This window comes from Salmo trutta, chromosome 18, assembly GCF_901001165.1.
Source record: "Salmo trutta chromosome 18, fSalTru1.1, whole genome shotgun sequence".
NCBI lineage: Eukaryota > Metazoa > Chordata > Actinopteri > Salmoniformes > Salmonidae > Salmo > Salmo trutta.
This window is the reverse complement of record NC_042974.1, coordinates 35,199,321-35,343,499: the sequence shown is the minus strand read 5'-3', so window position 1 is coordinate 35,343,499 and position 144,179 is coordinate 35,199,321. Positions and strand designations below refer to the sequence as shown.

At 41.8% G+C, this 144,179-nt stretch overlaps 2 protein-coding genes and 1 long non-coding RNA gene across 14 annotated transcripts in view; 2 read left to right on the top strand and 1 right to left on the bottom strand.

Moving 5' to 3' along the window:
* Window positions 1-42,661: 42,661 nt before the first annotated feature.
* Window positions 42,662-113,260, bottom strand: LOC115153233 (transcription factor COE3). 12 transcript variants are annotated; one of them, XM_029698454.1, is made up of 16 exons: window positions 112,615-112,745; window positions 112,194-112,350; window positions 111,828-111,891; window positions 111,390-111,445; window positions 109,522-109,595; window positions 107,691-107,759; window positions 74,314-74,395; window positions 71,436-71,577; window positions 67,006-67,139; window positions 66,649-66,775; window positions 51,474-51,562; window positions 46,730-46,795; window positions 46,340-46,511; window positions 46,044-46,232; window positions 45,722-45,811; window positions 42,662-44,403 (listed from the first exon to the last, which is right to left on the bottom strand). In XM_029698454.1, the coding sequence occupies exons 1-16, from the start codon at window positions 112,743-112,745 to the stop codon at window positions 44,372-44,374; spliced, it is 1,674 nt and encodes a 557-aa protein (XP_029554314.1). In that variant the 3' UTR covers window positions 42,662-44,371. The 12 variants fall into 12 exon arrangements, with proteins under 12 accessions (XP_029554314.1, XP_029554309.1, XP_029554310.1 ...); XM_029698449.1 differs by having other exon boundaries at window positions 45,644-45,811; window positions 46,044-46,229; XM_029698450.1 differs by having other exon boundaries at window positions 45,644-45,811; window positions 71,460-71,577.
* A 102-nt stretch (window positions 113,261-113,362) lies between these two features.
* LOC115153235 (uncharacterized) lies at window positions 113,363-118,962 on the top strand. The gene is made up of 2 exons (XR_003867665.1): window positions 113,363-113,497; window positions 118,551-118,962. It is a non-coding gene; the product is annotated as an uncharacterized LOC115153235 (long non-coding RNA).
* Window positions 118,963-138,362: 19,400 nt separating this feature from the next.
* LOC115153232 (serine/threonine-protein phosphatase 2A 55 kDa regulatory subunit B delta isoform) overlaps window positions 138,363-144,179 on the top strand; it is a 6,260-nt gene continuing 443 nt past the window's right edge. Inside the window, exons 1-10 of the mRNA XM_029698447.1 lie at window positions 138,363-138,529; window positions 138,698-138,772; window positions 140,238-140,335; window positions 140,997-141,162; window positions 141,244-141,356; window positions 141,469-141,646; window positions 141,787-141,951; window positions 142,064-142,233; window positions 142,750-142,841; window positions 142,959-144,179. The exon at window positions 142,959-144,179 is cut by the window's right edge and continues 443 nt beyond it. Of these exons, the coding sequence (XP_029554307.1) occupies window positions 138,523-138,529; window positions 138,698-138,772; window positions 140,238-140,335; window positions 140,997-141,162; window positions 141,244-141,356; window positions 141,469-141,646; window positions 141,787-141,951; window positions 142,064-142,233; window positions 142,750-142,841; window positions 142,959-143,238 (1,344 nt within the window). The 5' untranslated portion in view covers window positions 138,363-138,522 and the 3' untranslated portion in view covers window positions 143,239-144,179. The remainder of the gene's footprint in view (window positions 138,530-138,697; window positions 138,773-140,237; window positions 140,336-140,996; window positions 141,163-141,243; window positions 141,357-141,468; window positions 141,647-141,786; window positions 141,952-142,063; window positions 142,234-142,749; window positions 142,842-142,958) is intronic.

Below are 144,179 nucleotides of genomic sequence, written 5' to 3'. Positions count from 1 at the left end.
ATTAAGCTTCATTGAGCAAATGGCTTACAATTGTATCTTAACCTTTGCCTTGAAGTCTATCAAGTTCGTCACATTCATAGAGACGTGCTGTATTTTTTTTTCCTTTTTAGACCGTCATTTCAGGCTGTTTTCATGCTCTCTCGAGTTCTGACATCTCTGAGTTAAGTATCTGCTTCTGTAAGGCTAAGGGAAATATGGACTGGTCTTGCCCTTTTCTGTTTCATCCTCTGACCCACCATGTTACCCATGATTGGTAAGAGAGAACTCTGACAAGTGGTGTCAAACGTGGCTGCCAATCGAGACAGGATGAGCAAGATCACACTTCACAGGTTGGAGGCATGAAAGCTGAGGTTTTTTCCTCCTTATAAAATACTCTGAAAATTAGATTAAAGCAATTCCTTTAATTGACAGTAGATACTTTCACCAATGTATGTTCCTCATACACACTTTACAGTAGTGTAAGTCATACTGTAGAAGAGCTATAACATGTTTTGACAAAATATGGAAACAATATTTTTGTAAATGCAGTATAGCTCCCTAATTATTTTTTTAATGTTCATCCTAGTGTAAATTAAATGGTCATCCTAATAACTATGGCCATCCTAATAACTATACTGAACAAAAATATAAACGCGACATACAAAAATGTCAACAATTATACTGTGTTACAGTTCATATAAGGAAATCAGTCAATTGAAATTAATTAATTAGTCCCTAATCTATGGATTTTGCATGACTGGGCAGGGGCGCAGCCATGGGTGAGCCAGGCCCAGCCAATCAGAATAAGATTTTCCCCACAAAAGGTCTTTATTACAGCCAGAAATACTCCTCAGTTTCATCAACTGTCTGGGTGGCTGGCCTCAGACAATTCCGCAGGTGAAGAAGCCAGATGTGGAGATTCTGGGCTGGCGTGGTCACACATGGTCTGCAGTTGTGAGGCCGGTTGGACGTACTGCCAAATTCTCCAAAACAACATTGGAGCGAGATTATGGTAGAAAAATTAACATTAAATTATTTGGCAACAGCTCTGGAGGACATTCCTGCAGTCAGCATGCCAATTGCACGCTCCCTCAAAACTTGACACATCTGTGGCATTGTGTGGTGTGACAAAACTGCACATTTTAGAGTGGCTTTTAATTGTCCCCAGCACAAGGTGCACCTGTGTAATGATCATGCTGTTTAATCAGCTTCTTGATATGCCACACCTGTCAGGTGGATGGATTATCTTGTAAAAGAAGAAATGCTCACTAACAGGGTTGTAAACAAATTTGTACACAAAATTTGAGACATTCGCTTTTTGTGCGTATGGAAAATGTCTGGGATCTTTTATTTCAGCTCATGAAACATGGGACCAACACTTTAAATGTTGTGTTTATATTTTAGTTCAGTATATTTAAATGCTCAATTCATTATTTATAATATAATTAAAATAAAATAGTTAAAGTGGTAAACTACTCTTATACTGCACAGCAATGATTTATGGTATATTGGAAATCGATTGTGATAGACGGACAATATTAGGAATTCTTTCAAATCACGATTTACCTTAAAGGGAAATATTATGTCCTCTGACACAAACCCACGCCTATGTGGAAACTGATTCAACCAATGAAAAACACAGGTAGCATGATGTTACAAATGTTCCAGTCTTAACAATGGACAAGTAACATTAATATTGTGCAATTTGAAAGGGCCAACAGGAATTTAACACTTTATTTGTAGGTCAGTTGGTATACAAAAGCTGTATGCAATTTGGCTTTCTTTAGTTTATCTCATGACACAAGTATTTCTCCAGGAAGAGTGTTATTGTAATTGGAAGAACATTGAAGACGTTGATTAGGTATCTCTGGTCTTTCATTTCAAGGTCATGGTTTCTAATATTCCTTCCATAAAGTTAGTTTTTTCAATTTGTATATTCTCGTGAAAGATAGATGTGGTGTTAAGTAACTCTGAAGCTTAATTTGAGTTTACAACTTGCATATGATGATAAAGAAGACAAGCACCCAGCCTCTCTCAAAGTGTGTATGAGGGGCTTCAACTAAACTAACTTTGTGAAATTTACCAAATAACATTTACGTTTGTTGACTGTATTATATTGACTAAATGTCAATGTAGGATCACTCAGACACCCTCATGGTGAGGGTGTGTAGCAGAGGGCTGTGGGATAACAGTCATAGTGACAGGTCTGAAGTGTGAGTGGAGGGCAAAGGTCCCCTGCCTTAAGCAAAGGTGCTCTAGCCTCTGTCCAGTAGATTGTAAGGGCCTGTGATTCCAACAGGAACATTTCCACACACAATATCCCTGAGCTGTCAGTGTGCAGTGGCTGGAACATCCTCACTGAGAGAAAGAGGGGGTGGGGGGGAGGGGTGATGTGGGGGGGTTGGATCTGGAGAGGGAATAGAGAAATTCAGAGGAGGGAGAAATGAGGAGAGAACGGTGGAGCAGAGATTGGGGAGGGGGAGAAGGGAGTGAGGGAGAGAGACAATGACAAGTAGGGGCTGACTGGGCACTCACCCATGCCGAAAGAGATTGCCATGAGCCAGAGCCATTGTTTGACTCGGCCTCAGCATGGAGCAGAGCTACAGTAGGGCTCTCTGAGTTGTCAGCACTTGACTATAAAGTCAACTGTGGTTTGGTGTACTTTGATATGAGATTATTTGCACTTTTTACAGTGTTTACACATACTGTAAAATAGCACCGCTGAGAGTTTCATTACAGCCACAAACACCTAGGCTATGTTGCTTGCTGAAAACTGAACTGCACCAGAACCAAGGATGTTGATTTTTTTTGTTGCACAAATTGTTTTCTGCAAGAGTGTTAAAAAGTACACTATGTTCACTTACGTATTAAGAGGGTTAGAAAAAGTATGCTCTTTTTGATTAACAAACCAAATGTGTATTATTGATACTATATAGGATAAACCAATCATCCAAAGGCACTTAAATGGGGTCATTATTTATTTACATGACTGTACACCAGTTAATTATTGGAATTGGTGTCATCGAGCTGCAACACAGCTTGAGGTCTACTTTACAGAAATGCTCATGTTAAGAGATGGCTATCCCAGTAGGGTCTTTACATGTCAGATATGGGTCACTTCCACGGACCTACAGAGGTTGGTCAGCGTCAGAGAGCAACCTCATCTGTATTAAGTGATGCCAACTCAACCATAAGCAAAGTGCTTTCCCAGATGCAAGTCCAAGTTTTGTCTGTTGCTTGCAGGCACCCCTTTATATTGATGTGCTGCCTTTTTTAGTCTGGGACTAAACTAGTTTTAGGTAAAAGAGCATTGCTGCCATAAGAACAATTGTAAATTCTAATTGTAAATCCTGTTCTTTTGAACAACTGATATACAATAACACTGTTGCATGATGCATGATATACTTAGCTTTTGATGTGATGACAAGCTATTCATCTGTTTCGTTCACATCAACAATGTTTTTCAGGTTGCATAAAATGTGATGCTTTTGTCAATACTCTGTCATTCATGAACTTTCATTCTTGACTTTTATTACACACATATGACATGTATGATACTGTCTAACCAAGAATGATCCGTTATTAATCCTTTTTTATTGAAATGTTGTGCTTCTAATATCTCTCACAGGAGTGACGATGCATCCCTAAACTGTGCGGTTACTGTTAGTAATGGCCAAGAGGAAATGAGCCCAGAGTTGCAGTGCTGCGTGGAATGGCTTTGGGCCTACTTCAGCGAGCTGTGGACTGTGGGGAGGCTCCCGCTCCCGTTCTTTCACCACCCCACCCTGCATGGAGGTCTGTCTGTCGCCATGGATAAATATTTGCAAAGCCATGACTGGGATCAGGCTTTCACTCTTAATTGTCAGTTACATCACTTACACTCTCCGGCTCACTGTGTTATAATAAATTATTTTATGGCAGAGAGCGAACAGAAGAGGCAGAGAGAGAGAACAGAACCTGGAGCTGTAACTTGGTTGGGTAATCTGTGGCAGCCCTTACCGCGCATGTTAGTCTTGGCTGCTGTTCCCATGATTCTTGGCACATTCTTTGAAACTGATCGAATTCCACTCTTGACATTTTCAGACAGGAAGCTTTTTTAAATGAGAACATGTGAACGGTAGTAAAGTTTCAATGAGGGCATTGTTGGCTTGACCAGTCACCTACAGCAGGGGACAAGAGAGCCTTCACAAAAGACAGTTAGAGTGCTTTCAAGTAATAGCTGTGATTTCATAGTTTGATAGATCATTTTTTATTGTTTTATTTTATAAAACCCATTAGTTGATGCCAATGGCGACAGCTAGTCTTACTGGGGTCCGACACATAACAAAAATACATTACAGAGAAAATGCTTTACAATTTACATACACACACACTACATGTTAATGTGTTTAAATGTGTGTGTGTGTGTGTGTGTGTGTGTGTGTGTGTGTGTGTGTGTGTGTGTGTGTGTGTGTGTGTGTGTGTGTGTGTGTGTGTGTGTGTGCCTCTATCAGTACATACACACAAAAAGTAGGTCACATAGGGGAGAGGCATTGTGCTGTGACGTGTTGCATAATTCATTTTTTGAAACAATGTTTGCTGTTCACTTGTGGTATATGAGATGGAAGGGAGTTCCATGCAACCATGGCTCTGTATAATACTGTACGTTTCTTTGAATTTGTTCTGGACCTGGGGACTGTGAAAAGACCCCTGGTGGCATTTCTGGTGGGGGTAAATGTGTGTGTCAGCACTGTGTGTAAGTTGCAAACAATTTGGAATTTCCATTAAAAGAATGTTAATAATAAAAACAAGAAGCGATGCAGTCAGTCTTTCCTCAACTCTTAGCCAAGAGAGACTGGCATGCATAGTATTGATACTATCCCTCTGATTACAATCAAGAGCAAAATGTGCCATTCTGTCCTGGGCCAGCTGCAGCCTAACTACATCCTTCTTTGCAGCACTTGACCATATGAATGGAAATAATCAAGATAAGATAAAATTAGAGCCTACAGGACTTGCTTTGTGGAGTGTGGTGTCAGAAAAGCAGTACATCTCTTTATCACAGACAGACCTCTCCCCATCTTTACAGCCATTGAATCAATATGTTTTGACGATGACAGTTTACAATCCAAAGTAACACCAAGTAATTTAGTCTCCTCAACTTGCTCAACAGCCACACCATTCATTACCAGATTCACCTGAGGTCTAGAACTTAGGGAATGATTTGTACCAAATACAATGCTCTTAGTTTTAGAGTTCAGGACCAGTTTATTACTGGCCACCCATTCTAAAACCGACTGGAACTCTTTGTTTAGGGTTGAAGTGATTTCACTGGCTGTGGTTGCTGATGCATATAGGATTGAATCATTAGCATACATGGACACACAGGCTTTGTTTAATGCCAGTGGCAGGTCATTGGTAAAAATATAAAATAGTAAAAGGCCAAGAGAGCCGCCCTGCGGTACACCACACTTTACATGTTTAACATTAGAGAAGCTTCCATTAAAGAAACCCCTCTGTGTTTTATTAGATATATAGATCCACAGTATGGCAGAGATTGAAAGACCATAACACATAACATTTTTCAACAACAGGTAATGGTCAATAATATCAAAGGCTGCACTGAAATCTAACATTACAGCTCCCACAATCTTTTTATTATCAATTTTTTTCAACCAATCATCAGTAATTTGTGTCAATGCAGTACATGTTGAGTGCCCTTCTCTATAAGCATGCTAAAAGTCTGTTGCTAATTTGTTTACGGAGAAATAGCATTGTATTTGGTCAAACATCTTTTTTTCCAGCAGTTTGCTAAGAGTTGGCAGCAAGCTGATAGGTTGGCTGTTAGAACCAGTAAAGGCTGCTTTACCATTCTTGGGTAGCAGAATGACTTTGGCTTCCCTCCAGGCCTGAGGACAAACATTTTCCTCTAGACTCAGATTAAAGATATCACAGATAGGAGTGGCTATAGAGTCAGCTACCATCCTCAGAAGCTTTCCATCTAAGTTGTCAATGCCAGGTTTGTCATTATTGATTGACAACAGTAATTTGTCCACCTCTCCTACACTAACTTTACAAAATTCAAACTTACAATGATTTTCTTTCATTATTAGTTTTTTTGTATGCATGAATATGATGGCTTACTGTTCATTATTGGCATTTCCTGCCTAAGTTTGCCCGCATTGCCAATGAAGTAATCATTAAAATAATTGGCAACAGCAAATGGTTTTGTGATGAATAAGCCATCTGACTTGATGAAAGATGGAGTTGAATTTGTCTTTCTGCCCATTACTTTCATTTAAAGTACTCCAACGTTTTTCTCCATAATTCTTTATATAATTGATATTGGCTTCATAATACAGTTTCTTCTTCTTTTTGTTGAGTTTAGTCACATAATTCTGAAGTTGCAGTAAGTCAGTCAGTCAGATGTGCAGCCAGATTTATTAGCCATTCCTTTTGCCTCATCTCTTTCAACCGTACAGTTTTTCAATTCCTCGTCAATCCATGGAGCCTTAACAGTTCTAACAGTCCTTTATTTAACAGGTGCATGTTAATCAATAATTGGAAGAAAACAATTTAATAAACTGCAGCGTCTGAATGCTCCTTATTAATCACATCAGACCAATAAATATTTTTAACATCACCCATATAAGAGTCACAGCAAAATATTGTGTATACACTATTTTAGGCCCAGCTTTTGGAACCTTGTCTTTCATTCTTTCATGAATGTGGCTGTGATCCTATGATCACTGCATCCAGTAGGTTCGGATACAGCTTTAGTACAAAGTTCTACAGTATTAGTACAAATGTGATCAATACATGTGGATGATATAGTGTTTGTAAACACCCTTGCAGGTTGATCAATAACCTGAACCAGATATCAGTCACTGGTTACAGTGAGAAGCTTCTTTTTGAGCAGACAGCTTGATGAAAACCAGTCAATATTCAGGGGTCCAAGAATGTAGACCTCTCTATTTACATCACATACACTATCAAGCATTCCACACACTTTATCTAGATACTGACTGTGTAGCACTTGGTGGCCTATAACAATCCCCTAAAAGAATATGCTTCAGATGAGACAGGTGAACCTGCAACCACAGCACTTCAGTAACACCCTAAAAGCATTACAGGGATATGGATTGATAGAGCACACAGCAGTACATTTGACCAAAGCTAGGTAGTCAATTATCAGAGCATTTTCTGTCAGAATTAACAAGCACCATAATGCCATAATACATTGTTGAAATTATAAACTTTTGAGGATTCAAAATAATTTCCAAGAAAATGTCAATATAACTCAATTAGACTTCATGAAGACTAATTGAATACTTATCATATTGAAACCGATCATTTTCCAATTAGGTTTAATTTCGGAGAAAATAAAGTGCACCTACACCGAAAAATATGACAGCACTCAAATGCAGTCCATTGCATGTACACACCAAACATGCTATTCTTCCCCTGCAATCAAGTTTTAGTTGCACTCTAATTTCATGCAGATCCACACACTGCTTGAGTGATGGCATTTTCAATGAGCAGGTACTCCATTGAGAATCAGTATACTGCAATGAGTCCCACGCTCCCGCAACGGCAATGCAGAAATACATCAGGAGCAATTACGATATCAACTTTCAGCGTGATTCCCTCCGCCACCAAGTGCTTGTGGACCCGCCCCGGGCTCTTTCAAATCGCGTCTCATCTGAAGTCTTTGGGGTTTTAATTAAATTTCAGAATAGATGGAATTCTTCATTAGTATCTGATCTGAATAGGTGATTGTGCCCTGTTACCCCCCACCCCCATCACACACACCTCTCTTGTTGTTGTGATGTTGGGTAAATAGATGGTAGGCTAGTAGTGAATTGCTCTCAGTGGTCCTAACCGTAAGGGTTGTCAGTGAAGACATGTCATATGTAGGCAGCTTGAGTATTTGTCTATTGAGGGAAGACAATAGAATTTGTATGTTTTTGAGAAATTGTAAATTGTCCTCCGGTTATGACCAGGATAAGGATGTGTTTACATTCTCCATGAATTGCTGGTCCTACTAACGTTAAGTGCCCTCAGGAGATTACATTTAAATTACATTTAAAAGGGATTAAACTGGATTTTCCCCCCGCAGATCTACAAAAAGAAAGAACATTTTAAAATAGTGTCCACAAAAGATTGAGAATGTCTTCACACCTCAGAGTTAATACTTGGTGAACGCACCTTTGGCAGCCATTACAGCTGTGAATAATTTTGAATAAGATTCTATCAACTGTGCACAACTCTTAGGGCAACATACTCTGAGTATTGTAAACATTAGGAACACCTTCTTTATATTAAGTTGCACCCCCCCATTTTTGGCCTCAGAACAGCCTTAATTCGTTCGGGCACGGACTCTACAAGGTGTCGAAAGCATTCCACAGGGATGCTGGCCAATGTTGACTCCAATGCTTTCCACAGATGTGTCACGTTGGCTGGATGTCCTTTGGGTGGTGGACCATTCTTGATACATACAAGAAACTGTTGAGCGTGAAAAACCCAGCAGCATTGCAGTTCTTGACATAAACCAGTGCGCCCGGCACCTACTATCATATTCCAATCAAAGACACTTAAATATTTTGTCTTGCCCATTCACCCTCTGAATGGCACGCATACGGAATCCATGTCTCAATTGTCTCAAGGCTTAAAAATCCTTATTTAACCTGTCTTCTCCCCTTCATATACACTGATTCAAGTAGCTTTCACAAGTGACATCAATAAGGGATCATAGCTTTCACCTGGATTCACCTGGTCAGTCTATGTCATGGAAAATACAGGTGTTCTTAATGTTTTGTACATTCAGTGTATAGCCATTGTTTCAGTAAATTTGGTTGGGAATCATTCATACACAGCAATATTAAAACCTTGTCTCTGGTTTAAGTCAGGACTGAGACGGGACCATTAAGGAACACTCAACATCTTTTGGAAATCCATTCTGGTGTGTCTTTTGCATTCAATTTGTGTAATTGTCCTGGGGTTAGGAATTCAGAAGTTTGAGGCGGGTTTACCACTAACATTTTACCTTGGCTTTTCTCCTTTCATATTTCTTTTGATCCTGACAAACTCCCCAGTCCCTGACGGTGACAAGCATACCCATAACATGATGCTTCCACCACTTGATAAGTGTTGGATTTACCCAAACCTGTAATTTTTTAACTCAGGCCAAAAAGGCAATTTCTTTGCGGTGTTGTCTTGCAGTATTACTTCACGGCCTTGTTGCAAACAGTAGTGTATTAGTGTATTTTGGCTCACAAAACTACCTCTAACTTCCTTCATACTGGACACAGAGACATAAGAATGGTATCCACGAGTTCATCTGAGTCTGGGGGAGTAGACAAAGGGCCTCATTGACAAAATCCCAAAGTATCCCTTTAAGGCGACAAAATGTGAAGACTGTGCAAGGGGTGTGTAGACTTTCAATAGCAACTGTAGGAATCATGCCTCTACCTTTAAATGTTGTCATGTTTATTTGCTCTGTTGTTCATAAGAAAATGGAACCCCGTTTAATATAAAGTTTCTCTAGAACTCGGTTGAGGTGACATGAAACATGACGTGAAACTTGTTTTCCTACACTCTGACTGTCATCATGCACCACATCACACACATCTTGGTTGGTAGAGGTGGGAAGAGAGGGAGAGGGAGAGAGTGAGTGTGTCTCCTTGAAAACACACACACCATGGGTTCTCAGAATGTGCATATTGTTCTCTCATTAATTATACATCCATATGTAACAGACGAGAGGATCTTAGTCTGGGTAAGCGGCACGGGGAACGTGTGGGGAAGGGGGCTCTTCAAAGCCCAAATGACTGGGTTCCTGCAGGAGTCTGAACCTCCCTCTGTGCACAGTGCAGGGTGAGATGAGACTCACCAGGACTCGCCCCTGTGATGTGGAGAGGAATTAGGGAAATGAACGTTTTTAGAATATCGAATAATCAGAGAATCATCAACACCCCGTCAGCCTTCAAAAGTATGGATCCCCCAAGACTCAGGAGACACTTTGAATGTGAGCCAAAGTCTCTCCTCCCTGCCATTAGACACAAAGGATAAGGAGGGGGCTGCATTTCCACTATTGTACTTTATGCTCACAACTACAGAGGGTTGGGTAGCAACTGGAAAATGATCTACCCAAATCTCATTATGTTAGTTAGCTTGGCTTATGTGGTGTCTGCAAATGTGACTCCTTGTGAATGTGTTTGTTACATACAGTCACCTACACAAAATTATGAACCGCTAATAAACTACTGGATTTATTTTTTTAATGTACAGTATTATATTTAAAAAGAACAAAAACGTCAATAGACATAAAATCATCGAATCAATTCATCCCCATCGATTTTAGTCCCAGCTAATCTGGCCTCTCCAATGTCCCTGTCACCTGCCCTTATGATGGGAAGTCTGTAAAGCTGTAAGTGGTGCCCCTCAACTTTTATTTAAACAATTGACATCAGTGTGCCCCTATCTAAACAGGGCCTTGACCCCAGACACACCATATTAAGCCCTTTATGAAGTATGGGGCTAGGGGACCGCTCTTAAATCATTGCTGGTCACCTGAAATGACCCTCATGAAACTCTCTCTCCAACACTGTTGAGGCCAGAGTTGTTTTACCTCTAGACTAGTGGGTTTATGTCTGTGGATCCAGTGTAACCTTTTTCTTGTTGGACAAGGAAACTACAAGTGTAGACTTACATAAGGCATATAGTGCAAACTAACATAGCCTTGGTCATGATGTACAGAGTCTGTCAATTTGACATTGACTATAGTTGTTTGTCAATAATAAGTACATAAACAGTTATTTATATCTGTAGTCAGGAAATGGTGCCGTTTAGCCACCAGAGTTACAGAGGTATCAATATGTAACACACAAACCACCCATGTAAATCCATAATTCACAAGCAAGAATAATGTATTTAAAAATTGAGGATAAAGCTTCTTCTCTCCTCTTAACATTAAGTCTGCCTTCGTAAGAACCCATCAGCTCGTTGACAGCGTGATTATTACCTGAAAAATTATTAAACAGTACCTACGGGCCTCGCTGAGACAAAGAACTCACATGGGTAGGCATCAATCATATATATCCCCTTTAGGTTTTACACTTATTCCCCCCAGTTTAGGCAAATTGCCTTGTTCGTGTGGCTTTGTGTAGCGGAGAGTGACAATAAGGTGGAAGCCTGGGGAGTAAAGGATGTTCGCTCTGTAGAAGAGAGACAGGGGGGTGACATGTTTTCACACAATGCCAATTTAGAGTGATTTCCCATAGATCACTTGTCATGTGCTCTCTTAGACCAGAATGAGAGGGAATGCTAGATGGCTAATGGAATTTTCTGTAGGATGCATGAAGTAAGGGACCAAGCTCACTTTACAAAAGTACAGTTCACATGTACACAGCTAGAGTTAATGTTCAGAGTACAAATTTAAGTCAGATTTGAATATCTTGCATTTCTACTGTAAGTAATCAGAGTAATCCAAACATGCTTGTGGAGAGGACGTCTCTCAGCCAGTCTGGTAGTACAGTTAAAGATAATGCTACCGCTAAAGCGCTAATGAAATCAAAGCTGTTAATGTGGCCTCTTAAGCTGTGAATGATTTGTGAATTCCACCATTTAAGAGAACATGGTATAATGAATCTACTCTGAATAGAAAGCAATTAAAAGGACAAATTGGTCTTATTAACCTCAAAGTCATCCTACTGACACAAATGGTGTGCAACATTCAAATTATTTTTATTCAAAAAATTGGAGCAGATTTGGTGTCTATTTGGCCTCTCTTAATCCTTTTAAATGAAAGAGCAAACGTTTAATTGTAGCTGTGACCTTATCTAATATAACCTAGATTGTCCTTCTTCAGAAATAATTTCCTTAATGTAAAATACATGTTAAACTGATGTTTTTAAGTTAAAAGTTAGGTATCTGTATCTCTTTGTCTATTGTTGTTTGCTGAATAAAATAAAACAAACGTGAGAGCTGTGGGAGGGGCCATGAGGAGGAACCCGGTCAGTAGGGTTCTCTTTGATTGACACGTACAACAGTGGCAGTCGGTACCATTTAAAATTAGGTTGCTAACCTAGCCTACAAATTAAAGTGTATGATGTAGATGCACAGGTAGAGAAACAAATTGGAGTCATCAAGGTGACATACAGTTCACTTTCATAGCAGCCACATACAGTATTATCACTTTGCTCATTGTATAATTCCTTCTCGCATCTACGCGCTCAAATACACTACAAGTTAAAATGTCCTGCATTGCAGGAAAGTTCTCCTGCACCAAGGGGATCAAATGAAGAGCCAACATACAGTGCCTTGCAAAGGTATTCATCCCCCTTGGCGTTTTTCCTATTTTGTTGCATTATAACCTGTAATTTAAATGGATTGTAATTTGGATTTGATATAATGGACATACATAAAATAGTCCAAATTGGTGAAGTGAAATGAAAAAAATTACTATTTTCACAAAATGAAACTAAAGAAAAAAAAGAAAAAGGGGTGCGTGCATATGTATTCACCCCCTTTGCTATGAAGCCCCTAAATAAGATATGGTGCAACCAATTACCTTCAGAAGTTACATAATTAGTTAAATAAAGTCCACCTGTGTGCAATCAAAGTGTCACATGATCTGTCACATGATCTCAGTATATATTCACCTGCTCTGAAAGGTCCCAGAGCCTGCAACACCACTAAGCAAGGGGCACCACCAAGCAAGCGGCACCATGAAGACCAAGGAGCTTTCTAAACAGGTCAGGGACGAAGTTGTGGAGAAGTACAGATCAGGGTTGGGTTATAAAATAATATCCAAAACTTTGAACATCTCACGGAGCACCATTAAATCTATTATTAAAAAATCGAAAGAATATGGCACCACAACAAACCTGCCAAGAGAAGGCCGCCCACAAAAACTCACAGACCAGGCAAGGAAGGCATTAATTAGAGAGGCAACAAAGAGACCAAAGATAACCCTGAAGGAGCTGCAAAGCTCCACAGCGGAGATTGGAGTATCTGTCCATAGGATCACTTTAAGCTGTACACTCCACAGAGCTGGGTTTTACGGAAGAGTGGCCAGAAAAAAAGCCATTGCTAAAAGAAAGAAATAAGCAAACAGTTTGGTGTTCGCCAAAAGGCATGTGGGAGACTCCACAAACATATGGAAGAAGGTACTCTGGTCAGATGAGACTAAAATTGAGCTTTTTGGCCATCAAGGAAAACGCTATGTCTGGCGCAAACCCAACACCTCTCATCACCCCGAGAATACCATCGCCACAGTGAAGCGTGGTGGTGGCAGCATCATGCTGTGGGGATATTTTTCATAGGCAGGGACTGGGAAACTGGTCAAAATTGAAGGAATGATGGATGGCGCTAAATACAGGGAAATTATTGAGGGAAACCTGTTTCAGTCTTCCAGAGATTTGAGACTGGGACGGAGGTTCACCATCCAGCAGGACAATGCCCCTAATCATACTGCTAAAGCAACACTCAAGTGGTTTAAGGGGAAACATTTAAATGTCTTGGAATGGCCTAGTCAAAGCCCAGACCTCAATCCAATTAAGAATCTGTGGTATGACTTAAAGATTGCTGTACACCAGCGGAACCCATCCAACTTGAAGGAGCTGGAGCAGTTTTTCTTCTGAATAATGGGCAAAAATCCCAGTGGCTAGATGTGCCAAACTTATAGAGACATACCCCAAGAGACTTGCAGCTGTAATTGCTGCAAAATGTGGCTCTACAAAGTATTGACTTTAGGGGGGTGAATAGTTATGCACGCTCAAGTTCTGTTTTTTTGTCTTTTTTCTTATTTGTTTCACAAGAAAAAATATTTTGCATGTACAAAGTGGTAGGCATGTTGTGTAAATCAAATTATCCTTTCTGAGGCAGGCGTTCCGCTAGCGACCCACCTCGACAACATCCGGTGAAATTGCAGAGCCAAATTCAAAATACAGAAATAGTCATAATAGACATTCATAAAAAATACAAGTGTTATACATCGGCTTAAAGATGAACTTCTTGTTAATCCAGCCACTTTTTCAGATTTCAAAAAGGCTTTACAACGAAAGCATACCATGCGATTATCTGAGGACAGCGCCCCACTTACAAAAGCATACAAACATTTTACAACCAAGTAAAGGAATTACAAAAGTCAGAAATAGCGATAAAATGAATCACTTACCTTTGAAGATCTTCATATGGTTGCAGTCACGACAGTCCCAGCTACACAATAAATGTTTGTTTTGTTCGATAAAGTCCCTCTTTTGTTTAGTAATTCACTGGCTCAAAGGCGGTCAAAACATGCAGACGAATACATCCGAATAGTACCGGTAAAGATCGTCGAAACATGTCAAACAATGTTTATAATTAATCCTCAGGTTGTCAATTGTCTAAATATTCGATAATATTTCAACCGGACAATAGCGTATTCAATAGAAAGGAAAAACAATGAAGGGTGTACACTCGGTCATGCGTGGAAACCAGCACTGCATGATTCCTCAGTCCACTGACAGAAAGGTCTCATTCTTCTTCATTTTTCAGAAAACAAGCCTGAAACAATGTCTAAAGACTGTTGACATCTAGTGGAAGCCATAGGAACTGCAATCTGGGTCCTAACCCATGAGATACTCTATAGGCATTCAATTGAAAATACCCACATCAAAGAAATCCCACTTCCTGGATGGATTTTCCTCAGGTTTTTGCCTGCCATATCAGTTCTGTTACACTCACAGACATTATTGTAACAGTTTTGGAAACTGTAGAGTGTTTTCTATCCAAATCTACCAATTACATGTATATCCTAGCTTCTGGGCCTGAGTAACAGGCAGTTTACTTTGGGCATGCTTCTCATCCAGACGTCGAAATACTGGCCCCAAGCCATAAGAAGATTTATTAAACAAACCCCCCAAAATCCATTTTAATTCCAGGTTGTAAGGCAACAAAATAGGAAAAATGTCAAGGGGGTGAATACTTTCGCAAGCCACTGTACTTGTAAAAGCTTCACTAAGGCACAGACAGCTTAAGGTAGGCATCAGGTAGCCTAGCAGTTAATCTACTGTAGCAGTTAAGTGCATTTGGGCCAGTAACCAAAAGGTCACTGGTTCGAGTCCCCGAGCAGTCTAGGTGAAAAATCTGTAGATGCGCTCTTGAGCAAGGCACCTAACCCTAATTGCTCCTTTAATTTGCTCGGTAAAATGTTACAAAATTATTAATTATATTATACTAACCAAAACAATACAAATGTGGGCTCCAGTTTCTGCATTATTGTAGGAAACCAGCCCTACCCGCTATCTTTTTTGCTGGCGATGTTATTCAGTCTGTAGAAAATGAAAGCTAGAGGGCAAATGGTGTGTCTCCTTTTTATCAGAACCTTTGATCAAAGCCTGTTTAGCTCTCCCCATGTAGTGCTGTAGGCCTGTGTTAGAGGCACTGCACAGTAGTAGCAGTAGTAGTAGTTGGAATAGTAGTAGTAGTAGTAGTAGTAGTAGTAGTAGTAGTAGTAGTAGTTCTGTGAAAATACACACAATGTGCTTTTTTAAGGTAACCAATGTTTGTTTTGTTATTTGGTATTTATTAGGATCCCACTACTCTTTCTGGGGTCCACATAAAACATGACATAATATATATCACAGAACATTATTGGTCAAGGACTGAACTACATCAATTTAAAATGTCACACATAGGCTACATATCAGTACATACACAGAATATTTAGGTATAATACATAATATAGTGCAAATTACAATACAAGATATATAAAACTGCTGTGTCTCTTCACAGTCTCCTTCGTGCAGTAAGGTGCTCTTTCATCTGGTTTTAATCTGGTTTTATTGCTAGCTTGAGTTACCTGGGGAGGCAGAGAGTTCCATGTAGTCATGGATCTATTTAATACTATGCATTTCCCAGCCTCTGTTCTGGACCAAGGGACTGTGACAAGACCTCTGGTTGATGTCTTGTGTTTAACGGTAAGTGTCCAAACTGTGTGCCAACTGCTTGAACAGACAGTTCGGTACTTCAACACGTCAATACCTTGTACAAAGACCAATAGTGACGCAATCAATCTCTCCTCAACTTTGAGCCAGGAGAGAACGACATGCCTGTTACTGACACTTACCCTCTCTGTACATCTAAGTGCGATACGTGCTGCTTTGTTCTGGACCAACTGCAATTTACCTACAGTATGTGTCAAAAGTTTAGTCAAACCTACTCATTCAAGGGTTTTTCTTTATTTGTACTATTTTCTACATTGTAGAATAATAGTGAAAACATCAAATCTATGAAATAACGCATATGGAATCATGTTGTAACCAAAAAAGTGTTAAACAAATGAAAATATTTTTCAAAGTAGCCACCTTTTGCCTTGATGACGGCTTTGCACACTCTTGGCATTCTCTCAACCCGCTTCACCTGGAATGCTTTTCCAACACTCTTGAAGGAGTTCCCACATATGCTGAGCACTTGTTGGCTGCTTTTCATTCACTCTGCGGTCCAACTCATCCCAAACCATCTCAGTTGGGTTGAGGGGTGATTGTGGAGGCCAGGTGATCTGATGCAACACTCCATCACTCTCCTTCTTGGTCAAATAGCCCTTACACAGCCTGGAGGTGTGTTGGGTCATTGTCCTGTTGAAAAACAAATGACCGTCCCACTAAGCGCAGACCAGATTGGTGTCACATCCTGATTTGTTTCACCTGTCATTGTGCTTGTCTCCACCCTCCTCCAGGTGTCGCTCATCTTTCCCATTATCCCCAGTGTATTTATACCAGTGTTCTCTGCTTGTCTGTTGGCAGCTTCTTTTGTTCATCAAGCCTACCAGCTCTTTTCCTCTCACTCTTGTTTGTTTCTACAGCAGTTCCTGTTTTCCAGTTTTCACGGTTTTGACCATTCCGCCTGCCCTGACCCTGAGACTGCCTGCTGTTCTGTACCTTTTGGACTCTGATCTGGATTACTGACCTCTGCCTGCCTTTGACCTGTCATTTTGCCTGCCCCTGTTCTAGTAATAAACTTTTGTTACTTCGATGCTGTCTGCATCTGGGTCTTCGCTAAAACGTGATAGTAGGAACTGGCCATGACTGATCCTGCAGACTCGGACCAGCTCCACAATGCCATCTCCTCCCAAGGAGCCACCATTGGAAGGCACAAGGAGTTGCTTCATGGTCTTATGGAAGGCTTTCAGACTTTGGACGAACGCCATGTCTGAGCGTTGAACACATTGCTGGAGCAATTCCGCGGGTTGTCTGTTAGGCAGCCTACTACAACGGTAATCTCTCAGCCCCTCAGTAACCCGGCTGTTAGCAGCGCCATCTCCCCGGCCACCCCAGTCTCCCCCCACCCCAGTCTCCCCCCACCCCAGTCTCCCCAGTCTCCCCCCACCCCTGCTTACCTTTCCCGGAACGCTTCGATGGAGAGTCGGGCACCTGTCAGGCCTTTTTTGCTCAGTGTTCCCTCATCATCGAGCTGCAGCCATCCTCCTTCCCTTAGTACCGCTCTATGATAGTGTTCTTTATCATGCTGTTGTCCGGGAGGGCTCTCGCCTGGGCTACAGCAGTATGGGAACAACAGTCAGCCGTATGCTTCAGTCTGGAGGAGTTTGTGGCGGAGGCAAAGAGAGTTTTTGATGCTCCATTGTCCGGGAGAGAGGCTGCCCGGAAGTTACTCCAGCATCGGCAAGACTCCCGCAGTGTGGCAGACTATGCGGTGGATATCCACACGTTGGCAGCTGAGAGTGCCTGGAACTCAGAAGCGCTGTTCAACATGTTCCTGCACGTATCGGAGGAAGTAAAGGACGAGCTTGCAGCCCAGGAACTACCGACAGATCTCAACTCGCTCATTGCCTTGACAATTTGGATCAATGGGTGACTACGGGAACGAAGGAAGAAGATTCAATTTCACTCACCCGCTAAGGATTCCACCTCGCCAATCCCGGAAGTCCCCGATGGCTCCGTTGTGGAGAGTACCCGAGTTCCCCCGAGAGTCTCCGAAGTCTGCCATTTCACCTCTTGCCGAGCCAATGCAACAAGGCAGAGCAAGGCTGTCTCCAGCAGAACGGCTATAGTATCATGACGCCAGAGAAGATGGCTGATGTTTTACATGCTCCTAACCAACTGTGTTTTTTGTTTGTTTTATTGCGTTGTTTGTAACTTATTTTTTTACTTATTTTGTGCATGATGTTGCTGCTACCGTCTCTTATGACTGAAAATACCTTCTGGACATCAGAACAGCAATTACTCACCACGAATTGGCGGCAGCTTTTTTTTCCTTTAACGAGTCCGACGAGCTCGACATGAAGGACATACTGCTTTCCCAGGAACAGGCCCAAATCCCCGTAATTTGCGGGAAGAGAAGACAGAGAAAAAGAGGGCTGAGGTCGTATAAACCCCCACTGCCTTCCATTCTACTAGTTAACCTGCAATCATTGGAAAATAAAATCGACGACCTACGAGGAAGATTAAACTACCAACGAGACATAAAAAACAGTGATATCTTATGCTCCACAGAGTTGTGGCTGAACGACGACATTATCAACATACAGCTGGCTGGTTATACGTTGTATCGGCAGGATAGAACAGTGGCGTCTGGTAAGACAATGGGTGGTGGACTATGTATATTTGTAAACAACAGCTGGTGCACGATATCTAAGGAAGTCTTAAGGTTTTGCTCGCCAGAGGTAGAGTATCTCATGATAAGTTGTAGACCACACTGTCTACCTAGAAAGTTTTCATCTGTAGAGACAGATGCTGGCACTCAGACTGCACTCAATGAGCTGTATTCCGCCATAAGCAAACAGGAAAACGGTCATCCAGAGGCGGCGCTCCTAGTGGCCGGGGACTTTAACCTCTCTGGCGCATGTGGGACGAACTTGTCCCACCTACGTAACAGCCACTGAAATCCAGTGGCGCGATTTTTGAATCGTTAGAAATACTATTACTTCAATTTCTCAAACATATGACTATTTTACAGCTATTTAAAGACAAGAATCTCGTTAATCTAACCACACTGTCCGATTTCAAAAAGGCTTTACAACGAAAGCAAAACATTAGATTATGTCAGCAGAGTGCCCAGCCAGAAATAATCAGACACCCATTTTTCAAGCTAGCATATCATGTCACATAAACCCAAACCACAGCTAAATGCAGCACTAACCTTTTATGATCTTCATCAGATGACACACCTAGAACATTGTGTTATGCAATACATGCATGTCTGTTCAATCAAGTTCATATTTATATCAAAAAACAGCTTTTTACATTAGCATGTGACGTTCAGAAAAAGCATAACCCCCGCAAACTTCCGGGGAATTTACTAACAGTTTGCTAAATTACTCACGATAAACGTTCACAAAAAGCATAACAATTATTTTAAGAATTATAGATACATTACTCCTCTATGCACTCGATATGTCCGATTTTAAAATAGCTTTTCGGATGAAGCACATTTTGCAATAATCTAAGTACATAGCCCGGCATCACAGGGCTAGCTATTTAGACACCCACCCAGGTCAGCCTCCACCAAAATCACATTTCCTATAAGAAAAATGTTCTTACCTTGCTTGTTCTTCGTCAGAATACACTGCCAGGACTTCTACTTCAATAACAAATGTTGGTTTGGTCCCAAATAATCCATCGTTATATCCAAACAGCGACGTTTTGTTCGTGAGTTCTAGACACTATCAGAATGCTACATCACGGTCTAGCGCATGGCGCATTGGCGTGACAAAAAAATTCTAAATATTCTAAATATTCCATTACCGTCAACCGCTGTTTAAAACCAATTTTTATGCCATTTATCTCGTAGAAAAGCGATAATATTCCGGCCCGGGAATAGGCATTGAGCCTAAACAGCCAAATTAAATTTCTCCTCAGGAGCGAATCATGCACGCGCCTCATTCAAAGGTCCTCTGATCCGCCACTTACCAAAGGCGATAATGTGTTTCAGCCTGAGGCTGCCTCGTCAACCTTCAGGTATTTCCCGGGTTCTGAGAGCCTATCGGAGCCCTGGGAATTGTCACGTTACAGCTAAGATCCTTACTTTTCAATAAACAGATGCAAGACGCACGACTCCTTGTCAGACAGGGTACTTCCTGCATGAAACCTTGTCAGGTTTTTGCCTGCCATAGGAGTTCTGTTATACTCACAGACACCATTCAAACAGTTTTAGAAATTTCAGAGTGTTTTCTATCCAAACCTGAACAATAATATGCATATTCTAGCTTCTGAGTTGGTGTAGGAGGCAGTTAAAAATGGGCACATATTTTTTCCAAAATTCTCAATACTGCCCCCTAGCCCAAACAGGTTAACCTCTCTGGGGTATGTGGGACGCTAGCTTCCCACCTGCGGGACACACTATTCAACAGCCAGTGAAATAGCAGGGCAGCAAATTCAAAACAACAAAAATCTGATAATTCAAATTTCTCAAACATACAACTATTATATCCCATTTTAACCTGTTGGGGCTAGGGAGCAGTATTTTTACGGCCGGATAAAAAACGTACCCGATTTAAACTGGTTACTACTCTTGCCCAGTAACGAGAATATGCATATAATTAGATTTGGACAGAAGACACTCTAAAGTTTCTAAAACTGTTTGAATGGTGTCTGTGAGTATAACAGAACTCATATGGCAGGCCAAAACCGGAGAAGATTCCATGCAGGAAGTGCCCTGTCTGACAATTTGTTGTCCTTCTGTTGCATCTCTCTCGAAATTACAGCATCTGTGCTGTTACGTGACACTTTCTAAGGCTTTCATTGGCTCTCTAAAGCCTTTAGAAAGCGGAATGACGCGTCTCCTGTCTCTGGGCAAAGTACAGCAGCAGAGTCTGTAAGTGGCCTGCTTGGGGACAGTGAGACTGAGATGCGTGTTTATTCTTTCAGTCTTTGAATGAATACAACATTGTCCGGTTGGAATATTATCGCTATTTTACGAGAAAAATAGCATAAAAATTGATTTTAAACAGCGTTTGACATGCTTCTAAGTATGGTAATGGAATATTTTTTTATTTTTTGTACGAAATGCGCTCGCGCGTTACCCTTCGGATAGTGACCTGAACGCACGAACAAAACGGAGCTATTTGGATATAACTATGGATTATTTGGAACCAAAACAACATTTGTTGTTGAAGTAGAAGTCCTGGGAGTGCATTCTGACGAAGAACAGCAAAGGTAATCCAATTTTTCTAATAGTAATTCTGAGTTTAGGTTGCCTCAAACGTGGTGGGTGACAAAATAGCTAGCCTGTGATGGCTGAGCTATGTACTCAGAATATTGCAAAATGTGCTTTCGCCGAAAAGCTATTTTAAAATCGGACATAGCGATTGCATAAAGGAGTTCTGTATCTATAATTCTTAAAATGATTGTTATGTATTTTGTCAACGTTTATCATCAGTAATTTAGTAAATTCACCGGAAGTTTTCGGTGGTAATGCTAGTTCTGAACATCACATGCTAATGTAAAAAGCTGTTTTTTTATATAAATATGAACTTGATTGAACAAAACATGCATGTATTGTATAACATAATGTCCTAGGAGTGTCATCTCATGAAGATCATCAAAGGTTAGTGCTGCATTTAGCTGTGGTTTTGGTTTTTGTGACATATATGCTTGCTTTGAAAATGGCTGTGTGATTATTTTTGGCAGGGTACTGGCTGTTGACTAGGGTGGGACGCAAACGCCCCACTGGCCCAGAGAGGTTAAAGATACACTTCTCGTTAATCCAACCACATTGTCCGATTTCAAAAAGGGTTTACAGCGAAAGCATAACATTAGATTATGTTAGGACAGCGCCGAGACAAGAAAAACCACACAGCCATTTTCCAAGCAAGGAGAGGCGTCACAAAAACCAGAAATAAAGCTAAAATGAATCACTAACCTTTGATGATCTTCATCAGATGTCACTCATAGGACTTCATGTTACACAATACATGTATGTTTTGCTCGATAAAGTTCATATTTATATATAAAAAAAAAAAATACATTGGCGTGTAATGTTTTGAAATGTTTTGCCTCCCAAATCTTCCGGTGAATGAGCACATCAATTTACAGAAATACTCATCATAAACGTTGATAAAATATTCTATAGTTATTCAAAGAATTATAGATACACTTCTCCTTAATGCAACCGCTGTGTCAGATTTCAAAAAGCTTTACGGCGAAAGCAAATTTAGCAATAATCTGAGTACAGCACTCAGATATCAAAACAAGCCATACAGATACCTGCCATTTTGGAGTCAACAGAAATTACAAAAATTACATTATAAATATTCACTTACCTTTGATGATCTTCATCGGAATGCACTCCCAGGAATCCCAGTTCCAGAATAAATGTTTGTTTTGTTCAATAAAGTTCATCTTTATGTCCAAATACCTCCCTTTTGTTCGCACGTTGGGTTCACTATTCCAAATATAAGGCACGTGCTTACTAAGTCCAGACGAAAAGTCAAAAAAGTTATACTACAGTTTGTAGAAACATGTCAAACGATGTCCAGAATCAATCTTTAGGATGTTTTTATTATAAATCTTCCATAATATTCCAACTGGACGATTCCTTTGTCTTCAAAAAAGAAAAGGAACACAGCTAACTCTCACGTGAGCGCGCACCACTGAGCTCATGTCATTTTCTCACTCATCTACTTCCAGGAGCTCTTGTTCTCTCCCTATTCACAGTAGAAGCATGAAACAACGTTCTAAAGACTGTTGACATCTAGTGGAAGCCTTAGGAAGTGCAAAATGAACCCTAAGTCACTGTATACTGTATAGGCAATCACTTGAAAAACTACAACCTCAGATTTCCACACTTCCTGGTTGGATTTTTCTACGGTTTTTGCCTGCCATATGAGTTATATCATACTCACAGACATCATTCACAGTTTCAGAAACTTCAGAGTGTTTTCTATCCAAATCTACTAATAATATGCATATCCTACCTTCTGAGCCTGAGTAGCAGGCAGTTTACTACGGGCACGCCTTTCATCCGGACATCAAAATACTGCTCCCTACCCTAGAGAAGTTAATGCAGGGAAACTTAAATCTGTTTTACCACATTTCTATCAGCATGTGCAATATGCAAACAGAGGGAAAAATGCATACAAAGCTCTCCCTAGCCCTCATTTTGGCAAATATGAACATAATTATATCCTCCTGATTCCTGCTTACAAGCAAAAATGAAAGCAGGAAGCACCAGTGATTCAGTCAATAAAAAAAGTTGTCAGATGAAGCAGATGCTAAGCTACATGACTGTTTTGCTAGCACGGACTGGAATATGTTACAGGATTGCTCCAATGGTATTGAGGAGTACACCACATCTGTCATTGGCTTCATCAATAAGTGCATCGATGATGTTGTCCCCACAGTGACCGTATGTACATACCCCAACCAGAAGCCATAGATTACAGGCAACATCCGCACTGAGCTAAAGGCCCGGAAGCGTATAAGAAATCCTACTATGCCCTTCGACAAACCATCAAACAGGCAAAATATCAGTACAGAACTAAGATCGAATCGTGCTACACCAGATCCAACGCTCGTCGGTTGTGGCAGGGCTTGCAAACTATTACAGACTACAAAGGGAAGCACAGCTGAGAGCTGCCCAGTGACACTAGCCTACCAGACGATCTAAACTACTTCTATGCTTGCTTCGAGGCCGTCTCAGGAGGTTCCGGACTGCGGGCCGTCTCAGGAGGTTCCGGACTGTGGACCGTCTCAGGGTGTTCCGGACTGTGGACTGTCTCAGGGTGTTCCGGACTGCGGATCATTTCAGGAGGTTCCGGACTGCGGACCGTCTCAGGAGGTTCCGGACTGTGGACCTTCTCAGGAGGTTCCGGACTGTAGGCCGTCTCAGGAGGTTACGGACTGGGGACCGTTGCTGCAGGCTCCATGCCATGGACCATCACTGCAGGCTCCGCGCCATGGATCACCACTGGAGGCTTTGTGCCATTGATCATCACTGGAGGCTCCGGGCCATGGATTATCACTGGAGGCTTCGTGGCATAGATCATCCCTTAACCTCTTATGGCTAGGGGGCAGTATTTTCACGGCTGGATAAAAAACGTACCCGATTTAATCTGATTATTAGTCCTGCCCAGAAACTAGAATATGCATATAATTATTAGCTTTGGAGAGAAAACACTCCACAGTTTCTGAAACTGTTTGAATGGTGTCTGTGAGTATAACAGAACTCCTATGGCAGGCAAAAACCTGAGATGCTTCTGTTCAGGAAGTACCCTGTCAGACCTTTTATTTTCTTTGTTTGACATCTCTCCCAAAAACTAAGGATCTCTGCTGTTACGTGACACTTCGCACGTCTCCAATGGAGTCTCAGAGCCCGGGAAAAACAGGAATGACGTAATTCAAAGCCCTGGCTGAAACAAAGGAGAGCAAAAGCTAAGTGGTCACTCAGTGGACTAAGCCTTACGCTCGCGACCCGCCCCGCCCCCGGCTTTCGGTTTTTCCCTCAGTATACAGACAGGCAGATTCCCGGTCGGAATATTATTGCTTTTCTACGAGATAAATTGCATAAAAATTGGTTTTAAACAGCGGTTGACATGCTTCGAAGTACGGTAATGGAATATTTAGAATTTTTTTGTCACATTCTGCGTCATGCTCGTGGCCGAGATTTAGCGTTGGGATAGTGTCTAGAACGCACGAACAAAACGTCTTGATGGAACATAACGATGGATTATTTGGGACCAAACCTACATTTGTTATTGAAGTAGAAGTCCTGGGACTGCATTCTGACGAAGAACAAGCAAGGTAAGAACATTTTTCTTATAGGAAATGTGATTTTGGTGAAGGCTAAACTGGTTGGGTGTCTAAATAGCTAGCCCGTGATGGCTGGGCTATGTACTTAGATTATTGCAAAATGTGCTTCATCCGAAAAGCTATTTTAAAATCGGACATATCGAGTGCATAGAGGAGTTCTGTATCTATAATTCTTAAAATAATTGTTATGCTTTTTGTGAACGTTTATCGTGAGTAATTTAGTAAAATCACCGGAAGTGTTCGGTGGGAATGCTAGTTCTGAACGTCACATGCTAATGTAAAAAGCTGGTTTTTGATATAAATATGAACTTGATTGAACAGACATGCATGTATTGTATAACATAATGTCCTAGGTGTGTCATCTGATGAAGATCATAAAAGGTTAGTGCTGCATTTAGCTATGGTTTGGGTTTATGTGACATGATATGCTAGCTTGAAAAATGGGTGTCTGATTATTTCTGGCTGGGTACTCTGCTGACATAATCTAATGTTTTGCTTTCGCTGTAAAGCCTTTTTGAAATCGGACAGTGTGGTTAGATAAAGGAGAGTCTTGTCTTTAAATAGCTGTAAAATAGTCATATGTTTGAAAAATGGAAGTTTTCGGATTTTAGAGGAGTTTGTATTTCGCGCCCCGCCCATCATTGGATATTGGAGCAGACGTTCCGCTAGCGGAACGTGTAGATGTAAGAGGTTTTAAGGCTCCGGGCCGTGGATCATCCCAACATGCTTCGGGCCATGGATCATCCCTACAGGCTTCTTGCCATAGATTATCACTGGAAGCTCCAGGCCATGGATCTCACTGGAGGCTTCTTACGTGGAGCCGGAACAGGTCTCACCGGACTAGGGAACGTCGCCGGAAGCTCTGGACTGGGAAGGCGCACTGGAGCCCTGATGCGTGGGGCTGGCACAGGTGGCGCCAGACTGGTAACACGCACCTTAGGGCGAGTGCGAGGAGCAGGAACTGGGCGTACCAGGCTGGATAGACTCACTGGAGGCCGGGTACGTGGAGCAGGCACAGGATATACTGGGCCGTGGAGGCGCACTGGAGGTCTCGAGCGTAGAGCTGGCACAACCGTCCTGGCTGGATGCTTACTTTCGCCCTGCAAATGCGGGGCGCTGGCACAGAATGCAATGGGCTGTGAATACGCACTGGCTACACAGTGCGCAAAGCCAGCGCAGAATATCCTGGATCGAGAAGGCGAACTGGAGACCAGGAGTGCTGAGCTGGCACCACCCTACTTGGCTGAATACTCAACCTAGCTCGGCAAATGCGGGGCGCAAGCACAGATCGCACCGGGCTGTGAATGCGCACTGGCGACACAGTGCACATCACCGCATAACAAGGTGCATGCTTAGTCACTCGCTCCCCATGGTAAGCATGGGGAGTTGGCTCAAGTCTCCACCCTGACTCTGCCAATATCCCCGTGTGTCCCCCCAAAAAATGTATTGGGGCTGCCTCTCGCACTTGCCTCGTGGTTGGTATAGTGCCTCGTAATATCGCCGCTCCGCTTTTGCTGCCTCAATCTCCTCTTTAGGACGGCGATACTCCCCACCCTGCCTCCAGGGTCCGTTCCCGTCTAGTATCTCCTCCCAACTTCACTGGTCCATTCCACACTGCTTGGTCTTATTGTGGTGGGAGATTCTGTCACGGTTGTCGTAGGATGAAGGAGCGGACCAAAGCGCAGCGTGTGTATCGTTCCACATTTTCTTGATTAAATTGTGAAACTATGCAATACATACAAATAAACCGAATGAACAAAAACAACAAACCGTGACGAAGCGTTACAACATACACTTACTCAAAATCAATCTCCCACAAACCCAGGTGGGAAAAACACCTACTTAAGTATGATCTCCAATTAGAGACAACGATGACAAGCTGCCTCTAATTGGAGATCATCCAAACAAAGCCCAACATAGAAATACAAAATTGGAACATAACATCATAGAAAATCTAAACTACAAAAAAAAACGTCACGCCCTGACCTACTCTACCATAGAAAACAACAGCTTTCTATGGTCAGGACGTGACAGTGTAGGTCATACTCACCGAAAGGTACAGTTGAAGTTGGAAGTTTACATACACCTTAGCCAAATACATTTAAACTCAGTTTTTCACAATTCCTGACATTTAATCCTAGTAAAAATTCCCTGTCTTAGGTCAGTTAGGATCACCACTTTATTTTAAGAATGTGAAATGTCAGAATAATAGTAGAGAGAATGATTTATTTAATCTTTAATTTCTTTCATCACTTTCCCAGTGGGTCAGAAGTTTACATACACTCAATTAGTATTTGGTAGCATTGCCTTTAAATTGTTTAACTTGGGTCAAACATTTTGGGTAGCCTTCTACAAGCTTCCCACAATAAGGTGGGTGAATTTTGGCCCATTCCTCCTGAAAGAGCTGGTGTAACTGAGTAAGGTTTGTAGGCCTCCTTGCTCGCACGCGCTTTTTCAGTTCTGCCCAAACATTTTCTATGGGATTAAGGTCAGAGCTTTGTGATGGCAACTCCAATAACTTGACTTTGTTGTCCTTAAGCCATTTTGCCACAACTTTGGAAGTATGCTTGGGGTCATTGTCCATTTGAAAGACCATTTGTGACCAAGCTTTAACTTCCTGACTGATGTCTTGAGATGTTACTTCAAAATATCCACATAATTTCCCTACCTCATGATGCCATCTATTTTGTGAAGTGCACCAGTCCTTCCTGCAGCAAAGCACCCCCACAACATCATGCTGCCACCCCAGTGCTTCACGGTTGGGATGGTGTTCTTCGGCTTGCTAGCCTCCCCCTTTTTCCTCCTAACATAACGATGGTCATTATGGCCAAACAGTTCTGTTTTTGTTTCATCAGACCAGAGGACATTTCTCCAAAAAGTACGATCTTTGTCCCCATGTGCAGTTGCAAACTGTCGTCTGGCTTTTTTATGGCAGTTTTGGAGTTGTGGCTTCTTCCTTGCTGAGCGGCCTTTCAGGTTATGTCGATATAGGACTCTTTTCACTGTGGATATAGATACTTTTGTACCTGTTTCCTCCAGCATCTTCACAAGGTCCTTTGCTGTTGTTCTGGGATTGATTTGCACTTTTCGCACAAAAGTATGTTCATCTCTAGGAGACAGAACGCGTCTCCTTCCAGAACGCGTCTCCTGACGGCTGCGTGGTCCCATGGTGTTTCTACTTGCGTTTGGAAATTGCTCCTAAGGATGAAACAGACTTGTGGAGGTCTACAATTTTTTTCTGAGGCCTTGGCTGATTTCTTTTGATTTTCCCATGATGTCAAGCAAAGAGGCACTGAGTTTGAAGGTAGGCCTTGAAATACATCCACAGGTACACTTCCATTTGACTCAAATAATGTCAATTAGCCTATCAGAAGCTTCTAAAGCCATGACATAATTTTCTGGAATTTCCTAAGCTGTTTAAAGTTAAAGTCAACTTAGTGTATGTAATCTTCTGACCCACTGGACATGTGATACAGTGAATTATAAGTGAAATAATCTGTCTGGAAAAATTACTTGTGTCATGCACAAAGTAGATGTCCTAACCGACTTGCTAAAACTAGTTTGTTAACAAGAAATTTGTGGAGTGGTTGAGAAATGAGTTTTAATGAATCTAACCTGTGTACGTAAACTTCCGACTTCAACTGTATGTCAGAAAGTAAAAAAGTATGTTGAGTGTTTTATGTATGGAAGTCTAAATGTATGGAAATATACTGTAAATACAATATTATAAATTATGTTACGCTGTTGCTCTGTAATATGCACAAAACATATCTTTACTCACGTTTACATTCTAGAGTAATACCTTCCAGTTGAAGTTTAACAATGATGAGTCTGGCCTTTTGGCTCATGATACAGATCTAGATCCAAATCCTCTCAATGTCAATTACTTGTCAGTACTGCTGATGCACTTGGGCATCAGCTGTGAAAATCTCTGCAAAGTATTGATTTTTGACTTTCTGTGGCACTTCTTTACCAGGATTTGAGTATTGATAAGCTTTACTGTTCTTTCCCCAAGTGAAGAGGCTGATCTAAAGGCCTTGAGAGTACCCTACCCTGACTGCTCTCCAAACCTGGGGAAACCAGTATCGATCCACACAGTGTTGCAGCATCCCTCTGACAGTAAGGTTAATCTGGGGTCTGAAAGTTTTATTGCTGTTGACATGGGAGTGGTTTTAATGATGAATTCAAACCACATAGGATTTCCTGCTGTTGTACAGTTACAGAAGGGCTAAAGGTACAATCATGAAGCCGTGACAACCAACCTTGAACTAGTGAACTAGTGCAATTACAGGGCTATGACAGCTAATAGGTAATTACTAATAACATACTTTTAATATTTGATCATGACAGCAATATGCAGGCAATATACAGGCCGAGTAAGAGCAAATTCATGTAAGCTAGGCTTATATTTGATAATACAACAACTGTTATAAAGTGCCAGCCCAATTGCCACTATTCTTGTTGTGAATCTACTTTGAATGAATTTATGTAAGCTTGTTTGTTTAATCTTTCTCCAGTCATTTAGTTTACAAAGAACTCCAGACCCCCTGGCAGTCGTCTGCAACAGAATAAACGCACCATCGACTTCCTCTTTTTAATGATCACAGGGTTATCAGATCTTAATGTTGACACCTTCTCCATTGAATATTCATCCTGCTGGTGTTTTTGCCCATTAATTTCTGATTGCTGCTTTGCTTTATACTATTAAAGAGCCAAAAATAATTTATAACCAAAGACTGAGCGTTCACGTTCAATGTGGATCCATTCAGGATCAAACCAGACACTTTTGATGTGGCTTTTTTTACATGTTAAACGAAGGGACAATTTTGTAGATTCATGTTTTCATATATGGCAAATCAGTGATGCCTCAGTGGTTCTATGTTATCAAAGCATCAATCATTGTGCTGCATTCACAGTGTCTGTCCATGTCAACATGAGAATGCAGTCTCTGAATAGTCATCTCACTTGACTAAACGTTGTTATGACATGGACGTCAATCAGTCAATCAAATGTATTTATAAAGCACATCAGCTGATATCTCAAAGTGCTGTACAGAAACCCAGCCTAAAACCCCAAACAGCAAGCAATGCAGGTGTATTCTCTTCATAACTAGTGGTGTGAAACACAAGGAGAGGCTGATTAACGAATTGTGCTGTCCCCAATATTGCCAAAAGACACTATTTTATTTACCAGCAGTGGTCAGAGTGGGATGTACATTGGGCGGCAAAGGTGACCTTCTGAAACAATAGCTGCTCAGCCACGAGATGGTCAAAGAAGCACAATGGAGTGGGATAGTAAGACCAGGGTGGTATTATATTTAACAAAGCACGGCTGAAGTGTTATCCAGACAACGTTTTTAACCATTCTGCAACCACTGTACTTCCTGAAACAGTTCAATTAAACTTGAAAGGGACTTTTAGTAAATAATCGTAACTGGAGCTCCTGAGTGGTGCAGCTGTCTAAGGCACTACATCTCAGTGTTAGAGGCGTCACTACAGACCCTGGTTTGATTCCCGGCTGTAGCACAACTGGCCGTGATTGGGAGTCCCATAGGGTGGTTTGGCCGAGGTAGGCTGTCATTGTACATAAGAATTTGTTCTTAACTGACTTGCCTAGTTAAATAAATAAATAGTGTTCAGTGTGCTATGTGATTGAACACAAACTATTATTTCTGACTGTTTATGACAGTAAGCTAGCTAACTCCTCTATCCTGCTTTGTGAAATACAACAGTAAGCAAGATGCGATGTCAACAATGAACCACAGCTGAGGAAACCTGTACATAGTTGTGAGACGTGCACATGGGACTGCTTCACAAGTGAAATGTGTGTCAGCTGTGCCTTATTTAAAAAATGCTGTCTATAACCCAAGGGGGAGCTTTCATGTTTTGGTTTTTGTATTTGCTTCTGTTCTGCTTTGTCCTACTGTCCAGTCTGCGTTCTAATTTAATTCCTTTAAAGGAATAGAGGGTGTAGGATAAAGGGGTGGGGGTGTTGGGAGGGTAACTGTAAAGGGCTCCTTCTACCCCCCTAGTGGGCCCTCAGTTTTAGAAGGGGGGTAACAACTCTCTCTACATTCCGGGGGTATGGTGAAATAGATACTAACTATACTGCAGCGGCACAAGACAAGACAATGAAACACCAGTAGACACACCCATAAAAACAACTACGTCAATGCTAAGACTACTGATCTTCTGTTGTTTTACTAATCATACTGTATAGTTAATGTGACTTGGTCTGAAATTAGAAGGCACTAAAATAACTTTTCCAGCGAACAGTAGGAATTACAAATATATGTTCCCATGGGTGCCAGTTTGGGTTGCCAGTTATTGTTGGAATGGTATTTCTAAATAATTATTTCCCCAAAATATGTCTCTTGAATTGTTTTCCTTCCCCTGTTAAATCACTCTTTGTACCTTTTCATTGGTTGTTTTATTTCCTGCCAAGTTAATGCTTTGTTCAACATCCAGGAAAAAGGCTCTGAATTTTGTTGGTGAGTAATTTGTTTTTCTTCATTAAGATTTACCTGCAATGTAAATGTTCAACACTATCTTTAATTACATTTTTTTGTAAATATATTTCAAGAAGTTTCAAAAGCCTCATCTTACCTAACCAGTCACTTCATTATTTTAAATGTTGTAGTTAGGCATGCACATACTGTAGAAATTGTTTGTAATAGATGTGTTATTGTGTTCACTTACCCATCTCAAGTATGGCTGAAATTTGAAGCGCCATTCAAAGAATAATATTAGTGCTTCTTTCTTATTGAAAACGATGCTTTCCAATAGAGGGCAGTGCAGAATGGGAAGCAAGCATTAACATTCAGCTTCAATTCTTCCTGTGACATTTCATCTGTCATTTAAGCAATCATGTATTTAGTTATTTTTTTATCAATATCCAATTTGATCCCATTGAGATAAATAATAATAATAATTTTCTGAGAGCAATGGCTATGAAGGCAGCCAGGTAAAGATTGCATGGATATTTTACTGTGATGATTAGATTGACAGTCATTTAATCCAGGCAATATTATATGATTTCTGCTGTTCTATTTTTGCAAACCAGTATTTCACTGACTCACACTGATTAATACATTTCTACTGAACTGTAGTACATTTTGAAGCATATTTGAATACTGTTGGACTCACTTACAGCACTCTGCCATCATCAGAGCACAATTCCAGCCTCGATGTTGAAGCAGGCAGGCAGCAGGCAGGCAGCAGGCTGTCGACCGGCAGATGAAGAATGAGTTTCAGTGTGTGGTTTCACACAGGTCTAATGATGCCTGTGGCGACTACAGGCTACAGTTGACCCATAACCAAGGCTGCTGTGACAGAGCAACAAGGGGTCCTATTTAAAAGGAGCACACTGAAGTGCACTGTAAGCACCCTCTTTCATTGTGGCTAAGTCAAGTCTATGTAATATGCTACACCACGCAACAGAGAGACGTAGAAGGTAAAAGTTGCGTGCTCTAGGTGTTTAGTCAATGACACAGTCCAAAATTATGGACACCATTAAATTACTACTATGTTATCATCCGCTCTGTTAATCTCTGTGAAACCTCACATTTTGCCGTAATATTTGCTTCTGTGTGTGTGGGGGGGGGGGGGGGGGGGGGGGGGGTAAAGTGGATGATATTGAGTCTGACTTCATAAATCACCCAGACACTGATAAACTCCCCACACACCCACACACCGCTAATGGGCAACCCTTAAGGAGTGTGAGTGTCTCGTGCTGCGTTTGATTCAACATTTATTAACCCCCTCACACACACACAAACACACTCAAGTTAGCTTCTGAAGGACCGAGGAAAGGGTCGGTGGCATTCACATCATTATTACAAGGCTGTGACCAAGTCAGGCTGAATTAATCATTGCTGATAGTGTTAAAATGTATTTTGGCTTCTATAACTATTTCCCACCATTTCCATCTCATAAGTTATATCCTGTCTCTAATGTAACTCCCTATTTCCCATCTAATATCCAGCCATCCCTCCTCATAAAAATAGTAATTGTCTGCCTCCACATCAAACATAGACATTCTGTGCTCCCACCTCACACAGTCAAGTTGGTCCCCCCACTTAAACATAGTTACTCCCTATTGCACTTCATCACGTACCAGTGTATTCACAACTCACATTGGCAATTTTTGTACAATTCTCTGCTTAGAGTACCTATCATACAATATGTACATTAGTCCAGCAGCCTCATTTTACACTGTAGGCTTACACATACCGTTTGGATGTAAATTCTGTGCCTTGGAGCAGGGATACTCAACTATTAAAAGCTTCTTAAAGTAATTATGTCATTTTAAAATCATCTAATAAAAACGAAGCATCTCAATAAATAAAACAAAGATATGTGAAATCAGGTAATGACAAATTCTACCCTGAAGGAATTATGCGTTGAATTCATTTCCTCAGTCATTAGGTGCGTTTTTTTGGTCACACTCCCTTCTAACGAGTCCTTGTGAGCATCAGAGAGTCGTAGCTTTCAGGAATAGGTTAATCATATTTTGTAGCTTAAACTGTTCAAACACTAGAGCCAAATTCATATGAAGAAAAAATTATAACCGATAAAGAAGAAACCACACTACTTGTCATTTTGGAAGTGAGCATCGGATTTTGGCAGGGATTTTTTTGTAAACCTTTTATTAATGTTCAGAATTTATCAAAGGGCCAGTCTAAATAGATAAACGGGCCGCCAGTTGAAGAACCCTGCCCCAAAATGTCAGTACAACTTTAAACAAAACAGCACCCAGCAAGAGACGGTAACGCCTTTGCGATTCCAGAGTATTGCACACGCAGATAAGCATTGTCAAACAGACAGATATTAGACTGGGCTGAGACTGCGCTACCCTATCAGGTTCCCTCCCCCTCTGTCTGGACGGCTCTCTGAGACCCTAACACCTAGGCACCATGCAGCCAGACCAGCCTCCACAGCTGCTACAGTAGCTGCAGCATTCTAATACCAACACACGCCGCCACAGCCCAGCACTACAAAAACTAACATCATTTCAAACATAGCATGCTTTGATGCTATTGTAATGATCTTTGGGATCTTGAGAGAGGGGGGGTTCGGATTTTGCTTTCGTCTAGTTTGAGAAAATAAACTCCCCAAAAAGAGCCAGTTGAGGAAGACAACAGCAAGGGAAAACTCTGCTTTAAATGAGAGCAAGGAAGAAACCTTGAGAGGAACCAGACCTCTAGAGGGAAGCCTGTATCTTCTCTGCCTTGTGGCCAAAAGTTTAGATTTTATGACCGATGTAGTTATGCCATGTTGTGGAGGCATAACTGGACACAGCTAGGCAGGGGCAAGGCCATGCAGATGTGGAGTTTGGCAGTGGATACAGTGTATCATTTGCAATCTCACACTGTTAATGTTAAACTCCAATAGGTAACATATAGTCCAGAACACTCAGCCTTGTGTGTGTGTGTGTGTGTGTGTGTGTGTCCGTGTGAACTTGTGAACGTATGTGATGCTGCATGCACCGCGGTGAGTGATGTTCTGAGACTGAGTGTATGTATTCCTTCACGTGTTAACCTATGACTACAGCTTAGTTGTCAGAGAGCGGGAACCAGAGTGTCTCAGGCTGGAGAAAGTGCAGGTCTAGCCTTGTTCTGTTGATGAAGGGGCGGCACTTCAGAGGCTCCAGGACCCCCTGGCACCAGTCTCCCCAGTCCCCCAGACAGACTGGGAGCATCTGGGCTCCGTCAGCACCTCTGGCCCCCGCAGACTATGATCTGTATGACGAGTCCAGGAAAGAGGAGTGGACTGGATCAGGGAGAGGGAAAATAAGAGCCTTGGTGCCAAGTACTGTCTGCAGCCTTGTGAAAAATACTCTTTACCTATTAGCAGTTCTGTATGACTACAGAAGACGTACTGTAGATATTGGCCAATGTCTAGTATCTTGTTTGTCCGTAATTATATCAGTTTAATTCTATTCTAAATTGAAGTGGGGATATGTAAAACATCTGTCTCAATGGCCCAGTAGTAGTCAATGACATTAGTATAACGTATAGTATTCATTTATACTGCATTGCGAAGTGTGTTATACTGCATTGCGAAGGATTCAATGTTCATAAAAATAATCATATATGTGTCAAACCGATATGGACTCATCCTTAGTTATATGTGTTTCGACTGGTGGAGCTGGAGCATCATCTTACAGGAAAGCTTTCACTGACTTGCCATGATGAATTAATATTAATTGATTCCAAATACACCTAGCCCCAATCAAACATGACAAAATGTAACAACTCACTATATTTAAAATGTTTGAGATACTGTATGTAAAATAGTATCAATGTGATTAATTTACTATGATTGATGATTTATAATTAAGTCCACTTGCCATCGCACTACAAAAGCCTGTGTGTTGCAATTGGATCTGACACATACACAGTTCTGCGTGTTCCGTAATTCGTTGACGAGGGGCCAAATTCATTTATGGAACAGTGGTATTGGCAGGCGTGGACACTGCAAAAGCAACGATAATCACAGAGGTTTGGTGCGGTGTGACAAGGACTCTTCAGGGAAAAGCCCTTACAAGCTGGCTTTGGTTGGCCATCGCTCCATTAGGTAGAGGCTAGAGGGAGACGTTTTCCTTAGGTCATTTCTCAGGGAGGTTATAGATTATAGTATTTAATATAAAACGTAGACAATTTATGGCACATGTTCTTTAGAGGACGTAAATGTAAAAAAAAATATATAGTGCTCTTTTCTTTGGTATTGGGGGAAGATTACGTGCCAAGTGCTGAGAAACGTTTTCATGCTGAAAAGAATAATATATTTCTGTAGGGTACAAGATGAGGTAAGGGCCAAGACACATCCTCTTTGGGGAGTTGAGGGATATGGGGTGAGAGTAGCTTAACGTTTGTGAAACTTCATGTTGTTTGACAGAGGACCCTGTCTCAAGCTGCTAGCCCTCTCTTCAGGTTTCTTTAAAACACATTGTTAATGAGCCTCATTGACAATCAAACTGGCGCTGTCACCCCCCGAGGATGCACAGCTCTCAGACCATGCCTGTTTGTCACAGTGTCCCCCACTCAGTGTCGACTGTAAGACCATGGCTGGCAGACAGTTAGTGGTTTGCACAGCGGTGCTGACTCAAATGGCATGCTTCCTGTTGCTTTGCAGCTGCCACCTCTGCTACTTCCATTACTTTCTATAGCATGCAGATGTTCTATCAACATTCCCCGCCAAGGGGACTGCAATAACTGTGAGATTCATGCCATGTTTCACAGGCATGTCAAGTGGCACAATTAAAGGGAGAAATACAGTACCAGGTTTTCTGCAGGGGATTAAATATGTGTATATATATATATATATATACACACTACCGTTCAAAAGTTTGGGGTCACTTAGAAATGTCCTTGTTTTTTGAAGGTAAAGCACATTTTTGTCCATTAAAATAACGTAAAATTGATCAGAAATACAGTGTAGACATTGTTAATGTTGTAAATGACTGTTGTAGCTGGAAACGGCAGATTGTTTTATGGAATATCTACATAGGCATACAGAGGCCCATTATCAGCAACCATCACTCCTGTGTTCCAATGGCACATTGTGTTAGCTAATCCAAGTTGATCATTTTAAAAGGCTAATTGATCATTAGAAAACCCTTTGCTATTATGTTAGCACAGCAATAAAACTGGCCTTCTTCAGACTAGCTGAGTATCTGGAGCATCAGTATTTGTGGGTTCGATTACAGGCTCAAAATGGCCAGAAACAAAAAACTTCTGAAACTGTCACAGAAGTTGTCATGGAGAAAAGAGGACCAAGGCGCAGCGGGATTGTGGACACTCATGTTTATTAAATAAAACACGTAAAGCATCCACTTGAAAAAAACAATAAACAGTACTTACAACAGCAACAGTCTTGCAGGCACATACAATGCAGTGCAAGGACAACCACCCACAACCCCAAAGAAAAACACACACACCTATATAGGACTTCCAATCAAAGGCAACTCAACACACCTGCCTTCAATTGGAAGTCCCAATCACCAACACAACATTTAACAAACACAAACCACCTGCCACATCCTGACCAAGACTAACACAATTACGCCCTCTGCTGGTCAGGACGTGACAGGACATGACAGTACCCCCCCCTCAAGGTGCAGACCCCGGGATGCACCTAAAAAAAGAAAAACAAGAAAATCCCCAATACCCCAATACCCCAACAAAACAACAAAACAATAACCCCTAAACAATAAGGGAGGGAAGGGAGGGTGGCTGCCGTCACCGACGGCACTGTGCTACACCCTCCCTCCCCAACCCACCTATCCTGGAGGTGGCTCAGGTGCAGGACGTGGACCTTGCTCCACCTTCGGCGTCGCCCACTTCGGTGGCGCTGCTAGCTGCGCCGGGCAGACGGGCCACTTGGGCTGACCCTGGCAGACGGACCACTCGGGCTGGGCCGGAGGACAGGAGGGCCACTCGGGCTGGGCCGGAGGACAGGAGGGCCACTCGGGCTGGGCCGGAGGGCAGGCAGGCCACTCTGGCAGTTCCGGGCAGTCAGGCCACTCTGGCAGTTCCGGGCAGTCAGGCCACTCTGGCAGTTCCGGGCAGTCAGGCCACTCTGGCAGTTCCGGGCAGTCAGGACACTCTGGCAGTTCCGGGCAGTCAGGCCACTCTGGCAGTTCCGGGCAGTCGGGCCACTCGGGCAGATCCGGGCAGACGGGCCACTCGGGCAGATCCGGGCAGACGGGCCACTCTGGCGGCTCCTGACTAGCGGGCGGCTCTGGCGGCTCCTGACTAGCGGGCGGCTCTGGCGACTCCTGACTGGCGGGCAGCTCTGGCGACTTACGACTGGCGGGCAGCTCTGGCGACTTACGACTGGCGGGCAGCTCTGGTGACTCTTGACTGGCGGGCAGCTCTGGTGACTCCTGACTGGCGGGCAGCTCTGGCGACTTACGACTGGCGGGCAGCTCTGGTGACTCTTGACTGGCGGGCAGCTCTGGTGACTGTTGACTGGCGAGGCTGGGCTGACGCACTAGACTCCTGATGCGTGGGGCTGGTACTGGACGTGCCAGCCTGGAGACACGCACCTCCATGCTAGTGCGTCTAGTGGGAAACACCAGACCGAAAGGGCGCACTGGCGGTCTTGAGTGCAGGGTTGGCATCACCCCTTCCAGCTCGATGCTCACCTTGCCCTGGCACCTGCGGGGCGCTGGTACCGGGCGGACTGGGCTGTGCATCCGTATAGGCGAGATGGTGCGTACCTCAGCGTAACATGGCGCCCTCCACCTCATACGCACCTCCCTGTAGTCACGGGTAGCTGGCTTACGGCTCTTCCTTGGCCTGGCCAAACTACCCGTGTGCCCCCCCCAAAAAAAATATTGGGGGTGCCTCTCCGGCTTCCTCGCCAGCCGTGTTCCAGCATAACGTTCGTGTTGGTTCCTCTGTCCAGCTGCCTCCACTCTCCTGAGTGCCTCCACCTGTTCCCATGGGAGGCGATCCCTTCCGGCCAGGATCTCTTCCCAGGTGTAGGCTCCCTTGCCGTCCAGGACGTCCTCCCACAATTAACTCTACATAGAAACACCCAACCTAGACAGAACACAACTTCTTCTGCCACGCCCTGACCAAAACTTATACACCTACTCCACCTGCTGGTCAGGACGTGACAGAAACTCGTCAGTCTATTCTTGAAGGCCAGCATCCCAGAGTCGCCTCTTCGCTGTTGACACAGAGACTGGTGTTTTGCGGGTCCAATTTAATGAAGCTGCCAGTTGAGGACTTGCGAGGCATCTGTTTCTCAAACTAGACACTCTAATGTACTTGTCCTCTTGCTCATTTGTGCACCGGGGCCTCCCACTCTTCTTTCTATTCTGGTTAGAGACTGTTTGCGCTGTTCTGTGAAGGGAGTAGTACACAACATTGTACGAGATCTTCAGTTTCTTGGCAATTTCTCACATGGAATATCCTTAATTTCTCAGAACAAGAATAGACAGACGAGCTTCAGAAGAAAGTTTTTTTTTTTCGGGCCATTTGAGCCTGTAATCGAACCCACAAATTCTGATGCTCCAAATAGATACTCAATTAATCTGAAGAAGGACAGTTTTATTGATTCTTTAATCAGGACAACAGATTTCAGCTGTGCCAACATAATTGCAAAAGGGTTTTCTAATGATCAATTAGCCTTTTAAAATGATAAACTTAGATTAGCCAACACAATGTGCCATTGGAACACAGGAGTGATGGTTGCTGATAATGGGCCTCTATACGCCTATGTAGATATTCCATAAAAAAGCAGCCGTTTCCAGCTACAATAGTCATTATATATATACAGTATATTATATTTTTTTCTAGGGGGGGCTGTTTCATAAGGGTTAAAGAATCCACACGATTTTAACAGCCATTTTCCTGAGTTGAGCTGTTCTGTGAATCTTTGTGTGGCGGACCTGTTGCGACCCTCAACGGATATGGAAATGGGGGTAAGGTTTTATGGGCCAAACGGATTGGACACAGTCAAGCTCAGGGGACATGAATATTGGATGTTATTTCTGCTCTCTTTTTTATGTAATCCTTTGCCAATACATTATTAATAGATGATATCATATCCAGAACTAGTGGATAAAGCACTACTGAGAGGAACTATGAAAGGAGCACTATGTGTCAGAGTGTGGCATAAAAATGCAGTTGAAGTGACATTACTTTATCACTGTAGTCTAACACTTTCTGACCAGGGGTTTTTGTACCTCCTGGTAGAGTGCGCCCTTGGGAAGACAAATATAGTCATAACTCTGCCAGAGTAAATCCTGCATCCGGATCTGAAATGCATTCAATCATTCATATAGTGTCAAATGATACCCAAGAACAAGATGAATGGATTTTTTTGCATTAGGATACTTTTCTCATCCTTCTATTCCACAGTAAAATAAGTAGAGCTCTTAACACAGACCAAACTTTATCTACACTGAACTAAAATATAAATGCAACATGTAAAATGTTGGCCCCATGTTTCATGAGCTGCAATAAAAAAAAATCACAGTATTGTTCTATACACACAAAAATGATGAGCATACATTTTTTGGTCCTTGTTAGTGAGCATTTCTCCTTTGCAAAAATCATCCATCTACCTGACAGGTATGGTATATCAAGAAGCTGATTGAACAGCATGATCATTTCACAGGTGCACCTTGTGCTGGGGACAATAAGAGGCCACTTTATAATGTGCAGTTTTGTCAAACAACACAATGCCACAGATGTCTCAAGTTTTGAGGGAGAGTGCAATTGGCACACTGACTGCAGGAATTTCCACCAGAGCTTTTGCCAGAGAATTGACTGTTAATTTCTCTACCATAAGCCACCTCCAAAGTATTTTTTGAGAATTTGACAGTATGTCCAACCGGCCTCACAACCGCAGACCACGTGTAAACACACCAGCCCAGGACCTCCACATCTGGCTTCTTCACCTGTGGGATCTTCTGAGGGGGGTGGGGGTGGTGCTGAGGAGTATTTCAGTCTTTAATAAAGCCCTTTTGTGGGGAAAAACTCAGTCTGATTGGCTGGGCCTGGCTCCTCAGTTGCTCACCCATGACTGCACCCCTGCCCAGTCTTGTGAAATCCATAGATTAGGGCCTAATTTATTTCAATTGACTGATTTCCTTATATGAACTGTAACTCAGAAAAATCGTTGGAATTTTTGCATTTATATTTTTGTTCAGTATATATTTCCTAGCAGACTGTGGATTGCAGATAGATGGACTAATGGTCAGTCTAACCAGAGAGAAGCAGAAGAAACAATTGTCCACCTTTTAAATTCATGGTCTGCGCTATCTTGATATTGTACACAAGGCAACAAAGCCATTACATCAGCACCCCTGAAAATGAACACATAAGCACCTGAATAAGTCTTACATAGGGAGTGGATTTGTAAGGTAATATTATCTTTTAAGGTCAATTTGAATTGTTTTTCCTCATGGGAAACTTTGTATTGATAAAGACCAAACAAAACCCCTTTTCTGAATGCTTGTCCTCCATGGCCTCAATGAGGGTTTCATTCCTTTATGTCATCCAGCCCAATTCCCAGCATGCACAGCCATTGTGACTCTTTCAACTGGAGCTCTCCATTGACTGGCTCATTGTGCAGCCAGGCTTTTGTGTGGCGCTATCACCAGAGCACAATCTTTCACCTGAACACCGTAGTAACATCATAGTGATATGGCCAGGTATAGCATCTGAGGCACCCACGTCCGAGAGGAATAAAGCAATGGTAGAGAGAAAATATCTCAAAAAACAGGAGCTATTTCAGTAATAGCAAATAAATAGTCAGTCTGTAAACATTGATTAGAGATATTCAACATTACCTTCTTATGTGTGTGATGAAGTGGCAGTATTTTTTAAATATAACAATATGCAAGCAGATGTTTGAAGCTAGGGCCCCTTGGCAACACAAGGCTAGTTAAGATCGATATTGCTTTCAATATTTCTCTCCTTTGACAGATGACCACTACTGAGGAAAGTCTTGATAAGAGTAGCAACATATGGATGTGTTGAGCCTTGGCCTCCTTTGATTGCATGACCTCTTGACCCCAGCCTGTGTTGGAGAGCGTGGCGGCCACATGGTCCGGGTGTCTATCAGGCTCTGGTTATGGGGCGTTATTGACTCAGGATTTATAAATATTTAATGCACACATTAAGATCATGGTGGAGGGCAGCCATTAGAGTTCTGCAATAAACAGGCTCTAACCACGATTGAGTGCTTTAGCTATAGGGTGGCTTTTGGTACAGGGAGAGCATGGTGTGATTTCCTAGCACTCGTATATTCCTGCCTGGCATTACTTGGCATGATCCAAAATACTTGCCTACTATGTTTGTTATCCTGCTATTAAAGGTCTCAGACGCACATTAAATCATTGTTCATTGATAGACAGTGCATAACACTTGATTTATGCTCACACTATAAATTATTAGAAGTGTTTATACAGAGTACATGGATTCAGGTTTTCCTTTCACAAGGTTTTGAATTTTTTGGGAAAAAAACACTGAGCAAGAAAATAGATCTAAAACTGTGTTGGTCTAAAACAGATAATGCTACGTCAGCAAGCAGGCATGTGACTATTGTTATCAGACACTACATATTATTGAGGGAATGTTTTGATGCACACAGCGATCGTAGTTGAAAATGTAATCGTTCTCTGGTGTATCTGACCTCACACTATCAGCATCACCTGCATTATCTTATGTGCCATGAGATCTATGCACGCCGCTGGCATAATAAGCTGTGATTTGTTGATTCCTGCTCATCTTGCATTCGCTTAATTGTGCATTATAGGGAGGGATGTCCATGGGCACTGATGCCTTGATGAGAAATTGACATTTTGTGACCTGGTCTCCAGGACCACTCAGGAAGCCAGATAAGATGTTTAGTTGTTTTAACGGAGAGGTGCTATTCTTCCCGGTCGCTTCTCTATCTCTCCGTTTGACCCACTTGATGAGTATAGATTTCACAGGGCCCCCTTTCAGTGCTCAAACTATGAGTTTCAAAACAATACCAACCCCTTATAGACAGCGGATAACCTTGCTCTTTGAATGCATTGATTCTTTATTAATGAGGCGGCCTAATGCAATGAAATGAGGGATTTGAATGGGGCTTCTTTAGGTTGCTTTGAATAAAAGCTCACACATGAAAGGCTACAATACATTTAACAGGCCATTTTAAAGCACGGCTGTAGGGAGAGATGCAGATATAAAGATCAATATGAATGTGCCTCAAAGTCAGATTGCTGGGCCAATATCACAGAACAGAACTGCACAGAGATTTGTTTTGACTATTTATGAGAGCGTAGAATTACGTTTAAAAATAAATACTTTTTGAAATGTTGCAACCTGTTTCTGAATCTAAAAGGCTAGAAATCCCCATGGACAGTGTGGGCAATCAAGGGCAATCATGACCAAAAGTGTTCTGTGTAATTTATCAATAACAATTGAAGAAATCCACAGGCATCAGCAAGTTTTTGTAGTTTTTTACTCCAAATTTTTTATAAAACATCACTTATTAATTTCTGTTTTCATTCCAAATTTTTACATTTTGAATTTTTGTTCCCTGTAAACACATTTAAGCTATGTGGCAGAGTCATAAGTTCTGAGTAAAAATGACTTGTATACATTCTACAAAACAGAAAGAAAATACAACCACAAATGGAGTTCCTTCCTCCAAGGTTGTCCCTCATGCACATTGTTTCTATTGTATCTTAACAACTATCATATGGGTCACAAACTATTTATTTGACAATACAACCAACAAAGTTTTCTCTGTATAGATAATTTAAAATCAATATAAAAATAAACAATGAAGTTTGACTTCCCTTTAAAAAAAATGGACAGAGAGTCTTGACAGAGTAACAAAACTTTGAAGATATGTGAAATATATGGACATTGCATTTTATCAAATACAAAAAAACATGAATGCAACAGTTCTTGGCTAAAATTCTCTGTGCTGCATCACTATTAAGGGCATGATGATTAATACATACATAATGAAAAGCAATATACAAAATTTCAGAGATAAATACAATATTTATAGTTGATATGTTACAAAATTTCCCTCAAGTGAGCGCAAGTGTGTATTGGAATGGAAATATGACAATGAACTACTTTCGACTTTAGATGGAGTTAAATTTTGCTTTAAATGTTGTTGTTGATCTAAAAGAACATGGAAAAAAGACAAGTGTATAAATATTTAGCACAATTTTGGCAATATCACAATAGTCTACAAGTTTATAACCACATATAAAACACATAACGGGATTTGGAGCTAGAAGGAAGAGGATGGCGCTCGTCAACAAGAAACAGACTTCACAGTAGCCTAGGAATGCATTAATATACAGTGCTAGCAAAAAAGTTTTAAAAAAAGTTCAAAAAAACATGGCAAAACACACTTGCTTAAAAGGAAGCTCTAAACATGGAACAGAGCCAGGTGTTCTACGTACGTCAGCATACTTGTAGAATCCAAGATCACTTTCACTTTCGAAGATAAACTTCTAGCTACAATAAATTACAAATTTTATTTAAGATGTATGATTGAAACATGATACAATCTTACCCAGTCCCACCCATTTACTTGCATTTGATGTATTTTATGATTGATTTCTACATTATATATCTCATATATTTTCCAGGTGAAAATCTTAAACCTTCTTGGCCCCACTGTATTTTCTCACACATAAAAATACAAAAGGACACATTATAAAGACACACAAATGTGAATCTATTGAAAGAGAGTCAAAACAAAAAACAATTTCTGAGGCAAACAAGTTCATAGGTAAATGTACATCAGTGTTTACATTAAAACCAAATGGTGAGTCCACAGAGATCCTTCCCATATGGTTCACTGGACATAGCCAAAGTTCCACCAGATAGGCATACAAAATAAACACCCCATCGTCCTTTGTCTTCTTCGAGGTTGATCAAATGGAAAAATATAAGCAAAAAAAGCTAACATCATTCAGTTCTTAATGAAATGCTTTGTCCACATGTCCAAATCTTAACTCTTGAAATAGTCTTTTCAAAGAAAATCATGTTTTTATCTTCATTAAAAACAGAATAAGCTGTTGACTATATCCTCAGTATTATAGACTACACCAGTGTCTTGCTGTGTGATAAAGGGGTGTCCTGTAGCGTGGTGAGTAGACTGGTGCTTGAGACGATGAAAGTGCATTTACATTGGAGGTACAACCAGACCGGACATAGCTGGGAAAAAAATAGCGAAGGAGAAATTGCATTAAGCACGTTAATCTTACCCAATGTATTCAATTGGATAAGCAAAACATTCAGCTATTTACATCAAAGAACTTTAAAAAGATGTGATGTTATGATATTGTGAGACTGTGTGTATGAGTGTGCGTGTGTGCCTGTGTGATGCGTTTTTTTGTGTATGTGTGGTGTGTCTGTGCATGTGTGAGTGCACACATCTCTAACAGGACAGTTTCAAAAGCCTCCCTCTTGCTCTGACATTTCAGGTCCCAGCAGGCCAGCGAGGCTACGTGTGATATTCCTCCTGGTGTTGAGGTAATGGCAAACAGTGAACCAGACTCCCAGGAGAGACGGCCCTGGCCGACCGTGGAACAACAACATGGCCACTACCCAGAATGCTGTGCTACAACCCCCCTCTCCCTCATCACTCAAAGACTCTCCTCAGACTGACTCCCCTCACACTCAAACTATCCTCCATACTGAGGATGGAGCCACTACATTACACTTCTATTTCCACACGCACTACACTAGTCCCATTTCAAAATCATTATCCATGAGATTAGACAGAGATCAAAGGTATTTTCGATTATTTTACCCAGACAATCTGCTAGGATATCATTAGCAACTCTACCTTATACAGAGACTTGATATACTCAGTATTTCACACATTCTGAACAATTATGTGGCTAGTGAAGTGCCAAGATGAAAAATCATTGCACTGCTCTCAGTGTATTTGTAGTGTCATGGTTGGAATGCTTTTAAGTTTGCCAGCACAGATGACGGCAAGGCATTGCTCATTAATTTCTGCACAACATGTATTAATAAGTATGATCGTGTAGCAAGATGAACTTTAATTTCCCACTTCATTAAGCTCAATGTTATTAATCTTGGGGCACAGGCTACAGCTAAGCTTGTTTTCAAAGCAATCATGTTGGTCATGACACACGCACAAAACCTAATAAACATAATTACTAAAACAATTCTGGGAAGGCGGTTTTCTTAGGCCTCGGACTATATAATTTGCTATAGTGGATGGGTTGTGTGTGGTGTGTTTGCATGCCTGCTTACATGCATGCATTTGTTCATGTGCGTGTGAGTGTTTGCTTGTGTGAGTGTGTGTGTGTACAGTACATGTGTGTGCCCTCATGCTTGCTTGTGTATTTGAATGTAAACTCAAAGGTGTAAATAATAAATTGTAGCCTGTTAAAATGCATATTTGTAATGATTAGTCCCTCACCAAACCGGACAGAGGCATGAGCCGCGGTATCTGCCCAGTAGTCCGAAGGGAAGGGATGAGGGGGTGAGGGGGGCTCACCTTGCAGTCCGTTGCCATTTGCGCTGGTGCAGGAAGGGGGTGGGGAGGCCTGGGGTCGGACCACAGGGGCGAAGGCGCTCTTTTGTTTAACTGCAGACAAGATATGGGGGTGGGGGGGGTGGGGTAAGAACATGCTATCGGACTAAACTGGGCTATATTCAGTGAGGTGAAACGTTCAGAACATTTCCAATAGAAATGTAAAGAATAGAGCTAACATGATTTCGATTCTCTACCTGACAGACAAGTATATCTGCCCTACACGATACATTTCTATCTGAACCTTGTGTAACTTTGCTCCCTCCTGAATGGCAGCTCTACTCACTTCCATATGGAGAGTTGGCAGAGGATCCATTGAGGAACCCAGGGGAGCTGGGCACTCCCAGGTTGGACATGCCAGAGTTTCCGTAGCCATTCATACTGTTACTGACGGTGTTGTAGCTGGACTGCTGTGGGGTGCTGCTGGTGATGTACCCTCGTGGAGACGCACTGCTGGTGTTCCGGCTGTAGCCTACTGAATAGGAATAAGAGGAGGACAGGGTGATTAGAGGTCTATAGGATTCATTCATTCTTTCATTGACAGTGAATGACTCTTGACCACTAAGCATTATTTCCACCTACCCTGGTCGTTTCCCTGTGACTCGGACACATTGACGGCTAGTTGGCTGCTGAAGGAGTTGACTCCCATCATGCCATGGGAGGCTGTGTTGGCGAGGGAAGGGATCTGGTTGTGGTTACGGGGAACGCTGTACAGGGCCTCAGCTATGTCCGCTGCCCTCTTCAGAATGATCTCCTGTGAACACGGAGACAGAAGTTTGAGTTATTGAGCTGCTCTTTCGTCCTCAGTCATCCATTATTATGGCTTCGTTTGATATGTTCTGTAAGATGTGTGTGTGTGTGTGTGTGTGTGTGTGTGTGTGTGTGTGTGTGTGTGTGTGTGTGTGTGTGTGTGTGTGTGTGTGTGTGTGTGTGTGTGTGTGTGTGTGTGTGTGTGTGTGTCGGTCTGCATACCTGGTTATTGTGGGGCATTCCATACAGTGCTTCAACAAGGTCAGCTGCTCTCTTCAGCAATACCTCCTGTTAAAAAAAAAGAGGAAAGACATACATTATTGAAATGCTGATGACAGGTCAAAGGTCAATAGGACACTTCATGACACGGTTCAACGAGTACCATGACATGTAATGTAACAACAAGAGGTCTATATTAGGTGGGTAAGTAAACGTGGCCCTATATTGAGAGGCACCAACATTGCATTAGGCCACCAATTCTTCTCTCCTCAGAACCACTGGGAACAAGAATAATGTCCCATCTCTTAATTAAACCACCATAGGCCTTAAAAACAACACCTCACCCTCTAATTCTGGGCTCACGTTTGCACAAGAGTTCAGCACTGGAGTCTCCTTTCTTCAGAACAATTAAGTGAATTAGCTTGGGTTAATCTAGTTCTGCCGTAATGACATTAAGGAATTTTTCAATTAACCTCTTTGACTGGCTGTTGTAAAGGACTTCACAAATGACTTCCCATTCAGCGAGAGCTGGGTGCTTGTGCCTCTGGGACATGGATGCATGGGATGTGTCCTTATCCATGTTTGCATGCTTGCCCCTGCTTCACAGTAAGGATTAGCCATGTTGCTTTGGCTCTTAACACTGAGAATGAGTTGGCCCTGGATCCTGTTCCCTGCTCTACTTCAGAATAGGTTGGCTTGTTAGTGTGCTTTTATCTGCTCTTTGAATTGAGCACTTAATGAAATCCTTCATGGAGCACCACAGTGCTTTGTTTAGTGTGATGCTCCAAGCAATATGTTTGGAAAACCACCTACTCCATTTTGAAGCCTTTATTCTCACAAGAAAAAAGCTTGAGATATTGATGTGGGATTTTATTTAAATGTGTGTTTACTGGCACCTGCTGTATTGCAGAAATTTGTTGACTTTCTGTCAGAACCCAGGTTAAAAGTGATGGAAATCTGTCACTAGAAACATCTCAGATTGCGCTTGTTTTCTTCCCACATTGCGTGTTTTCCTTCGCGGGCCTCAGTAATTTGTGTGAAGTGTTCCATCACTTGGCAATAGCAATCCGGGATTAAGACGGCAGCTGCCGTAAATGAATGTAAACACAGTCATCGCGCCTTCAAACAGCGGCCTCCAAGACTTGGCCTGTGTTTCCAAGGCAGCGTGTATGGAGCGTGTATGGAGTGTGTATGGAGTGTGTGTGTGGGCCTCCTTTCATCCTGAAGAGCCATATCTTCCTGATTTATCAAGATGAATCGCTGTAGAAGCCACTTCTAGCACGTGCCATGCTCTTATAGAAACATATAGCATGATCCACCACGTTACTGCATGGGTGGCTCTCTTTAAAATGGGCATTTACCTCTGAAATTGGTGTGTATGCTCAACGGTGCATGCATCTAGTTTGCATAGAAATAAAGAATTATGGTTGTCGTGAGGCAGGTACACTAAATGAGAGGACCAGCTGTCTTTATGTGTTCTCATCAGGCAGAACAGATTCCTCTCTCGCTCACTGAGTGAGACAAAGTGTATTTTCTTTTCTTCTTCCTGCAGTTAATAATTACCAATAATCTATTCTATCATATTTCAAGATCTTCTACATGCCTCTCAATTTCAAACAACAATTCAAGCAATTAAGACTGTCACGTTCGCAAGCGCCATGTTTCATTCTCTGAAAACCTCCTCTCTATCCTTGTCCATATGGTACTTTGCAGCAGCGACATAAGGACAGCTTGGAAAAAAGAGAGAGAAAACGATATTGCCTCTCATCCTTAATCTGTCGTTTACCGCGTGGCGTCTTAACTAACCAAGCTCACTCGCAGGGCTATGCTTAAGTGGTGGCCTAGTCACATCCCAGGATGATGGGAAGTGTGGTACCCAATCAACCACAGAGTTTGTTTTGTTTCCGACGAGACACTTTCACGCATATCGGCTCACGCTGTGAATACGATTAGCACCGAATGGTGTTCTGGGGGCATTTCCATGTAAATCTGGATATATAATGTAATTGCCATTCTTGTCATGGAGACAGACATATCAGAGCACCATGTTAAATTGAAAACAATTAAAGCCCATAGATGATCTTCGTTGTTTTGTGACCAAGGCATGACAGCTTTTCTGGTATTCCTTGTTTTACATGGTAGCTTAAAACTTGTGTAAAACACGTGATTCTCCACATGCTAGATTAGCAAGGATTGTGTATTTCTATTGATGTTATCACAGTTAATAAAATGGGGCCCAGGTTATGTAGCTTTGAGTGTTAATATCATTATAAAAATGTAAGGCAATTAGCGTGCTAGCGCTAGCCTGAATACATTCGGAAGGACAGGGCCATTAGATGTAGAATAGACATTCATTTAAAAACATTGCTAATTGCTTGACATGAACACATTTGTAATATTTGTTTTCTGCTTGTGGATTACACCAAAAAATGGGAAAAGAATAGGTTTGTGTTTATTTCGGAAAACAAAGAGAGAAACGAATGCAATCAACTTAATAATAAAACAATATTGCTTTTCTGCTTTTAATTTAGTAATGAATCTAATTTGTTACAGAAGAAAGGAGAAATTGAGTGTGGTACAGTGTGACATCCAGTCTATTTGTCCATTACTGCCACAGGGCACAAACTGGTATAAATTGTCTTCTTCGTATGATGAATCGAAAATTGTTTTATAACAAGATCTTAAAAAGGAGGGTGAATTCCGAAGTCTCTGTTCACTTAACGCCATGCCCGCAAAGCAATCTCCTTTCGCATCACTTGACTGCACACACTTATTATTTTCATATTCACTCTGGACTCTGCATTGGATTTTTATATCGCTGCTCCTCCCATAGGGTCAGTTTGTCATCTGCAATGTTGTCTTAAAATTACGAGGTAAACTTCAATCAGAGCACGCTTCCCCCCTTTTTCTTGGTGTAGCAACAATATTAGCGTGCATCCCTTGCAATCCATGAGCACGCCCATATTGGCTTTCTGTCTCCTCACAATTACCACTTGTCTTACTGGTCCTGGGGAAAAGGATGGTGGAAATCAATAGCGCCGTAATATTATCAACTGGAGGGTGAAGTCATTGAGGGAGGGGGGCCGGTGTCGATTTGCCTTTCTGCTAATGCATACTTCACCTCCTCCAGCTTTATCTCCTTTTTATAGAGTCTTTCCGCCTCACCTGCAGCCCGTAATGGCTGTTCTCTTCACGCCGTCTCCCTTCTAGTTCCAAATGTACATGCCATCCACCCTGGGGCTTGTATATTGGGAGTGCGCTGTTGACCCCTCGAGGCGACCCTCAGATGGCAAGCTTAACAATGATGAATCACTCTGTAGAATCATTTACATGGCCCCCTGAACCCCATATTTGGGTCCATTAGAGAGCAAATCAAATATTTATATTATTTATTGGAAGTGCAGGGTTTCATCTCACTCTGAAATTGGGCCATGTGAGGGCTGGGGGGAGACCCTGCTATATTAAGTAAGCACACTGAGGAAACTCATCTCAGATTGAGTCAAAATGTGTTTTATCGCCAAAATGTATTTTGTTCTCCAAGAAGAAAAAATGGATGCTGTAATAAAAGTAAGCATCACAATATTCCATGTTATGTTCAAATTGCAAATTTTACGGAGATGTACTGACTAAATTGAGTGTGTGAAGACAGAGAGACCCAGGGCAGGGAGACTTGCAGCCATAAAAGCTAAGTGAACCTTTCCTTTGGTCTTACAAATGTACTGTTGAAATTAGAGTTACATTTCATGTCCAGGTGTTGTTTTGAGTCTCCACAGAGACCAAACTCTAATTGAAACATGTCGTATATCTTCCTATTGACTTGGCCCAGTCGTCCATACTACACCACACAGCCTGGTCTTTATTAAATTGTCCGTTGGACGTTAATGATATTGCAGTGTTGCATGCTGGGCTTTAATAGATAAGGTCTTAAAAGGCTTTATGGTATTATTAAAACTCTGAGGTGGTCACCAATTTACTGCGTGCCAAGGGACTCTGTGCAAACTAATCAGTCATAATATTACATTTGATGCATATGGAATGCCAGTTATACCAAATGGGAATTAGCAGGGTCGCAATCAGACAAGCCCAGTAATAGATTTTATCAGAGGAAATAGAAATGCTAAGGAATCCAAGAATGGCTGAAATATGTGGCTTTGTTTTCATGTTGAAAAATACCAAAATGGCAGGTTACCGGATATGTGTCACAAGCATGTGGGAATCAAGAGCCTTTCAACTCCTTTACTGAGTTCTAAAGAAAACAGTGAGACCTAACGCATAATAACGTGTCGCCCTGGCCTTATTAGCCACACTAAGACTGGGGGGTTTACGAGCGTAGAGTCATGTAAACAACAGATTAAACCAAATGGAGCTGTGGAGAATGAAAGGAAAATATGAGTGGGGTAATGACGGCCCAGACGACCAGGAGATTACCATCTCCACAGACTACTGGAGAGGAAAGACGTCTGATTGAGCTATTTTGCCACACAGAAAGTTTACCACACGCCTGCCTCCCTCGCTCTCCTCTCACTAAACAAATACATTCCCAAATCAATGCTACATGGACGCACCAGTGTGTGTGTTACTGTATTTCTGTTTGGTTAAAAAGTTTAATCTTCTTTTGATGTTGTTTTGTTTCTTGGTCTTTGATGATGTTGTTTGGTTAGCAGCTGTGGTGTGTGTATGGTGTTGTTTGTTGTGTCTATATGGTGTTGTAATGTCAATTTCTGTGAAGATGAGACATAACACTGACCTTTGGTAACCTCTCAGGGTCACCCGGGTGCCTGGGGATGACCTTCTGCAGCCTCTGGAACCCATAGTCGATGGTTGGCTCATTGAGGGCTGACCAAAAAAAGACCAATTGTTAGACAATGTGAAGTGAAGTGAAATAACAGCTCTGTAAACCAACGTCTGCAATGCACAACAGCTAGCATGAAAACTCTATCACAAGTGTCACAAACCCCCTGCATCCAGTTAAATTCTCATTTAGCAAAATAGCCATGATGACATGATGCAGTACATCAGTCTAGAACAGGTCTCATATCTCTTACAGGGCCCAACTTTTTTTTTTATCTTCATGTGAATATTGAGAGCAAATGACATAGTGGGGTGTGTTAATCTAACTGAGCTTTAATAATCTGTGAAAGTCCAGAAATTGATCTAGCGTGAGTTGCTGTCACTCCAGCGCTGCACCTACTGTACCACCCCGCTGCTCTGCTGAAATACTGCAGCAGATCACACAGAGCGATCAATCTCACCCACCCCTCAAATAGTAATCTGGAGCAGCGAGCCGTATTGGGCTATGAATCAGAGGCACAAAGTAAATGAATCATAAGCCAGACTTTGGTAAGACTAAGGCGTTTTATGTCTGACAGTCATAATGGGTAATTTAAGGCTTCCTTACAGCTCTCGCTGATTCTAAACAATCATGTACACCCGTAGGCCAAGGGGAAGGTAGGAGGGAGGGGAGGAGAAGGAACGACTTAATAGAGAACATCACTTCTCAATGTAGATATCATTTTCAGCAGCGTAACTCAGACGAGTGTGGCAGTGCTTCATAAATCAATGGCTTTCTGTGGAGACTAATAAGAGCTGCCTACCTCTATTCATTGTTCAGCCTGTAATTTGGCCCATCACTCATTACTCAGCATGTAATTTTGGCATTAACGCAGCAAGGCTTGCTCAACCTGCTGAACACGAAAGAACATGAAGGCTAACGCCACACGTACAGCCAGCGCCACTGACACACAGACCAGGAAGGCACTGGCGCCGGCACACACACACACACTAGTACAGGCTACTGATCAATGGTACAGGGCTGTGCAGTGTGCACTACCAACATGATATCATAGGAAAATGTCATTCTGGCACGTTTTTGCAAAAAGGTCAAATGTTTTTCTCAATACATTGCAGTCAATGGGAAAAGATGAGTGTCACAGGGTTGATGTTTTTCTCAGTACATTGCAGTCAATGGGAAAAGATGAGTCACAGGGTTGACGTTTTCTCAATACATTGCAGTAATTTTTCTCAATACATTGCTGTCAATGGGAAAAGATGAGTGTCACAGGATTGACATTTTTCTTGTTTATCTAATGTCTGTCTCTCTCTCACTCTCTACCTCCCTTTCTCCCTATCCTTCCTTCACCTTCTCTCTCTCTCTCCCATTCCCTCACTCTCTCTTCTCTCTTTCCCTCCCCCCTCCATTCTCTCTCCCTCCTCTTTCCCTGCCTCCCCCTCCTCTCTACACTTTCTCCACCTCTCTCTCCCACCTCTGTCAGTCTGTTGACTCTCTCGCCCCTCCTTCCTCGTTCTCCCCTCCCTCCTTCACCCTTTCCCCCTCTCTTGCCCCCTCTCTCCCGTCCCTCAATCTCTCCCTTCACTCTCTCTCCTCCCCCTTCCATTCTCTCTCAGTCCTTCTTTCCCTACATCCCCCTCCTCTCGTCGCTCTCTCTCTGCCTCTTCCTCCTCTCTCTCCCTCTTTTCTCCCACAGACAGGACGACAGACAGGCAGACACAGACAGACAGACAGACAGGCAGACACAGACAGACAGACAGAGAGACAGGCACAGACAGTTTCAAGTTTCAAGTCAATCAAAACGTTTTTTTTTTAGGATGGATTGACCTAAGATATATGGAATTGTTTTAAGAAGGTCATACCAAGGATCATTTAGCTATTTGATTTAGAATTTTAAGACACCTTGTATCCCCCCCAAAATATATTAAAAGAAAAGGCTTTACTGCTATTAGCCCATACAAAGGCATTGAACAACATATTCATTCAATTGAACAACAGATATTCCCCCCCAGAAAATCTAAAGGAACTTTTTTTCTGAAGTGTCTGTCCTATATCTGCGAGATATAAGATTTATTTTTTTACCCCTTATTTTTGGCACTAAACAGTCTCCATATATACCTTCAGACGAGTCTTGTGAGGCCTGTGGGCATCCGAGAGCAAAACCATCTGTCCCCCTCCCCCCCCCCCCCTTGCCGGTTAACGTTAGGGTTATGTCTAGGCCCTAACCCTAACCCCTAGCTTCATGTTCACTCCCAGCTCAACCGTAACCCTAACTCTAGCTTCAGGTCCATATCCTGGCTCAACCCGAAACCTAGCCTCAACCCTAACCCTAATCCTTACCTTAGCTTAATATGAACTCCCGGCTCAACCCTAACTCTAACCCTGACCCTAACCATAACCCTCACTTCATCTCCTTGTCTTGGCTCAACCCTTCTGTCGAAGTCAATCAACCCTAACTCCAAGAGCTGAGCCAAGATGTAGAGGTCTAGGGTTAGAGTTATGGCTATGGTTAGGGTTGAGCTGGGATGTGGACATGAAGCTATGGTTAGGGTTAAGTTTAGGATTGAGTTTAGAGTTTGTCTGCCTGCCTGCCTCCCTCTCTGCCTGTCTGTGAGTTTAAATATCTCTCTCTCTTTCTCTCTCTGTTTGTATCTGTCTGTCTGTGAGTGGATATCTCTGTCTGTCTGTCGGTGAGTTTATGCCTGCCTGCCTGCCTGCCTGCCTGCCTGCCTGCCTGCCTGCCTGCCTGCCTGCCTGCCTGCCTGCCTGCCTGCCAGCCTGCCTGCCTGCCTGTATGTCTGTCTGTGAGTGGATATGTCTGTCTGTCTGTCTGTCTGTCTGTCTGTCTGTCTGTCTGTCTGTCTGTCTGTCTGTCTGTCTGTCTGTCTGTCTGTCTGTCTGTCTAACTTTCACCAATTTACCCATTGCAGCTCTTTCACCAACTTTTTTGTTTTGAATGCGATGTACTGAGTTATGCCCCAATGCATATCTATACTTCAATATCCTGTCTGTGGAATTGGGAAAGTAGAGAGAGAAGTAGAGGTGGGAGAGACAGGAGGGAGAGACAGAAGGTAGAGGGAGAGAAATAGATTAGAGGGAGGAGGGAAAGAAGGAATGAGATAGAATGGAGAGAGGGGGAATGAGAGAAAGATAATATGTAGAGAGTACAGAGAAAGAGATAGAAGATACAGAAGGAGGGAGGGAGGAAGTGTTTGTGATGCCTTTCTCTATGTGTCCATATTGTGATGTTAATCTTCCCCCATTGAATGCAATTTATTCACTTGGGCCTCACCCCTGTGACACTCATCTTTTCCCATTGACTGCACACTATCGATATAAACGTCAACCCTGTGATACTCATCCTTTCGCATTGAGTACAATTTATTGGCATAAGATTCAATTGGTTGATGCTTAATTTTTCCCATTGGTTGCTATGTATTGACATAAACATCACCCCTGTGACACTCATCTTTTCCCATTGACTGCAATGTACAGAGAAATATGTCAACACTGTGACTCTCATCTTTTCCCATTGACTGTAATGTATTGAGAAAAACGTCAGCTACTGTGACATTTAACTTTTTTTGCAAAAACATGCCAGGATGACGTTTTCAGACTGATCCACATAAAGTGAACTCCCAACAATCAAACGCACCACATGACACACAACATACACTCCTGGAAATCTGATTTGACATCTTATCATGCATCCCGGAACACCAAAGGTCGGCTTCAGAACATGAGGGAACGCCATTTTCTTTGTGAGGGAACGTCATGATTTTGCCCTCTTTCTTTTGTTATTTCCTTCCCCCATCTATATGTACACACCGCAAGACACTACAAACTACACACTACACAAACACAACACACTACACACCGCAGGACGTGTGCAGGTGTGTGTGTTGTAGCCATGCCAGACCCCGCTGCTCAGTGTGATGTAAATTGTGTATGTGTAAAAAGCACTCCATAATCAGGCCATCCATCATCACAGGCTGTCAGTAGGCTCTCGCAGGGTGATACATCACGCTCTCCTGTCCTACACTACAAACTACACACTGTCGGGCATGCTGGGTATAGATACAGTAGCTACACCACAATACCCGGGTAATAAAGCAGCAGTATGTGATGTGTCTTTGGAAGTATTTACATTTACAATTATCCTGAAGTAATGCAGCCTGAAATAGTTTGAAAAACAGAATGCACTGCACACGTTTTTTAAACATTTGGATGTGGCATACACATTAAACATAATTGATTTTGAATTCTCTATCATTTCTGTTTGAAAACACTAAATTACTTTGTAAGGGGGAAAGGGGACCTAGAAAGTGAGCATCAAATACCAAAGATAGTAAACAAGATGTATCTTTCACTCTTGCTCTTTAAGAAGAGGATTAAAGCATGTCTCATGGTTCTGTGATTGGGGTGCAACTCTGGGCCATGAGAAGTGCATGTCGACGTGTCACCATCTCATCTATCATGGAGATGATCTTTGCAACAACCCTGCATAATGAAATTGGTGGCACAGACCCCCATCTGCTATCGATTTCATGCAAATGACGTTGACAGCTGATGGAGACTTGCGTTAGTGCTAAACGGTGCTGTCAGTTGATGAGTTGACAGTGCTGTAGTTGGACCGTGTACACACAGAGACAGACACAGACACTGTCAATAATCCTATAAGGGCTGATGACGACGCACACTGAGTGTACAAAACATTATGAAAGCCTGCTCTTTCTATAACATAGACTGACCAGGGGAATCCAGGTGAAATCAATAAGGGATCATAGCTGTCACTTGTTAAATCCACTTCAATCAGTGGAGATGAAGGAGACCGGTTAAAGAAGGATTCTTAAGCCTTGAGACAATTGAGACATGGATCGTGTACGTGTGCCATTGAGAGGGTGAATGGGCAAGACAAAAGCTTTAAGGGCCTTTGAACGGGGTATGGTTGTAGGTGCCAGGCGCATCAGTTTGTGTCAAGAACTGCAACGCTGCTGGGTTTTTAACGCTCAACAGTTGACCTGTGTGTATTAAAAAAAATCCACCACCCAAAGGACAACTTGACACAACTGTAGAGGCGGGTAATTATGAGGTGGAGAGGTTGTCTGACCTCTCACCCCTTGCTTAACAATCAAACTTGAGGACAGTGTTACTATACACCCCTCATACACTTGCCACTATACACCCTCAAACACCTCCAAACTTTATATCCTACCTTCACTTCCTCATCTCTTCCCATCACCTTGTTCTAACCCTTTAATAATGTAGCTCGGAACTCTATGATGCCCTTGGACTATCACCATAAATGCCAACATGAGCTTCATCTCCATATTTTACCAGCACAGTGCACTGTTGTGAGAGGTAGCTAAGGAGGAGAGAAGGGCGGGAGGAGTGTAGGAAGGGGAGCTGGCCCCCGTGAAGGTTCTCAGCCACAGTGAGGAAACATGAAACCCTCCCCACACATCCCATAAATCCTGTTCTGGGTGGGGAGTCTGGCTGGGGAGGGGGAAGGCACTGGCACGTTCCAGTCACGCCCGCTTCCCGGCCCGCGGCCAATCAATACCACTTTCCTGTTTTAGAGGCGGGTAATTATGAGGTGGAGAGATTGTCTGACCTCTCACCCTTGCTGCATTACTCGGCTGATATGAAGATAAATTGCCTGATTTTGGGTAAACATATGCTGCAATTCAAACTGTCAGCACTGGTTTGCTCAGGGATAATTTGTATTGATCTTCTGGCTTCTTAGCCATTTTGCTTACTGACCTCATTGATAATTAGAGAGAAAGAGACACAGCGAGGTAAGGCAGGGGCTGCATTTGAATATTTTGCCAGGAATAAAAAGAGAGAATAAAGAAAGAGAGAGGAGAAAGAGTGAATGATAGACTAATAGCATTTTCTCTTCTAAACTAGTTGAAGTTCAGCTTGAAAGAGTTGCTCAGCTCAATTACTTAAACATAACATTTTTCTCCTCACTTATGAGAAGCTATAATTGTTTTGTAAATTGTTTATAACAAAATGTTTATCATGTAATCCACATAATGAAACAAAGTAATGCTAATCATGTTTAATTTGACAGCTGAAGGAGCAAGATTACGGTCCCTTTAGCTTTGAACATGATTAAAAAATAGATGCATAGCAGAGTTCATTCTTTGGAATCAAACTGTTTGGAAACTTTATTTCAGTAATTTAATATGACTAAATTTGTATACTTCACCAGGAATAAAGAGTGAGAAAGAAAAGAGTGAATGATATAGACTAATAACATTTTCTCCTCTCTTCTTCTGAACGAGTAATTCAGCTTGAATCACTTGACTTGTTTAGTTCAAATACTCCAACTTAATATTTTCCTCATCCCTTATGAGACGCTATAATTGTTTTGAATTCATTATAAAACGTTTAGAATTTAACAACGTAAATAAAATAAAATAATGTCAATCATTTCATAGTTTTATTTGATGTATAGTTGACAGCTGAAGGAGCAACATTACCGTCACTTTTTGAATAGGATGCACATGATAAAAAAAAGTTAAAATACCAGCAGAGTTAATTCTTTGAATGCAAGCTGAGTGGAAACTTTGTGAATATCTCAGTAATTTCCTCACTCTATTGAGTGAACGGTCATATTTCAGAACAACAAAAAAATTGAATGCCTAGACTTGGTGTGCAGCTGTGGACATATCAATTCTCATTTCAAGCACCACACACACACAATCTACGGCAGGATTTCAATGGAATTCCTCTCCCTGGGATGTGCACATCCTTTCATGCTCCTAACACATTCACTCCAGAAGGCTCCAAGTCCAGTGTCTTTGCTTAAAATGCAGAGTGGACAGCCGAACAGGCGCCAGAGCACGGTCTACTACTCCTTCTCCGTGTCCTCTAGAAATAGGACATGAGTAACCGCTCTAGAGGAACAATGTAACATGGCCGTTGTTGGCAGATGAAAATGCTTACATGACAATACGCCTGCATGCTCTCAGTATGTGGCAGTGTACTGAAGTCATGTACTGTATTTGCCTGCAGTAACAGGCAGTAGCAGGGGGAAATGTTTGAGCAAAGCAGTAAAGTGAAGGGAAATGGTTCCTTCTTAAGTCTGAAGGCTTGAATGGAAGCGTGCACAGAGTGCTAGCATTCCTGCCAGCCATTACTGGTTATTATGATAAATCTATCTTTCCAGGAGATAAAAACTAGCTGGAGATAAAAACTAGCCTTGTTGCCATTTGCCAGCTATTACTTTCGCTAATTATACTTAACTGCTTGGAGCTTATCTCCACTCCTCCTACACCATTGAGCATTTTTTTCTTTCCCCTAACACAAATTATACTGAGGTGGAGAGGGAGTTGGAAGGGGAGCAGATAAACAGAACGGGGTGAAGTTCATTCAAGTGCCAGTGATTTTGAACTTGTGAGAGTGTCCAACTCAAGCCTCATGGGCACCTGAGATCATCTTAAAAATGCAGTACCGATATGGGTCACACATAGTATCGTTATCACCACAGGAAATTACATCCTCTCACTGACGTCAATAGCGTCAAACAGGGAGGGAAAAAGGCCAGTGTCACTCAGGGGTTATTGAAAGTAAATGGATGAATGGAAACAGGTGATGAAAGCTGCAAGGACAACATGAACGCACTCCGGTAGACATATAGAGGTCATGATGTTCAGCAATATCGATGTCCGCTGTGGAGACAGATCTAAAACAAGCATGCAGGCAGAACCCCCCTTCAGACCAAACCAACCAATCGTAACTCACGGCAAACCCACGCAAACCAAACCAGTGCATTTACCACTGACCATGTTCTCTCCATCCAATCCAAGCTATCGCTGAGTGATTCCATCTCCAGTCTCAGGTTGATCAGAAAATTCAAACTTCAAAAGATCTGTAGTTAAGATAAATCAATAGAGAGAAATCAATGTCCATTGAAATTTCATGAACTTTGAGCCGATACAGACAACGGGAAAAAAACAAGTTACAATTCCACCAGATATTGCTTCTGCAACAGATCAAATGTAATTAACACAGGTTAAATGGGAGTGATGTACTGTATCAGTTCACAATTATCATACTTTCGAAATTCCCTTTATCTCTGTATTGGAAATGGGTGAAAACACCTCTTCTCTTCCCTTCAATGACATCTAAAGTGAGTGTCCCACTCCTCTAAGGACGTAGAGGGGGACTTTCACACATTACCGTCCAACTGAAATCAAATGGCCTCACTTCACAGCTGATTGCAGGCGCAAATTCATATTGTAAAATGAAGATCAATACATGGACGAGGCCCAATCGATGACAGCTAAATTACGGCCGCATTTTCCCCCTCATTCAAGATGAGTTGTGTTTTCCTCTCAAAGTCAATACCATGCAGCCTCTCTCATTCATTTCTCAATAAACTTGACGATGAATTTCAATCACAGGCGGTGGAGGTAGGGCTGGGGGGAGAAAGGGGATGGGGAATAGGGGGATGGGAGCTCTTATAAAGGCCGTTGGGTGTGGAACATAGTGAAAATGGGGCACGGAGGGGAGGGAGGAGAGATCCTCGTCTATCAAGAGCCTCCTTCCTTCCCATCTATCTTTTTTTGCTGCACAGACTAATACTGTGCCTTAGTGGGGACTACCCATATGGCGTACCATTACCAAACACACGTAACAATACAGTTGAACATCAAGTGGTGCCAATTAAATACAATTAAATCCAAATAAATGTATAGTCCTTTCATCCTTATAGAGAAACCCCCCTGTACTGATACTACGCAATGGCTAAAAAGCTGTCACTTATTTCAATCAATTTGCCATAGCTGGATTTCCCAGGTCTCTTAATTATTCCACTATGTGAAATATATAATGTCATTGTGCACTCCTCAAAGTCTACCTGACAAACTGCTTGACAGTGGGGAGTGGTAGAGTGTGTGTCATGTCAACCCTCTAATTGGACAAAAGGACCTTCCTCCTCAATCCTTGACGCTATCTGCACACGCTCACAAAGGCTTTCTGCCTGAGCCTGTCTAAGTAGGTGACAAGTGTCTCAGTCACTCCGGAGGAGCTAGAGCTGAATACCAGGCATGTAATGAGAAAGACAGACTGGGAGACAGGTACTGTGACATGAGCTATAGGTCGCTATTCATACAACATTTATATTACGGTGCACTACGCCCTTACACTAAAAGAGATCCCATTGAAAGACCCTCTTAAACAGATCTGTTTACATACCTCTGTGAATGTCTTGATTACAGCGTATCTTATAGTGTGTCTAGGCCACACCCCATCCCTGACTAGCTGCTACCAAACCCTGCCCTGCAGGGGAGGAAATCGTGAGGAAGCTCTGTATCTGATCTGCGCCAAATCCGGAACTTCAAAGAGCGTCTCGGCTGAAGGGCGGAGGGGAGCTGTAGGGTTAGGCCCGATACACAGACTGAACAGCACAAGGCCTGGACTGATGGGCTTTGATAAAGGAGTCCATTTGTACTGAATTGCTTTTTTTTTTGTCAAGAGCCAACAATTTCTGCTTGCAGTGGGGCAAAGGGTTTCATTTGAGATTTGAAGATCTCTTTGTATCTCTGCCCAGCTGAGTGAGGATAAAGTGGTCAGTCAAGGTACACATCAATATGCACAGCATTACATTTACAATGCATAGCATCTTGATGATCATCACAGTAAATATTAACCCTCAAAATAAATGTTCATAATCGTGAGTTTTGCAAGTGGTATAGGATAGCATTACTACTTGCAGAATATATACAGTATTAACACCTTCCGTTTCCATCCCCTACCAGACTGACATTTCTTGGTCTCTAACAGTATTGAGTGAATCCCCCATGACCCCTTTGTCCTTATGTTGATGAATGACTACCTTATACCCATGTTGTCCGATTCTGGTGCAGTGGAGTCGATACTGTCACCTTGACAAGAAAACTTTGTGATTCATCAGCCTTCAAGGATGTCTAGCCTCAACCCAAATCTGGCAAGAGACGCTCACTGCATGGGGCATCATCAGCAGCATCATCCAAAGTCCTTCACCCAGACCCAGTGTGTTAAATAGCAGCCCTCTGTGAGGTCGGATAAATGGTTCTCGTTACAGTCAGCCTTATAGGGAGGAAAAAAATAAAACACTTGACTTGTACTAATAGCCCAGAAACCAAGCTGGTCACCAAAGGTCTGAAGATGAAGCACCCTGTCACTTCCCAGCTTGGGAAATTAGCAAATAATGTTCCCTTCCCACTGACAAATGTATGACAGCTACACTTTGCCAGTCATTCTCTCCTAACATTATGATGCATGTCCCGGATCCCCACTAGAGGATACAGGCGAAGTGTAGTGACCCTCAATTTACCCATGACAAATGGGGTCCCAGTAAATGTGCGATTTCTGGGGCAAGGTAGGGGTTCATTTGAACACAATCCCGGTATAGGGATGTCACTGATTAGGATAAATAGTAGATGAGTGTGTTAGCAGCAGTGCTAGCACTTCATATCACTAAGGGTCTCCATATGGGTCCTGGGAGGGTAGCTGTCATAGAAATCAAGTCAAGATAGAAACTGATGCAATTAGAGTTTCAAAGTTACTGATAGTTTTTACTGATAGTTTACTCTTTTGCACGGGTGTCATCTACTGTAACGTTAAAGTAAAAAAGCAATCACATAGATTTACTAAATTGAAGTGTGAAGCAAGTGTGAAATATTGACCTAAGGACAGCTGGACCTGTCTCCCTTTGATTTTCTACAACCTTGCTGACAGTTTGATCCACTGGCCACCCTGACCAATGGATAACCAATACATGGATCAGTTCAGGGCAAACCACCTCCATGAGACAATAATACACCATGTCCTTACCCTAAAGTAGAACAATGCTGTAAACTTTGATACATTTAAAGGCCCATTGCAATCAAACATTTGATTTCTCTGTGTTTTATATGTATTTCCAAACTATGAGGTTGGAATAATACTGTGAAATTGTGAAAATGATGATAATGCCCTTTTAGTGTAAGAGCAGTTTGAAAAGACCACCTGACATTTCAGCCTGTTTTGGTGGGATGGAGTTTTGGCCTGCCTGGTGAGGTGATTAGTTAATAGACCAATAAGAAAGAGAGTTCCAAACCTCTCTGCCAATAAAAGCACATTTTCAGTTTTCCCCTCCCCACTCAGACCACTCCCAGACAGTCCAAGCAAAATTCTTGCTTGAGAAATTACTCTTCGCTAAGAAGCTATTTTTGTTATTTTTTGACCATTTTAATTTAAAACAATCACAGTAAGGTACTTAATTGTTATCCAGAAGAAATCATATGATATTGAGATAAAAACGGCTGCATGTGGATTATGAAGAAATTGTTGTATTACTGATAATAAAATTATGGCCACAGTGATAAATACATTGCTAGCTACATAGCTTAACAAAGCATCCTCTGAAGTTTTGTAGCATTATGTGTCTCCGTAGCTGGTGTTTCCATGATTGAACATACTCGATGCATGCAGGATTATTGACGTACACTACTTGGTACTCACATCCTCTGAGTGAATTATTAGTTTTGGAGGTGGTCCAGAATACTAACCCAACAAGCCCCACCCTCTGCCATTAGAATTGACTGCAGTCTACTCTATGTTGACTCTTGGTAATTTGTGATAATTTCTTAAATTGAGCGAGTTAAATCTTCATAATTAGGGCCGGTCGGGCGAGAAGAGTACATGAAAAGGTCTAAAAGCTCTTCTCTCAACGGCACGCCGCAAAGTCACTCTTGAATCGCAGCTTTGATAAACGAACCTTTGATATGCACATGTTGCCCGACCACCGAAATGACACGAACACATTCTGTACCCTTTAGATGAAGCAATTATGTTACTCCGTGTCCTCTTCTTGTTGCCCGTCCATGTTGTACTTAACTGTCCGAAAGGTAATGTCCTTCTATCAACTAGCAATTACTGTACATATGGAGTCCCTGTTACTTCTGCTGTTAAGTGCCCGGAGCTCGCTAACAGTTTCATTCCCTCACATGTCAACCCTGGTACCATCAGGGTGATCCACTCTGGGAATAGCAGTAGTCTGAGGAACTAGACTTGTCTTATTGGTGGCTCTCTCTTTTAATTCACCAAACTAATCAATTGTACTGCCGTTGCCTCCGAGGGTAATTGTATCTTTCTACTAACTGGAACAGAGCAGGAACCAGGAAAGGAAGAAGGAAGAAAATCATCATAGATCCAGAAGGGGACATGTTTCCCCAGTAAAACCTGATGGTAATCATCCCAATCCGCTTAGCCCGTGTGACTAATGGGGTCTGTTCTTAAGGGACCTGGCACTTTCACCAGGGTGCTATAGAAGCCATTAAAGTCTTAACTTATACACCTTCCCAGGCTTCACACACACACAAACACACACATGTGCACACATACACTCACACACTCAGCACACTGCACTCTTGTTTCATTAGCCCGGTGCCTTGTTGGCCTCTGCTCTGCTGGTAGTGAGGTTAAACACAGGAGTGCCAGACTACATGGTTGGAGGGGAAGGGAACGGATGGCTGCCAGGGGGGAGGGGGGGGTTGATGAGAAACAGCTGCCCCGGAATGGAAGGGGTCTAGGGGGGGTTAAGGGGTCCAACCCCCCTTCACCCCCACCCCTCAACTTTTTTTGTGGTTCCGCTGTGTGCCCAAGGCCAGGTCTGTGTTGGGGGGCTGAGGTAGGGCGAGACGGGAGTGAGAGTGGTTTGACGCGTCCTTCTCATTCTAACCATCAGATTTAGATCTGAATGAGGCTTCCAGGTCAGACAGGCCTTGACCCCCATGACCTCCGCCTTCTCACCAATGATGACAGATAATACCACCAGTTCCCTCTGTTAGCCAAGATAATCCACCTTTACATATGGTGTGACACTCTCACACAAGACACTTACACACACTCACAAATACCCTGAACTCTGCGTGCTTAAATTTCTCTCTAGTTCAGCCAAGTTCAGTCTAGTTCAGCTTTCAGTCAAATTAAAATATAAACTATATATACAAAAGAATGTGGACACCTCTTCAAATGAGTGGATCTGGCTATTTCAGCCACACCCAATGCTGACAGGTGTATAACATTGAGTACACAGCCATGCAATGTCCATAGACAAACAATGGCAGTAGAATGGCCTTACTGAAGAGCTCAGTCACTTTCAACGTGGCACCGTCACACCGTCATAGGATGCAACATTTACAACAAGTCAGGTGGTCAAATTTCTGCCCTACTAGTGCTGCCCCGGCCAACTGTAAGTGCTGTTATTGTGAAGTGGAAACATCTAGGAGCAACAACTGCTCAGCCGTGAAGTGGTAGGCCACACAAGCTCACAGAACAGGACCGCGAGTGCTGAAGCACGTAGCGCATAAAAAATTGTCTGTCCTCGGATGAGGCACTCACTACTGAGTTCCAAACTGCTTCTGGAAGCAGAACTGTTCGTCAGGAGCTTCATGGAAAAAATAAAATTCCAGCCGCACACAAGCCTAACATCACCATGCACAATGCCAAGCGTTGGCTGGAGTGTTGTAAAGCTCGCCGCCATTGGACTCCGGAGTAGTGGAAACGCGTTCTCTGGAGTGATGAATCACGCTTCACCATCTGGCAGTCCAACGGTCAAATCTGGGTTTGGTAGATGCCAGGAGAACGCTACCTGCCCAAATGCATAGTGCCAACTGTAAAGTTTGGTGGAGGAGGAATAATGGTCTGGGGCTGTTTTTCATGGTTCGGGCTAGGCCCCTTAGTTCCAGTGAAGCTACAGCATGACATGCTAAACAATTCTGTGCTTCCAACTTTGTGGCAACAGTTTGGGAAGGCCCTTTCCTATTTCAGCATACCACACGCCCCCGTGCACAAAGCGAGGCCCATACATAAATTATTTGTCGAGATCGGTGTGGAAGAACTTGACTGGCACAGAGCCCTGATCTCAACCCCATCAAACACCTTTGGGATGAATTGGAATGTCGACTGCGAGCCAGGTCTAATCGCCCAATATCAGTTCCCAACCTAATTCTCCGACAAATACTCTTGCGGCTGAATAGAAGTGTGTGTGTGTGGAAAGCCTTCCCAAAAGAGTGGAGGCTGTTATAGCAGCAAAGGGGGGGACCAACTCCATATTGATGCCCATGATTTTGGAATGAGATATTCGACAAGCAGGTGTCTACATACTTTTTGTCATGTACTGTATATAAGAAATCTGCAAATTAGCAGATGCATATCTGACAAGTGAGTAAAAAATACAATTGTCAGAGTGAATTATCCTGACAAATTGAATTTAACAAAGCTAGGCAGCATCACTTTCTAATTCCACCACGGTCTTCCCGAGTGGCGCAGCGGTTTAAGGCACTGCATTGCAGTGCTAGAGGCGTCACTACAGATCTGGGTTCGATCCCGGGCTGTGTTGCAGCCGGCTGCAACCGGGAGACCTATGAGGCAGTGCACAATTGGCCCAGCGTCGTCCGGGTTAGGGGAGGGTTCGGTGGGCTGGGATTTCCTTGTCCCATTGCACTCCTTGTGGCGGCCGGGCGCATGCACCCTGACTTCAGTCGCCAGCTGTACAGTGTTTCCTCTGACACATTGGTGAGGCTGTCTTCTGGGTTAAGCGAGCAGTGTGTCAAGAAGCAGTGCGTCTTGGCGGGGTCGTGTTTCGGAGGACGCATGCCTCTCCCGAGTCAGCACAGAAGTTGCAGCGATGGTACAAGACTGTAACTACCAATTGGATATCACGAAATTGGGGAGAAAAAAAGGGTAAAAAGTACCAAAAATAAATAAATAATACAAATCCTTCCACCAAACACCTTAAGTTATGCAGTTCGCACTTCTCATACATTGAAGATTCCAGACCCAGAGAGCAGGGCCCTGGTTAATCCATCATTACTACCTTGACACTGGGGCCCTGTTCCAGTACTGAGAAAATTCCTCCTTATTTCCAACCTAGCCACAGATTAAAATGTCTGAATAGGTAAAAGCTATGTATGTCAGGGAAACCTTGTTTTTCATCTAAATGTATTAGATCAGCGAATACTTCAAGGAAGCAAGGAAGTAAGTATACATTTTCAAAGTATTTGAACAGACTTTGAGTTCCATCCAGAGAGGATGGCTCGTCAGGGCACTGAACCCAGGGAGAAGAGACTGAAAACGGGCATTAAGCCTGACTCACCGGTGTAGACAAATCTCCCAGGAGCCCCTTTGCAGAACTGCTTGGACTTATAGGACAGCGTGACCTCCACTACACCAGGGATGTGCCTGGGAGGGGTCTGGACACGGATTGCGTGGGGGGTGATGAGCTGGAAGACAGGGCACAGCAACCATTGAGTCTGACCACGGCTACTAAGGTCTCGTAGCAACCTAATGGACATCATTACTATATAGTTGTTATGGTACAGGCTTGAAACAGTTTTTAAAAAAATTATATGTTTTGTAAAAACAGTAAAACACTTCAAACCTAGGCTGAAATTCAATCAAATCAATGGTGTGACAGAACATTTTTGCATCGTCGTCAGACAACATATTGTACCTCACTCCAGACAAGCATGGTCCCGAACACGACCTGCAGGCCATCAAAGAAGTTGTCCCCAATGATGATGACAGTGGCCCCTCCTGTAGTCCATCCCTCACTGGGGCTGATGGCCTTGATGCACGGGGTGGCTGCTTAACACACAGAGAAAATAGCCTATTCAGTACCTACACCTCTATATAGCCTGATGTCTTTAACCCAATAGAAAGACATATCATGGAAATAAGCCTGGAGAGAGAAAAAATGATGGATTTGTCCTTTTAGGCACGAGAATAAAATCATTCAGCAGCAGCTTGGAGTGATGTAGTTAAGCAGAACCTTCAAATGGTCTGCTTCACAAAGGCTAAGCGATGGACTTGTGAGTGGAAATGATCTGATGTAGCACATTGTGTCAGGGCAAATGTAACTATCAAAATGGATTAGGTGTAGCCCTGCATGTACAGTAGAATTTCAAAGTTGAATACATCTCAAATGAGTCAAGAATAAGGCTGTTGAATGAAAATGACAAGCCAAAGCTGTGTTGTTGGTTTCATGTCATTCCGTTGTCTTTGTTCCCTGTGTTCTGGCATGTTGTTGAGAATGCAGTTTCACGTTTTTACAACATTAATAACTTCATGAATTATTCAGGCTCAATTTTTGCCTTTTGTGATCGATTCAATCCATTTCACATTGTTCCTTACAATGCTTTTCATCAGCCATGACTTTTGCTCCATAGCTGTGCCATTCATCAGAATGCTGGGTGTTATTATAATCTAATTTGAGCAAACTCATGCCAAACTCTCTCTGTCATTTGATACATTGCCTTAATATGATGTTCACCCTGACACCATGTTTACAACAGGCATAGCATGACAGCTAACCATAAAACAGAAATATTAAATGTAGCCTTTTTTCATCAAGATTTTGTGAATACAATGCGAACTGCGCACACTTGTTCTTTTAACATTTTGTACTATTTCAGTTATAGGTATTTCATATGAGCACATTGCTGTGCTACTATTATCACTCCAGTTCAGTAATTACAATAAATCACCATATCAGTATATTGTAATGAACATTACATACAAGACATCTCCCTTTGTTTGCTTTGCTGTTGGGGCTGTTCAGGTTATGTTTGCTTTATCCCATAAAGCGCACATGCACACACATACGCACACACGCCACACTACGGGAAATCACACGCACGCACACACTATGGGAAATCTGACTTTAACAGGGGCTGTTGACTTCATGCTAATCGCCCGTACAGAATTTCATCTCTGAGGTCTGGACGAGTGACATTTGCTTTCCTTAATTGCTAAGCAGAGCATCTGAAAGAAGACCATCTCTCTGTGGGATCGCTGCGTCCCCTCAAAGGAGCTGACCTTCATCAGTGCTGCCGATTACGGCAAATAATTCCCCCTTCAAAATTACTGTAAACAAATTGACTTTGGGGCCAGGAGAGAGAGAGAGAGAGAGAGAGAGAGAGAGAGAGAGAGAGAGAGAGAGAAGGGGGTGATGGTGGTTATTGGGGGGCAGCTGCAGCCAGAAACCTACACACATACACACGCCGCCTCGGAAATCCCAACGTCCCCCTCCGGTACACAGAAAGGACCCATAGAGAGGGAGCGACCGGGGCCCTAAGCCGTCCACCCTTCTGCCTGAAAATTTGCATATGTCTCAATGCACAGACAGAGAGGGGAGCATGTGCTGAATGGGAACCGTGGCCAAGTGGATTACACAGGCAGCGCAGGCGATCTGAGGATAGACACGCACAATGCCCCGCAGCAGATGATAAACATTGCAGGGAGGGAATGAGGATGGCTGAAACAGGGCCTGACTGTGCATCACAAAACTCATACTTTTAAATTGTTTAAACCAATATTAGTTTATTTGTGAGCATTTATTTCTAAACATCCCTAAGCGCAAATCCAACATCAATTTTGGTTCCTTTACTTGCTAATGCGGCAGGTTAGCACTGGAGTAGAGAAAACTGATCCTAGATCTGAGCTTTAGGCCAACTTCCGTCTGAAGCGCTTGTAGACCTACTGAGCCACTCAAACAGGTCTGATGTGTCCGTGGCTGTGGCGTCCTTTGTTCTGCCTGCTGAAATGTGTTGTAATTGTGCTGTGGGATGTCCAGATGGTCGGCTGATAGTGCAGCTGATGGGATTATACCTTTTACCTCTCCCTGGGCCATCTGTTACCCCTTTCTCTCTCCCTTTCCATCTCTCTCCCCCTCTTTATCTCTCTCTCAGTCTCTCGCCCTCTCTCTTTCTCTCTCTCTCTCTCTCTCTCTCTGTCTGTCTCTCCCTCTCTCTCTATCGCTCTCTATCTCTGTCTTTCTCTCCCTCTCTGTCTCTCAGACGGAGCAGACTGTATTCACTTGTCTTTATTGCATGAACACTAACGGTATTACAGCAACTTGGCATGCAAATGACTGGGGCGCTGCAGGCTCATTGCTGAGTCTTCCATACTCTCCAAGTCTCTACAGTGGAGGTCAAACGGAGCTAAGGAATGCGTGGCGTGAGTGTTTATGAGGGCGCGAGTGTGTAGGTGTGTGTGTATTAGTGAAGGATTTTCTGTGTATTCATGTCTAAATGCTTTTGTGACAGCTCAAACCTGCATGGTTCAGTTGTGTGACATTGACAGAAATTCCTGTTCACCAATAGGGGGCAGCACTTCTTGAGCAGCCTGACACTGTAACCCCAGCACTGAGACAATGAACTGAGAGGGTGCCTTGCTTTCGCAGACACATAGACAGACAGTCAGTGAGCCACATACCTGAGGCTCCTCACCCAGCGAACTCCCAGTGAAGAATGTGTTGCTAATTTAAAGCACACTCTGTCTGCCTGCCTGGTGTCAGAACTCTATGAACGACATGGATGGGATTACATTTTATGACCGAGTATCCTGTTCTCATGTGTCATGTCTATGAGTGTCTGGAGTGGGAAGCAAAGTTTTGGCTAAAGAGCTATGGTACATTGGTAGTATACACAAAGTGTTAGTTTTCTACACTCGGCTACATTAGGTTGGAATGGAAAATAGATTGAGATATACTGGAAAGAAAAATGTAGTATATTATAGTTAAATGAAATGTTCTCAAACTCAATCATTGAAAATTGTCAGGTGATTTAGGCACTCAAAAGCAGGACCGTTGTGTACACTTTACGAATAACTGTGTGGCTCACACAGACACTACGCTAAATTGTGTTATTGAAGGAAGCTTGTTTTACAAGGCAAGCTTACTGTTCTTGTGCTTAGAAGAATGAGGAGGGGAAGAAAGGGGTGGGCAGTGGAAATTTGTTTGGAACACACACACACACACACACACACACACACACACACACACACACACACACACACACACACACACACACACACACACACTGTCCTGTGGGATGGGAGGAACATGGAGGAGAGGGCTCAACCTCTTTAATTGCTCTCCTCATTAAGACTAAGGTTGCTAGGCGATCCACACCTACCCTGTCATAAACGTGAGACACAGACACAAACAGAACGTCACTGAGCATAATGACTTCGATGCTCGGGGCAGGACTTTAATTATTTGATTTTGTTCTCGAGTAGTGGAGTCATTAATAAAGACGAAAACAAATAGCTTTTAAACAAATTAGCTTTTCCCCCTACTAGATATATTAATTGTCTTGTCTGGATTTTTTTAACCCTTGTTGTATTAAACATTACATTTGCTTTTGGTGATATGACCATTAATGGTTATTAAACTGGAGAGAAGGCCGTTTCAGTCAGTGGTGTGTGTGCATATAAACTGTTTGCCTAGCCATAATTGCCCCTTGAAATCTGAAGATAAGCAATTTGCACAATTGGCCTGCTCTGTTTTTTCCATAATCTTTCAGCTGTTATGCTCCCAGCTGCAAGAGGAGGCCAGGAGGGGTCAGAAGGTTGTGTTTAGTGCAGTTTACTTTTTGGATTTCCCATGGTTTGGGGGTCCTGCTTCTCTCTCTGTTGGCCATGCAGGCAATCAGTCTATCATATGGAATCAGTTGGAAGAAAAACAGTAAGTTCTGTTTTTCTCCTAGACCCTCCCCTCGCCCTGTCCTTCATCCCCTCATTTCTCCTCTCAACTGAAACTGCAGCACCCGGCAACAGGAAATTGACCTAACTCTGAATTCTTTGCCAATTTCATCATGTTTCTAATAGGTAACATTTTTTTATGTGCAGTTAACAATTGGTCAAGATTGGAAATAGTATATCATTTTATGATCATTAAAATGTCCATAATTACTAGCATTATTCGAATGATTAGTGATGCATGATATTGTATACTATTTCCAATCCACTACAAATAGTATGCATTTTGGGAGGCAAATAGTGATTTACAACACAGAATAAGAATAAAAATGTATGAACGAAAGGAAGATGGAAATGTAAAGTAAAAAGGAAAGAAAATAATATGATGTAAAAGGTGCCTACCATTCTCCAGATAAGGAGGCGTACCTTCTGAAGGGTCGAGTCTGCGAGCCCTTCGCCCATGCTTGGAGTTGTTGTGGACAAACATGTTGTCTGAGACAGCCAAGACGTGGCCGTCCACATTGACTGTCGTCGAGACGACAACCTGCAACAAGAGTGAAGGTAGACCGTGTCATTTAGCAATCTGTAGGAAGGGGACACAATCACGTACAAAACATGAGCTTAATCATGCTTTATTGTTTTCAGATTCCAAGAACAACATTTAGCTCTCTCTATAATCACTTGTTTTGACCCACTCTGACAAATGTTGTATTGATGTAATTGACTCACAAAAGACATTGATCGACTCATCTACAGTGCCTTCAGAAAGTATTCATACCCCTTCACTTATTCCATATTTTATTGTGTTACAGCCTGAATTCAAAATTTATTAAATTTAGGGGATTTTTCACCCATCTACACACAAAACCACTCTGTGACAAAGTGAAAACAGATTTTTAGAAACGTTATCAAATGTATTGAAAATGAAACACAGAAATATCTAATTTACATAAGTATTCACACCCCTGAGTCAATACATGATATAATCGCCTTTGGTAGTGATTACAGCTGTCTTTCTGGGTAAGTCTCTAAGAGTCTCTAAGAGCTTTGCACACCTGGATTGTACAATATTTGCCCATTGTTCTTTTAAAAAGTATTCCATTTCTGTCAAGTAGGTTGTTGTTGCTAGACAGCTATTTTCAAGTCTTGCCATAGATTTTCAAGCTGATTTAAGTCAAAACTGTAACTAGGCCACTCAGAAATATTTGTGACACAAACGCCGGCTGTAACACAACATAATGTGAAAAAAATCAAGGGGTGTAAATACTTTCTGAAGCCACTGTAGTTCTGTACAGTGGACAAACTGGATAAACTCATCAACAACTAAAACAATCCTCTTTTTGGTTCAACAAACATTTCACCTGGATCAAATTCCAAGTCACACTCAGGCTGAGATTCAATCTGATTGCAGTTTATAGGCAAAGCGGCTCTTACAGGCAATGTTCCCACGTTCGTGGAGATCCCATTCACGGTAAACGCTACATACTGTATGTCGTCTCAATCGAAAATTGCCTTTAAAAGCCACAGTGCCTTTAACCCGCGATCGGATGAATCCAGGCCTCAATATATCATAGTGCTTGTTTTTATTGTTGTTTTTTTCTCTCAACCACATCTCCAAACAGTGGACTAGGCCAAGAATGGAGAAAGTGTTTCCGAGCCGGAAAGAGAGAGCCCCTCTCAGGTTCTGTTTGCCGGTGAGTGACCTCGGTGTAGCCGTGGAATTTGGGGGGTGTTTTTTTGGTTAGTTGGGGGTGTGGGGTTGGGATGGAGGTAGGGGGGCTGAGTGGGGAGGTGAAAGAGCTCCATTCTTGCTCGCAGGTTCAGAGCTGGGCCAAGCTGGAGATGATGGATGTGGTCCTCTCTGGCCTCCAGCTGGTTTGGGGGGGTAATAAGCGGAGTGGAAGGCATGCAAAATACACAACATTGGCCGGAGTAACACCTACAGTGAAGCATCTGGTAAAACTATCTGGGGAAAACTGAATTCTGGCCATTGGAATGGAGACCGGAGAAGATAGCCAACAATATTGTAAACCTTGGCATACAATACCTCCCACCCTCAAATACTCCAACAATAATGTCAAATCATATTCATGGTATATAAGTCCTGCCAGTTGATTCCCTATAAATATGGTAAATCTAGATTTTATTAAAGATAAACAGATACAAATGCGGTAGAAGTTTTATGCAACACTCACTCATACACCTCCTGTTACATATGCCTGAGGGAACTCATATGCCTGAGAACTCAGTAGCTGTCATGGCTGGGACAGTATGTTCCAGTCTCTTGTGAATCTACTGTAGGAGTAATGCGATGGTAGAGTGAACACCTGAGCTGTCTGTGAAGGGATTGACTCTGTTAAGTCCAGTTACCCCCTCAGGGAAAAGGAGACGAGGCAGGTCTAGTGGTGACATCAGAAAGAGTCTGTCTGTTTCATGTCTGAGGGTTTGCTGGATGAGGCTAGGTTGGTGTGTTTGTCATAGCCCATGATTGGCAGTGAATGATGGCCCCTGTAGTTTGTGGCAAAGCAGATAGGATACCACCACTCCATTCAGGCCTGACCTCCTACTTGGGGTATATGGGTCTGGGGTAGGCAGATAAGGAGATCACTAACTTCAATGGCACCCCTTCACATTTAATAGAGAATGTATTTTAGCATCTGCAGCCTCTTAAACATGGGAGAATTCCGGACCTCCAGATAGACGTCTCTTTGGTAATACTATAATGTCACTGCTGGCCACAGTTTTATGGAAAACACCTCTCAGATGGCTGCACAGTGAAGAAGTGTGTGTGTGTGTGTGTGTGTGTGTGTGTGTGTGTGTGTGTGTGTGTGTGTGTGTGTGTGTGTGTGTGTGTGTGTGTGTGTGTGTGTGTGTGTGTGTGTGTGTGTGTGTGTGTGTGTGTCCTACTGGGAAACCCTGAGTTAACACATGTGGTGGGATTGTCCTCCCTTCTGTGCTGTGGTTCAGAAAGCTGTCAGGACCACAATTGATATCACCTCTTAAATCCCATATCCTTATTTGTGTAAGATGGTGTTCTCCAATAAATATTCCTACATGTGTTCAGCAGCACACTGACACCCTCTGCGTGTGTGTGTGTGTGTGTGTGTGTGTGTGTATGTGTGTGTGTGTGTGTGTGTGTGTGTGTGTGTGTGTGTGTGTGTGTGTGTGTGTGTGTGTGTGTGTGTGTGTGTGTGTGTGTGTGTGTGTGTGTGTGTGTGTGTGTAAACCTGAGTGAATTTAAACCAGTGTGTGTGTGTGGTTTTGTGTAACTTTCAGTTACCTGGAACCTGCGCATGTCTCTGGGATTCCCTGCATTCTTCAGACAGTTCTGATTGCACTTCAGGAAGAACTTCAGGAAGAATCTGAAAGAGAGCAAAAAACAAACAATTGAACTACATCGTACTACTATGTTTTACAAAATAGTCCTGAAACAATTGAAGCATAGAGCCATTCAAGAATTCATATGGAATGGAATTCCATAAAATCAAAACAGGTCCATGCCACTCAACATGTCAACAAGAAATCAATTTCACCAACATCAAACAGATAGATGCTACTCAACTGTTTAAAATAATGCAGATATCTACTGTTGCTTTAATACCCCTTAGTAGCAACCCTTTGTCATATCATCTACTCACCTGAGTTCACAGCCTGTTCTCATACCCATCTGCTACTAGCATGCAGGAAGTCACTTGATATTCCACCCATTTATTTAATCCCAGAACACCCCCTGTGCAATTAAAGTTGTGCTGTTCAATAGGAAGGCAAATGAGGCCCACCTGTGACCAGGTCTTGTTTGAAGAGCATCAGGGATAAAGGACCTAACAAGGTGAGAGCGCGCCACAAAACGTATAGTCCTGTCAGACAATTAGGCGGCCACTCCTGGGACCTTCGCTTCACGCCACACACACACGCACAAACGCACACACACACACACACACACACACACACACACACACACACACACACACACACACACACACACACACTGGTGGATGGGTGAGGCAATTATGCCACAAATTACAACCTGGCTAATCGTCTCTAAACAAATGTCATGTGAGAGACAGATCTGTGGTTGGTTAGTCTATGAGCTTCTCTCTCTCTCTCTCTCTCTCTCTCTCTCTCCCTCTTGCTGCACTTCGCTTCAGCTGACAAGTGTTTGCCTGTGAGCGTCAAATGAACGTCAGATCACTGTGATATTATTGAAAATGCCTTCTATCGTGAGCTCTTCTTTTAAATATAACCTTTCCGTGATCCAGTAGATAACATTACAAAGGAGACAGGCGGAGGAGACTAACAGTCCCTGTCTTGGCTTGCTGTCTCCCTCAACAAATGTATTCCCTATTAGCACTACAAGTGATGACAATAATATGTCCTAAACCTGACAGCGGGATCAATGATTATATCAGCAGAACATACTACAACACCCTTTAATTGACTTTCTTGTCATGTACAGTAAAAACATGCTACAGACTCATTAGGACTCATGTTTTTTGACTCCCTTCAAGTTTGATGTAAACACTCACCATAATTTATTGGTTTAATGCACAATTTCATGGTTTCCATTGAAAAGCTAAATATGCACTGTTACAACTTATTGTATTACCATGGATTGAATTGATGTTGCTTTGCTCAACATAGAGCGTGTTGCCTAAGAAGGCTCTTTCTCAACACCTAGCCTCCTACTTCTTACTCCACAGTGGGATCTGGGCCAATGCAATACATCTGTGCTTTGAAATGACCCCTCTTACCCTGGCCACATTAACACATGCAGTGGTCACTTAGAAGTGTTCTCCAATAAGACTCCAATACCCTTAGCACCACTGCCAGACCAAAGGAGCATGAGAGGTGAGAAAATATTTTCACTCCTCATCCATGGGGCTATGGCTCTGCAATCAATAAAAAGTTTTAAGCCACGCCAAAATGCTGATTGCCTGTTGGTGTGCGGCAAGGCCATAAAAAACCTGACTTGTCATTAGTGCATTTCGCCTGATTGTGTTCAGTGTGTTTTTGGTTGCAGCTGTTGGCCGATCATCAAAATGACCATTATGTACTCTAATTCCCTGACCTTGTTTTTATTTCCCCAAAGAGTCGTAAGGCAGAGCAGTAGACATCTGCGGAAAGCAGACCTGAAATACGACTTTTATTTGTCTGTCGCCTCTCATACAGATTGGATTAGACTAGTGTGTGTGTGTGTGGGTAAGAGCCTGTGTGTGTGTCCAAGATTGATGTGCTCTGAATGTTTTCACCTTGCGCAACAAAATAAATATATGCAAAAGAAAATCAAAAAATAATAATTTTGTAGCCAAAACGTAAATGTTATTGAAGCGACATGTTATTTTTAACATGGGGCTTTTCTGTTCCTTTTTCTGTTGTGCTGTAATACGATTACAACGTGTAAAACTGCAGTAAAACAAAAAGTGAGCAATAAACAGAAAAGGACAACTTGGGAATAGAAAGCAGCCGTTCTATTGTGAACTCATTTATGTTTACTGTTATGAAGACGATTAAACACATTTCCAGCTAACAGATAAGCTTCATTTCAACAGTAGTCCATGTTAGTGGCAACAGTAAAGCATCATTACATTAGAGTTAACATTCTACATGAGCGTACTGTAAATTGGTCCTTGGTGAAAAGGCAAGCAATTAAGACAAGCCTCTCTCTTTTACTTCTTAAATATCTACAGAACTTTGTGCTGGTGTTTTGCTTGGAGACAAAAAACGAGATTGTTTGATAGTTTTTTAATGGGATATCAAGGCGAGGACGCCATTAGATGTTGGCAACGGAGGGCAAAGGGGGGGATCGAGAGAAAGAATGAACTGCAATTAGGTTTGATTAAAGCTATCCTTCTCAATAATCAGAGCTAGTGACAGGACAGGAGGACCCTCGTGGCCGTGGAGATGGAGGAAGGTGTAGAGAGATATTAAGGCCAATGAAGGGGATATTAACATAGCTAATTAAAGCAACTCCTCCAAAGCCAGTAGACGAGCGAGGCTCTCAGCGGACCGCCATGGAGGAAATCATCGGCCCAGACAGCTATCAGTTGGAGCAGGGCTGCAATTCACCAGAGAGAGAGGAGAGAGAGGAGAGAGAGTGGGAGAGGGAGAGAGAGAGAGAGAGTAGCAGAGAGAGAAGGAGGGGAGGATGAAACTATGGAGTGTGAAGAAAGACAAAAGAGAAGGAGACAGGCGAAAGCCTAAAGAGATAGACTTACAGTACTGGAGAGCTATGCTCCTTTTGACACAACCCTCTCCCTGTCTGAAGTCTGCCAGTATAACTACGACCTGACATCAGCTTTTATCTTCCAACGGCCTGAGTTACAGGCCCACAAATCAACGCTAAAACAATCCCTTTCTAACAGAGACTAGGGCAATTAATAGGATTCTCCTGTAGCCTGTACCTCCATGCTCGCCACACTGCTGAGGCTAGCTACTAATCATGCGATAATGATTTCTCTCCCTCTGGTCAAAGGGGAAATAGATTGTCTCTTTAGTAATGCTGCAGGCTCGGCGGTTTCCACTCCGTGTGCTTCACACGCCTGGTAATTGAGGAGAAAAAGGCAGACTTTGGCACTTTGACTGATTTGAGGGCTGCTAGACCCTCTTATCTCTACTCTGATCATTTTAGGCTGACACTCAAAGGGAGACCCATCAGCCTAATTTTAGCTCGCCCCTCTCCCATCATCAAATAGAAGAGAAACGGAGAAAACAAACAGACGAAGTGAGGAGACGCTTCCTGATTTTAGGAGCTAAGCTAATTGGGAGGGGGAGATGTCACCCACTCCTTGACACCTCTGCCTTTGATTCAGGGAAAAATTAGAAGTAATGACTCCATTGTAATATTACTGTACTACCAATACTAACAGGGTATCATACTGCATTTATTTCACTGTGTTTTGTACACCACCCATTTCAGAAGTTCACCACTGAAACATCCATGAGCGTCAGGTATTGACAGTCCTTAGCTCCTGATTGGTGCCCAAGCAACAATGACTGCCATGAAGAGTCCATAGCCGGCGGCCATGACAGTGAGGTCATCATTGCAGGGCGATGAGTATCGACCACCACCCAACCATAGCCCATCAGACCCCAGTATGGGCCTCACCATGGGCCTCAGTGAGGCTGGAGGAGACCTGGAACCAGCGTCTCACAACCCACCACTACGATCTGCTGACAGCAGGTCTCCTCACTGAGATAGTAGTACACAGGTCAATAACATATTGGATTTCCAAAATGCCAGGGTCTTAATGTCAAGCCTTCTGCATCCCCATCAGCTCCAGTATGTAAGGTACTCTACTGTACTTCATCTACTGTACATCACTCAGGTCCCTGTTCTGACAGGCCAGGCTCCATTACACTGGTTTGTTCTTATAACATTCCATTATAAACAAGGAGCAAGCTTTTTGGTCTATGTAGGTTGTTCTGTACTAACACATCTTAATTTACCCGCTGATTAAAGACATTAACCTCTAAAATTCCAGAGGGATTTTTAGCAAGGGGGTCATTGCTGTCATACTCTGGTTGCTTGCTGTCTTCTCTCATCAACTACAGCTGTTTTTCTTCCCCTTCCTCGTAGTAACCACAGCGCATTAACAATATAGCCCTGTACAAGCGCCCAGGGACCAGCCCCGCAGATCCTATCACTTCTTTATCAGGGAACAAGTGCCTTACTATCCAATGTTATTTGGTTGGGGGAAATTAACCACTTCCATTCTATGGGCCATTGCCCTCATCTGAGAATGCTATTGCTAAAACATTTCACTACCGTTGTTTTTGTGCTCAACATCTAGTATTCCCCATAACTTGGGAGGTGGGCTGTTGAGACATACAAACAATAAAAACCTCCCCATTCAGCCCTCTATAGTCTACACCCTTTCCTCCACCATCCCACTGTTCTCTAATGGCCAGAGTGGCATTGACAACATTTCACTTGAGGATCCCTCTTAATTTAGTTCATGGCTGCAGGACTCATTACAGCAGAGAATTCTCTCTCTCTCTCGCTCTCCCACGTCAAACACACTCCTACCCATCTTCAACTGATTCCCTTTAGTCTCCAGTCCAGGTCTGTAGCAGGCTAGATATAGATTCAGTGGCCCTGCTAACTATCCAACACTGGGTAACAGTGGACCAGGGCTGTGCTTGAGGTCTAACCCAGCACATACTACATGTTTAGCCCCAAGCTCTCTACCGTTACCACACTACAAGCTACTGAAGCTGTATAGTGGGCCTGCTGCTCTTTGTTTTACAGTGAATCTAGGTTCTCTGTACCATGGCTTTGAAGAAAATAAGGCACAAAACATAAATTATTCTGCTGCTTTTTGTCTAGTGTGGCCTTACCGTGAAAAGGAATCTACAGCTAGTTTTCGTGAAACAACCAACACTATTTCTACTCTTCTTGAAATGTTGATATATTCAGTTTGATTTATCTAATCTTTAAATATTATGAATACATTATTGTTACACACCTTCTCGACAATACAGGTGATGATGGTGCTGACGTCGTAAAATAATCCCGCACAACAATCCATCATCAGTACAGTTCACATTTCAGTGTAAACGGCTAGCCAGCTGGTCTAGCAGCGTGAAATAGGGTATTTCTAGGTTCTTTCTGCAAGGGGGAATATGGTGCATTACTGGTTAGCATTCAGTGTTTGGGGCCTGAAGAAATATCAGTCAGCACCTCCCTGCACTACTGAGATGGAAGATAAGCATATTCTGGAGTGAATAGCAGTATTGAAGTTGTTGGACATACTGTAAGGGTGCCTGGAAGGCCCCAGAACCGGCCTACAATGAGACCCATGCACAGCCGGCTCCCCATGCCCTCTCCTCCACAGGCACCTTGGAGTGGTCAGGCTACAGACAGACGCAGTTGAACCCAGCAGCTGTACAGTGCGCCCAGCGTAGGGGCTTTGACCGCTCACTGACAGCAAAGCTACATCGCATCCAGGAGGCTAGTGGTGGTGGTCATTGTTGGGGGTTGTGTGTGTGTGTGTGTGTGTGTGTGTGTGTGTGTGTGTGTGTGTGTGTGTGTGTGTGTGCATGTTTGTGTGTGTAAACTTCTACATGTTCTTATTACTAATGTATAATACATGTATCTAAAGTGGCTGCCAGGACTGGTCAGTCATCATAAAGCAAAAGGCAGCCACTCTGCTACTGCTGCCACATTAAGTCTGTCTCAAAACACAGCCACAGTGGGCTGTCATTTAGGCAAGGCACAAAGAGAGAGAGAGATGGGGGAGAGAAGGAGCAGGTTGGTGTGCTTAAAGCTAACAGGTAACCTTTATGTGCTCCTAGGACAAAGGCAGGGGGGAAAGAAAATGTCAAATTAACAGGGGCCAGTCTGAGAGACGTGGCTGCCATATTTGTGTGAAAGCCCAGTGCTGTTGGCAGCAGAGATGGCTGCTTTCTGATTCATCTGGGGCCGTATGGCAAAGCTTTGTCAGTCTGTGCGAGGTATAAATAATTCAGGGTGAGAGATGGCAATTACAGGGCCCTGCACAACCAAAATGAATATTTTATAAGGACTAAAACTGCCTTGGAATGAATCACACACACACGCACGCACACACACATGCACACGCACACGCACACACACACACACACACACACACACACACACACACACACACACACACACACACACACACAAAGGTAGTACATAAGAACCCTTCACACAGCTGTTATACTGTTGACAATATGAGTATAAACCCAGAAAATAATAAAGGGGAAATGTTTGCTCCTGCTTACATGTGTGATTTATAATATTGTTTGGTTAAGGGTGGTTCAGGTCATGCTTGAAATATGTTCGTTTTTTACCATTTGGTACAATATAAGCTTCCCTAGTACCACATTAAAGTAGTCTAGGCATTTTTGATAGTCCTCTTTTCACATCTCCTAGTGTACATGTCAGATAATAAAATATGATATTGAGGCGTCAACTATGGGCAATATTGACCCTTGAATAAGAAATAAAATAATTTGTGACTATACTGATACACAGAGTCATTGGCTCCTGAGACCCAAAGTCTGTATTATGGTCTTTGTGTCCAAGAGAAAGAACCTAAATGCTAATGGAACAAGATTAAACCCAAAAAGCCGCCAAAAGCATTTACCTCTAAAGGGTTTGCCTGTCGGGTTTCCTGCAAAACTCTGTCTTTATAATTCTGAGACAAATAATTACATTGTTCAGGGGTCCTGAGGAGTGCAGTGAGCTGCTTGAATAGCCATTGTATGGAGCAAGCTAATGATACCTTAGCCTTTGTGAGAAAGAGGCCAGCTAGCTCTGTGACATCAGCGCTACACAAGTGCTTCTCTGTCAGGATGTTTAGGAGAGGATTTTGTCCGTGATGGGAAAATGGTATAGAGCATAAACAGACATTTATTCAGTTATTTTCTTTTTTACATCCATTTGTCCTCAGTGCATGGTGAGAGGGTTAATCATAAAATGTGGATTCCCTTCATGAATGTTTCTTCATTATTAATTTAGCTCTCATTTGGAGTATGATTTCTTAGGGGAGTTTATGTCATTGTAAGATGCTGATTCCTTCAGTCCAAAGGGGGATGAGAAGTCTCTGAGGGAAGAGAAATACCTTCCAGAGCAGGAGGCTAGCTGAACCCAGCATGAAAACACACATCGTATGTGTTGAGAAAGTGACAGCGAGGCAAATGCTAAGAGAAAGCTGCTTCCTACTGAACCGCACACTGTTACTGATCGCTAGCTGTTGTGAAGGCAGCTGACAAACTCCTAGAGTGCCACGTCTAACCCATTTGTGTGAGTTTCAAAGAGTGTGATTTGCAAATAACAAGAAACTGGGCATAGAGTGGGCATGTAAGTGTGCAGAAGCCCCCCTCCCACCTACTCCACAGAGGGAAACCCTGACGTGTCAGCTCAGTTCTTTGTCAGGAATACTGACAGATAAATAGACAGTGTTTTGCCTCTCGCTTCTCCTGGCTTGTGTACACAAGAGCATGTGTCTGCTATTCTGCTTCCACGCACAGGTTGACTTGCTTGAGGGGAGGAATCTGTTGACAGACACCCTGCTGCTTCTAGGGGCAATGACTAAAAACATCTCAGGCCGCTTCAGACATCCTTAGACAACAAACAATGAGGGTTGATGTGGAACTAAAACACAGATCTGGTGCTTCCGTCTAGAAGCACCACCACAGGCCTTATTCTTCACACAAATTACTACTAATGAGCTTCCTGAAACCTATCTGACTAATTACATTGAGGTGATTTGTTTCATTAGTTTGTAATAATTGGTGATATAAACATCATTGTAAACAGATTAAGCCATATAAAAATATAAATGTGTCACACTTTATTAGAGATGTTGAGGGCGATGGAGTTAATCTTGCTTACACTGAGTGCCAAGGCAAATATTTACTAAACAACTAAACATGTATCCAACAGCTGTTGAGTAACATTTAGACAGCGAGTCATGCATGACTAGAAACTACGTCAAATCAAAATTCCGGTTTGAGAAATAACAGATGCCTTTAGAAAATATCAAAAATTACACTTATCTGCCACGTTGCACTTCTAGCTATACCAATACATCCCAGAAGCGCCTAAAGACCTGAAATGTACCAGCAGTCACAGGAGAACTCACACCAGTCTGTTGATATTCTCAATCTGCCCTGAGATGGATTAAACATTCAATTTGTTACTTGCTAGACCACCGCAAGGTTCACCACTTACCATACAAATGGAAAACATGACAGTAATCTATTAGGATGCTTGGTCTGACACTGTATTATGTTGTATTTGTATTATATTTACTTCAGGGAAATTACGATTCAAGTCATATTTATCTTCATGAGGAAATGTGTGTCTAAATGGAAATCACCTTTAGAACGCGGGTGGATGTAGTGCCATACTAATGTGCTCCCTGAACCGTGAGATTTAGTCACCCTGTATGGATGCACTATAGGCTGCCTCTACACATCAAACATGCTTTCCCGGTGTTAAACCCATAGCCCCCAATGCTGTTTGATAATTATTACGCTTACATTACTGTACAAGCCTCTGCCTGTGGAGTTAACATATACACCTCCCTCCTCATATAGTAAATTGCCATCTCAGTAAGCTGTTTGCAGTTTAGTGTCTGCTCTAGGAAACAATAACAAGGAGCAAATTGGGAGGTTTTGCGTCCCAAGTAAATGTGGCTGTTTTTGACAAGGAACCTGTTATTATTTTCTTACATAATGTTTCTCCCACTTTGAGGAATTTAACTAATGCTGTTAATAATGTAGAAATTAGGGAAACATTTTCTTTGAGATAGTGGTATATTAGTTAAATCAAGGTTACACAGTATGTTACATTACTTCTAATAAACATTGCTTTAATTCTACAAACCATTTTAAATGTGCCAATAACCCCAGATGAAACCAGGTACATTTACTTATACAGGACACTTGAATTATGCTATTAGATTAATTGATAGTGATTGAGCCGATGAAGGGACTAATCCCAAGATTCACTTCATCTCTCTCAGTGACATTTACATCCAGATGTTTAGAGTTTGGGGTAATCAATAAAGAGAGAGTAAAGACTGGCATTCACAATACTCCCCTTGACAAGCTCCAGCCCAATGTTTGTCAAGCAAATTAAACACACTTACACTTTTCACCTGCTTCTACAACGACACCACATATGGCCGTGAAGTTAAAAATAAGAAACTGTGCATACATTACCATGCATAATGCACTACTCCCTCCATTTAATATGCAAATTTTCTAAAATATTACTGGATACCTTCTGTTCAGAATGAATAAATTTGAATTGCAATTAGAATAATCTTGTATAATTAATGAAAACTGTCAATTTTGGTTCCGAAGTCATTTGATTAGCATGTTGATAGGACACTTATCAAGTTCAGTAAACTGTTAGATTAGGAAGATGAAAAAGGAAAAAAGAAAAGATTGTAAGAATATTTTTTCAACGTCTCTGACATTTTCCCTTGGCACTGTAAACAAAGACACTTGCTGGCAAACTTCCTGAATAGAGGGGTGAGAGAGAGAGAGAGAGAGAGAGAGAGAGAGAGAGAGAGAGAGACTCTTGAGATTCTCTATGAATACCAGTCGACAGATGAAAATGAGTGTATCGTCCAAGCTCTTGAATGAGACACTCAACTCTGCTCTGTGCACTTCAGCTAAACCAGAGTTTAAAGACCTAATTTCTCAAAGCTCACATGACCATAATGATTGAATAAGGATCTAGCTGAAACCACTGCTGTTTGTGTCAGTGTTGAACATATATTTATTTCATGATCAACAAAGTAATGTGTATCATTGTTGCATAGAATGAGAGGTTCTGTTGCATTGTATGAAAAAGTACCATCAGTACTATCTACAGATGAACCACCTTGTGACCTCATTTTCCCCTCTCTTTCTCTGCTCATTAGCTACCCTGAACCTTCCTCTCTCCCCTTCTCAGTTTTGAAAAACCCAAATGAGTCCTAAATTGCCTGCGATACAGGTTAGCTCGAGGGAGGGTGGGAGGGGGCAAACATCTGTCGCGTTAGGTACCCACTCTCATCCCCGGGTATCTCCTGCGAGGAACTTTGGGATGTTTAATTCATAAACGCTGTCATCCATGTAAACCTCCTGATTTCATAATGACTAACTCTTGGTGCTTTAATTAATTTAATAATGCCTTTCAGAAGCCATATATGAAAGGGGCTCTGAAGTGGTGCATTAATTAACTAACGCCGATGCTACCCTGTCAGGCTGCTGGTGGCTGGAGCATGGAGGAGGATGGGCACAGCTAAGAGGGTTCACAGGTCATGCCAATCATGCTCTTCCCCACACTTCGCGAGTCATCCTCCGGTCATGTAGCGATTCATTACTTGCTAGATTATACTAGGCCGATGGTTGACGGGTAGGCAATTCGTTTCACTATTGTATTAATGTTGAAACTATTACCTGCTTTTGGTAGTTTCCTGTAAAATGTGCTGTAGCAACCCAATCCAAATCACTCTACCAGTTCCATACATTCTACTCCCAACTCACCTCCTCCAGAAGATGTTTTCCTTTCCCTATTGAGTAAACATGAACTAGGGGACGCTTGTGTCTGTGCCTGTCCATTTATTACCATCAAATCAGCTGACTGAAGTATCTCAATATCTGTGGAGGCAATTATCTGTTTTGAGAGAATGCGTAATATGGGACTTTGTAATGGTATCATTTGGAGTCAAGGCACAGATGCGCCGTGCGGAGCCATACTGTAATTAGAGAGAAACGCTGTACAGGTTTTCCACTAATTAGCAAATTATGCTGAAAATAGCATCAAGCTAATTAACAGTTATTATGGTATTTTTGAAAGTATGACTTTAATTAGCAAAGTCCTGACGCTGGCAATTTCAAACTCGTCTCCGAGAAGATGAGGGATAAAAGAAGAAAAAAAAGAAAAAAAATACGGGGCAAGATCAAGAAGATACCCAGATTATTATGATGCCGTCAAAGCCAAAAGAAGGGAAAAAAACGGAAAGAAAGGGAGTGAGGGGTAGAGGGGGCAAGGGGAGGATGGAGCAAAGCTTTTGTGTGCTGTGCGTCTGAATCTCCATCCAAATGAGGGGACATGTGTGCTGTGCCACGTTGCCAAGAGGAGCCCTGAGCGGGGTGCCCAGTGTCAGGTGGCAGCAGCTCGCCCCACTGCGACCAGGCAGAGACGAGGCTGAGCTCAGCTGGTGCCCACAACCACTCACTTATTCTACTCCGCTGCACATTAAAGCAGCCTGTGAGTGGAGCCAAGCAACAGCAGCCAACCTGAAAACACTGTGCATCCTTGAACAACTCCACCCACTGCCAGGCTGCCTGCCTCTCTGCCTGCCTGCACTCACTGAGAGTATAGGCCCTATAGGGGATAGCAGACAAAGCTGAAGAGTTCAGCTCCTTGGTGATTGACAGAATGATAAGGGTGAAAAAGGAAGAGACTAGGATATGCTATGGGTTGGGGGTTGTGGCAATAGCATTTAAATGTTTGCGTGTCTTTGGAAAAAGAAACCAACATGGGATCTCTGGACTGCATCACCTGAAGATGTGGAGAGATAGGAAAGGAGAGGAGGAGTAGACTTGGGGGTGTTTGAAGGCCCGATGTGGTGCGGGAGAGAGAACAGAGTGTGCCTAGCCCCAGGCAGCCTACAGCTCAGGCCCATTAGCTGGGCTGACCTTGCCCGCGCCTTTGTATTTGTGCTCTTCTCCCGCTGATTCCCCCTTCTCAACCATTCCCTTTCTGTTGTCTCCGAGCAAGACTGGGAAGGAGGCCATGGCTTTCGGCTTTCTCCGCCTCTCCACACACCCCACCGCCAAACCCGCTATCCCACTCTAGCCTTCAACTCGCAACCCAGAGGCGACATCCAGTGACAGTGACACCCCCAGCCAGTGGCCACCTCTCGCCCCTATTGGAACTTGGCCGGAGAGTCCAGGGACCATTAGACTCCCAGAGAAAGTCCCCAGAGAGGAGGTCCACATCGCGGCCCACATATGTGCAGCATCCCTGGGCAGCCTGCCTCTTTATAGCCAGTATCTCATTTGAGAGGATGGAGCATGGCTGCCAAGTTTTGAAACTGCCACATATGGCCTCCTCCATCAATCGGACTAATCAAGCATCAAGGGGAGGCAGAGCCAGTTTAATTGCCAGCCAGATATAGCTGCTCTCACTTGACACGACACCTGAAATAGATACAGGTCTGAGGAGAGCTGACAGAAGATAAATGACTATGGCCACTCCTATAACAATGATATGAAAATACACTGTTATATAACCACCACTACTTTATAGCTACCGTGTCACTCCTACTACCATTACTATACTACAAAACAATTACTAGCAAAACAATTACTAGCAATTACTGTTATTATTGCCACCCATTTACTTCCTATTACTTCATATTGCTATTGAGAGGCATAAGTTATGTATAAGGGGTGACAAGCCCAAATTTTCCATGCATACTGTAGTGTTCATTTGGAGTCCTTCAGGGGCTGTGCCTGCCTGTCTGCTGCCTGGATAGAACTTCCTGTTCCCCTGCACCCCACTGGGGGAGCAGCTAAGGAATAACTTAACACACAGGATGAGGACGGATATCAACACCAGTCATCCATTCATCTCTGGTTTCTGCTGTCACTCCCTCTTCCGTTTGTAAACACCTGAGACGTTGTGGTCTGAATGGGCTGTTGTCCAGTGTGTTTTTCAGCTGCCTACTCACATTCACTTCAAACACAACAACTGACAGATGTCTGTCTTCTCTGTGTTCCTAAACACTAAGGCTATGCGATAGCATCTGCGCTGAGTGTCAAAGTGGGGATATTCGCCCTCATTTTACCACAAATGCACTCAACGTAGAGAGAGAGATAAGAAAGAAAGAAAGTAAAAGGGAGAGTCAGACAGAATGTTCATGAAATGTCCCTCTCCTACAAATACATCTCAAATCACCTGGTGAGCTCCAACTCTGGGTGCATTAAACCTGCCGTAGAAGGAGAGTCCATAAGGAATCAATAATGTTTCAGAGACCTAACAACAACAACAACAAAGATGTTAGAACGTCAACAGAAATTCTCATTCATGATTTGAAGTTTTTCATCGAGAGAAGTCTGTTACAGTTGGAGACTGTTATTTCTGCCCTGATTCATTACCTTTCTAAACTGTTTCATTACCTTTCTAAATAAGGATGGGGAACTAAGGCAGGGTTAACTAAACAAGCCATCAGGTCAAGTCCAATGGCTTCATCTTGAAGGCATAGAGAGGGGAGATATAGTTTAAAATTGTGGCATTTTCAGAGTGTACCGTAATTTCAGTGTGGTGTAATGTGTATTTAACTGTCCTCGTCTCTGTCTCTGCCTGCTTTCACTGTTCACATGTTTAATTAAGAAGTACGCTCATGATTTCTTCTGCCCATCTGCCAAGTAGCTCCCTTCCTCTTATCCTGCTCATTCCTTACACTGACAAATCTCTTTTTCTCTATCTCTGCTCTCACTCCTCTCACTCCTCTCCTCTCCTCTCCTCTCACCTCCTCTCCTCTCCTCCAGCTATTCCCCCACGTCTAAATCACCGGCTGTCAGACGCAACATGTGTGTCATTGTATCCCCATCAGCGTCTTTCATTGTAACCGCCATCACCTCTGAAGAGCTGCCTCTTATCAGTAGAGTGTCAGAAAGCCCCTCACAGGCCCCCCTCCCCTCTCCCTGTTAAATGCTTTTCTATTAAGAGCAGTGTTGTGTACCTCTGATAGTGGCTGGCCCTGCACTTCATCATTCATAAATCCCTATGGGCATCAATGGACCTGCCTCTCCAGACCAACCAAAGGCTCTGTCATTCATCGCCACTGAAAACCTTGTAAATGAGAATATTAATCTGAGGAGGCATTCATTCAAAGAGACTAGGAAGTGGGCTATCAGGCGAAAGCACTCTCCTCCAGAATGGTCCACTGGAGGGCATTAAGCAAGACACCTGCACTTGGTTTGGTTATAAGGTTTTAGGGTCTTAAATATTTCAGGGTTTCTGGACTACAGCAAGCTTAACAAATACAATAATCTGCTGTGTATCATGAAATCTCCAGTTATCTCTGGAGGATTGTCAAATGGGTTCTTCATTTTCCACAAGCAGCATGTGTAAGATGGTGGAAGTGAAACATTTCCTCCTTTATGTTGCCTTGAAAACATCCTCTCATATGTTGCAAACTGTTGGAAGGCGTCAGAATAATTCCCCTGAAGTATACAAGCACCTTGTCTGCCCTCCATGCCATGAAGGGTGAATAGGATAAAGAGAGGAGAAAAATACAAACTACTCCTCCGTGTAATGAGTATTGTAGCTGCTAACTGTCAGTAGCTGAAAAAGTCCAAAACGGAGTTCCCTCCCCAGAGTGGTGAGATCCTGCTGTGGGCCACGGGACGATCAGCAGCGTCCCCACCAAGTCTCCTCATTATTCAGTAAATAGGTTTGGGCATGTCCTCAGTAAACAAAGCACTGACTGACAGTTGAGGGAGAGAGGGAAGTGGGAGTCAGCCTAGTTCCCAATTAGAGTCGCCTCAGGCCAAACTTTAAAGAGGAGATCAATCCAACAGATCGCTAAACTGATCCTGTCACAATGCTGGGGATATTTAAACTGCCGTGAGAGCGGCGCAGGGCAGTTCTCAGTACAGTTCGGCGGAGCTGGCTAATGACTGGCGCTAGACCCTTTCACTGGGATACACACCCCACAGTGAGATAGCGGTGATTGACGGCTGAAACGGGACCTCAGCTGGTGCTCCCTGCACACTAGGGGCCAGATGGTGAAATAGTGACAAGTGTTTTTTAGTATACAGCTCATTCTCTGGCGGAAATTCACAAATTGTCTCTCTCTTCCTTACCTGTGAGGCTGTTTTCAATCACGGATGCAGAGTACATTTCAAATTAGCCTGGGATTTGTTTTTCTTCTTTATCCCATACCTCTGAAGTTGGCAGACTGATTAAAACATGCGGGTGAATCTCATCCCTGTCCACTTGAGGTAAAAAAGTAAGCTCTCTCTAATGCTGAGCGTAAAGGATTAACATAAGGAGGGTGAAAGTGGAGAGGGGGGTGCGAAGTAACTATAATTGCATTGTCATTTTATAACATCCTGCAACTCCAGCAGATATCTTTGATTACAAGTGAGTTGCAGACTCTAACAAACACACAGAGGTAAAGAGTAATGAGAAGCTACTACAAAAACAGAGGTACTGAACATTTAAATGAGCGTGTGATGCATTATGTATATCAGTGAGGTTCCTGTGTAGGAATTAATTATGAGAATAAAACACAAAACAACATGCCCGATCTGTTGCTAAAATGCTGTGATCTAACACAAAGCCAATTCATTTTCCATGCTCTTGAAGATAAAGAAAACGTTTGGTTTTGCTTGTCTGTGTGTCTTACTGAGAGTCATTCACTTTCAACTTTATTTGGGGATTATTGTAAATCCCCGGTACAAATCATATCAAGAAATCAGGTAGCTGGGACATTGGATGTGCTCTGCTAATGCTCAAGGAAGATCCCCTGAGGGAGCCATTGAGTTGAGAGAGAGAGAGAGAGAGAGAGAGAGAGAGAGAGAGAGAGAGAGAGAGAGAGAGCAAGAAAGAGAGTGATAGTGAGGGAGTGGGAGAGAGGTGTGGGAGGAGAGAGGGAGTGAGAGTGGAGGAGGGGTGCAAGAGAGACAGAGAGGGAGGGTGGCATCAGTCAAGCTGCACTTTATCCTGATAGATCTCCTTTACACACTAAGTTCCTTGTTAAAGAAGAGAAAATGGCACTCAATCCGGAGAAATCCTTTTCTCCTGCTGCAAGCCTGTCAGCTTGGGAACAACCAGAGCGCTCTCTCTCTCCCAGCTCCCACTGACACACAGCTACACTGCTGAATATAGAGCTCTCTATATATAATTTATACACCATACTGTACACATAATGAACCATACCAAGACATCGTGATTTCACTATCTGTCACTTACAGTGTCCATTTAACTAGTCACTTAAAACAACATATTAGTTGAATTTCATCATGGCATCCTCCTCCATCACAAATATGGCACAAATGGTAAACAAACTACGGCACATCCTTTTTTAAATGTTTTTTGTTGAGTATAAATTCCAATGACAGAGAGTATGGCTTCCTTCCGTCTAACAGCAAGCAAGGGTTAAACTTGACACCTTATTAGCAATGGTGTTGATATGCACCAATGTACAACACATTGATCAATGAAATGTGCAATCCTACAAAGTGCATTAAGTTATATTTGAAAGGTGAGAAGAAAAGCCATTTTATTTGAAGTCTGAAGTGTTTGCTGTTCAGGCTGCATGTTCTCATCTCACAAGATTACCATTTGCATGGTGTGTGTCAAGACTACTTTTCAGAAATCTCGGTAACAATTCAGATGCAATCGATGAGGAGTGACAGTTTATTTTAAAGGCTTAGCACAGGCCAAGAAAGGAACGACTCAAGCATCAAGTGGAGAGGAATGAATTTGTTTTGTATTTGATTTTTCCATTAAATTTATCACCACTCTAACCCACCCCTTCTCTCTCTCTCGCTCGCTCAATTTCTCTGACTCTCTCTCTCTCTCTCTCTCTCTCTCTCTCTCTCTCTCTCTCTCTCTCTCTCTCTCTCTCTCTCTCTCACTTTCTCTCACTCTCTTTCTCTGTCGCTCGATTCAACAACAAGGCTGTAAACTAGCTGTCGATTTCTCCTCGCTGCTTTCCATGTCATCACTTTCATAAATGTTTGATTGTTCCACACCCTATACCCACAGTGCTTTTAGTGCTCATATGTAAAATGATGGGGTAAAGATGTCAAGAGACAAAGTCCTGGTGCCCTTTAAAACACTTCATCATATCTGGAGATTGTTGCGAAACATCCTCTTACAAAATCATTCAATTTTTGTTTTTTTCCAAATCTGATGGTTAAGCCATTATCACGGTGTCAGGGAAAACCACCAGAGTTTTCCAGCAGTACTTCGCTGAGCACACTAAAGAACTGCACTGAGACTACCGACCCATCTCTCTTATTACAACAGATCTCAGAATCCTCCCCTCCTCATATCCAGGGTTCACTGAGGCAGCCAATCAGCAGGACAGACCAGTCAGGGAGCCAGTGGCATGAACAGGACAGGAGCCAGCTGATGAAATTCATCCATACTTCTCACTTATGATGACATGATTGATTTTCAAATGTAGGATTGTCTTCCAGCCCTGCCTCCTCCATCCCGCCTCAATCTGTCCAGTCGTCCGCGCTGCTACTGCCTAATGGATAAAGCCTCTGTCTGTCTCAGACACGGAGGTGAGGGTTGATGTGTGGAAGAACAACTGCAGCGAATGAAGGGTGAAATTTGAAAGAGCAATTTTCCTTCTGTCAATCAGCCGTCAAGAGAGCAACTTGACCACCAATCAGTGGAGTAGATTCAGGGTTCATGGCTGGTGAGGGAGTTTTGAGTGACTGTGCCATATCATAACATAAAACAGCCAAAAGGGGTTTTAAGGGGGTGAGAATAGATTTTTGGCCTATGATTTATGGGCAATGGCATACCTTCTCTGCCTTACTGACTAAATATATTGACACACTAATGCATAGCATATCTTCGTCTATAATTCATGGTTCAGAATTTGAGGAGTCCTATCATCTAGGTGCTTCAAAACACAGCCAATTAAACTTGACTTAATTATTAAAGGTAGAAAGTGAAGGAACGAAAGATGCTTTAAAAAACTCCTACTTCCAGTCAATTACGATAAAACTTTAATGAGCCTGGATAGAGAGCCATAAAAACTGATAGCCCCTCTGTCATGAATTATATATCCATATCGATTTTGTTTCTTTGCCATATGAATCGCAGGTAATCGTATGTTACCACATGTAAAGTGCACTTCCCTGGCGAGGATAAATATTAACTATCAAATATATATGAGGTGTGTGTGCATTTCTGACTGGGCTCCCATGGAAAATGAAGCAGAAGATATGTGGAGGCGAGGCCCTTGGGGAATGGAATAGAGGGTACCATATCAGACACAGAGAGACCATTAGCAGCAGCAGCAGCACACGCTTGATATGTTGCCTAGTTAGCGTCACATAGAGAGGAATACATGTATTTTATTATTTGTGGTTGCCATCATGTCTCTCCTAATAGACAGGCAATGTGGAGTTTAAACCACATTATCCTCCAGTAGACCATCGCAGTTACTCATGAGAGAAAGGGCTGATGTGCGTGTAAGCCAGGTCACCGCAGTCTAAATGAACGCAAGCAACGTGGGAAAGAGGAAGGAAGAGTGGGGGAGGACGGGACGTAGTTGCAGGGGGGAATTGTTGATGGAGACGCCACTAAGTTGTATGTTATGATGTACACTGTACTGCGCTGTCTCTATAGATGTTGAACAACCACATAGCCAGTTTGTCCATCCCCTTTTCATGATCCTCTTTCCAAGTTAGTCAACGTCCTTTCTCTTCTATCTATCTGCCTTTCATTGGATTACAACAACACACACCAATCCTGTTTAGTGGATCGCCCAATGAAAGCTTGTGTGTCCCGCTGTCGTTGTCACAGTCGCTGTCTCGTTGGACACTCGCTAGAGGTGAAAGGGCACCGACATGATTACTGTGACACCTGGTAAATGGGTTATCCCTGACACAAGTGGCTCACCACTGGGTTAATTGATCAACTGCTGTTCGACTTCATTAGGCCGACAGAGCAGGCTTAAAGAAAAACACAGAGTGACTGTCACTCTGAATATGTTAATCACGCCTGGGCATGAAGGACCACTCCAGCATTCCTCTCTGTCTCTGCTTCCTAGCCTACTTAATCACATGTCAAACCATCAAACCACAGTAAAATAACAGTTAAAACTCTTTCTCTTTGTATCAACTAAGGCTATCTGTCCACGTCTAGAGGAAGGAGAGCCAGCCAGGTCTTGGGTGTTATTGAATATAAATATATAATTACCAGTGTAAAAAATTCATAATTTGTCCTTTTCACAAAGGCAGGGTTGTAATGTAGCGCTAGGTGAGCGCTGGACTTGACGTACACACTGGAGGTGAAGGTGTCAGGGGAGAGCTCACTGGAGCGAGAGGAGGTTTTTATTGTTGCCCAGCCTTTCCGCTTAAGTGCACATAGCTGGGAGGAAGCAGGGACCTCCAGATCTGACCCCTGCCCATGTATATTTAATAGGCCATCAGTTGGCCGGGGCAGCTCTCTGATCAGGATTCAGAGAGGGGCTTTGAACACCCCCTGTGTATTCCTGAGCGTGCAGCCTCAAGCTGCTCTCCCCAGCTGTGTCAATCTCACTGTACTGTTACTACAGGCTAACAGACAAGCCAATGGGCTACTACACCGTCTAATGACTACAGAGAAAAACACAACAATAGCAGTTGGTGCAAGGTGTGCTGTCTATGACCATGTAATGAGTGTAAAAACAAAAATAAATTGGTACATACCGTAACCTTTGCTCCATGTAGTAAAATTACACCAACCTAATTGTACACTTCATTTCCTTTATGAATGACTAAAAAGCAATCTCACGGTCACTGCACTTTGCACAGCTACAACAATTGTAAAAAATAAAAACAAGATGTCAAACAGAAGAGTGCCACTCGTATCTCTTGTCTTCTAACAAGGTGCGCATTGAGTCAAAGCATATGTGGGCAGCTTTGGGGATGGGTCATTTGACAGGCAATTAGTTTGCGGAGGTGCTATTGACAGGCTGGTCTCGTGTTTGTTCAACAGCTCTGGGTGAGTTCCACGCTACTCTGCTATGTGCAAAGCACCACGGATAGGGAAAGAACTCCTGATCTCTGTGGAAGAGCGCTATGTGTGGGGGTGTTTTTTTTTATATATCTTAATTTTTTGTGTATCTTCATTTAAATAGTTTGAGGAAAATGTCGCTGTTTGATAGTGGGAAGAGGAATTTAATCTTATGTATACACATATGGACAGATAGAGTACTTATTTCAGGCCCCAGTGTCTGGTCTGGAGAGGGAAGTCACAAGTTCTGCTGGTCGGCTACTGCGTAGCAAACTAGCGGTGCCACTTTCACCATGATCGTTAGTGATTTTTTGGCGCCATTGGGCGCCATTTAGCCCCATTCAGCGATGTGGCACGCTTCAAATTCAAATACTTTCAGCTTCATGCGCCATCTGGGGTTTTCCATGAATACGTGGATGATGTCAGCGCTATCACTATCTACTCCGAAACACACACAATCCATTGCTTTTGTAAAACAAACCCAATCAATATCACTATTTTTACTAGGGATCGAAACGCCTTCACAGAGTTTGGAGGATTGAGGCGGTAAACATTAACCCTCGCCCTGTCAGCAGAGCACTGTTCTGTGTTGCAGCCCAAATGTCTGAGCATGTCCCGACTATGGACACACTATATGAAATGTGTTATGCAGGTAGATGGACAGGCAATGTCTCAACTGGCTGCCATGGTCCTAGCGATGTGTTTTCTACTTAAGCAACAGAAATGCCAACATTATTATAAACTTTGGATTGTACTGCATCTATCCGATGCTGCATGGAGCTTCAGGAAATGAGCACTAGTCTACGGCTGGCAATGTTGAAGCATATTGTCCCATATAGCAGCATATGCTAAATAGCTCTTCTGCCACACAGATGCCTAGTTGTAAAATAGCTCCTCAGTATGGGTATCTGCACCACCCAGATGGGTCCCAAGCTGTGCCAAACCACTCCTCGTCAACTGCTATGAACTATACTGGGTCCTTTTCTGTATCGCCTTGGCACAATGGAGCCTCGCTGCCCTATGCATCATCTGAATCCTATGCCTGTCAGGGCTGAGGTAGCTAGCCGAAAGACAAGACTGTCTAATCTGCTCCAAGTGTTGAGAGTTCCATTCAGCCAAGGGAGTACAGAACAAGACTTTTCTCTGGTTTAGTTTGAAAAGCTCTATTCTGAGAGGGCTGATTTGGACGTGCATGTGGGTGTGACTGAGCGAGGCAGATTTCATGGGATATTTAGTCATGATTCCTTGAGTTATTGGTTTCCGCCCTGTTTTAATCGCTCCGGCCTGAGCCAAAATATCTCGGAGGATTCCCGGAGAGCACTTTTCTTCCACCGTTCAGCAGATTGGAATTTGTGTGTGAGTGCCTCACGTCATTTGAGGTGTCCTTCACAGCTTCAGGGGCCCTAATTCAAACCACATGGAGGGCAGCGTCCGGTTACGGACCTCTCCAGAAGGGCCACGCTCTCATAGACTGCTGCAGGATGGGAAATGGTGCGTCTCGATGGAAAAAGTCAACAAACAGATAGAAGCAGGAGTCACAACATGGCCTGCACACACTCATTCACATTTCGATAAATATACATACACATGTACACATACAAAGACATTATACACATACACACACACACACACACACACACTGATATACAAGTTTACACTATGGGCCAGCAAGGGCTGCTTGCTTGACATGATGGAAGACTAAGCGCTAGTCTCTGTAATATTGCTTCTATTCTTCATTGACAATCATATATATTTTTGCTGTTCCCTACTGACTTCACAGGGCTGAACTCTATTTATGAATGATCTGACATATTTCTCGCTATTTTTCTGACAGGAGTACTCAGAGGAAATTTCAAGGCACCTTTCTCCTGACAAGTAGAAATATCAATATTTGAATAAATTGCAGATTTGGATCTCTTCACATGGATGCACTCGAGCAAGTGTGTGTGTGTGCACGCGCGCATGTGTGTGCAGAAAGGAGCTCTTTTCATTCTGTTTCCACAGTCTTATCCCCTTGAGCCCGCAGGCAAAAATCTGTATGCAGCATTTCATTAGGGGAGAGCTCCACTGAGTGACATGTGAAGCACACCTCGGTGTCGACCTGATGAAGTTTACTTCCCTCAAACGACAAAAAGCCACTTTGTAGAGAGGAGGAAAGGGTGATGGCAGAGCAACAATAAAAAATCATGAATGTTGTTTTACAAAGTGACAGGCCAATCTGTACACAAATAGACTATCTTCGAGAAAAATGCAGCTTCAGAGATATTAGGGGACTACGTGGTGCTTGGTTAGAACTGACACCGTAGAAAATGACTGCCAATTTTTAAGTATGAGAAGAAGGAACCCTTTGGTTATAAAAAATGCTTTTAATTGGAAGAGTATACAGTTGTTCTACATACTCTTTATTTGGAGGAGAGGTCAAAGTTCAACATCCACTGTACTTAGTCTTTCTGACTCCTTCTGCAGCTTTATGTATCTTAACTGAGAAAGTCCTGCCAATCTGTCTTACGCTGTTTAGTTGCAGTAGCTGCCATCCTATGTGCTTCTGTTGCTGATAGATCACTGGAGAACCTACCTTTCAACCCCCTCAAACACACACACACACACTGCTTTCAACCCGTTTTTGAGGAGCCTGAGAAATGGCTTAGCCATATGAGGTTGCTCAGGTACCAAAAAGGTTGCGACCTCTTAACCCCAACGCTGACCTTCCTGACCTGCATGTCGTACTTTCCCATTTCCAACAGAAAACAAAAACAAATCATGTCATGCGCCTCTGTGACTGAAAAAAAGTTCCCCACTATCGAGGCAGTTCTTTGGCTGCCGTAGACCGCATGACCTGAGACTTTTGGTAGTCTCGATTTGACAGTTGCACAAGAAAGGTGAAGTCATGTGTGTTGTCCATCTCAGTCTAAACAATCTCCTCTTCCCCATCTCTCTCTCTCTCTCTCTCCTCATTCCTCGTGGTGTGCACAACTTAATAGACGAGCCATGGTAGATTCCTATTATGGAATCTCTGGAAAAGGGCCCGGACATTCTCTGTTATCCTGGATCTCCATCTGGAGGAGCCACCCACTCTGCCCCCCTCCTCCAATCTCACTGTGTTCTGGTGAAGCTACGCTGCTGAGATGGCTTTCACTCTCCACTGGATACAATGAGATTGTATTGTCAGACCAGGTTGACTCTATTCGAATCGACAAGCCATTTCAATAACAAAACACAACAGTGGCATTGAATAAAACATTCTCGTTAGTCTGAAACCATAGGGAAACAATAGGGAGGTCTCAAACTGTCCAAATATTTTCTTGAGAGTGGGAGTGATTTGAGAAGTACTGAATGTATACAAATTAACACTTGTTCTTATATTGAATAGGTTTAGATCTTGCAAGGATCCTCTGAAAATGGTCAAGGTTTATCAGGTCAGTTATGAAGGCCCCAAAAGCAGAGGATACGGTTAACAGACTAATAAAGATTACAATCTGGTCAGCCAGTCAGTAATCCCCAGAATAATTTGTGAAAACAAAGCCCACAGGTCTATAGCATATACCTCAGCACATCATAGTGATCGGCACGTGCATAGGGGCCGAACATAATACGGTGTGATTTAAACCATACAATGAGCAGAGAAAATAAATATGCTAAGAGCACAAGGGTGTACTGGCAAGGCCTCTCGGGCTATGTCATCACTCCCTTGTCTATGCAAAGCTTCCCACCCGAGGGAAGGGCCCGTTATTATGAGGGCTCAGCTTCCCTCTAAGAAAGCAAACTGGAGCTGCAGTCCAAACAAGGCCAGCGGTGAAGGAGCAGAGCAATGCCAGGCAGCTCAGGTTTAGCGTCGCCTCCGACCTGGCTGGCCCGGTCCCTGCATAGCCCTCCGTCAGCCTCTCCAGGACAAACAAACAACCAGCACTTACACAGGGACAACCAGGGTAGAGATGGTGCCACAATCACTGAGGACGGAGCTCTATTGGATTTGCTTTATAACACAATGTAATGAGTTCCAGACTGGCTGCACCAGGGCTGGTAAAAGGTGCCGTGCTGTCCTGTTGGTCTGGCCTCAGTATAGCTCCAAACAGATGGGGAGGCATCCCAAAAATGTGCGCTCCCTCATGTGGTTTTCACTATCATTATATAACTGTAAACTTCTGGATGTCCGAGATTGGGGATCATTTCTTTCAGATGTCCGTAGGCCGGCAACAGGACTCGAAATAGCTGGATGGGAACAGTTGTTTTACAGAGGGTCTGGGGGGGAGGAAGTCAGAAAGATTAGGACTAAGACATGACGCGGTAATACCAGGATCTGGAGCTGCTAGGGCTGCTCTATACTCTGGGCTCTAATAGTGAGGGTGTGGGAGGGAGAGAGCATGTCTGTGTGTGAGGGTGGGATAACGAGAGAGATGCCTATTCATATCAAGCCACAGGAAGTCTTATTGTGTTAAAGTGCAGAAATCAAGCTGTACATGGCAGTTATACTTCCCCACTGCAATGTAGAAATTCATAAACGGGGCAGGCATTCCTCAATAAATGACTCCTAATCGAAGTGTCATCCCATTAAACCATTTCTATTAGTTTGTTTCACATGACTTGAGTAGATCATTTTTCTGTTGCAGCACAATGGTGTACACTAACCATTTTGTCGTGGTTTCAGACCAAGAACAATTTTTCCTTTCTTGGAATGAAAAAGCTCCTCACATGTTTATATGGCACTGGTCCCTGCATGGTAAAGACAAAATCTGTTTTTTCTTCAACCGTATTGAACGTGGTGCTGAACAAGCAGAGGAGTGTTTTTATTGTAAATCAATAGCGATCAATCGGCAGCCTGGGTGTTGAATATGGATCAATATCACACCGGGCCGTAGAGGAGATCTGATTTCATTTGGCAAGAGGAGCGAGCAACAGGTTTCTATAAAGTGGTAATTTAAGACATAGGAACGTAAGTCAGATGAATTGATATAGACTAGCCAGGACCTTTCTTGCCACTGAACCAGCACAAGGACATTTCTGTCATATATCATTAACACAGTTGGGGCAGGTTATAAAGGGGGAGGGGTCAAGAGGACCCCACCAATCCACAATGGAAAGGAGGCTCATATCAGAATACAATACTATTGGTTAGAACAATCTAATGTTACGGTTTACATAAATATTAAAATAATGAGAATCTGACTATGCCACCAAAATAGATGTTGAAGCGTTTGTTTTAAAAGCAACATAGTTCTGTTTGCTAAGACTTCTGGGAGTGACTATATGATGAGAACAACATCAGATACATGCAATAAGGTGGTTTTCATTTTAAAAGATAAATATTTTATAGCAAACTGTTGAACGCATATTGAAATATTTTCATAGTTATTGTCAAATAATTCCTGTATTGTTTTATTTCAAACAATAAAAAATAGCTCCAATAAACAGAATACAAATGTTTTCAGACTGAATCGAAGATATGTAAAAAGAGGGGGTCATCCCTACATGTATCATATCTATGTGATTCGTGGACAGCGGGACACTGTTCCAAATGACAGCATCGTAAAGAAACAAAAAACAGAGCTATACTTAGAAATAACTTGTCACTTTTAATAGATGACACTGGTTCAGGACTCTTTCTCTGGGGCTTTTCCCTCAGATCCATCCCAGGCAACCCTTGGGGCCATCGGAGCAGCCAGAAGACCTGTTCGTTTCCTTGAGGTAACTGATGACCCCATCCCACAATTCCCCATCTTTGTCCTGTGACCCCACGCCATGGGAGCAGGACCATGTCCGATGCAATCCTCCTCCGACTGCTTCCCATCTTAATCTCAGCCATGTCACACTACAAATTGCTACATTCACAAAATGGAAATAGATTGAGGTGGAGATGGAGGGAGGGAGAGATGGATGGATGGAGGAAAGGGGGGGTAGTGGCGTGAGTGTGCATCGACAACCGATCCCATAACAAAAGTACTGGAGGAAAGAACGACTCGGGAGATCCTGGAAAGGAATCACATCACGGTGAACATATTGATCGGATTTACAAAACCTCCAGCCTAATGCGGAACAAATGGCATGGGCGTGAACTGGTACTTAACCATAAAACCCCAGCATTACTCCGTCTCCGATGAAATACCACATATATCCCTCACCAGGGCCTAATGTGCTGTTTTAGGGCCAGATACGACTGAGGTTGACCCAACAGTTTGTTTGACAATTAGGGGGAACCCAATAAGGATTGAATGGGAGTGAGAACATGCCAAAAGAAAGAAAGGAGACCCTTTTTCAAAAGGAAGAAAAGCATGTAAAAACAGTGCGCTGGCCGATCTAAATGCAATTCATAGGATGCGAGGATGTTTGAAAAAACGTTTTCATCATTAAAGCTTTAAGAATCCAAACAAAGACTTCTAAACAGCTCCAGAGTTTAATTATAAAGGAGAGCTGTTAAATATTTGAGATAGAGTGACATGTTTTATTTAGGTTAGATTTAGTTTTCAAAATTGTACAATTTTCATTGTGTACTGTGTTACACTTGTGCTTCATGGAAATTCATTTCAAATGAATTCATCGTTATAAATATTTTTAAAGTATTATGTTTGATTGTAGTGGTATTTTAGGGCAGCTTAATGTAGAGCGTTACCATGATATTCCACAGAGTTATTGGACGTAATAGGAGACAATAGAACTTCATTGAAGCAGAAAAACACAAACAATCAAAATTGTTATTTAATAAGATCACTAATTTTACAAATAAAATGTGTGTGTGAGTGTGCGCGCGCGCGTGTGTGTGTGTGTGTGTGTGTGTGTGTGTGTGTGTGTGTGTGTGTGTGTGTGTGTGTGTGTGTGTGTGTGTGTGTGTGTGTGTGTGTGTGTGTGTGTGTGTGTGTGTATGAGGGCCAGTGTTGCGCTTTGTCCAGCCTTCATTCCATCACACCAGCTCTGGCCTTGTTTCTGTCAGCACAGCGAACCAGGGGAGTAGAATGAGGGAAGAGAAAGGGAGAGGAGAGGGAGAGAGAAGTAGGGGTGGAAAGGGGGGAGAGGTTGTCTCTGCGGACAGATGGACTGCTCTTTCTCAACACATGTGGAACCATGTTTCGTCTTTCACTGCCGTCAAGCTGGAGCCGAATCCGTCGCTCTGTTGGTCCAGACTAGTTTCTTGTACAGCACACCTCTCTCTCTCTCTCTCTCTCTCTCTCTAACACACACACACATACACACCTCTCTCTCTCTCTCCCTCTCTCTCTCTAACACACACACACATACACACCTCTCTCTCTCTCTCCCTCTCTCTCTCTCTAACACACACACACATACACACCTCCTTCTCTCTCTGCACACATGTTAAAGTCATCACCCCTGCTCAGCACTAGTAAAACACAACACCCCCGTCTTCTGTGCTGTTGTCAAGTCTTGCCATTAGCTGATGCCCCTGGGGAATCCTATCCCAGTGAGGTGGGTCTCCCGCGGGAACACCAGGCACCACGTTACCTTCAGACGCCACTCATGTGAACCCAAACATGAGAGCATAATTTGGAAAATATAATTTATACTGTGCGTCTTTGTAAGTGTCTTGACATTTACAAACTGCGATAAAACCAACATGAGGGAGGAGGGAATAAGAAACAGAGCAGAATAATTTGAGGTAATGTTTTGCTTAGTGAACAGTATTACCCAATCCTGGATGTTGGAACAGTGGGAAGGAGTTTCTGGCTCCAAGGTTGCAGAGAGGGTCTGGGTTTCATTTTTCAGCAAGTGCAAGCCAACAGAGAGCTGCCAAGTACAGCTTTTGCTCTCAACACTTCCTGCTCTTCCTACTCTGGCTCAAAAGGAGACAGGTTTCACTCAAACATCACTCAAGTCCAGTCAGGGGTGGCCAGTTTCTTCTCTCCTTTCACACAGGGTGTCAAAAACTCACATCTGTCATATGAATTACATTGAAAAGAGCCGTAAATAAAACGTGAAGAAGGAAATAATATCATTGAGGCATGAACATGAAAAGTGTTTGTGGATGTGGATGTGTGTACATGCGTATATGTATGTTTTTCTGGTTGCATGCGTTCCTGCATATGCCTGTGTGTGTGTGTGTGTGTGTGTGTGTGTGTGTGTGTGTGTGTGTGTGTGTGTGTGTGTGTGTGCGTGCGTGCGTGCGTGCGTGCGTGCGTGCGTGCGTGCGTGCGTGCATGTTTTTCCCTAAAGGCAGCAACTTTAATCGACTGCACTATAGTCCTTCAAAACTGTATGCTCGCCATCCATGAGCCAAATACAATTTCTCTACTGTATGATGCAAGAATCCATGTGCTACACCTCCATGATTAGGGCTCCCGAGTGGTGCAGTGGTCTAAGGCACTGCATCTCGGTGCAAGAGGCGTCACTACAGTCCCTGGTTTGAATCCAGGCTGTATCACATCCGGCCGTGATTGGGAGTCTCATAGGGCCGCGCACAATTGGCCCAGCGTCGTCCGGGTTTGGCCGGGTAGGCTGTCATTGTAAATAATAATTTGTTCTTAACTGAGTTGCCTAGTTAAATAAAGGTTAAAATAAAAATAAAAACAGCACAACCTGTGCATTGCTCTGACCTCTGCATTGTTTCATTCTCACTTGTGGGTGGATGGTGAATTACACGACATATACAGTGCCATTTATTACCCTTGTGAAAACATGTAATTTACAGTAGGTAGTTAATAAACCAGAACTCTCTTCACCGGTTATCAAAACACTGCCTATGAAAACACACTTATTTTATCCGTGTGTAATTAAAATGGTCTCTGAAATCCTTTTTGACAGTCCAGGGCTTTAAAGGACATTAAAGGAGAAAATGAATTAAATGTTGCTTAATGTCCCCTTTTCACTGATTCTCATTTACATAGCATTTCCAACGCAAAAAGCTGACCTTATAAATACTGGCATTTGTTCAGCTTGGGAGTTAATCACACTTTTGCAAAAACCAGATGGGAACACACCACCACACCAATTTTTGTATTTCTTGCGTAGAGGGAAGAGAAACCATATGTGGTCCAACGCAAAGTTATTTTGTTACTGACAAACATCTCAGACAACAAGCCACTGCACTCTGGGATATGACCTAGTAGATGTTCCGCAAATGAACGATAACGCACAGTCATTTAGAAAATACAGCGCACTAATGAGCGACATAACGAAAAGCTAAGCAAAATTTGCATTAGGCCAAAAACTGAATTGCATTAACACATGAACAGGTGCGGAGAGGCCTTTATAAATGAGCTAAATTAATAAAAACCCTCCCACAGCACAGCCATGTGTGCTGATGACTGAAAAAAAAATCGAAAGGAAAAAAACAAGTCAATGTTATGAATTATTCAGTAGCTGGGCGGCCTCCAGAGGTCAAAGCTCTTTGACCTTTGTGACAGGAAGTGAAAGGGAATGCGGTTAAAGCTGGAATAAGCAGAGCTGACATCTTTTGGTCTGGTCCACGGTCCTCCTTTCTGAATGGGAGTGTACATTAACATGGACGTTAAGCCATGTGAACATACATTAGATTCAAAATGCATGTATGGGCAGCGTGAGCTCTGAAAACCCATTCCCTCCTGTGCTATCCTCACCTAATCTGCTGCATCTCCTCTGTGATACAAGCAACCTTTTTACTTTGGCAGCCAGAATGAGTCGTTTTCTTTCTTTTTTTCCAACAGGATGTTCTTATTTTGTATTACAAAATGAATGTGTAAGCCTGGACCATGTATCTAATCTTTCACACAGGAGAAGACAAAATCAATATTCAGGAGAGTGAAGATAGATACCAGGGCGGAAGAGTCATCACAAATTGAATTATGTTTGGCGTACACTGCCCTACACATACTGTAAATGGGGAAACCACCTAATCAGATATTGGGCACCTCATCACTATAACTCTAGAGACTCAAATTACTGCCTGTATATACCCATGCCCCCACTAACTTTAAGGCGCCACTAGCTTAAAGATGTGACATCCCTTTCAACAACGACTTCATAATGGGAAGATATGATTAAAACCAACTGTGAAGTACTGTAGTCATAGCAATAGTGATACAATTACCGACCAAATTCAATCAGTGTCTTTTTGTTTCTGCAAGAGCCAACATAGTTTCCAACGTTCCTGATTAGAAGAGCAAAAAAATACACACTAAAAACAAATAGTTCTATATAGTGCCAAATAAGGGTTATTTGGCTTATAACCAAAGCAGAACCCTTTTTGGTGCTATATGGAACCTTTTCCTAAGGTTCTATAAAGAACCATTAACAAAACGTTTCTGGTTATGGTTGCAACCCTTTTGGGGTCTATACAGATCTATTTTTTTATGATTCTTTATAGAACCATTATGGATGGTTCTATAAAGAAGCTTTATATGTTCTATAAAGAACCTTTCTCAATCTCAAAGGTTCTTTGCAGATCCATACAGGGTTTTTTATTCTGGTTCATTCAACAAGTTGAATCAGGTGTGCTAGCTCTGGAATGGCTGGGGGTGAGAACTGAGAACTACTGACTTAGTCAACACAAAAAGAGTTGTGCACAAACCACACCCCAAAATATTTGAATGAGCCATCAAGCCTACATTTTAATTATCAAGAGGAAAGATCCATTTAAGAAGAAATAATAATTGTTTGAACTGCAAAGAACAATTGAAGCGCTCAATGGGTTCTTTGGGTCAGTATGGTTGTACATAGAACCCTTACCTTCCCCAAAAGAACCTTGAGGAACCCTCATTGGTATGTATGTATGTATGCAAAGACTGACAGAACATACAGATGTAGGATCCTAATTTGATCACCCTGATGCAGGAGAACTTTCCTGCAATGCAGGAAATGTAAAACGTTTAGTGTATTTTAGGTTTAAAAAGGCTTCTGATGTTTCAGACTTGATTTCCCTTAGGAAAAATGTAACAACCTATACAAAAATGTCAATTAATTATAATCCACATAATAATTCAAATTTCCTGTTGCTGCATGATTATTTTCCTGCTGTAGCAAACTGTCTCAAATTAATATCCTACATCTGTAATAGACTTTAATTTTACAATCAGCACAGAAGATAGGGTCAGCCTTTCCTCAGCAGTACAGATGTCCCTTCACACACACAAGCTCACACACATGCAGACACACACACACACACACACACACACACACGCACACTGACACACACACATAAAAAGTCCCTTTCTTTCCCCAGAAAACAAATATGAATAATGTAATGACATCAAAAGTCACTTGTGAAATATTTAAAGCTCCTCCAGCCCTGAAACTCTGTGACAGCTGTTAGGCTTATACTGTATCTAACAAACTTTTTTTTAAAGAATTCTTTCCCTTAAAAAAATTCCTGAAAATCTGCATCAAACTCAGAGAGAAAATAGGGTAAACAGATGTCTGGCTTGACCACAGGAAAATTGGACACATTTGGAATGATAGGTTTCCCAAACTCAGTCGGATATGCCAGATCCATGGGAACGCCAGTTAATGTCTTGATAGATGCCAGCTAGCTGTGTATGCTTTCCCCTTGTACCATCTGGGAAAATGTTACAGCGAGGAAATGCCATCAATGATTCACTCTAAATCTGTTTCTTAAAGGTTGGGCTATGCTACACTTTCTCTAGGAAATGTGGCAGAGCTGAAGATGTTCTATACTGTAATGTAGGCAGCTATCTAAGACATGACTGATTCAACAATCAGTCTTTTTTTCACACAGTCAACTCTCAGCTCTCTTCAATTTAAAATAATCACTTTTAGCCAGAAGCAACTGCAGCACAGGTGCCACTCACAATTTGCATGAGAAACAGACAGATGTAACAAAAGAGTGTGTAACATATTGAGGCTTCACAAACTCTCACCCATATGTTCACTGAAAAGTACTGTATCAGGGTGGTAAACTGGGTGACATGTGTATGCAGTACAGTAAACGTCAGTGATTTTGTGTTAACTCCGAAACTCCACAACTAGCCTTGCTGCAACCCCCTCTAGTCAGTGGGAAGTCAATGGGAAGTAGTGTGGGACTGGGAGGGTGAACTGATCTGCTCATAGTTACGACATGGAGACAATGGGAGGGCCTAATGAGGAACATATGCTTTTGTGATTCAACAGACCTGCTCATTGTGCGAGGAAAACGATACTCTACTCCCATTCACTCCCGTCACAATAAAAATCGGAGCCTTTTTTTTCAGAGCTGGTTGAGCTTTCAATATCCATCCGCTTCTCTTTTTTTCTGCTTTGCATTCATCTTGGCTATTGTACTTATGTTCCCAGTTTTGTCCCACAGATTGAGGAACAATACAGTGTGAAACTTAACTCAATGAAGGCGGTGAGGCAGTACAAATCAAACTTAAAAGCAGCAGAAATCAGTGAGATGTTTATCTCTCATACTTTATGTTTCTGTGTGAACACTGTATCCAAAAACTACACTAGTCTAATAAATCAGATATTCAACTTCATGAAAGGCATGATAATTGAATTATAAAGTGTTTCCTTGGGCTGCTCAATTTAAATCACATACATAATACCCATAACATAATGTTACATCCAGTCCTACATAATAGATGAACACCAGCTCTCCTAGTAGAGAGAGAGAGAGAGAGGCATCTAGAGAGGCAGTAGCTGTGGTAATCCAGCCAGGCAGGCATCCATGGCAGCCCCTACTTCCTGATGCATGAGAAGCTGCTGGAGTGGCGGCAACAACTGTTCAGCCCTATTTGATTACTAATAAGAGAGTTGTCCCCTCTGTCAGATACCAGGCATTCTCCACTAAGTAAACAGTGATTCCGGCTAGTCAAACATTAGCATTGCTGTCTCTCCCCACTCCATGGTGAGAGTTAGTTAGGCTCTATGGTGAAGATATTCCCTCCTACACACTCGTGGGCACGCACAAACACACCCACATTCATTTTTAAGCCGTGAGATAGAGGAGTCTGAATAACAGTTATACTGTGTGGAAGGAATGTAATAGCCAATATGCAGTTTATGTTCTCTGAATATCCAAATCCTGTAATCTATGTGACATACCGTAACCTAAAGGTTCAAAGCAAAATCTCTGGCACAAACTCTTTTCACAACAGAGCCCTAACCACCTTTACACACAATCTTAGCATTGCCGAACCTGAGAGAATAGTAAAAACTAGATAACAACCACTTTGATAGACAAAGAGAAAATGAGAGACAAATATCATGATAAACCCCTTAGATAATTAGGTGAATACCCCGCCCAATGCACCTGTGATTGAACACCCCTCTCCAGGTGGTGACTGCCCCTCTGAGCACAGGTACCTGGGAAAAAACCCCTCTCACCTGCTCACAGAACAATCAGCCACAGTTCCCACGGAGAGGACCATAAGGTTGGAGTCAACCCACCTGGGCACCCCAACACTGCGGAGTTCTCACTCACTCTCTTCCCAACAGAGTATAAGCCTGAATCTAACACAGGTCACAATCACAGCAGCATGGAGGAGACATGGAGCAGAGCCTACCTGTCGATAATCACAGGGTCTGATGGAGTCTCGTTCCTGTTGCCGCAGCTCTTCTTGTCACAACACCGGCTAGGGGAAGAAAGAACGTTTGAGATCACAACGGTGGCTGTTACTGTTTAGAGTGAACATTAGACCCTTAAAAATGTATATTGCTTTCTGAGGCAAAACGTCATTGTGTTCAATTTGGAAACAAAAATGAATAGAGAAATAACATACACTAAATCTGTCCTTTCATGGACGCTGATAGAATAACAACATGTTGTGGTAAAGTGTTTGCCTTAGTGCTTGAGAGGAGGGAAGTAGAAGGGAGGGGAGGGGGGATTGGGCCAGGAGGCAGGAGGCAGGGGAGTCACTTTTCACAGCTTCAGCTTTTGTTTACCTCTAATTGCCAGGCTGCTATTTCTGGGGGAGATGCAAGAGGCCACCCTCAAACCAATATTTCTGCGGGGCATTTATCAATTACGGCCTCAAAAGCACTAATTTATCCTCCATCACGTTTCCACCATGTTTTCTCTAAACCTACACTATACCTCCAGTTCTTTCGTTGGAGATTTAATTCAAACTGAAATTAAACACAACTATACTGCTGCTTCCCATTTGAAATGAAAATGTATATTGGTATAATGGCTGCAGGTCTAAATGATATTTGATGCCATATGGCAAGGAAAGAAAGACAAAGCATTTTTCACAACATGCAGACAAGAGATAGTTTGAGTGGATTTTACAATAATACTGCAAAAATATACTTAATGCTTTAGCAGAGCAAAAGAGAACAGAAGAATACTCTCGTGGAGCAGGACTAGGATACTCATTACCTCATGCCTTCTTGAATGATCATAGCTTTCACTCAGTGAGTAGGTTAGACTTCTTATGCCTCTACAGAATGCAATTTCTCTTTGACACTGACAGTAAAAATTACCTCTAGAACGCACCATATTCCATGTTAGATTTGGGCGATATTTAGGGAGACCTCTTCTACGTTTTGTGCCTTTAATGACTAGATCATTCAAGACTGTGCAATTTTGGTGCTTATTTATGATATATCAATAAATAATCGTAGTATGGCCCCCCCAAAAATAAGGCTTTGTTTATTCATTTACACTTAATTTTCAACATATTGATACAGCCTAACTAATAAAACTGCACAGTTTATACTCAAATAGAGTATAGGCTAGTCTTGCACATCACGATATATCCTCTTCATGATATATAATCAATGTCAAATATCACCATATTCGATTTAATGATATATGGATAAACCCTATTCCACGTGTCACAAATAAGTGATGGATGCATGTAAACAATTTTGTATGAATGATGAGTTTATGTAGACTTATTAAAAAGGCAAATCATTCTCAGTTCTAGGTTAATGCACTTGCTTTCAAACAACTTGAACAATGCGATAGTACAACAGAAGAAAGGTTAACCGACAGTATCCGAATTCAATTCTCACAAATCTCACAATGAGCGCAACAATAAACAACATAAAACGTTGTTCCTTTTAGTATCAACGACACCACTGAATAGCAGCAGAACATGAGAGCTTGAGATTTACCTCGTTAAATGACGCAAAAAAGTTCGCAGGTGGGATCAACCAAGGCCTGACTCCATGTTTTGAGGCGCAGACTCACTGGCATCAGACTAATATTAATATATTCACCAAGAGACCCTGTAGGCTACAACTTCCCTGGGTACCAGTCTGTTTGTATCCCACTACTTGTAGGCCTTCTCCGTGTACGCCAATATGATAAACAAGTATGGGGAGAAAATATAGAAATGTACTGTATACTTCTTGAACAACGATGAGCTTGTGGAGAGAAAAAAAACTTACCTGCACATAATTTCGTGCGTAAGAAGAACTCTGCACATTTCAGGGTTTTTGTCTTGACCCTCATATATAATCGCCTTTGAAAAAAATAAAGACACAAATATGTAGGCTACATTAAATACATATAATGAGCAACTGTATATAATCATCTTTACAGCAGCCTAAATATAAACTGCATTTAAAACCGAATAGTCAAAAACAAGTGCCTCCAAAAAACAACTAAACTACTGTTATTGGTAAAAAAATCAATAATGTCGTCACTGCTGCAAAACTAACACTGTGATACATTTTCAATAAGTGTCATGACGTAGGCCTAAGCCTACGAAATGAATAACATGTTACAATGTTGGTCCAATGATAATAACAGAAGGTGATGATGGTGATAATGATGATGATAATAATAATAATAATAACAATAATAATAATAATAAGTATAATATGTATAATATAACAACGTATATTTTTTTGTTATAACATTATATTAAGAATAGTTTTTAGGGGGAGTTTTTCATAATGGACGATCCAATAACGTGTCATCAATATGGTTATAATCTGCAGATATTTGGGGGAAAGTGTTAATGGGCAATCTGTTGTTTATTTTTGAGCTGCTAACAATGATCTTTCTGTGGATAAAAAGCGGTGTCTGGCGGTGCGGTTGAGTAATTTTTGAGCATTGGCTGAAACAGATGGTGTGCAGCTATCAGTTGTGCCGCTCTCCCTCCCTCGGTTCCTCCCTCCCTCTATTCTGAAGAGTCGCTTTGCTCCCCTTTATTCAACTAGACTACCTAGCGCAAAGACGCATGTTATACGGCACTGTAACGTGCCTTGTTTTCAGTAGGCCTATAGCACTTCTATATTATATTGAAGACAGTTTGAATGTGTGGCCTATGATAAGGAGAAAAAAATACACAATTACACTCCGAAATGTTGACGTCCTATTCTTTCTGGGATGGAACCCCACTTGACTTCTTGACGGCTTTGTTTTTGTTTGATGAGCACCGGGCGATTATATATACTGGTTTGATTTATGTCGATATTTGCAGCTGCAGAAACAGAGAAATCCATAAACTGCTTGTTCTGCGTCATTGACTCGGATCATTCGCAGAGGAATTTTCCCTCGGAGTGGTGGAAGCTTTAACGGCTCTATTTAAATGGATCTGCTGTAACCCTCGGTAAATTAGTAGTAATAACAACCACCATGGTGGAAAACTCTAAAATAATAACTTTTTCTTTTTTCCCTAGTTACCATCATGTGATGAGATTTGGGGTTTAATTTCGTGAATTGTTCTACGAGTGAAAGTGTTTCAGCTACGTGAGCTTTTTCAAAAACTCTTCCCAAACATTAGATATGCTTAATATGGGTCATGGGTCAAGCTTAGCAACATGCCTAAAAATCACAAATTAGAATAAGGGACTCAACAAGACAACACGACTACCTGTAACTCCATATCAATACAATAACCCAGGCCTACCTTATTTTACAATAGCCTATCATATCTTATATGTAAAAATAAATAGGCCAAAAAAAATGCATTATATCATTATCGGCAGAAAGTAACGACATTACAAACCAACAATCATAATTGATATTGTATAGGTACACAATTGTAGGCTAAATTAATGGTAACTTAGTGCTTGATTAATTTTACTTATGAGTCGCGCAAAAACAGGATATAGGCCAACACGCAATCTATATATAAAGCCATTTCAGTCAATGCATGATTGCGTAAAGAAAACCCATGTCATAAGTTATATTATGCATGTGTGATGAATTGCACAGGTTGTGGAGATTTGCAGAATGCAGGTGATGTATAGAAGTAATGTCTCTAGTGTAAGCAAGCTGTATGAATATAAGAGTAAAGGTAGTTTACCTGCTTCGTCATGGAATCGATTAACCGTATGAAAAGATCCTGTTCTGTTCTGACGCCTGGGGAAAAAACATGACAAGCTTAGGCAAAGGTGTAGAGCTGTGTAAGATGTACATGAATGCCGATGATAAAATAATAAAAAATCATTAATATAAAGTATATATTTTTTTACTCTGAACATTTATACATCTATAATCTGCATCATAAATAATTTTACTTGGACATTTAAACAATGATTTAGAAAATAAATTCATTGTAAAGGATAATAATGATGATAACGATGATGGTGATGATGATGACAATAATAATAATGATCATCATCATCACCATCATCATCATCATCATCATCACCATCATCATAATTATTATTATTATTACTATTATTTATAGGCTTTATCTTTTGGGTAATATTGAATTTATCTAAATAATTGTTTCACTCACCATTGCTGTACAACAATTGTAGTTTGTAGTGTATCCCATTGTTAGTTTTTTCACTGTTTGGTTCCTGAAAATAATCAACATTGAGATGATGGTCAGCTGAAAATAAAGCATCTATCTATCTATCTATCTATCTATCTATCTATCTATCTATCTATCTATCTATCTAGCTGATATTTCATCATTTTAAATGTATAATTTGTCAAAAATAAGACTTACAACCACGCTCCTGTTATCGACGAATGGGGTTAAAAATCGATATTGCACGTGACCTGCTTTATTGACCCACAGCCATCTCTAAGTACGTCAAGTTCATTTCAAAGTAAAGATTATCAAATTCAATAAACGATATTCTCATGAAGCGCTTACTTTATCTTTCTCCACAAAGTCCACATAAGCTGTCCTTTCGATCTCCACGGGTTGACCCTGTCTGTCATACAGTGCCAGGACGAAATGGAAAAAATTGGATTTTCTGAGGTTGGAAGGTGGCTGCTTTTCATAATGTGCCCGTGCCAAGCCAACACCACTGCAGGGAGAAAACAAGAGACCATCTCGGTTAAGTATCAGACACGGGAGACAGATGATGGAGCTAATGAAAACAGTGGAGATGTGGAAGCACGTTTGAGTACGAGAGATTTCTTGATTTGTCACAATAAGGGTAATCTGATGTAATGAAAGAGGGGAGAGCCGAAGGGGGACATTGGGAGACCGTAATTGATACAGAGTATTGAGGGGATTGAGGGTCGATATGAGAAATGCGTGAGAAAATCAGATGATTTGGCATGCGTACCTTTGGGCGGCTGTGTTCGCATCCACCACCCCAGCTGTGTGCATCCATGAGCGGACAGAATTCAGCCCACCCAGCGGTTCCTCCTTCATCGTTGTCCCACCCCGCGATATAGTTTCCTGAATCCCAAACATTTGGAACAATTTACGTGCAAAGAGCCTCCTGTGAAATTCGGTAAATAAACGTCCAAACGTGTTATCCTTGAGGGTTTACGGGATAAGTCGTAAATGCCGTCTGAGCCTTGCAAGGGGAAAACCAGGTCCACAGGTCTCGCCTCCCTTTTCAATCCGTCCTGGGTTGTAGCGATGTGAACAATTCTCAAAGTACTCTACTTAGTCGGTGTGGAATCCACAGACTGGAAAAGTGACTTGTTCAACAGACTAGGCTTTTTTTGTGGCTATTGTTCCTTCTTTTTGTTGTGCTTATTCACAGAAAAATTCGATAGCTGTTGTTTGTGTGTGGATGATGCTCTCAAAGTAGCGACATCCCTGAAGCACCACATCCAAAACCTTCAGGACACTTGAATAAACCACTCCTGAAATTGAAAGGTGCTGCTTCTCCAAAAGACAAGCACACGCAGAAGCTGGTCACCGTGGAGGTGTTCCCGGTACACAGGAGAGGTGGATAAGGGGCCTTTCGCGTCGTTGCAGGGTGGAAGGGAACATGCAAAACTAAGCCCTCTTTCCCCGAGGACTGAAATCTTTCCCGGGAGCCAAAACTCTAAACCCACGGGAGAGGCTCAGTCAGAAAATGACGCTCATGGGGCGTAGCTTTTACCATATATGGAGCTCTGACGATTCCTGCCAAGCAGTGGCGCTCGACTGTTCGAGTATTAGCCTATAGAAGCAACCTGAGAACACTCGCTCTACTTTTCTCTTGCAATGTGGTGAGTTGATTTTTTTTCTTCAATGATATGAATTCAACGAGGTGTGACCGTCACACAACATTCATTCACTATATTAAAAACCTATTCCTGTTATGGTCATTTGTCTATTGTGAACGCGTGTTTATGGTAGGCCTACACTATATTTTTTAGAAGATTTGTAATTAGACATTTTCATATTTTTATTAGGTTATTTAATTGGGAGTATAATTACACATAAGATTGATATGGCCGTCAGTGAATTCACTAATGTGGGCTATACTAACAAAAACATTTAATAGGCATATGGTATGCCTATATAAATCATGCTTTAGAAAATAATTTGTTGAAATTATTGTCTTATCTTTGTTTAATCTCACATTTAGCCTATATTGTTTAATCAAAGCGACATCGACTAAGAATCTCGATAGGAATAAGGTCTAGTCCGTAAACTGAGTGTGTTTCACTGCTATGCAGATATTAAAATGTTAACAAAGCCTCCGGATGTCATTCACTCCCATGCAGAGAAAAAGTTTTTAGCTTTTTTTGGAAATTGACCTCCACTCATTTACGTGTGTTCCAAATAATATTAATCAAGAAAGCATAAAGAGTGTAATTTCATTCAATTTATATTCCCTGACCTCTAATGTGACGAAGATCCGGATTGCCTTGTATAAAACATACTCGAACCATAAGGGATCTTTATTTTCATCTCGTGACAGTAGAAGTCATATGTAGTGTAATGGTTTGATTGATTGGGGGAGAGACAATGTCCGAGCCTTGGATTCAGAAAACCCTTCACATTATTGAGGGCAAATAGGTGAAGGGGGAATGGGGGGAGGAGAGAGGAAGAGGTGTAGCCTACATCCTCAGCAATCTATCCATCTGGTGCTGAGGGTTAATAGCTGCTGCCAAAGATAAATGAATAATAATCTGTTGCTTTCACCTCTTTTCAAGATCTATTGCCTTATTGCCACTCTGTATAATAAGATATATCCTTATATGTGCGTCAAAACAACACATATTTTTTTAGAAGGCATGAAGGTAAATGCCCCATTAACACGTTTTTTGCTGTAATTCTTGGCACTTCCATGAACACAAATATAAAACAGGCTGAGGAGCGGAACGGGACAAATTTGTCTGTTCATTTGAGATTGTCAACCTATCTTTCTTTACAGAACTTTGGCCTAGCCATACTGTGTGTTTTTAAACATGGCTTCAAGTCGTTTATTAGAACTTAACCCCTAATTACACGCACCAATGCGATTTAAATGAGATTATCAAATTAGGAGACTTTGAGACAAATCCTCTTAGATCTGATATTGTTGACTGGAGAGGGAAAATGGATCTCCACACCCGTCACGTAGGTAACGATGATGTCCTGTAAGGGGGCTTTAAACCGTATTTGACAACAAATGCAGCTGCCCCGCTATTTCAGAAGACATTAAAGGAAAATGAATGCAAATCTGTGTTCAAAAGCCATCTGGACGTGGCGAGGGGCCGTCAGCTGCTCCACACACATGCGAGGAGCCTAAATCCGTCTCGACTCATTCTCCGGGATCATCTGCACTGTGGGCTTAAATCGTGAAAAATGCGCTCGCCATCATTAGGAAAATATTACAATCACACGTTCGAAAAAATGTTCTTTGTTGATCTCCTATTTTATTACAATGTGTAAAGTTTATGGATGAAGAATCTGCTATTTATTATTTATCTATTATTTCTATCAATCAATTTGTCTTATTAATCAAATTTTCACACAGGCTACAACCATTTTGTGCATATTCGAACAACATTTATTGTGGCATATAGGCCTACCACATTGAAGGTAAGTGAAGACAAGATTCCTCAACAAAATCTTCATCAAGCAATATTGAGAATATGGCCTATTTTATTGATCATATTGAAATGATCACATTATAAAAATGGGATGACCAAGATATGAATCCCCAAAAGCTAACATGGTGATGAAGCTGAATTTCTTCAGATCATTGGCGCGTGGCTCTTTTGTTCCATTGACTTCCAAGACCGTGTCAAGGGTGACGTCTTCTTTTTTGCTACGAATTTACGGGGCGAGGCCCTCATGATCTCAGTAAATTTACATGTAAATGGCGACATCAGCCGATGCACGTGCCACAGGCCAGCGGGCTTCCCAGATGTCAAGACAAAGTCAGACGGCCACTGCCCAGCTGTCCTGAACGGCATGGACTTTAGGACAACTATTATAATCACATGCATTGATTAGCCATCATGTTTTAACTTGATTGATTAAAGGATAAGCCACCTTTGTGAACTTTCAGCATTTTTATTATAAAAAATGCGTGTAATACACATTTACAAAATCCATGCATTAGTTTGTGATAAACCAGCCTAAAGTGTCAAATATAGGCCCAATAAACATCCCACCTATGAATTAGTTTAGAAATAGAAATATAGACTAACCGATGCATAATATGCTCATTTATTTTACTGAATAATTTTATGTTTATAAAGTTGAAATAGAAAATTCGTTTAACAATTGCAAGGAGTTCACATTTACATCGGCCTGTCCTTCATTGCTTTATTGGTTAAATACATATAAAACCGAAATCTTTATAGACATGTCACTTGTAGCATAATTATTTGCCTTACATTGTAGACTTCATGTAGACCATCTGTTTAAAAGTCAATATGATATGACATAAAGGAGTAGGCCTAACATATGCAGATAACCTAATAAAAACATTGGGCATAAGTACTATATTATGAAAGACAATTAAATAATAATTCATAAGTAAATATGAATTGAATGGCATAACGAAAAACGCATATGGTCTACATTTAGGCCCACATTTCAGACATCTGGAAACCAAATTCCGAGCGCGTTCTGCACATTTTTTTATTAGTTTAACCTAACAAAATGTTCAGCATTTTAGAGAGAAATTAGATGAAGATATCGAAAGACTGGGAGATGCAACATAGGACAGAGTTAATAGACAGCGCCCCTCGTTGGTTACAGTGGAGATCATGTGTCGATTGGGGGCAGCTGTTCTCCTCAGTGATGCAATTAATCGAATATTCATTTTTCACGCCAACAGAATGAACCAGAGTTTGAATCGTCCCGGACAATTTTATGCAAAGGAGAATGGATTCGATTAAATTCATTGTAATAGTTTGTCTTTCTTTGAATAGGCCTACACATTATTGTTCGTACACACCTGTTTAGTACAGAAAATGGAGGCATCTGTAAGAGGAGTCTATTTCAACACAACACCCAAAAAACATATGACAATTTTATTTTGTCACGCGAAAACATGGGCTTTATAAAACTTCGTAAAATGTGCACTGCTAGTTCGATTGAATCTCAAATCTGAGAAATGTATTGAGACTATTTGAGTGTAAAATGTATTATCATTGTTATTATTATTATTATATGTAGCATTTTACATTGACACAGCGAGGTCACATTTTCCTCACCAACTTTAGTTGAGAGTGGTCTTGTTAATTATGTGCAATGGTGAGTTCTGTCATTCGCCGCGTGCACAATTTGCATTTTCATTCTGCTGGAAAGGATGAGAGAGTTGCTGTGCGGTTTAGAGCCTCGCGGCGCAGTCTGCGGGCGATTCACATTTTAAAAAGGCGAGAGAAATTAAATAAGAAACCGAGACCACTTCAGGGCTATTAACATCTAAAATATCCCATGGAAATTGAGCCCCAAAAAACAGCATGACCATTCCCTATTTACACCGCTCTAAAATCCCATCTTGAAAAATTCCCATCACTAGAATTAGGCGTAGGCCCTGAAATTAGGCCTCTGAAATTGTCACACAACAAAGTTGTCCTTTCAGCTCTTTCGATTTCTTTATGAACAATAGTGTAGATGGTATAGGTACTAGGCAACTTCAAACCTGTTTTTACTCATCTGCAATAAACAATGAAAAACTCATACTCAAATAATAACTTCCATTGCCAATCGAGAACTTAGACATACAGTACATGTCAACAAAACATTTACAGTCCTTTTGCCAAAGAGATGCTACCATGTAGGGTTCCCTCTTAGAATCTAGAGATCCTTGTTTTGCTCATTGAGCCACTTGATTGACTAGCTGTTCTATGGTGATATTGCCCCACCTACAGGAGTCTGCAAAATTGTCAAAGATTATAGGAAGGATTATAGAGTTCAGTTTTCAGAGAAGATTCACAAGGCACTCTATGAACGCTCATAATAGGAGGCTATTCGGATACTCTGTATCACCAGACCACTTATCACCACAGATATACACAGACCGAACAACATTTACAGTCATTTCAATTTAGAAAAAGTAACCGTATTGGGTGTGCAGAGGATGTGACAGTATGGCTCGCTAGAAGTCAAATGTTCTTCAGCTGATATCCACAGGTTGCTCTTCAGTTAGTTTATAGTCATGGGCATCTTGTTAGATTAATTCAATCTGGGGAAACAATAAAATCGTATGAGAACTTCAACCATTAATCCTAGATGTTTTCTTAAATCTACGTTGAAGCTTCTGTCAAATGATGCATTCCCTTTGTCTTTCATACTCAACCATGGTTGCACCATTTCATCGATAGCTGTTTGGTGGCACATGATACTCAATTCTGTGATTGTACCTTTGTGTTAAATGGTGAGATTAACTTTAATTCAATAAAGCTTTAATAGAAAAACACAACGACACACAATGGAAAGATCTCACCCTTATCAGAGAGCCATAATACAATTCAAAACAGCTCAAATGATAAACACCTACAGCTGAAATGAAAGCTGAAATAGAAGTGTTTTTATGACCAGGAATGATAATGATAATGTCAGAAGACAGAGACGGGGTCAAGGTGAAAGCAGCACAGCAAAACTAAAAATAATCCCACCTTCAGTATTCTCCTGCAGAGTGCAGATGAGTGTTACTGGCAAGGAACCTTTTTGATGCAACAAAGGGGTAAAACAGTGGAGGTAAATGAAATTACAACACAAGCCAGTTTTTGCAATCTATGTGTAAGAGCTCAGTCCCTATTTTCCAACCTATCCTTTCCCCTTGCTATTGGATGTGGTGCAAATTGTATAATGCTGCTCTTTGTTCTACAGAGTCAAGCCACATGAATAGCCGTCCTGAGCACACACACAAACACACACTGACAAACTGATCATCTTAAAAAAGCAACGCCCTGGTGCTCACTTGGCCTACTTTCCACGGCATGCAGCAGCAGTAGCAGCAGCAGCAGAGGGACTTGGGAAGAGAAGGAAAAGCATTCAGGAGCTCTCTGGGAAGAACACTTCATACCCCATGTATACAGTCATTGAACACTGGCCACCTCACATTCTGTTTATATACTATTGTTTACTCACTGTGTATGCATATACTGTATTCTCAACATAGCTCATCCTAATTTGCCAACTACTGTCCATACAATTTTTTTCCAAATTACAGTGCCTTCAGAAAGTATGCATACCCCTCGACATATTCCACATTTTGTTGTGTTACAGACTGAATTAAAAATTGATTAAATAAAAAAAAATCTCACTCATCTACACACAATACCCCATAATGACATAGTGAAAACATGTTTTTAGAAATTGTTGCAAATGTATTGAAAATGAAATACAGAGGTATATAATTTACATAAGCATTCACACCCATGAGTCAATACTTTGCTGAGTCTTTCTGTGTAAGTCTCTAAGACACTGGTTCTCAATCCTGGTCCTGGGGGCCCAAAGGGGTGCACATCTTTGTTTTTGCCCCAGCACTACACAGCTGATTCAAATGATCAACTCATCAAAAGGCTTTGATGATTTGAATCAGGTGTGTAGTGCTAGGGCAAAAACAAAAATCTGCACCCTTTGGGTCCCCAGGACCAGGATTGAGAACCACTGCTCTAAGAGCTTTCCACACCTGGATTGTGCAACATTTTCCCATGATTGTTTTCAAATTTCTTTAAGCGCTGTCAAATTGGTTGTTCATCATTGCTAGACATCCATTTTCAGGTCTTGCCATATATTTTCAAGTAGATTTAAGTAAAAAATGTAACTCGGCCACTCATGAACACCACTGGCTTCTTGGTAAGTTATTGTCCTGCTGAAATGTGAATTCATCTCACTGTGTCTGGTGAAAAGCAGACTGAACCAGGTTTTCCTCTAGGATTTTCCTGTGCTTAGCTCCATTCCATTTCTTTTTTATCCTGAAAAGCTTCCCAGCCCTTATTAACGATTATAAGCATACCCATAACATGATGCAGCTGACACTATGCTTGAAAATATTGAGAGTGATACTCAGAAATGTGTTGAATTGTATTTGCCCCAAAAATAACACTTTGTATTCAGGACAAAAAGTTAATTGCTTTGCCACATTTTTTAAAGAATTACTTTAGTGCCTTGTTGCAAACAAAATGCATGTTTGGAATATTTTTATTCTGTACAAGCTTCCTTATTTTCACTCTGTCATTTAGGTTAGTATTGTGGAGTAACTACAATGTTATTGATCCATACTCAGTTTTCTCCTATCACAGACATTACACTTTGTAACTGTTTTATAGTCACCATTGGCCTGATGGTGAAATCCCTGAGTGTTTCCCTTCCTCTCTGGCAACTGGGTTAGGAAGGATGCCTGTATCTTTGTAGTAATGAGTGTATTAATACACCATCCAAACTGTAATTATTAACTTCACCATGCTCAAAGGGATATTCAATGACAGCTTTTTTTATTTGTATCTACCAATAGGTGCCCTTCTCTACAAGGAATCTTACAGATACTTTTTTATGTGTGGTGTAGGGATGAGGTAGTCATTCAAAATCATGTTAAGCACTATTATTGCACACCGAGTCAGTCCATGCAACTTGTTATGCGACTAGTAAAGCACATTTTTACTTATTAACTTATTTAGGCTTGCCATAACAAAGGGGTTGAATACTTATTGACACAAGACATTTCAGCTTTCATTTTTTTATTAATTTGTAAAAAAATTGAAAACATCATTCCAATTTGACATTATGAGGTATTCTGTGTAGGCCAGTGACCCCAAAAATATCTAAATGTAATCAATTTTAATATCAGGCTGTAACGCAACAAAAGTCTAGGGGTGTGAATACTTTCTGAAGGCACTCTATATACTGTCTATACACATCACATATACAGCACCAGTCAAAAGTTTGGACACACCTACTCATTCAAGGGTTTTACTTTATTTGTACTATTTTATATATTGTAGAATAATAGTGAAGACATCAAAACTATGAAATAGTTATTCAAAGTAGCCACCCTTTGCCTTGATGACAGCTCTGCACACTCTTGGTATTCTCTCAACCTGCTCCACCTGTAATGCTTTTCAAACAGTCTTGAATGATTTCCCATACATGCTGAGAACTTGTTGGTTGCTTTTCCTTCACTCTGCGGTACAACTCATCCCAAACCATCACAATTTGGATGAGGACGGGTGATTGTCGAGGTCATATGATGCAGCATTCCATCACTCTTCTTCTTGGTCAAAAAGCCCTTTTTAAATTTATATATATTTTTTTATTTAACCTTTATTTAACTAGGCAAGTCAGTTAAGAAAAATATCTTATTTACAATGATGGCCTACCCCGACCAAACCTGGAACAATTGTGCGCAGCCTGGATTTGAACAGGGGACTGTAGTGACACCTTTTGCACTGAGATGCAGTGCCTTAGACTGCTGCGCCATTCGGGAGCCCATAGACAGCCTGGAGGTGTGTTGGGTCATTGTCCTGTTGAAAAATTAATGATAGTCCCACGAAGCGCAAACCAGATTGGATGGCTTATCACTGAAAAATGCTGTGGTAGCCATGCTGGTTAAGTGTTCCTTGAATTCTTTATAAATCATAGACAGTGTCACTAGCAAAGCACCCCAACACCATCACACCTCCTCCTCCAAGCTTCACGGTGGGAACCACACACGCGGAGATCATCCGTTCACCTACTCTGCATCTCACAAAGACACGGCGGTTAGAACCAAAAATCTCAAATTTGGTTTCTTAACAACAATTCGACCATGAAGGCCTGATTCACGCAGTCTCCTCTGAACAGTTAATGTTGAGATGTGTCTGTTACTTGAACTATGTGAAGCATTTATTTGGGCTGAAATTTCTGATAAATTCTCGAATGAATTTATCCTCTGCAGCAGAAGTAACTCTGGGTCTTCCTATCCTGTGGCGGTCCTCATGAGAGCCAGTTTCATCATAGCGCTTGATGGTTTTTGCAACTGTACTTGAAGAAACTTTCAAAGTTCTTGACATTTTCCATATTGACTGACCTTCATGTCCTAAAGTCATGATGGACTGTCATTTGTCTTTGCTTATTTGAGCTGTTATTGCCATAATATGGACTTGGTCTTTTACCAAATAGGGCTATCTTCTGTATACCACCCCTACCTTGTCACAACACAACTGATTGTCTCAAACGCAATAAGAAGGAAATAAATTCCACATATTTAACAATCAATCAATGAAATGTATTTATCAAGCTCTTTTTACATCAGCCAGTCACAAAGCACTATACAGAAACCCAGCCTAAAACCCCAAACAGCATGTAATGCAGATGTAGAAGCACGGTGGCTAGGAAAAACTCCCTAGAAAGGCATGAACCTAGGAAGAAACCTAGAGAGGAACAAGGCTCTGAGGGGTGGCTTGTCCTCTCCTGGCTGTGCCAGGTGGAGATTACCTGTTAATTGAAATGCATTCCAGGTGACTACCTCATGAAGCTGGTTGAGAGAATGCCAACATTATGCAAAGCTGTCATCAAGGCAAAGAGTGGCTACTTTGAAGAATCTCAAATATAAAATACATTTTGATTTGTTTAACACTTTTTTGGTTACTACAGTGAGGGAAAAAAGTATTTGATCCCTGCTGATTTCGTACGTTTGCCCACTGACAAAGAAATGATCAGTCTATCATTTTAATGGTAGGTTTATTTGAACAGTGAGAGACAGAATAACAACAAAAAAATCCAGAAAAACACATGTCAAAAATGTTATAAATTGATTTGCATTTTAATGAGGGAAATATGTATTTGACCCCATCTCAATCAAAAAGATTTCTGACTCCCAGGTGTCTTTTATACAGGTAACGAGCTGAGATTAGGAGCACACTCTTAAAGGGAGTGCTCCTAATCTCAGCTTGTTACCTGTATAAAACACATCTGTCCACAGAAGCAATCAATCAATCAGATTCCAAACTCTCCACCATGGCCAAGACCAAAGAGCTCTCAAATGATGTCAGGGACAAGATTGTAGACCTACACAAGGCTGGAATGGGCTACAAGACCATCGCCAAACAGCTTGGTGAGAAGGTGACAACAGTTGGTGCGATTATTCACATATGGAAGAAACACAAAAGAACTGTCAATATCCCTCAGCCTGGGGCTCCATGCAAGATCTCACCTCGTGGAGTTGCAATGATCATGAGAACGGTGAGGAATTAGCCCAGAACTACACGGGAGGATCTTGTCAATGATCTCAAGGCAGCTGGGATCATAGTCACCAAGAAAACAATTGGTAACACACTACGCCGTGAATGACTGAAATCCTGCAGCGCCCGCAAGGTCCCCCTGCTTAAGAAAGCACATATACATGCCCGTCTGAAGTTTGCCAATGAACATCTGAATGATTCAGAGGACAACTGGGTGAAAGTGTTGTGGTCAGATGAGACCAAAATGGAGCTCTTTGGCATCAACTCAACTCGCCGTGTTTGGAGGAGGAAGAATGCTGCCTATGACCCCAAGAACACCATCCCCACCGTCAAACATGGAGGTGGAAACATCATGCTTTGGGGGTGTTTTTCTGCTAAGGGGACAGGACAACTTCACCGCATCAAAGGGACGATGGACGGGGTCATGTATCAAATCTTGGGTGAGAACCTCCTTCCCTCAGCCAGGGTATTGAAAATGTGTATTCCAGCATGACAATGACCCAAAACACACGGCCAAGGCAACAAAGGAGTGGCTCAAGAAGAAGCACATTAAGGTCCTGGAGTGGCCTAGCCAGTCTCCAGACCTTAATCCCATAGAAAATCTGTGGAGGGAGCTGAAGGTTCGAGTTGCCAAACGTCAGCCTCGAAACCTTAATGACTTGGAGAAGATCTGCAAAGAGGAGTGGGACAAAATCCCTCCTGAGATGTGTGCAAACCTGGTGGCCAACTACAACAAACGTCTGACCTCTGTGATGCCAACAAGGGTTTTGCCACCAAGTACTAAGTCATGTTTTGCAGAGGGGTCAGATACTTATTTCCCTCATTAAAATGCAAATCATTTTATAACATTTTTGACATGCGCTTTTCTGGATTTTTTTGTAGTTATTCTGTCTCTCACTGTTCAAATAAACCTAACATTAAAATTATAGACTGATCATTTCTTTGTCAGTGGGCAAATGTACAAAATCAGCAGGGGATCAAATACCTTTTTCCCTCACTGTACATGATTCCATATGTGTTATTTCATAGTTTTGATGTCTTCACTATTATTCTACAATGTAGAACATAGTAAAAATAAATAAAAACCCTTGAATGAGTAGGTGTGTCCAAACCTTTGACTGCTACTGTGCATATATATATATATCCACTGTATTTCTGGATGCTAACTCTAATTTATCGAGTCTGGATTGCTAATTGGACTCATTCTGTGATTTCTTGATTTCTTGTTTAGATTTTGGATTGTTTGTGTATTTGTATTGTATTTGGAGACATTCTATTGCACTGTTGGAGCTAGTAACATAAGCATTTCACTGCACCTGCTATGACACCTGCAAATCTGTGTACACGATCAATAAACTTTGATTTGATTTGAATGTGGTGTACATAAACAAAATCTATAGGTGGTCAATATTTGCCCCAGATACATACTGTACTCACTAGCTTATTTGTTTGTTTCTTTGAATTTGCATAAAGATTATGTCGATTCTAAAACAAGCTAACTCCAACAGTGGGATTGATTCATTCCTGTTGGATTTTATAGTATTATGACATATTCTCACCATCTGTTATTCCATATGAAAGCCTATCAATCTGACTAAGAGTGTCCTTTCAATTTGATAATAGAGATCAATCTTAAGCATCTTGTTCATGTTGGTCAATTCTGAAAAGTGCAAAAAATCTGCGATACAAAATACAGAAATAGGCTTACACGTTCTATGGTCTATTTGCACTAAAGTAACCATCCTTGTAATTCACAAACAGACTTGCCCAAACTCTGTTAATCTGCGTCTCCCAGTACACCGTCTAACCAAATGTCGACATCTGTGAGGGTGTGCATAAGGAAAAGCTCCTTTGAGAAACGGGATGATAATCTTAGTTCCCCTTGATTTTAGTTGGCCCACGGGGCTATGAAAGACAGATGCAGAAATCCTGTGTAAACATACCAAGCTAACTTTACAGTGGAACTGCAACATAGAGGGAAACAGTGCATTTATGTGAGTCCATTAAACCACTCATTAGACACTTTGAATGTTTACTAAACTATAGTTTTTGGATACTTTGGATGCAAACATTCAAAGTGTCTAATGAGGGGTTTGAGTCAGACAGTTTGACATGAGATAATCTGTGTGCTGGTAAGCTTTGTCAACAGTCCACATTGATTAACAAGAAGGTGCAGAGACTGCATTAATGCCTGTACAAGGCTACACAAGGACACAATAGACCCATAAAATCCAATAAACTAATTAACAGTGAACTTTGAAAAAAAAAATCGTAAAAAAAATCCTTTGCATCTGTTTCTATCAGGTGCGTCTGTCTTTCGCAAACCACGTACACACGTGCGAGCACGCATGCACAAACATACACACACACACCGACAGGTTGTTTTGGATGACTTTTTCTATCATAATATTCATACTGCATGAAGCACTTCTCAGGCTGTTAGTTGTAGTTGTTTCAGCTCAACATATGCTGCTTTCCAAATTCATGTCACAATACAAAGAATGTGAATGCTGTTGCTGTGACATTACATCTTGGATTAAAGGGACATATTTAGGTAACATGAAAGAAGAAAGAAACGGTTTCATCACAGAGATCATAAAATGGTGTCGTGAGTAGTCTTTTGTCCCGCACCATAAGAGAGTTCTGTCACTAAAGGGAAGGACAAAAGCAAGAAGGCGCCACGGGTATAAGGTTTCCCTGAGCAACAATGATGAAAGTTTCAACTTGCAGCACATGGGTGTAACTTTAACTGGAATAATGTGGATCAAAGACTCACAAAGTGGGTGGAAATGCTGGAGGAGTGTCTGTGTTCGAGTAAAGGATACGTTCACCAGAGAGAAAGAGAGACTTCGTTTGTGAAACGCAGATGGAGAAACTGTACTTAATTACCGAGACAGACTGTGTTTGTGCTCCTTAAGCTACTTAATTCAATTAGCAATATTATTAACATTGTATAACATTTGTGACATCATTTACACTGGTGTTATTTAAATGATTTATTCAAGTAAATTGGTGACAAAACAACAGTGCAACTTATTGTACTTTATACAACATTTTAAAATATATTAGCATCAGAAAAGCATGTAGCTACAGTATGCTGCCAAACACATTACAGTAATGACAGAGTACAGCACTAAGTACAAACACCATCTGATAAGCCACAGGTTTATCAAGCTGCATTTCTTCAATAAAGAACCATTCAAAATGAGTGCTTGTTCCCTGAAATCCTGTCAGAAATGTGGTCTTGAAGTCTGTGGTGTACATGAACTCGTCAGGGTGGACCAGTTCAATGTGGAAGTGTAACCTTTTCACTGCGATTGAACCTGCACATACAAGTGTTATGAAAGGTCCCTGTGGCCCCCTGATCTTCTGACATGGATTTGAAGACTTGCTACTTTATTAACTACTAAGCCCTTTATGCTTGTCCTATATTGTGGCATGTTATGAGCCAATACTTCATTGTCTAGCATTATTGAGAGTCAGGGTACACACAATCTCCACCATTTCCCCAGAGTGAGGTCATGGCGGTAGGAAGAAGAGAAGATCCAAGTGCAATTTAACCCCTCTTTTTTCTTATCTGTTGTTATAACAGAAGGATTCCAATAGGCCAGGGGATGGATTGACCTTTTTCGGGTGCCGTTAATTCAAAATTAAAACAAAGATATTTTGAGGACTTCAGTATTTGCTTTATCTTCACGTGATATAGTGACCATTTATGTTGATTGTCAAACAAAAAAAAGAGGTCACAGTCCTATTGATTAATTGTTAGCATAATTGTTAGCACTAGAAACAACTTAAAATGTTCCCTGTAAGAAATTGTCTTAAAAGTAGGTGAGATGAAACCAAATGTATTGGTTGCTCAATTGCATGGGTGGAATCTGTTCATCTGAACATGTCAAATGGTATTTAAAGAGTGTCTTGATTGGTCCTCCCTGTTTCTGCAAAGTTTCTCAATGAGTTAAGTACACTAGCAGTTGATTCTTACCATACATACTGACCCATATGAATTGAAGGCAGTAAGTTGTTGACATTGTTTTAGACTGATCTTTCAAATGGCCTGTATGCTATAAGAGGGCTATAGCTGTAAGGACTGTGAATAGTCAGTGACATAACGCCATCTAGTGGAATACAATATGCTAAAGGAAATTACAGTCTATTCTATCTTGATGAAACTACAGTAGAGCATGAACATACAGTACCATTATGGAGTTTTACAAGTTTCACAATGTCTTGTGTGTGATTTAATAAAGCAGAAGAAGAGTACATACAGCAGCTACAAGTGCAGGTAATTATATACCCTACACATAGTCTATGTAGTACTTGCGCATCTTGTGTGACCAACTGATCTTGTTAGGTAATATGAAATCAAATGTTATTTGTCACATGCAACAGGTATGGACTAACAGCGAAATGCTTACTTACGGGGTCCTTTTCCAACAATTCTAATATATGCCATTTAGCAGACGCTTTTCTTCAAAGTGAAGTCATGCGTACATACACTTGTGAGGCATCTGTTTCTCAAACTAGACACTCTAATGTACTTGTCCTCTTGCTCAGTTGTGCACCGGGGCCTCCCACTCCTCTTCCTATTCTGGTTATAGCCAGTTTGCGCTGTTCTGTGAAGGGAGTAGTAGACAGCGTTGTACAAGATCTTCAGTTTCTTGCCAATTTCTCGCATGGAATAGCCTTCATTTCTCAGAACAATAGACTGACGAGTTTCAGAAGAAAGGTCTTTGTTTCTAGCCATTTTGTGCCTGTAATCGAATCCACAAATTCTGATGTACCAGATACTCAACTAGTCTAAAGAAGGCCAGTTTTATTGCTTCTTTAATCAGACAACAGTTTTCAGCTGTGCTAACATAACTGCAAAAGTGTTTTCTAATGATCAGTTAGCCTTTTAAAATAATAAACCTGGATTAGCTAACACAACGTGCCATTGGAACACAGGAGTGATGGTTGCTGATAATGGGCCTCTGTTCGCCTATGTAGATATTCCATTAAAAAGCAGCCGTTTCCAGCTGCAATAGTCATTGACAACATTAATGTCTACACTGTATTTCTGATCAATTTGATGTTATTTTAATGGACAAAAAATGTGCTTTTCTTTCAAATACAAGGACATTTCTAAGTGACCCCAAACTTTTGAACTGTAGTGTACGTTTTAAGTATGGGTGGTCCTGGGAATTAAACACACTATCCTGATGTAGCAGGTACCATTCTTTACCAACTGAGCTACAGAAGGCCACTGATTCAAAGAAATAAAGAAACAAACAAACAGAATATTATCTTACAAGCTGTTATAGCGACCCATAGGGCTCTTTAGTAGGTCTGCAGTGAGGACAGTTTTGAAGGCAATGCATATATTTACTCTGCCGTCAAGGCCAATTTAACAAGCCACACCAATATCAAATCCTCAGGCCTCATGTATCTCTCAGTTTCTCCTCTCTGCTTGCAAGAGGAGAGTAGAAAAAAACAAAAATTGAGAAATAATATGAAAAGCACAGAAGCCAAACAAGAGTCAGTACTGAATAATTGATTGTGTTTGTCTTTGCTGTTGTATGTGAAGACCGAGGGTTGGACAGAGCTCATGCCCATGAGCTGACCAGACAGGTCCAGTCGATTGCGTCTGAGACTGACCAGGGGCAAGGGGGAGGGGTTGGTGGAATGGAGGACTGGGGCAACAGTGAATCCAGAAGGTTTAATTGATCTCTGTGATACTCTATTGTGTGTTTTCATTTAGCTGCTCAAGTGACCAGAGGCTTCTTCACCAGGGCACAAAACACTGAATATTGTATACATTAGCCTCCACAAGTATACCGTTAGTCTCTCTCGACAAACATTCATACACTTCTAGCTTGAGATTTGTAATGGCTCATGAGAATAGCATACCAAGGTGGTTTAACATGATGGTTAAAATTTACTTGATACTGATCACATGCTTTTTTCTAATTGCACAACTGTATGGTTTAGACAAAAAAGGAAAGTATGTTATGACGCATGGTTGCATTAATAGATAATAGAAACACCTACCTAAGGGAATCGTATGTGTATGCAGTCATGTAGTATGAAAAGATACCCATTGACGACTATGGAGTGAGACAAGGTTGTTGCTGAGGGGCCTAAGTAACACACAGTAAGCTGTGTTCTAAGAGAAAAACAATGTACATTTACCTTTATTGTGAGTGTGCCAGTAATGAGGCATATTGTTCTGGGGAAAATGGCAACTTCTCCTGAGGCGCCATGTCTACTGAATGTGGCCCTGATCCTTCACCAATCAATCTCTCTAGGTTGCCCACAGCCAGAGAACGCCACGACACCACATGTTTGCCTTGCATCATAGTAACAAGTTAACACACAGACAGCAGAGTAACCATCCTCAAGCAGCCTCCAGCTTTCCTATAATTAATTCCCAAAGGCATGGGGAACTATCGAAGTCAACTATCAAAGAGTTAAATGGAGGCGTGGAAAAAAGTCAATACCTCTCGTTATACCTTACAGAGGTGAAGGAACCCCATATGCACGCACACACACACACATGCACACACACAGACACATAGGCTTTTGAAAAATGAAACCCTGGACTATTATAGTAAACATTATTGCTGCCTTGTATGAAGATGTGAAATTGGTGTTTTTAATTTATGACCCATCAAATAAATGGGTGGAGATTTTTGAGTGAAGAAATCAATTAAAATAACTTAGAATAATGTATCCAAATGTCCACTAGATGTCCCTTGTGCACCATGTAACACAGTAGGCTATATCTCTCCAAAGTGGGACTCAAATGAATAAAATGTTTTGATAGGCTTAAAGTAACTGTTCAGTTAAAATCTTATGTTTAAAAGCTCATAATCTGTCAACCCTCATTCTACTAATTTATTTTAAATTACCAACTGGGGTAATTTTGACCCCAAGAAAAAACTACGGGAAAAGCAACAATTACAGACTAATCTAAACTTAATTCTTATCAAAACGTCATTAGACATGTAAATAATGTTATCAAAAAAATAACAAAACCGGAATGTTGTTTTAGCAAATATACAGTCAACTTGCATATTCTGTAAAACTAAAATAGAAATGTTTTCCTTAATAATGTGCAGCTTTTTTCCAAAGTAGGATCCATGCTAGTACTAAAGAGCGGAAATTATTATTATTGTTTTATTTTTATTGTCACATACACCGGACAGATGCAGTGAAATGTACCATCATTTGATTGTAGTATCATTTAGTTTTTAGAATGTTTAAGTAAATATTAATTTGACCTTATTTATGTGGACAAACGACTGTCATTTAAAGGGGCGGTACACTAAAGTTTTAAATATACTTCATTTTATTGACATTCATCCTGAAAGAGAACGACCAAAAATATGGATTTGTTTTCTTTATTTAGTTACCCTAAAACCAACATTAGCATTGCTGCTAGTGAAACAATGGGAGTGGTAGGGCCTATGTCAGGAGGCTTCAAAAAGCATGCACAAATCTTCAAAGTTACTTCAAAGCAAATGTTATAGCAACCCAAATACCATATCAACTTGCACATATAGAATATTGGAGGATATTATAGGAAATCTGGTATTTAAATAACATTTTCCATATAATAACTATTTTTCAGAGAATAGACATAAACACAGCACAATGTGTACATTCAGTGGGTAGCTGGTTTCTGTATTGCAGTTCTACCAAGTATTTATACCACTGACAGACTTTTATTCACTTTTTTGACCTCAACTAAGCATGTACAGTACCAGTTAAAAGTTTGGACACACCTACTCATTCAAGGGTTTTTCTTTATTTTTACTCTTTTCTACATTGTAGAATAATAGTGAAGACATCAAAACTATGAAATAACACATATCGAATCATGTAGTAATCAAAAAGGTGTTAAACAATTCAAAATATATTTCAGATTTTAGATTCTTCAAAGTAGCCACCCTTTGCCTTAATATAAGCTATACACACACTTGGCATTCTCTCAACTAGCTTCATGAGGAACATTTTTCCAAAAGTTTTGAAGGAGTTCCCACATATGCTGTGCACTTGGCTGCTTATCCTTCACTCTGCGGTCTGACTCATCCCAAACAATCTCAATTGGATTGAGATGGGGTGATTGTGGAGGCCAGGTCATCTGATGCAGCACTCCATCACTCTCCTTCTTGGTCAAATAGCCCTTACACAGCCTGGGGGTGTTTTGGGTCATTGTCCTGTTGGAAACAAAATGATAGTCCTACTATGCGCAAACCAGATGGGATGTCGTATCGCTGCAGAATGCTGTGGTAGCCATGCTGGTTAAGTGTGCCTTGAATTCTAAATAAATCCCCAACAGTGTCACCAGCAAAGCACCCCGACAAAATCACACCTCCTCCTCCATGCTTCACGGTGGGAACCACACATGCGGAGAACTTCCGTTCACCTACTCTGTGTCTCACAAAGACACGGCGGTTGGAACCAAAAATCTCAAATATGGACTCATCAGACCAAAGGACAGATTTCCACAAGTCTAACATCCATTGCTTGTGTGTCTTGGCCCAAGCAAGTCTCTTCTTATTATTGGTGTCCTTTAGTAGTGGTTTCTTTGCAGAAATTCGACGATGGAGGCATGATTTACGCAGTCTCCTCTGAACAGTTGATTTTGAGATGTGTCTGTTACTTGAACTCTGTGAAGCATTTATTTGGGCTGTAATCTGAGGAGCAGTTAACGCTAATGAATTTATCCTCTGCAGCAGCGGTAACTCTGGGTCATTCTTTCCTGTGGCGGTCCTCATGAGAGCCAGTTTCATCAAAGCGCTTAATGGTTTTTGCAACTGTACTTGAAGAAACTTTCAAAGTTATTGAAATTTTCCATATTGACTGACCTTCATGTCCTAAAGTCATGATGGACTGTCATTTCTCTTTGCTTATTTGAGCTGTTCTTGCCATAATATTGGCTTGGTCTTTTACCAAATATGGCTATCTTCTGTATACCAACCCTACCTTGTCACAACACAACTGATTGGCTCAAACTCATTGAGAAGGAAATCAATTCTACAAATTAACTTTTAACAAGGCACACCTGTTAATTGAAATGCATTCTAGGTGACTACCTCATGAAGCTGGTTGAGAGAATGTCAAGAGTTTGCAAAGCTGTCATCAAGGTAAAGATTGGCTACATTGATGAATCTCAAATATAAAATAGTATTTTGATTTGGTTAATACTTTTTTGGTTACTACATGATTCCATATGTGTTATTTAATAGTTTTGATGTATTCACTATTATTATACAATGTAGAAAATACTACAAATAAAGAAAAAACATTGAATGAGTAGGTGTGTCCAAACTTTTGACTGGTACTATACATATTTTATTTTCAAGGTGAGTGTTGAGAAGAGAATCATCCAGCCCATTGGGTGTCTCATTACATCCACATATGCCATGTCTTGAAATATGCAGACAAACAGATTAAAAGTTTGCATTGTAATACTTCTGGCAGCCAACTTTCTAGCTCCACCCATAACTACTGGACATTATTGAGTCATTGTTAGTTTACACTTAAAACATTACTCTGCCATTGTGCTGTAGAATTTGTGAATTTTGTCTCTTCTGTAATACATTTTGTACATTAGTTTACACTGGATTTAGCGTACATTTTAGTTAACTGTACTTTCGTTAGTTATGCTCCAACATTTCCTCCATCTTGTACCAACATCAGTTATTTTTAAGACTTCCAATAGTTTATATTCTAACAGATTGTCAGTTGGATATGATCTCTGCAAGGTTTTGTATATCTTACCTATCATATGAACATCCTTCTGTGACTCAAATAAGATTCTCTAAAGTTTGCTCTGATGTCCATAAGATTTCAAATTGAAATGTTATGATATTTAACTTTTAAGTTGCATGTATCTGAAAATATCTACATTGGTCAGTCCAAAATTGCTTTTTAATTCTGTCATGGAAATAAAAGTATTTCCTGTTACTAAGTCATTTACGATTTCCATGCCTTTAGTTTTCCTAGGATTGTTCCATAGGGTTGTTTTAGGGAGTGATATTGGTTCCTGTAGAATACACTAGTATGGTGTATAGAATATACAAAAGTATGTGGACACACCTTCAAATTAGTGGATTTGGCTATTTCAGCCACACCCGTTGCTAACAGGTGTATAAAATCGAGCAAACAGCCATGCAATCTCCATGGACAAACATTGGCAGTAGAATGGCCTTATTGAAGACCTCAGTGACTTTCAACATGGCACCGTCATGTCACATCCTGATCTGTTTCACCTGTCTTGTGCTTGTCTCCACCCCCCACCAGGTGTCTCCCATTTTCCCCTGTGTACTTATACCTGCGTTTTCTGTTGATCTGTTCCCAGTTTGTCTTGTCAAGTCTTACCAGCGTGTTTTCCAGTATATCTAGGTTCTGTTTTCTAGTCCTCCCGGTTCTGACCATTCTGCCTGCCTTGAGTCTGCCTGCCGTTCTGTCCCATATTGACGCTGTCTTGGATTACCAACCCATGCCTGCCCTGGACCTGCCATTTGCCTGCCTCCTGTTTTGTAATAAACATCTGAGAATCAAACTGTCTGCCTTCTGTGTCTGCATCTGGGTCTTATCCTGAGTTGTGTTGGTCATAGAATGTCACCTTTCCAACAAATCAATTCATCAAATTTCTTCCCTGCTAGGGCTGCCACGATCAACTGTAAGTGTTGTTATTGTGCAGTGGAAACGTCTAGGAGCAACAACGGCTCAGCCACGAAGTGGTAGGCCACACAAGCTCACAGAATGGGACAGTCAAGTGCTGAAGCGCGTAGCGTGTAAAAATCGTCTGTCCTCAGTTGCGGCATGATGTGAACAGTACGAACCTGTGTCACTACCAAAGTCTAATGGTTTTAAATGACTGTTTTGTATTGTCTGGAAACTCACTTGTAGAATTTGCTTGCAATAGGTCTCCTAAAAAAGAGAATGCGTAAATGGCTGCGTAAATGTACGCAGCCTGTTGTCCAAAATTGATGGGGTTAGGATTTGAGCTAAATCAACTGATGCTGATGTAATTGTGTTTTCTGAAACCTGGCTCAGCAAGCCTGTTCTGGATAAGGATATTTGTATAAATGATTACAATGTGTATCGCACTGATCGAGTTAAGAAAGGTGGGGGTGTGGCTATATATGTAAAGACTAAATTCCTTGTAAATGTGGCAAACTCTGAAACTATCGGTAAACAGTTGGAATTTCTTGCTTTGAATATTGAGGTTTCAAAGGTTCTCTCTCTATATATGTTGCCAAAAGTCAGCCTCGAAACCTTAATGACTTGGAGAAGATCTGCAAAGAGGAGTGGGACAAAATCCCTCCTGAGATGTGTGCAAACCTGGTGGCCAACTACAAGAAATGTCTGATCTCTGTGATTGCCAACAAGGGTTTTGCCACCAAGAACTAAGTCATGTTTTGCAGAGGGGTCAAATACGTATTTCCCTAATTAAAATGCAAATCAATTTATAACATTTTTGACATGCATTTTTCTGGATTTTTTTGTTGTTATTCTGTCTCTCACTGTTCAAATAAACCTACCATTAAAATTATAGACGGATCATTTCTTTGTCAGTGGGCAAACATACAAAATCAGCAGGGGGATCAAATACTTTTTTCCCTCACTGTATATGCAGGGGCAATCAACAAAGTGAGGGAGACCAGGTGAGTCCAATGAGCGAAGCTGCGCGTAATGATGGTAACAGATGCGTATGATGACGGGTAGCCTGGCACCCTCGAGCGCCAGGGAGGGAGAGTGGGAGCAGGAGTGACACTTACAAAAAAATGTAAGCTGATGTTGGGATTTTACTTTAGAAATAAGGCCTGTTTTTCTTTTGAAGCCAGAAGGAGGCTAGTATCAGCTACATTTATGCCTATACTAGACCATGGGGTATTTTATATATGAACGCTTCCGCTCAGCATTTGAGATCAATTGACACCCTTTACTATGGAGCATTGAGATTTATTTTAAACTACAAAACCCTTATGAACCACTGCACTTTATATACCAGGGTTGGCAGGCCTTCTACAGTCAATCATAGGCTCAGTCACTGGTATACTTTTATTTACAAAGACATTTTACCATTTTATTTGGCCATTTTTATCATCTCCGCATATGTGATTCCCACCATGAAGCATGGAGAAGGAGTTGTAATGGTGTGGGGTGCTTTGCTGGTGACACTGTCAGTGATTTATTTAGAATTCAAGGCACATTTAACCAGCATGGCTACCACAGCATTCTGCAGCGAAACGCTATCCCATCTGGTCTGTGCTTACTGGGACTATAATTCGTTTTTCAACAGGACAATAACACAACCCACCTCCAGCCAGTGTAAGGCCTATTTGACCAAGGAGAGTGATGGAGTGCTGCATCAGATGACCTGTCCTCCACAATCACCCGACCTCAACCCAATTGAGATGGTTTGGGATGAGATGGACCGTAGAGTGAAGGATAAGCAGCCAACAAGTGCTCAGCATAGAGTTGAAGTCGGAAGTTTACATACACCTTAGCCAAATAAGGTTTAACTTGGGTCAAACGTTTCAGGTAGCCTTCCACAAGCTTCCAACAATGAGTTGGGTGAATTTTGGCCCATTCCTCCTGACAGAGCTGGTGTAACTGAGTCAAGTTTGTAGGCCTCCTTGCTCACACACGCTTTTTCACTTCTGCCCACAAATTGTCTCTAGGATTGAGGTCAGGGCTTTGTGATGGCCACTCCAATACCTTGACTTTGTTGTCCTTTACGCCATTTTGCCACAACTTTGGAAGTATGCTTGGGGTCATTGTCCATTTGGAAGACCCATTTGCGACCAAGCTTTAACTTCCTGAATGATGTCTTGAGATGTTGCTTCAATATATCCACATAATTTCCCTCCTCATGATGCCATATATTTTGTGAAGTGCACCAGTCCCTCCTGCAGCAAAGCACCCCCACAACATCATGCTGCCTCCCCTGTGCTTCACGGTTGGGATGGTGTTCTTCGCTTCTTTGCTTGCAAGCCTCCCCCTTTTTCCTCCAAACATAACGATGGTTATTATGGACAAACAGTTCTATTATTGTTTCATCAGACCAGAGGACATTTCTCCAAAAAGTGCAATCTTTGTCCCCATGTGCAGTTGTAAACCATAGTCTGGCTTTTTTATAGCGGTTTTGGAGCAGTGATTTCATCTTTGTTGAGCGGCCTTTCAGGTTATGTCGATATAGGACTTGTTTTACTGTGGCTATAGATACTTTTATCTGTTTCCTCCAGCATCTGCACATGGTCCTTTGCTGTTGTTCTGGGATTGATTTGCACTTTTCGCACCAAAGTACGTTCATCTCTAGGAGACAGAACGCTTCTCCTTCCTGAGCAGTATGACGGCTGCATGGTCCCATGGTGTTTATACTTGCGTACTATTGTTTGTACAGATGAACATGGTACCTTCAGGTGTTTGGAAATTGCTCCCACGGATGAACTAGACAAGTGGAGGTCTACAATTCTTTTCTGAGGTCTTGTCCGATTTCTTTTGATTTTCCAATGATGTCAAGCAAAGAGGCACTGAGTTTGAAGGTAGGCCTTGAAATACATCCACAGGTACACCTCCAATTGACTCAAATTATGTCATTTAGCCTATCAGAAGCTTCTAAAGCCATGACATAATTTTCTGGAATTTTCCAAGCTGTTTAAAGGCACAGTCAACTTAGTGTATGCAAACTTCTGACCCACTGGAATTGTGATACAGTGAATTATAATGAAATAATCTGTCTGTAAACAATTGTTGTAAAAATGACTTGTGCCATTCACAAAATAGATGTCCTAACCAACTTGCCAACACTATAGTTTGTTATAACAATTATTTTTTGGAGTGGTTGAAAAACTAGTTTTAATGACTCCAACCTAAGTGTATGTAAACTTCCGACTTGTGACCAATGTTCAATGACTATGTACATACTGTAGGGCAGCATTCTCTAAGGAGCAGGGTTAAGTACAGGGTGGTAGCCGCCTAGTAACAGTGACACTAAAGTTCAGGGCAGGGTACTGGGCGCCTTGTTCATACTGTCTGTGCGGATGGACCGTTTCAGGTTGTCAGTGATGTCCTTTACAGACACATTTTTACTTGAATTGCATTACAAACAATTTAAAGGTAGGCCTAGGTTACATTTCAATGTGCAACCATACATTGCACTTCAATTCAGTCATCAACATTAAGGGTGAGGATCAATCCAGTTTTTCTGTTGTCTCAATGAAGTTGCAAGGAGTAGGGCCGAGCATAAATGACTCAAACATAGACAAAACTGTCTACAGTTAGGGATGGATGGATGGGAGGATGGGAACTGAGCGAGTGGGAAATGGAGTCCCTTGAGCGGGCAAGAACGAGATGTATATCAGGAGAAGTGCAGTATTATCATAAGAAGACGTATATTTGGATTACAGAGGAGGAATGGAGGGAAAAAGAGAGGCAGAGGTCGACGAGCTAGAGAAAGAGGGTGAGCTTGAATTGGTTAAAAAAAAATTAAAAAATGTAGATGATTTGTTCAAGAATAATGGTGGTAGTGGTAAATGTGAAAGTGGACTGGAGGGGAAGATTCTCTGTGTTTGTGATGCTCGTTGTTTGGTGCGATGCAGACAGGGTGTCCTGAACGGAGAAACAGAAGAGTCGTTGTCTGTTTTTTTTTTTTTGATGTTGAGTCGTTGCTCGACAAAGTGATGTTAGGATATATCAGTTATCCCGTACAAGCTTTTGTACCGAATTCATTATGTTGTTACAAGGTGTCAAGCTTATGGGCATGTGGCAGCAGTGTTTAGGAGGGTTCCTAGGTGTGAGAAGTATGCAGAAGGGCATGAGATAAAGGTATGTGTAACATTAGGTTAAGAAGCAGTATGTTTTAATTGTAGGGATGCCCATGGGCCTGGGAATCAGAAATGTCTGGTGAGAGAGAGGCAGGTTGAGGTTACCAGGGTTAGAGTAGTGCAGAAGTTACTGCATGCTGAGGCAGTGAATTAAGTAAAGGAAGATGGGTCAAGGGATCCTGAGAGGAATGGTGTGAGTAGTAGATCTGTACCAGTACAAAGGGATAGGCCAACAAGTGATATATGGTTCAGTGAGATTGGATTTTTCTTGTGTTTTATAGCAATGATTATCAACCGTACTGCAGGGATGGAACATACAGTAAGTTGCAGAAAATTGAGGTTGTGGTGGCAGCTGCAGAGAAGTATTTGGGTGTAAGAGATTTGAAGTCAGAAGAGGTATGAGGTATGACTCAATATATTTAGTGGAGTAGGGTGGTGGGTTTAAAAGAGTGTAGGGTTATGGTAGGGTATTTGTTGGTTTATATGCAAAGTAAAAGGGAAATATACTCCAGTCTAGTCGGTGGCGGTAATGCAACATTTATTGGATGCCAACCGCAGTTAAACCCCATCAAAGAGGATGGATGGTGGGGGTCTGGATAACATACCTGAAAGATGCTTGGAGGCATGTCGAAATAACGTCATTGTGTCACGCAATGTGCGCCATTTTGGATGGGGAAAAAAATCACAGACGATTTCCGTGATCTGATCCCGACTCTTCACCTTGCCTGTGGATGTTGACTATTTTTACCCCACGCAAGTTGCATTGGTTGAATAAGCAGTGTTCAGTAATAGCCAACTCTGCTAAATGAAACAATGGCAGGTAAGCTACTTTTGTAGCTAGGAAAGGGTCCCCATACCACTCACTCGTTGCTGTGTGGCCTGAATGCAAGTTTTAACTTGGCTAGCTAGCGTTAACTGACAACACATCATTTGACTCTAAATGGGTTGGTGAACTGGCGCTAATTATTCCAATATTGTTGTTATGCAGGAGTTGCCGGTGGAAATGATTTTCAGTGGTGTTTCTCACAAGTGAAGGGGGCAATAGATGAAGATGTTGCGGAAGGTGAGTAGCTAATGGTAGCTAGCTAAACGTTAGCGTTTGAGCTCAAATGTGATACTGTTAGCTAACTTCCGCCAACTACGCCTTTGACTGACTGTCTTTTCAAGAACAAAGATGTCATGACACTGCATGAATATAATGAGCACTGCTGGGCAACGCGGAGTTTGTTTTTCTAACTAACTAGCTACCTTAGCTGGCTTCTCTTGCTTACGGTCGGCTAGCATTAGCAAGCTAACGGTATAACTACCAGTAACTCCCCAGTAACTTATGTCCCGCACATTTCTGTAACATATAATACGAATTAGGCAGTCAGAGAACGTATTAGATATTGTAATTTATGTAGGCTAGTAAGATAAACGTACTGTGGTAAACTAACGAGTCATCTTGCTAGCGTAGTTATTAAGTTAGCTAGTGTGGGTGCGATTTGTCAATGACGTCAAAGGTCTGCGTCGGTATACCGTTTTAAAAAAAAATGTTTTATTGAATTTCTATACATTTTGAAGGATACAAATGTTTTACAAAAATCTATGGGTCCTTCTTAAAAATTCTACACAAAACATCACAAACAGATAAACACAAGAACAGAAACACCTACAGGGTTTTTACATTCAAATACATTTGAATAGCTTAGTGTATCAATTGATTTCATTTCCTTCATATTGTTACAGAGCATAGTATTCAGTGTTGTAAAGTAATTATTTAAATCTACCTTCAAAAATATTGAAAATGTTATGGGATGTTATATTTTGCAATAATTATATTCAAATTAATCTCATACTTTTTGTTAGTGGATTATCTTATCAAAAAACTAAAAGAACCTCACAAGTTTGCAGATGGATGCCCCTACCAAATCTTTTACCCAAATCCAGCTGAAGATCCACGTAGAACATAGTCACATACACACATTGGAAATACAAATGCCCCAAGTGATTCTGGCTCAAATTGACAAAATGTAAATTTCTCATAAACATTTCTAATATATTTACTGACACTATAAGTTGCTTTAAAGAGTGTTTCCCTCACTTTGTTTGTGAGCACATATTTGTATGATAAAGTACTGGTGCTTTTATGACAACTGTGAACTAGAAGGGGGAAAAACAAGGTCAAATCATTACGTCCGTGATCTGCAGGTCCTTAAGTCAGAGCTCTAAAAAGGTTTCTGAGAAAATGATTTTCCCAGTCGGTGCTAGGTTTTTCCCCTAAGTTCCCAGTTGTTTTGAACGCGGCATACATTCTGATAGGGAGAGAGTCACATTTGTGTGTTTGATTCTTTCAAAATAGAGGTAGAAATGTACAAACTGTTCTGTCGACTACATTGCATAGTGTGCACCCATGAAAGTTTTACCGGGATTGTTTTTTGTACCAGGTGTTGTCATTTTGCTGATGTGTGTCTATTGTATAAGGATAACCCTTATACCTTTAATCATGCTCCAGAATCCAGATTTAATGGTACATGTCCTCCTTTCAGCTGATATCATCTCAACGGTTGAATTCAACCATTCTGGAGAGTTTCTAGCAACTGGAGACAAGGGAGGCAGAGTTGTCATATTTCAACATGAACAGGAGGTGAATTTTATAATTAACAACTACAGTTATTTTCATAAACACTAGCTAAGTTTCCATCCAATTGGCGACAGATTTTCATGCAAATATTCTAAATCCGCATTTTCCCACCAGAGATGATTCCATCAAATTGACTTGTTGCGGATAAAAGGCTGTGCGTGATGACGTAGTGCACATAAAAATTACTTTTGTGGTTAAATTCCCATTCCCATGTTTGAACTCTACTGATGGTTTTGTCACAAAAAAAAGTTGCGTTTATAGCGAATGTGCCCACTCTGGTATTGGCACGTGCGCTCTACAGCTCGCAGATACCGTACAGGTATAGCCTAGGCTGCATGAGATTATTATTGATAAAAGAGCAAGATTCCACCTCCATTTCTTGCGTAATACATTTTACCGACACAGAGTTCCCACCTTGTCTAGCGTATTTTGTTTGGAAAATTGACCGCCAAATTTGCTGTTTTTGTCAGACCTGTAATGACATTTTTTTTCCCTCTGTCGTTCTTTACTCGCATAAAAAGGTTGGATGGAAAACTGGTTACTGACATACATTTTGGAGTCAGCTATGATAGGTTTTATGGAAAGAAATTATGAAAATTCGAATTATAATATATGTTTAATATCTAAGTTTGACACGCAGTGCACATCTACTTTTCTCTTTCAGTGTAAAAATCGACCACACCTGCGAGGGGAATACAACGTCTATAGCACATTTCAGAGTCACGAACCTGAATTTGATTACTTGAAAAGTTTAGAAATTGAGGAAAAAATTAACAAAATAAGATGGTTAGCCCAACAAAACTCTGCTCACTTTCTGCTCTCAACAAATGGTAAGAACATTTTGCTTGAACCTACTAAGCTTTTGGATAGGTTGTCTTCAGCCTCAACATACACGTTTTTGTTTTATACAGATAAAACTATCAAATTGTGGAAAATCAGTGAACGAGACAAGCGGGCTGAGGGTTACAACTTGAAAGACGAAGATGGACGTCTCAGGGATCCCTTTAGAATTACCTCCCTGCGGGTTAGTTTAATGTTGCTTAACCTTTAAGATTTCAGCAAACACTGTACAAGAACAAACACACGCAGCATGCTTATCGCTTTCACCTCTGAATACATTTGTCCTGTGTTTATAGGTACCAGTGCTGATGCCCATGGATCTCATGGTAGAAGCAAGTCCTCGGAGGGTGTTTGCCAACGCTCATACATATCATATTAATTCCATTTCTGTAAATAGCGATCATCAAACGTACCTCTCCGCTGATGACCTAAGAATTAACCTATGGCACTTGGAAATCACTGACAGAAGCTTTAGTATCCTTTGTCTGAAAAGTTATCTGTCCTGAAGTCTTCAGCATCATGACTTTTAGATGCAAATGTTTGCTTTGTCCGAACTGGCCTATATGAGCCTTTTAGACAAATTTCAGTTAATTTCCTTAACAATGTGTTCTCAGACATTGTAGACATCAAGCCTGCCAACATGGAGGAACTGACAGAGGTGATCACAGCTGCTGAGTGCCAGCCAAACCAATGCAATGTATTTGTGTACAGCAGTAGCAAAGGCACCATACGCCTCTGTGACATGCGAGCAGCAGCACTCTGCGATAGGCACACTAAGTGTGAGTATCCGTAGAGCCTTGTTCTCTGCATTCTAAATGATGTTCATTCACAGATAAATGAGCTTAGATTGTCTGTCATTTTGAGTATCTCTCTCCATGTTTGTGATTGTAGTCTTTGAGGAACCTGAGGATCCAAGCAGCAGGTCGTTCTTCTCTGAGATCATCTCGTCCATTTCTGACGTGAAGTTCAGTCACAGCGGGCGCTACATGATGACACGGGACTACCTCTCCGTCAAGGTGTGGGACCTCAACATGGAGAACAGGCCAGTCGAGACATATCAGGTACTAGGGCTGGGAATTATCAGGGACCTCACAATACAATATCGCTATACTTAGGTGCCAATACGATATGTATTGCAATTCTCACTATTCTATATGTATTGTGAATCGATGTTCCGAACATATTGCTCACCATATGTCTGCTGCATAGAGACGAGAGAGCCATGAGAAAACAACAAGTTTTGATCAGTCATGAAAATAAAGTGCTAAAAAATTAATTCCATATTTAAAAATAAGATGAAGAACAAGCTATGAAGGACAAATACTGAAGTTTTGGTGCAGGTACAGCCAACTAGTGCAAAAATAGAATTGTGATATTGTAAAAAAAAAAAATATCACGATATGTAACTATCCATTTTTCCCCCCAATCACTATAAGGTACCTAGCTTGCTCTTCTACAACAACTAACATCATTTTCAGTGTGGTCTGCTTACCCACAATTATCGAGTTGGGTGTAAGAAAATAGTTGGAAAGAGGCAATTCTTTTCCAAATACACTAATCAACGTTCTCCCGTCCAGGTTCACGAATACCTTCGCAGCAAGCTCTGTTCATTGTATGAAAATGACTGCATCTTCGACAAGTTTGAGTGCTGCTGGAACGGTAGCGACAGGTGAGAAACCCTAGCACTTTCTCTGTTTAAGGCAATCTGCAACTACTATGTTGTTCTTTGGACAACTTTTCTGCCAATATGTACGTTTTAATTATTAATGTTTCTTTCATTTCTCAGTGCAATCATGACTGGCTCCTACAACAACTTCTTCCGGATGTTTGACCGCAACACCAGGAAGGACATTACACTGGAGGCCTCCAGGGAGAGCAGCAAACCGCGTGGCACACTCAAACCTCGCAAAGTCTCCACTGGAGGCAAGAGGAAGAAAGACGAAATTAGCGTGGACAGCCTGGATTTCAACAAGAAGATCCTGCACACCGCCTGGCACCCCAAAGAAAATGTAATCGCTGTGGCGGCCACCAACAACCTGTACATTTTCCAGGACAAGATCAACTAAAAAAGAATTGGGCTCCATCCTGAGGACAAGGCTTTACTGTTCCTGCGTAGTTAAGCCTAGAGGTTTATCCGTAACAGAAACTAACAGCCCTATCGTCCTCCTGGTGGCACTTTTCTCCTTTTGCTGCTGCAGGAGGTTGATTGGTCTGCCTGTTTTATTTTGAGTCAGAGGTTGATTTTGCCTTGGGTGAATCGGTGCCAGGGCATAGATCGGACCCTGAGAGCCCACCTTACGTTGAATCAATGGAACGGCACTCCCAAGAGGTCAAACTCTTGAACATTGGTGTTTGTGTTGACATTTTCAGCCTTTATTTCATAATCTAACAACCCAAACTATGGAAAGCCCTGAAAATGACCTCTTGTCATTGTTATAACACCCTCTTTTGGGCCTTTCTAAAACATGATATTTCCTGGGTTTTAGGCCTACCTGTTAACATTCCCCCATTGACCATGCATTCAGGCCAAAGCACTTGCAACAGGTCATGAATTTGGAAAGTGGACCTTTTTTCTTTTCTCTACCCACTCCCTCCTATCCCCAATTTATCCCCCAGACATGGTAATCTCACTGACTGTATCTATTCAAGTACACCTTTATGGTGTCATCCACTTAATAAAAGTAACTAAAACTACAGCTATGTGTTTTAATATTTAGAACTGTATTAAATCATGTTCTTAATTGCTTTGCATGTTTTTATGTTGTGGAGGTCGAAAAAAATTATGTCACACTGCGGTCTTTTGAGTAGTTCTCTCAAGCTATCTTCAAAGGAACTACTCCGAAGTTTCAGAACCACCATTTGAGACCGATCATGTGCAAGTGTCGAGATATTTATTTGTGTTGCTCTCATTTAAGATACAGGCTGGAAACTTCATGGGAGGAGATGCAAGACAAAGGGAATCTGCAGCCTTAATACCTATGTCTATCAATGACAGCTACTGGTTATG

Coding starts and splice junctions, on each gene's coding strand:
- LOC115153233 (XM_029698448.1), bottom strand. CDS start 112,745: ATGTTTGGGATTCAGGAAACTATATCGCGGGGTGGGACAACGATGAAG. Junction 112,351..112,614: donor GCGAACACAGCCGCCCAAAG/GTACGCATGCCA, acceptor TTCTCCCTGCAG/TGGTGTTGGCTTGGCACGGG. Junction 45,812..46,043: donor TGCCAACTCTCCATATGGAA/GTGAGTAGAGCT, acceptor TCTTGTCTGCAG/TTAAACAAAAGAGCGCCTTC.